Raw genomic sequence first — 135,639 nt, 5'->3', positions numbered from 1 at the left:
GTTATTCAGATTGTTGATACTATCTAGACAGGAGAAAAACTCTTTCCCATCCTGATTCCCCAAATAGATGAGTATGCTGGGGAGAGAAGGATGTGATCAGCGACTGAAAAGGCCTGGGAGCAGGTGAGTGGGTTCACTTCAGTTAATAGTCAGAGCTCAGAGCTGGATCTCTGTGCTGAGAAAGTGGTGTCCCAGCTGGGAGCTGGATGCTGTGGTGGTGGCAGCGTGGCGGCAGTGGGGCACTAATCTTAGGCTCCTGAGGCTCTACTGCCCCCAGAGGGTCCCAAATCCCTCCAGACAGTTCAGAGCTGGAGCTAAGAAGGGGTCCCCTCAGTCTGTCCTGCTGGGAGGCCGCTGCAAGCTCAGCATTCCCAAGCTGCTCCCTTTTCCTCCCCACCAGCCTATGCAAGAGGTCGGGCTGCTAGGGCCCCATGGGCCCCCAGTTCTCTAAGCCAATCTCACTTGTATTCTCCAGCATTCTCAGGAACCCCAGTCTTCCAGGCAATCAGGAGCCCTGTAGACTCTTCCACTAATTTGTTTTTCCTGCCGCGTCCGTCTGTGCCTATCTCCCTATCTGGCTGAGTTAATGAGGTCGTTAAGATGTCAGGTTAAGAGACTTTTAAAAAGGGATATAGCCTAAAACAATGTTATCTCAGATTAAATCTTTACTGCAGCAATTTTTATTTATATATAATATTTTTTCGCTCCTGAGACACAGAAAGACTGGAGGCATTGGGTTGGAAATCAGAGTTCTCTGATCTCACATTGCCTGATGGCTGAAGTTCTTAAAATTTTATTTAAATAAATGTTTCAGGGGTGTGTGTGTGTGTCTCACACACACACACACACACCGAATCTGAGAGACAAAGAGCCTGAGGAATTCACCCTCTGTGGAGACTCCGCTACTGATATGGCCGCCGGTACTGTTCTACTCCATTTCAACTCTGGGTTAACTACCAAAGAATCCCACGCTGGGCAGTACAGATCTAGGAGGGAATAGATGAATCTCCCAGGAATAATGTTCATTCTCAATTCCATCTCTCCTTTCTCTCCCCACTCACCACCTTAACCTCTCTCCAAAACCCCTGTGTCTCTCCTGAGGTGGGAAGAATTGAAAATTAAATGTGTGTGTTTGGTCAGAAAAAGGAACTGAGTAGACAAGAGACCTGGGGCTCTCTTGATACCCCCACCCCTCTTGACTTGGGGGTACATGAGGTAGTCCCATGACATAGCTGTAGAGTCAGTGGAAGCTGGAGACTCAGTGGGGAAAGAGAATTCTGTAGTTCTCTGAGGCACCCTTCCACTTCTGCACACAAATCCACATGAGGGCAAATGAGCGAGTCTTCCCACATGGAGGGATCCGCCCTAAGGCCCCAGAAGGGGGCGATGGAAAAGAGAAGAAAGCTTGTGCAGACCCTCTGGCGTTGCACTGGGACACCAGTGACCCAGGCAAGCACTGCGGTCCCTCTGAGTCCCTGTGAGCCCCAGTGTGCCACAGGGTGTTTAAGATGCCTCCCATGCACTGGATCAAATATGCCTGGATCAATTTTGGAGATGCCTCTTCCATAAAAGTAAGCAAGTGTGAGAATGGAAACTCCTAGGTGAGACAGGTATTGTGTATGTGTTCTGGGGAGACACACACTTCCCAGAGTTGGGAAAAAGTATGATTCTTTCCCTGATTGTGTTGGTTCCTTACCTTTCCTTCCTCTGAGAGTTGGCATTCTCATTGGGGAACTCTGTGAGACATTCCTGTGAAGGTGTGTGTGTATGTGTGTTTGTGTGTATGTGTGTGTGTAGAGCCTCTAGTAGCCAGTGCAGAATTTCCTCAGCCTTTTTTGCCTGTGTGTGTGCACGTGTAGCAATGTTGTCAGTCGGCACTGATCTCAGGGTGTAGAGTGTGGTTTTTTTTCTTTATGCAAATCTATAAAAAGCCTTTCTTTCCAAGGCCAGTCTCCTAGTGTCTGTGTGAGAGTGAAGATGCAATAAATATGCGGGTGCAGGGGGATAGAAAATGTCTGAAGGATTGTGAGTATAGAGGCATCCCCGGGAAATGGACAGCTCTTCTCTGGGACTGAGGTTCCTGCTATCTTTCTCATAATCCGATGGCATCCCCGGCTCCTTGTGGCTCCCCGTGGCCAGGGCTGGGGGACCTGGGTGAGCTGGAGCCTCACGGGACTCTCCATCCGGAGGTCTCTCTACCAGGCTGCCAGGGAGGGCTCAGTTAGATCTTTTCCTGAGCTTGGGGAGAAAACCCCTTCCCCACCCACATCTTAGTCCTCAGACCTAGGGCCAGCAGAATGGGCCTTTCGGCCGGTAGTCAGTCCCACAGCCAGGAACCCACCTGAGGGAGCAAGGCCAGCAGTTCTCGGGAGATCCCTCCACGACTGTCTCCAGACCATCTGCTCCTGAGGCTTTTCGACAGGCGGCTCGGTCAGCAGGCCCGTGTGGGTATAAGGCGGGGGCAGCCCCTGGGACACTCTCCATCTCTCGGAGGATTGAAGCTGGGGACCCTGCAGCAGCCCCCTCTGTTCAGAAGAGAACTCCCCACCCTAGGATCCACCTGGGTCTGACTTGGATGGTGTCGGGAGCCCACTCCTCAAAAAACTCCAAGTGCCGGATCAGGCAGATGTGTATCTAGACCCGCGCTGGTGGAGGATTGAGGGGCCCTGGGGAGCCAGGGGCTTCTGGGAGGAGGAGGGGGCCAGAGCCTTTTCGCAACCAACCAGGCTCTTCCTCTTTTAGCCTTGACCGTGACTAGGTCTTTCTGACCTTGACATCACAGGGAGCACAGGGAAGGGGGGAGGGTGGAAAAGGCCTTGATCTTCCGGTGGCCAGAGAAGGGGAGGGCCACTCGCCCCCTTGACGCGTCATCCCCCTTCCCGCCAGAGCCCGCCGCCTCTGTTTACACACAGAGGTGTCGTCTCCAGTCTAGACAGGGGCGCTAATAACGCCCATAAAAGGCGGCCTCTCCAGAGATGCTCTGCAACTCGGCTCCCGCGCGCCTACCGCTGGCCGCAGCCTCCGCCTCCTCCGCCCCGCCCTCCTCAGATACCTCGGCTGGGCTTGCGGGCCGCCTTGGGAGGGGGGACCCAGAGGGTTTCTAGAGGCTGAGAACCCCCGCCCCGCACCCTTCTGAACCTCTTCCGCCTCCAAAGGTAAGTGGACCCCCGCTCTTCCAGCCCAGCCAGCCTCGGGGATAGCGCATCCTCCCACCCCCACCAGCCTCCCCGGGCCCGTTGCCCTTACCCCAATCCGCCCGTGCCCAGCGCCACACCCGCCCCCGCCCCGAACTGGAGGCTTGGATTTGGGTAGCAGTTGGGTAGCTGGGCAGATCAGACCCCAGGCAGAACTCAGCCCCTCCTCAGAGCTAGGCCTGGTCAGAGGCCATGGTCACAAAGAGCGGCTGGCTGTGGGGCAGAGGGCACTCTGGGTAGCTCTCACCCCATACTGAGTTTCGAGGTCCACAGAGACCAGGCCCTGGGCTCCCCATACTTTGCTGGCGACTGTAGGTGTGGCGTTTGTGGAGAAGGTGCTTTTTTTTTTTTTTTTTTTTTAATAACTCCCCACACCTTTCCTGACACTCAGTAATTCACTAGGTGGAGGAGATCCTCTGCTGGCGAGGGGGAAAATGTCAGAACCCCGAAATTATTTAACTATTAGTGCGCCGAAAGGACAGTGAAAATGGGGGAAGATGGCTCACTTAGGGATGCTCAGGTGAGGGGTGGAGGGATGGTCTCCCAGATATTCCTGCCTGGGACCACCCCCATCCCTCCCGCATTTCCTGAGTGGCAATTGCGCTAGTATCTTGTGGTGGGAGGGGGCCAAGTGGAGCCACTGAATGTTTGGAGGAGGTTAGGGCGCTGCTGACCCCAGGCTGCTTGTGTGAGCCTGAAAGCCTGACTGGGCCCCCTCACCCAAGGTCCCTCTCACACCCCGCTCCTCCAGGCTGCAGAGCCCTGGAAGGCAGCACAGGGGAAGGGGCCTCCTGATTTTCTCCTTAAGTCCTAGGCGCCCGTAAGGGGGCCTGGGAGCCAGGTGGGCTCGGACTCCTGGATGAGCTGGTGAAGCGAAGAAAGAGGAGTCTGAGCCCCCTACCTCCACCCGTCAGCCTTGGCTGAACCCGACAAAATCCTGCCCCAAGCCTAAAATGCCCTAAAGGGGCGACATAGAGAGCCGAGGGATCGGGCTGGGGCCCAGACCTTCCCCACCCGCCGCTTTTCATCTCCCCGCTCCCGCCCAGCCCAGCTCCTGCTCACCTCCCTTCAGAGACCCAGACCCTGCCTCATGTGCATACGCGGCAGAACCGTTTTGTGCAAACTAGGCAGTGACCTTGAACTGGGCCGCCTTGTCCTCTCGACTGATCCGGGAGAAGGCAGCACCGCGCGGTATAATTTCGACCTCGGTTTGTCTGGGGAGCCCGAACCCTGCGGCTCACAGCCACTCCGCGGTGGCCTAAGCCTCCCGCAGCTGCTCTGCCCCTGCCACCAGAGCCGGCGTAGATTTTATAATAACTCCTTTCACCTGGCTCGGCGGTGGTGGGGACTCGAGGACCAGCACAGAGCCCGCGAAGATGCAGGAGGGACAGAGGCTTAAACAGAGTCGGTGCGGGAGAGGCGGCGGCGCATCCAGCTGGTGGATGCGAGGAAGCAAGAGGGCTGCCGCGGGTCTTCACGGAAAGCCTTGGACCACATCCTGGCCTTCAGTTTGAGTTAACCCCTGAGTTAATGAGCGGGGCATGGTTGATCCAGGCCAGCTGCAGCAGGAACCTGTGGTCCAGGGGCCAGCAGGAGTCCACCTCTTCTAATCTCGTAATTTGATGAATGTGCGGAAGAGTGGGCGCGGAGATCGCTCCGCGGGTCCAGAGCCTTGCCAGGCCATTACAGTTTGCCATGTGAGCTGCGAAGTGCCGGCGGATTAAACCCAGCTAGAAGCCGCTGCCCAGCGCCTTGGGCTGCTGCGAGCCCTAAGCATTCTCCTCACCAAGTCCCCCGTCGGCTCCTGGAGAGCAGCTCTCGCCGAGGCTGGATTTAGATCTGAAGCTTTGCACCCGAGCCTCCCGCCGGTCCCGGGGACCCAGGCTGGGAGCGGAGCTCTGCAGCCTGTTAGTCCGAGTAGGGTTAAGAAAGGGGCGCCTGAGCTGCGTGTGCGGCGGGGAGCCTTAAAGGCACACAGAACCGCGGTGGTGCACGAGGAGGCTGGGCGCCTAGATTGCCTGGGTCCTCGCCGGGGTCCTGATAACCCCTAGGTTCCTAGTGAGCCTCGAGTAGCAGGGCACTGGGGATGTGAATTTTGCTGATGGTCCTCGGCAGCTCTCCCCTAGAGGAATCAGGTCGGCTGCACGCAAGGAAGAGGGGGAAGGAAGAGGGGTTTGTGCGTGTGCCAGTGCCCAGGGTCCGAAACCTCGGGGAAATGGTCTTTTTTGATGGGGCCAAATCGGACTGGGAGAAACTGCGTGTCTGGAAGAAGGAAGTCCTCACTCCATCCTCATTTCCCCGGCATTGCATCTGCCGCCCTGCGGCCGCCGCTCTGCGTGCTCAGCGGCCTGCCCGGGAGGGCAGCGAGCACAGCTCCGGGCCTGAGATTTTCGAGCTGGCGAGGGATGCGAAGAGGCTAAGACCTTCCTCCTGGCGTCCCCCTTCTAGGAGATTGGAGTCATCTGGGAGGGAAAAAGAGAATGGGGAGAAACCTCCACCGCACAAGGACTAGTGATTATCTCGCAAAGCTCGACTCGGCCTCCCCCACACCAACAATAGCGGCTGAGCGCGAGGCCTGGAGGCCTGGAGACCTCGCCGCCGGCGCAACGTTCTGATTGAAAACAGCAACGATATTAAAGTCACACCCTGTTTATCTTTATGACCAAAAGTAACCCCCAAATAAATTTTTTTTAAATTAAATGTTCAGTAACGCTCATTAATGCATCTTGAAAAGAGGGCATAAATAAGATGTTGGAGATGCTGTGACGTGCATTTTGCAGCCGAGGGATGCTCCTCTGTGCAGCCGCGCAGCCCCTTAATCAATTAGGCACGAAAAGGCCAATTCAGGCTGTCTGTCTCCTGCCCGCTCCTCGGCGCCCCGGCTCTCGTGGTTCTGACCGAAGGTGACTGCGCGGGGCTGGCATCCCACCGCTTGGCTTCGGTTCTGGCAAGTGGGCCCGGCGCGGGGCGGGCTCCTGGGGGGGGGCGGGAGGGACCTTGGCCGGCCAGGGCAGGGAAGGGGAAGCGGGGCGAGGGGCGGGTGCTGAGCTGCGAGCTGTGCCGGGCAGGGCGACGCCCGCGCGGACACATTTCTGTCCCAGCTTTGGTTTGGGATATGAAATCGCCCGGGGAGCTGTGGAATTCGAAGAATCTGCGTTTCTCTCTGCCATGTCCTGCAGAAGAGAGAAAAAGAGGGAGATGAAAATCTTCTGCTTCGGTCTGCTTTTGTAGCTTCCGCTCATCCTCAGATATTTAACTTTCACCCACATGGGTTTCTTTCTCCCATATTCTCTCAGACTCACGTCTCTCTAATTTTCTCTAAATCTTCTGGTGTTCTCTCATATTTAGACTTTTGCTGAACTATTGATCTCACCTGGTATTACTTAAAGCCACACTTTTGCTAGGAGCCTGAAGTAATCACATAGAAATCTGAGTATTTTGTCTACTAGACCCCAATAGAATACACCTAGTTTTGAGGGGTTTGTTTCCTTTTTCATTTTAATCTGTTTGGCTGTGTCTGTGGACTTGGTTGAGATCGGATTGTGGTTTCCAGATGTCGATTAATTTCGCCTGTGGCCAGCGTTGGGTTCTCAGCCTTCTGCGGAAGGAGCTGCTGAGGTTAGCACCATAAAAATAATTTTAACCCCCCAACAAGATAATTCTCTGGCATTCTTTCCCTTACTCCCAGCACACCTATTGGGCTGGGCACTGTTATCTGATGGTCCCAGTGGTATGCTAGGCTGGTTCTGGGGTGTGACTGTCTCCTCCACAGTGGGAATCAGTAGCCTCTTTGGCCAGCCAAGCACTGCTGGGAGCCCAGAGCCTCTTGCTGCAGTCTCCAAGAGACCCCCCCAGAAGCCCCCCTGACCCACAGAAGTCATGGGGAAGAGTAGTTCAGCCCCCAGATTTTCAGGAGCAGGCAGGCAAGTCCTCATGGAGCTGGGCGCTTCCTTTTTCTGCTGCTTCTGCCTCTCTTCTGCATCCATCCTCTGACGGTGAGTGAAGGTGTGTGGCTGGGTGGCTCTCAGCTGGAGAATGGGGAAGACCCAGCGTTAGTAACCCTCCCTGAGCCCTTCCTGGAGGAGAGGACCCCAGGTGTCTCCCTAAATTCCTGGGGAGAAAGAGCTGAGGAAAAGGAGCGCAGCAGTGGCAGGGCTGGGAGAGACAGCGGCAGGGAAACCTGTCTTTACCCCCACTTCGCCTCTACTGTAAATAAACCCCGAGCCAAAGGGCTCATCCGTCTCCTTAAACAGCCAGTAAACTTTATATGACACAATATCTAATAGTAATTTATTGGGGAGATATTGTAAATTCCAACGGTTTTAGTTAATAAAGGAGCTAATTAAAGAGGGACGGGCTGTGCTCGGCCAGCTGTTGGTGAGAAGATAATACATCTGGGGGGGTGGTGCAGGGTGCAGAAGCGTGTATGTGCGGGTATTTTTGGTGTGGCTTTTTTCCTCTTGCCCCGTGTCGGGCGATTGCCTCGATCTCTGCGTTAGGTTTTATATGATTTTTTAAAAACCAGAAGCCAGCGAATAAATCTGCCCCCGCGGTTCGTTCCCTCCCCCCCCCATTGGGGAAGGGGGAAGTTGGAGTTGGTGCGGGGTGGGGGGATTCTCTGTCCCCACCCATCCCCCTGGCGGCGGCGCCCACGTGAGCTGGACGGCCAATGGGTGGCCGGTGCAGGTTTAACTATGTTTAATGTCAGATAGCAATAAAGTAGAAGCTGCCGGTCGGGCCCCGCGGAAATGGGCGAGCATAATCTCCTGAATCCCGGGTTTGTGGGGCCGCTGGTGAACATCCACACGGGAGACACCTTCTACTTCCCCAACTTCCGCGCGTCCGGGGCGCAGCTGCCCGGGCTGCCTTCGCTGTCCTACCCGCGCCGCGACAACGTGTGCTCGCTGCCCTGGCCGTCGGCGGAGCCGTGCAATGGCTACCCGCAGCCCTATCTCGGCAGCCCGGTGTCGCTCAACCCGCCCTTCGGCCGCACGTGCGAGCTGGCGCGCGTGGAGGACAGCAAGGGTTATTACCGCGAGCCGTGCGCCGAGGGCGGCGGCGGGGGCCTGAAGCGTGAGGAGCGCGGGCGCGACCCCGGCCCAGGAGTCGGGCCCGGGGCAGCGCTGCTGCAGCTGGAGCCGTCGGGGCCGCCTGCGCTCGGTTTCAAGTACGACTACGCGGCGGGCGGCGGCGGTGGCGACGGTGGCGCGGGACCCCCGCATGACCCGCCCTCGTGCCAGTCGCTGGAATCCGACTCCAGTTCGTCCCTGCTTAACGAGGGCAACAAGGGCGCCAGCGCGGGCGACCCCGGCAGCTTGGTATCGCCTTTAAACCCCGGCGGCGGCCTCGCGGCCAGCGGTAAGGACCCCGGCCCATTCGCGAGGCTACTCTGGACGGGACGTCTGACCCGGGGGGCGGGCAGTGTAGGACTGAGCTAGGGCCTCCTGGGGTGACAGACTGTGCGGTGAGGAAGCGCTTCTTTTAAAAAAAGGAGTTGGGGGGGAAAGCCCTATAAACATGTAAATATCCCCGCAAAAGAACTAGAGATTCCCTTTTTCCTCAGCCTGCAGCTGGAGGGGGCAGGGAGCTCCGGAGAAAGGGGATTCTGACAGACTTCCCCAGGCCGGGGGTGGGAACCCAGAGCCTGGTCCCCGCCCTCCCAGGGCCTCTCTTTCCACCTTCCCACAGGCCCCCATTACCTACTTTTTTTTTTTTTTTAAGAAAGACCAGTGGTTGACTCTTGTCACTCGCTCATGTCTGTTCTAACTAATCAGGACCCCATCCTGGAGGATGTGAGAGGAAGGGGCCAGGATATCCTGGAGAAGAAGAGGTTTGGGGAGAAGTGAGAGGATAGGAATTTAGAAGGTTCTGGGATACTGCAGTGAGAAGTAGGGGAGGCAAGGAGAAAGAGTGAAAGGGGAAAAAGAGATTGATGAAGGCAGAGGAGTTGTAGGGATGGGAGTCTTCCTAAGAGAGGAGAGGAAGAGCCTGGGGTCGGGTGTTAGGCCGAGGTGAAAGGGGCTGGGGAAGGACCGACGGTACTGGGCTTGTCACCTCTTGGTTCCCTGGCCAACCCTGCTGGTTCGTCTCCACCCAGGCGCGCCCTGGTACCCGATCCACAGCCGCTCACGGAAGAAGCGCAAACCCTATTCGAAGTTGCAGCTGGCGGAGCTGGAGGGCGAGTTTCTGGTGAACGAGTTCATCACAAGGCAGCGCCGGAGGGAACTCTCAGACCGCTTGAATCTTAGTGACCAGCAGGTCAAGATCTGGTTTCAGAACCGCAGAATGAAAAAGAAAAGACTTCTGTTGAGGGAGCAAGCTCTCTCCTTCTTTTAGGGGGCAAGACACGGGCACCAGCCCCAGACTGAGCCTGTCTCTGGCAGAGAGCAAGAGGGGGCACTGCCTGGGACACAGTCCCCGCTTAGAACGCCAGGAGTCTCTGGCAGGTCCTCCTGGGACGTCCTCTTGTCTGTTTTGTTCGTGGTTCCCTCCCACACACCCCCAGCAGACCCTGCCAGGTCCCAGAGAGAAGGGAAGAACCCAGCCAGGGAGAGAGGAAGCCCACAGCTGCAGGCAGGGGGTAGGGGCAGGGAAGGCTGAGGCGCTGGGGAGGGGCTAGTCTGACGTGGGACTGGGGCGTTGGGCCTCCGCCTGAAGATCTGGAGGAAAGGTGACTCAGGCGTCCCCTCCCACCACTTTCCTTCCGTGGTCTTAGGTCTGTCTGCCTGCAGGAGTAGGCGAGGGTGGGGACAGTGGGACCAAGGCTCTCAGAACTTGCAGTTATTGGGGTTAGGAGAGGCTGAGAGGAGGGAGCAAGAGTGGAGGAGGGGCAGAGAGCAGGGAAGGGGTCAGGGTAGCTCTGGGAGGGCAGAAGGAAGTGGGGGAACCTAGGAGGAAGTGTGGTTTGGGAGAACAGAATGATCAGCAATGTCCAAGTCCGCTGGGGTCTGGGTCCTCCAGGCCTGGATGCAGAGCAGGCCAAGGCATAAGCATTTGGCAGACTCGGCTGTGGACAAGGTGATGATCAGGCTTTTGTCCCCTCTAGGGCAGGCTACCCGAACCGTCTCCTGGTCCCCAGCCCTCTCCCGAGCCCCCTGCGCCCATTCGCTCACAGGTGTGCTGCCATCCACTCTTCCTGCCGCTGAGGCGGCTGCGGACCGGAAGCCGCAAGCGGGGAATTGGGAGCTGAGCGGACGCAGCCTCAGGTTCAGTAGCCACCCCAGGGACCCCCACCTGGCCCTCCGGGAAGCCCAGGAAGCTGTAAAAGGAGCTGCGAAGCGCGGTACTGATTGGCCGAGAGAGTTTCTGGCAGCCGCTGCAGATTCTCCCTTCGCTGCTGGCGTTCACGGTCACGGCCGGCCGGAGGCTGGCCCAGCGTAATTTACGAGGCGGGAGGAGAATCCGCCCCTAAAAGGGGTTTACCGGCCGCGGAGGCCCCCGCTCAGCCCGGGTTTCCCAGGCTGCTGACAATGAAGGAGGGGGCGCTGCAGCCCCCCACCCAACTCCTTTCTCTCTTTTACCCACCCCTACTCCACCTGCTCCCCAACGGCGCCCTTTGTCTCAGGATCCGCTGTCTCCGCCCCCAGGCCAGGGAACCGCAGATTAGGAAGACCAGAGCAGAGGGAAGGGCACATCCCAAAAACCCATTGGAGGCCAGAAAGTGGCTTCTCCAGCCGAGGGCCTTTTATTCATAGCCTCCTTCAGGCCCCAGCCCCAGCCCAGTAGATCCCAGGCTGGCTTCCGAAAGAGAAGCTGTGAAGGAGCCCCCCTGCCTTCTTGCACTCTGTTTTTATTCCCCTTGGTGAGAGTCCCCCAACCTCCCATCTGCTGACCCACCCTTGCCAGGAGCAAGAGGGCGAGAAGCAGGGGAATGATGGGAGTTAAGCCCAGCCTGGACAGTGTGAAACTGGCCTGCCAGCTTGGAGTTCTTCCCACCTGGGGAGAGTCTCTCCTTCCACACCCTGGAAAGGCAATCCACTCTCCCACCAGCTTCAAGTCCCTGTGAAAGATTGTGCAGAGGCATGGGCAAACATATAGGCACAGCTGCCCAGTACAGCACTCGGCCCACACCACTCTCCTGACTCTACTTGCAAACAGGCAGCCTCATATCCCCAAATACAGCCCTGCAGAGTAGCCGTACAATCACATACCCTCATCCCCCACTGGGCACCTGACACACTTCCCCACCCACATTAACCTATGTACAAGTTTGCAGAAATCACCACCGTTCCAGCTGTCTGCACACTCCCCTGTGGGCTGGCGCTGGGTATGAGGCACTCCCCTCTTTGCCTGGTCACCCATGTACCCCTTCATACAGCCCCTCCTGTGACCTCTTGGTCTCTGGGGTGCTGGATTTGAGTTTCACCACTCCAGCCTGACTCTCCCAGCTTAATAAAGGAGACCAAAACACGCCAAAAGGGGTGGGGGGACAAAGATATGCAATATTCTCTTCCTGTCGCTTTAAACTTGATTTCCGTGAGCTTCTCTGTCAATCTGTGTCCTGTTCTCTGTGTCTGTTGCTAGTACCTAGTGTGATCCCTGTGGGTAGATGCCCTCCTTTCCTCCCTCCCCGGCTCTCTGTAGTGTGCCCTCCTATGCAAACGTCTGTCTCTAGCACGTTTTCCCTTTATATAGTCCTTGTACAGAGTTGCTTCATCATATTAATATTAATAATAATAATTAAAACATGATGGTATGATGATGTGATTTTTTTGAGAGAAAAATTTTAAACTGGCTCCATACACATGGTCTCCTATGCCCAGAAAGAATGGGATCCCCAACCTCCTAGCTGTTCCCCAACTTTATTTTTTCCAGCCCAGGTGAATAATAAAAATAATAAACATATAATAATAAAGGAAGAGCGGTTGCAGAGGCAACAAAAATATACAAGCAACCAAGATCTGTTGATGAGCTACCATCTCTAGTCCCAAGCAATTACTAGCAGAGAGAAAATTGGGGGATGGTAGATTAGGGGGGAGGAGAGGGATATCTGAGGAGTCGTGGGGTTGTAAAAATAATGTGGACAGCCCAGAAGAGGCTGAAACTACCTTCAGGACCACAAAAAGGAAGTCTGAGCTGCAAGATCTCCAAGAAGTGAAGCCAGGATAGGGGCAAGAGCTGGTTGGAGCTGGGATGGTGAGAGTGCCATGGGGTAGGGGCAGGGGTTGGTGGGTCCACACTTCACCCTGATGGTTCTAACCCTGTGGCTTCACTCTGAGAGCACATTTTGTGCACTGCAAGATGACTGGAGAGGGTACTAAAGACCCCTTGAAGCTGGTGAAATAGGCTCCGCCTCTGTCAGCTGAGGCCCCTCCAGGCCATGACAGAGAGAGGCCCAGGTCCAGGCCAGAGTCTAGTCCCAGCTGAGCCCATGAGTCCTCTGCACCTCCACCTCACTCCTTCCTTATGGATGGGATGCCCTCCCTCTGCCTCCACCCGTGAGCCTCTGATCCCCGAGTTTCCCTTTCTCACAGCCAGCCTCCAATCACGGAGTCTCCTCCAAATTCCCCCTCCACCCTCCTGGGCCTGCTCCAGAATAACAAGAGCCCCCCACAGAGCCCAGCCTCCCGAGCCACGCCTCCTGCCCTGAAATCTTTCTTTCTCTTTCTCCCCTCCTTTCTTTACTCCTGCAACTAGGAAAAGTAGCAGATTTAGACCAAATCCCATCCTCCCTTTGCCCCAATCCCCTGCTGAGTGTGCATCTGAAGGATTCAGGCAGGAAGGAGATCTCAAGCTTTGGGAGTCCTCCTATAAAGGGCCCACAGAGTTCAGGGGAGGCTGGGGACTGGATAGCTTCTGGCAGCCTTGAGCTGGTGGTGTAGGGGAGGGACTGAGTGGCTGCCCTAGAGTCTGAATAAAGGTGGGGGGAGGTCTGAATCCCAGTGAATCCAGGCAAGAGACTACGCTCTTCTTAAGCCACATCTATACAGGAAGAGTTAACAGTGAAGGCATTTCTGGCTAAATAGGAAAGAGGGAATTTAGAGAGGTCAGGAATAACTGGCCTTTAATTTATTCCCTTGATTTATTCCCAGAGACACTGCAGATCTGAGAGAGAAGGTTCCTTGTTGGGTTTTGTCTATGCAGGCCCTGAGACTCAATAACGGGGGAAGCTGTCAGAGAAGGAAAAACACTATAACCTCCTCCCAATGGCTGAATAACAAGTCCTTGGGTCTCCTGGCCAAAGAGAAGGTCATGGCTGGAGCCACAACCCAAATACCCAGGACGTGGCTGAGCTCTGGATCTGGGCAAAGATTGCATCTATTTTGCAAGTATTTGGCTTAAGCCCTCGAACTACAATTTACTCCACTGATTTAAGACAAAGCACCCTGTGTCTCTAACTGGGTCTTGAGGAACAAGAAAAGGAGAGAGTTATCTGGATAATTCAGGTAGAAAAATAATTTCACTGTTGTGTATGTGTAAGCTTATGCCGTTCAAATGAGTTGTGTATTTGGCCCTGATTAGCACCCAGTTCTACTCCACTCTGAGCTGCGTAGACGCAGTTAGGGTATTTAAAGCCACTATCGAGCGGGCGGGAGATGGGCCCGGCAGCCCGGGTTCTGTGGATGCTAATGCAGCCGGAAACCGGGCGCGATCGATGGCTCAGACCCAGAGCAGAGCAGGGACCGCCGGCCCCGATCTTCGAAAAATCAAACCCCCGGGACCTTGGGTTCCGGACCGGCCGGAGCTCCCGCCCATCCTCCCCGCCATTACCAGGAAAGTAGGAGCGTTTTTTAGGCCCCCGATCCATGCGGGAAACGCACCCCGGAGCCCCCAACCCTCTCTGCGCGGCGGGCACAGGGAGGCGCCGAAGGTCCCGGTGTAATTCAGCGCGAGGTGGGCTGCAGGCCTGGGATCCCGCAGCCGCGTATAAGCCGAGCCTTAGGCCCGAGCGGCCGCCCTTCGGTATCTGCCTCCGTCGTGACGGAGCTGCCGGTTTTCCGCGGAGAAGCGTGCGTCCCGGACGCCCAGCACTGCGGCAGCCGGGGGCCGAGCTCGCGATCGCCGCTCAGGGGAGGCCCCGAGACAAAGGCCCGCCGGTCGCTGGTGGCCGACGCGGGCGCCTGGCCGCTCGCTCCCCGCCCCGCGCCCGGAGCGCTCCGTGCCCCGGCCCGGCGGACAGGGTTCCGGGGCCTCAGTCCAGTTCACCGCCCGCCTGGCCCGGCCTCGGCTCCGGTGTGCCCGGGGTCCCGGGGAGAGGAAACCCGGCGCGCCTCTCAGCCCCGGCCCCGCCGCCCGAACAGCGCCGGCAGCTCCGGTCGCTGCGCGAGGGCCGCCGGCTCCCGCGAAGGACCGGATGACCCCTGCTGGCCAGATCCGCGGAGGCCGCGAAGACCCGGACCCGCCCAGCCGCTCGGCCCTGAGCCCCAGCCCGGGGGCGGGGGGACGCTCCGTGGGTTTGTGGGTGACCTCGAAGAACAGCCCGAGTCCGAGGCGCTGCCGGGCTGCGGGAACCAGGCCTTTCTCCCAAGTGCCCTCCCTCTGCTGGGCACGCGGCGTCCCCACAGCGGCGGCCCGCCCTCCCGCAGGGTTCGTCACCGCCGGCGGCTCTGCCCCAGGCTCCGAAAGCCTGTGCCGCCCGAGAGAGCCTGGCACCGGAGCCGAGGAACTGGACTTGGATGAGACCAAACGCAGCGGACCTTTAGCCAGTGTGACCCAGCCGGTTGCCTGGGGGTGATTTCTCTTCTCTGAGCCGGAGCCGCTTCCTGGGGACTCCGAGATAAGCCTTCCGTTTGTCAGTTTCCCTGACCCGGAGTGGAGAACTTCCTTCAAGGACCGGTCTGTGCCGAACTCACCGGCAGTTGTTGCTAAAAAAGCTCCCTGTGAAAGACGCATAGTCCACATTCGGAGCGTGGAAAAGATGTTCCACAAAATGCACGCTTGGCCATACTGCCGACATAACCGATATACTGAAACAGTCTAAAATGCACAGAGATCTATATTACATGTACATTCTGGGCATGGAAAATATATTTCTCTAGAAAATATACATATGGAGGCACTCTTTTCTATTGTATAGGAAAACAACCTCCTGGGAAAAGATTACATATAGCATGTATACCCATCACATGTAAAAATTCATTTACATAGATTAAACAGTACACTTGCACATATCCTGCGCAGGGAAGGTACAGTCCTACATCTATTTAGCTACATGGATGTAGGCATATAAAGGGCATATAAAATCAGTACATGGACAATGCATCCAGATATTAATATATCCACATTAAAAAACTGCATGGAAAATATACATCATGTTATTATATATACACAAAGTGCCTATCAACCCAGTGTATGAAAAATATATTCTGTGAATTATGTTTGCATACATGGTGTATGTGTACCAAATACATTGAAGTACATACTTTGATTTCACATATTACTGTATTTATAATACACATTTCTCTGGCAATCTTAAAAACAGTAGCAGGATGAAGCTCAGGCATTGGCAATGACATTCTCTATCAGCTGAACCTCTTTTCTGTCCTGTATTTCTATTATTTCTGTCTTTTACAAACCCCCTTCTGTGTCTACATGGATTATTTATATGAGTGGTCTTCTATCTCTATTTAACTGTTGCTTCTCTTGTCTGAGGTCAGGGTCTATATTTAGAGCCCTAGGTCCTGTTTGCGGCAGAGTCTGACTGCATAATCACTCCTGTATGAAATTAGCATTGTATAATTACGTTACCCCTTCTGTCTCAGGATGTGTTCTTCTAGATCTAATATAAATATAGTTACTCTGAGCTGCCAGTTAGGAAAGGGGGAAAGAAGGAAGCCCAGCAACCAGGTGAAGTGTGTGATAGGCAGGCTCTGGCTGTGTGCTGGGCATGCAAGGGCTTCTTGAAAGCTAAGGTTTGTTTAACTTTTATAAAATTTACTTTAAAAACTCAAGTCCAGGGAGCAGGATGAAGTAAAGGCTGGACCTTGTCTTCTATGCTCCTCTCAAATCTGAGAGCAGCCCCACTCCGTCCCAGACGACCAGGAGGAGGACTCCGGCCTGCCCAACTCCTCGACTCCAGTTCCCATCCTTAACCTTGGCCGGGTCTACACAAGCAACTGGGAAAGGTTATCCAATAACCCAAGTTTTTCTCAACAAAACCCATTCCCAACGCCTTTTCAGAGGCAGTCATAACTTAAAGTATATTCTGGAGCTGAGCTAACTCCGATCTGGCCCCCTAAAAATGAGTCCCACTTGGGTCTCTCTTTAGCAGCTAAAAATCCTGGGCTACATGACACACGCCTATGGAAAAATTCTTTGAGAGACAATACACTCACACCCAACAGAGATATTGTTTATGAGTCGATAGGTTCCATGTAGATGCGGCCATACTTTACTGTCCAAAGAAATCAATTAATTAGTGCCTCACCAGTCCCCCCCCACCGCCCCCGCCGGCCGCTGCTTGGCTGAGCTCGAGCGGCAGAGATAGATGTGCGTGGCCAGCTCGCTGGTCTTGTTAACAAGCCTCGTCATAAAGATGGAATGATAAGGAGAGCAAGGAAGCCCTGGTGGCCGCGAGGGGGGGCTTCAATGGCCCAGCCCAACGGGCTGTGGGACGGCGGCAAATCGGAACCAGAACGAGAGCCCAGTGCAGCTCCTGCTCCAGCACCAGCACCGAGGATCACCGAGGATCTGGTGTATCCAGTGTTCTCCCCTTCTGGGGTGGTCACACTGTGACTCGAATGATTCCCTCTCCCTTCCCCTTTCCTGAGTTGTCCCCTTTTCTTCATTGAGCCCCAAATTTTAAAAAAAAATTTAATAAAAATACATAAACCTCTGTCCATGAGTGCCTGTCTTGCCCTCTGCCACATTTGTTCCGGAACCTGCCGCCTCCTTCTTTCCCTGCATTTCTCCGCGTGGTTCCTTTTCATCTCCATCTGGCGCTCTCTTCCCTCCTTTGGCTCTCTCTCTGGCTTCATGGTTGCTTTTTCTACCAGGTTGGTACTGGCTCAGGCCCCAGTGAGCTTGTAAAAATAATACAAATACCCCCTGGTTATCTCTCGGCAGAGTAAACACACCCAGATAAGCCCAATGGAAAACAAAAAAACAAATAACAACAACGAAACATTCCCCCCCAAAAAACCCTTGGATATAATTGCTGGTTTGGGTTGCAGCACTTAATTCTGTTTATTCTAACCAATGTGCATACTTAACAGAGAGATATTGATATTAAAAGGCAGGGGGGAATTAATTTTACTTTTATAGTCATCTATTAAGAGCAGAGGATGATCTGGGTCTCCTTTAAAGGGACCGGAAAAAGGGAGGAGGGAGAGAGAGAGAGAAAGGGAGGGGGAAGGGAGAAATATGACTGAAAGAGAACAAAGATCTTTGCCTGAAGAAACAATGTAACACTAGACAGAACTATAAAGTATGGGAATGTAAGAACACAGGACTCTCTCAGCTTCCCCCATTTGGAATCCTGTCCCTTGCACTTCCTGCTGAAATCTCAACCCTGACTACACAGCAATATTCAAGGAAGAATTCATGCAATTATCTGGATAATTGTAGGGGGAGAGAGAAAGAATTTCCCTTTGATTGTCTGATCCTCTCTGGTGTCTGTGCAAAGGAGGAGGAGAAGTGAGATGTAAGGGGGAAAAGGAAGTGGTAGGGTCTCCCAATATGACCCTATCCCCTACAAGATGGCTTCTCCTAAATCAAAGAGGTCCTAGGCAGGCTTACAGATTCTGGAACATACTCAAGAATGGACACAGATTCACTTTCATTTTCTAGGATATTTGCTTGGCTTTACATTGTCTGCATAGATCTGCCTCATCCAGTATTGTAATTATCACAAGTAAGTGAATAATAGATAATTATAGGGGTGTCCATAATATCATTTATTTTATAGCCACACAAGATATGATTAGAGTTAATGTCGGAGGCTTTGTTGGAGCCTGGGAGGCAACAAGAGGCAAAGCAGAGAGGCCTGCATAATCTGACTGTTTCCTATTTTCATGTGTGTGGGAATCTCCAGAAATCCCTAATTCTCTAAATTCCTGCCCCAAATGTCTTAAGTGAAATCTCTAGGATTTTAGGGGCTGGAAGCTGAGAGAAGGGCAAACAACAATTTGGTCCTAAGTCTCCCCCTTAGTCTCAAGAGCAGTGGTCTCTGCTCTCCCCATACCGCCACAAACAAGGGCTGTGTCCTCCATTCAAGACCACTAGGGTCACAGAGACTTGGCGGGTGAGGCCAGTGAGAGGAAGACAGAGTCTTACCAAAACCAAATTCACTGCCATCCTCAAGTGGGCACTGGGCCCAGAGTGAAGCCCCTATAATCCCAAATTGGCCTTCTTTCCTGGACCCTCTTCCCCAGGGATACCTGGATGGGGGCAGAGGCCAGGCTAGGGCTGTGAAGGTCACTTGGGGTGGGGATGGGAGAGTATTGAAAATATTTATTCTTGTTTCCGGGATTCAAAAGATCAGGAGAGAGAGAGAGAGAGAGATTGCAATAGAGAGTCGGGCAAGAGAGAATCAAGGGAAACCATGAAACCAGCAGCCAAGAATAAAAGGAATGAGTGAAGGGAAAGGGGCAGGAAGAAGAAAAGCAGGAGAAAAAGAGAAGGAAGGGAATAAAAAAGAAAAGGTAGGAAAAAGGGAAGAAAAGGACAAAAGAGAAAAAGAGGAAGTGGAAAAAAAGGAAAGAAGAGAGAGATTTGACAGAGAAAAAGAAGTAGGGAGGCAGAGGCCAGGGTCGCCTGGGCTCTGCCTGGCTGCCTGCAGCGGTCTGGGTGGGCGGGGGGCGCCCTGACAAAGTGAAGGTCAAGTTAGCATCGTACCTTATAAGGAAGGCGTCAGTCCTCCATTTCAGCCTTTCTTTCTGCCAGGACGTGGCCGTGGCATTTCTGGTCTTGTAAACACTGGACTCTTTGGGGCCTTTAAAAAAAAAATAAAGACCCCCCCTCCTTCCTTTATTGGGGGTGAGCTCGGCCGGCTGGGGGAAGCAGTGGACAGAGAAGTCAACTAATGAAGACTCCGGGAAACTTTTCTCTCCTTTTCTCTCTCTCTGGCTCCGCTCCCGCCAGCTGGGGCCCCCTCCCTCCCTCCCTCCCTCTCCCTCCCTCCCTCCCACTCCCTCCCTCCTCTCCCCACCCCAATGCCTCTTTTTCTCTCCGTATCTCTCTGTCTTCCGTATCTCTCGCCACCGTCTGTAACTCTGGGCTCCATCTCTCCACTCACCCCCTCCCATACGCAGACTTCTAAATCCATTCCATTCCACCGCGAAGCGGAGCAGGACGTAAGAATTGGAGAGAAAATTAGCCGTCACAAAGAAAAAAAATGTTCATTTACAGCTTAGATGTCTGACTATTAAGATTTTCTTCGAAAACAAGGCGGTACACTCGGTAAGGAGGAGGGGAAGTGAGGCAGCAGGAGTGGGGCGGGCTGATGAGGCAGGAGCCTTGGATTTATTTATTTCTCATATCCAGAGGCGGAAAGAAAGGGGGAAGAAGCGGCAAAGCGAGAGAGAAGCTGTTGAACCCGGCAACTGGCAAAGTAGGAGGCTGCAGCCGAGGGACGGGGAGCGAAGCGCGCCGCGCTAGGACCCTGTAACGCGGCTGCGATCCCCTAGAGTTGAGCCGGCTCAGCCTAGGCCTTGGGTGCGGAGAGACAAGTATATTAGATATCTGTTGGTCTGAGAAGTGGGGGAAAGGCAGGGATGGAGGGAGGCAGGGAGAGAGGCGGAGTAAGGCGACGCCGCAGCCTGCCCGTTGGAGGGAAAGCGAGTTCCGGAGTGGAGGCGGCGGCGGGCTGGGCTGCGGGAAGCGGGCAGCGGGCAGCGGGCAGCGGGCAGCGGGCAGCGGGCAGCCGGCAGGCTCAGGCGAAGGAAGGCAGCCGAAGAAAGGAGCCTGAAGTGGAATCATTGGCCCTCTCCTTCCAGGGTACCAGGGTGGCACTACGGGAGAGAGAGAGAGAGAGAGAGAGAGGGAATGAATATGGCGTGGAGGTGTCTGTGAAGGGCTCACCTCTTTCCAGGACCTCACAGCTTGTTTTCGCCTGCTCTGCGCCCACTCAGCCCTTTTTAGGCCTAATCATTGCTTTTGAAATGGGAATTCTAATGGCAAGGGAAGGGAGGGATGCACTGATGGGGGGCTTCTGGTTAAATCTGATGCCCTACAAACCCCTGCTGGTTGTCACCTACACCCTTCTCAACTGGAAAACCGGAGTCTGGAATCAGTCCCCTCTCACTTGACCTACCTGGTTGAGGGTGCCTAAGAGCTATCTGGGACCAGAAGTGGGGTCTGGGGCCCAGGTGGAAGCTGCCAGGAGCAGTGGGGGCTGTCAGGGAGCTCCCAGGCCTGTATGCCTGGAGCCCTGCCACCCTGTGTTCTGATCATGAAAAACAAAGGGGGAGGATTTGATGATCTCTGCTGGTGTTAAAGGAGCCTGGCTTTCAAAAACAGCCTCTGACCCTGAGATCTAAGGTGATAAGTGTCTCTCCCACTGACGTTTAATCTGGGCAAACGTCCTACTGCCTGGGCTCAAGGGGCTGAGGGGGTGGCCGGGGTGAGGACAGTTGCTGCCAGGAAGCCCCAGGGAGGGAGTGGCAGGCCCTCTCTGGCATTATCTGGAGTTCTCTGGAGAGTATCTTTAAAGGTCAGAGTGGACTGGGGAAGCCCTTTCTCATGTCCCCCTCAGCCCAGAGAAGGGGAGCCCCAAGAAGGGAGGGAGTTTACTACGAGCTGGGACATTTTCCCCTAGTGAGGGAAAGGCAAAGATAGCCAGACCTCATCCTGCAAAAATGTATTTTGTTTCTGTGACAGAAAATTGGTAGTCACTTGGGAGATGTAGGGACTTGCAGTGAGTGGAGCAAGGCAAGACGTTGTGGCGAAGGCAGAGGCTGAGGTGTGATTTAGAGTGGTGCAGGAATCTGAGGGAACGAGACTGGAAAGGTATCACCCAAACCCATTTTCTCAGAGAAGCCAAACACACACACACAATGGGCCCAATACTGAAAAACACCAGATGATCTGCTTCCAAGGGACATAACAGGCCAAGCGGATACAGGTTAATAAAACCTGCAAAAGCCCAGACAGGAACACTTAAAATGCCCGAGAAACAAAGCATACCGTGACAAATTCTCACCCAACACACAAGTACATGCACCAGAATGTCCCCAGGCACAGACAGACCTTCCCCATTTTGAGCCCTCACCCTTGGACACTCAGGTATACCTGCCCAGCTCCAAGGGCACACACACACTTGTTTCCCCTCCTAAACCTACCCACAGAAACCCCTGGGGGCAAGGGGACAAGCACTCAGCTGCACACACACCCCACAGAGCCAGGCCCGTGTCTCCTGAGCCTCAATAATGCACGATCCATACCCGGAGATAAAAGTCTAGACAATAGACGGTTGTTTATGACAACGAGGCTCTCCAAGTTTGGGGCCAGGCGATAAATCTCTGGCGAATCTTCTTGGAACTCAACTTCTGGCTGTAGTGACGGGAGAACCACGGAGACCGCAGAGAGGAGAGCAGCAAAATGGGAGAGACTTTTGAATCGTGAGCAGAAGACGACTTCCCCGCTGGGGCAAGGGAGTGCAGGCGGCCACATTCTGCCCCACGTGGCAGGTCCACACTGTGGAAGCTTTCGGATCAGTCTTCAGAACCAGGCGAGTCAGGCTTCCTGGCTCCCGAAACTGGGGAGAAATGGCAGGGCCTGGAGGCTGGGACTGACCCACAGACAATTCTTGCTGCAGGCAAAGGGTCTTTTTTGTGGGTGACTGGAATCTTCTTGCTATGTGTCACCTGAATTTTTTCACCCCACGCCTGCGCCCTCTCTCTCTCTCTCTCCTTTTCCTTTTTGGGTTGATGGGCTGTTCCCTTTTGCATTTTCAACCCAGGCATCTGATCACAAGTAAAGAGCCACTGAAGTTGATCTCATAAAAATGCCGCCAGCTCACTTTGATCTGTGCGGACTGGGTCCGAGCCTAAGTAGGCGCTGAAGCCAGGGAATGGCGGCTCCGGCCAATCCGGCCTCCACTGGGCCAAGAGTTCGGAGATCCGCGTGGCTCAGCACTGCAGTTCTGCCCAGAAAAGGCATTTTGTGTGTGTGTGTGCTGTTGCAGCTGAGTTTGGAGACCAAGGTCCAATGGTAGTGGCTCCATTTCCAGACTGCTTTTAAGACATTTCCTTGATTTTAGAGCATTTGGTGAGGGGCCAGTGAAACTGGCTCGTAAAATGGGACTTTTATTGGGAGAAATGGGGTCGCGTTGCTAGCCTCCCGGGACAATCCCTCCGCCGAGGAGGAAAGGGGGTGGGGCTGCGGGGGCAGAGGGGCTGCCCTTCTCCCTCCTCCTATCCTGTCCAGGGGCCGGAGGAACCTTGGAGCAGCGTCCTCTTAGGTGACCTGACTTGGGGCCTTGGGCTTGGGGCAATGGCCAGGGCTGAGGAGAGATGGGAGTCTGAGAACTGGCGGTCCCTTTCCCTTCTAGTTCCCTGGCTGGGGGTGGGAGGTGTCACGGGGTGCAGGATAAACCGCTGGCCTGAAAACCCCCAAGCACATTAAAGGGATTATTAAACTCAGTGGCACTGCAAGGGAGAGAGATTTGTGCAAAAGGATTCAATCCTCGCTGGCCCAGCCTCGGATCCACTGAGGGTGTCCATGCGCTGATTGCCTATCTCTTTATTGACCCCACAGAGACTGAACTTACAGACCAGAGAGCTCTAAGGGCCCCCTTTCTCCAAACTGGGGTTTCCTCCCAGTTCTTGGCCTGTGGGGTGGGCCCCTTTCCCTACCGCAGTCTGCTCTCTCCAGAGCAGCAGCAGGAGGTGGACAAGCTCCGAGGGGGCCCAGTACTGTGTGTGGGGTGCTGGGCTGGGACCTGGAGATACTGCCCCCTTCTGAAGCCACCTCTGGTGTCTGTGTGAAAAGGAAGTGTACTAGAGTCTGTCGTGGCCCTGGCCAGAGTACCGAGGCAGCTGCCCAGACCGCAGCTGCCTGCTAGCCGCCGGGCAGGCAGGCGGTGCTGAATGAGGCCACCCAGAGCCAGTGGGGCGGGCAGGATGGCCCTGCTGAGGAGGATTTCAGGTGAAAGCTGGGACTCCAGTAGGTGGAGAGGCCGCAGGCACCCATGAGATGAGGGGGGGAAAGCCGCCTCCTCTCCGCGGTGTGGGGCTTGCCAGGGCTCCTGGGAATCAATTTGGGAACCGATTTTGGATTTTGGGTCTCACGTCGGGGGAGGCAGGGATGCCCAGGGATGCCGGCTGAGGCAGGCAGCTCAGCCTATGCTTCAGGGTGGCCTGGACCTAGGACTGGGCAGGGAGGCCACTCGCCCACACCGTAGGCACTTTTGCCAATCAATGTCTCCCTGACTTCAGCAGCCAAGGCCTTCTCTCCTTGACCCCAGCAGCAACCTCCAGTTGTTGGGATTTTTTTAAGTTGTTAAAAAATTAAAAGTCAGACCAAAACTAGAAAAAATTTTTTTTGAACTTTGTGCCTTAATTTTAGGGGGAAAAATATTAATGTTCAGAAGCCTCTATTGGGAGACCCTAGAATTTCCTGAACATCGACTCCTTTGACATTCTTTCTTGCCTTTCTTTTTTGTTTCAAGGAAATAGAGCCGCCAGCAGCTCCTTGTAGCAGCCTGGCTCACTTTTATGGTGGCCCTGGAATAAACTTTGGTGGTCAAATTCAAGTGCTCAGGCCCACAGCTGTCTCCTCACAGGAAGCGAACCCCCTCCCCACTGTCGGCCCTGGCGGTGCAGAATTTGCCTTGGGGGCTTGGGCCCCACAAGGCCCAGGAAGCCAGGACTGAGGGGGAAGCAGGGCCCTGGGGGGAAGTGGGGAAAGCCAGAGCGGAGACTCTGAACGCTCATCCACACCTCTGCAAGGGATAGGGGTACCTCTCAGCTCCCTCTTACCAGTTCCTATCACTGTTTGGGGAGCATTTTGCCTCCAATAAACTCGAGTTTAATGAGGAGAGCACGAACCCCATAAAAGCCATAGTCCATAGTTCCCCATCATTATAATTAAAAATGCCGGCCCCAGTACACCCTATAAAAAGAGGTAGGGGAAAGAGGAAAAGCAACAGATTTTTTTTTCTTGCAGCCTTCTCATTAGCAAAGCCCTAATCTAGTTCCTTTTTGCCCTTAGTTAAGATCTGGCCCTTAGTTAAGATCTGGCCAGGGCTAAAGGCGAGCTCGGGAAGCAGTGCCCAGCAATGACTGTGTAGAGGGATGCCGGAGACCTATCCCTGGGTATGCCAGAGCCTCCCCGAGAATGGGACCCATGGCCAAGGCTGTTCCAACCCAGGTGTTGCTCTAAAGCAAATTTGAGGAGACAGGAGGGTTGGGAAAGAATGATTTGGGGAGGGGTTGTATTTGGGGTCAAGGTACCATTTTTTGTGTCTTCCCCATCTAGTATTGGGGCCTCAGTACCTTGTCAAGTTCAACAAGGAAAATCAAATACAAATAATATTTTTAAAGTGGAAACCAATTTTAAACAAGAGTTAGGGGTTAAAAGAGGGTTTGGGCCATTTCTGGCTTTTCCTAAGGGTGCGGTGGACTGCGTCCCCGGGGGCTTCAGTTCCTCCTGCTGATCTGAACAGAACAGATCATGCCCTGCTGGCTCCTCCTTGGATGCAAGGTTGCTTTCTGCTTGTGGGAAGTTGCTGTAGTACCCAGTCTAGAACCTTTCAATAAACTGATTTTCAGCTGCCCAGATGTGTCCTGTGGGAAAGAAGGCAAGGGAGTTCAGAACCACTGAGCCCACCTCTGGGGTCACAGCCATCCAGGAGGCTGGCAGGGAAGGGCAGGACTGAGAAACAGGAAAGTGGCACCCACCAGGGCCTGGCTGCAGCCCCCGGGGAGCGGGGAGCGGGGCTGGGGGTTTCCACTAGAGAGTGCGCCCTGGCCCTGCCCAGCCCACCCACGGTCCTCAGTTCCCTTCCACTGCCCTGCTGGTCTATTCCAGAGACCTGTACCTGGCCCCACCATCCACCTCACAGCCCCCAAATCGTCCAAGGATAGGAGCCCCAAACCCAGTCCCCCCACCATATCCTTCCTAGAGCCGACACTGGGCTTCTTTTCAGTGAAGAAGCTGAGACTGAGCCCCCAACCCAAAGGGCCCCTGACAGAGAAGACACAGGACTCTCATTCCAACCTTTTTCTTGCGGGTTTGAGACTTAAAAATCCACAGTGGATGTAGCTTTCTGTGCATTGATTGACAATAAAGTCAGGCATGAAATATTCACCAAGGGCCACTCTGTCGTACTAAATATTTAACACAACATTAGAGAAGGTTTTTCCCAGACTTCGCCAGGCACCGGCTGGGCGGCTGGCTCACTGCTTACCACTGTTTATGACTAATCTGAGTCCCTAGCTGCCAGCAGCACAGCAAGCCAGACAAAGTTGGGACACTGGCTTGCTGCTGGGCCGCCTCACCTTTGGGAAACTTCAGATACACTTCCAGGGAGTCTCTCCAAAGGGGAAAGGGAGCCTTGATACCCAGCCCTGGCCAGGAAAAGAATCGACTTCTTCAAACTCTTGTAAACAGGCGCTGTGACCCTCTTCAGGTTGGTGGGGTAAGAGTTCCTGAGACTTGGGGGGAAAAGATTCACATCTCTGGCGGAATCAGGCAGTGGGGAATGAGGTCCTCATCCCTAGCCCTGTCTTGGGCTGATCACGGGGAGGAGGCAAGACCCCCCCCCATACGTGAGAACCCTCCTCCTTCTCCCAATCCTGGGGGGGGGGGGAAAGAGCAGCAGCTAGAAAAAAATACAATTACCCCCTCCTAGCCCCCGCCCCCGCCCATCCCACCGCCCACCCCACCCCACCCCACCCCAACCCTCTCTCTCTCCTCCTTTGCTCGCTCTGTGGAATGGAGAGGAGGGGAGTGTCAAGAGAAAAACGAATACAAATCTGCAATTGATTTTCATAATGTTTCTGCGGTGTTTGCAAACCAATCGCCTGAACGTCCCCATCTTACCTAAGAGAGAACCCCTCCTACGACTGCGAAGTGCTCCGAACTGATATATGACAATATCTACTTTGGATCACGTGCTCGGGGAGAGAGACTAAGACGGATAACGCGTCATCTCGCCTTCCCAAATTTTCCCCCCTCGCTAGATCAGGTCCAAAACCTCCATCTGGAGCCGGCAGGAGAAGAGAACGATGTTTAACTCGGTCAACCTGGGCAACTTCTGCTCGCCGTCGCGCAAGGAGAGGGGCGCTGATTTCGGCGAGCGAGGGAGCTGCGCCTCCAACCTCTATCTGCCCAGTTGCACTTACTACGTGCCCGAGTTCTCCACGGTCTCCTCCTTCCTGCCCCAGGCCCCCTCTCGTCAGATCTCCTATCCCTACCCGGCCCAAGTGCCCCCGGTCCGGGAGGTCTCCTACGGCCTGGAGCCCTCCGGCAAGTGGCACCACCGGAACAGCTATTCCTCTTGCTATGCGGCGGCCGACGAGCTCATGCACCGGGAGTGCCTGCCTCCTTCCACCGTCACCGAGATCCTCATGAAAAACGAAGGCTCCTACGGCGGCCACCACCACCCCAGCGCCCCGCACGCCGCCCCCGCCGGCTTCTACTCCTCAGTCAACAAGAACAGCGTCCTGCCCCAAGCCTTCGACCGTTTCTTCGACAACGCCTACTGCGGTGGCGGCGACGCGTCCGCCGAGCCCCCCTGCCCGGGCAAGGGTGAGGCCAAGGGGGAGCCCGAGGCGCCCCCGGCCTCGGGACTGGCGTCCCGGGCTGAGGCGGGGCCCGAGGCCGAGGCCGAGGAGGAAAACACGAATCCCAGCTCGTCCGGTTCAGCCCACTCGGCGGCCAAGGAGCCGGCCAAGGGAGCCGCCCCCAGTAGGTAGCAGCGGCCGGGAAACAGGCGGGCAGGAGGGAGGGAGCCAGAGAGGGAGGGCGAGAGTAGGGGGGAGGCGAGGGGAGCGGGGACGGCAGCGGGGACGGCCTCGTGTTTTGGGTCAGTCCGATTTTATGTGGAGTTTTATAAGCATTCAAAGGATTTTATTATAACCTACAAAGCCCTCTCTCCCAACGACTCGACTTTTTACGATGGAGAAGGGGTGGGGAGGGAGGGAAAAGGGCTCTTTGGAAAAGCCGGGTGAACCCCCTCCCCGTTATCTCCCTTGGTCTGTGAAATTTTTAAAAGCGCCACCATCGCGGGCTATATTAACTTTGATCGTGAACTTAGAGGAGCATTTAAGGAAGGATGGGGAGCCCGGTTGCCGGGGGGCGGGAGGGAGGGGAGGGGTGGAGGGGGAGAAAGGGGAGGGCAAGGGAAAGACAGGGAGAAACTCAGAGAGGGGGAGTGGTGGGGGAGAGAGGCAATGGAGCAGAACCTGAGACCGGGGAGGCCAGCCAGGGCCGCTCTGCTTCTTTCAAAAACTATTTTCCAAATGTTCAAACTGTGTTCGCGTGTCCCTGAGCAGAACCCGGAGCAAGCCGGGGGTCAGCGACGACAGGGGGTGGGGACGAGGCGGCTCAGGGCTCCACTCTGCTCCAGGCCTGGGGCTCAGCGTTTCTCTGCGGCCCGCGGCCTCTGCGCCGGCCTAGCCTGGCCGCAGGGAAGGCGCGGCCCGCCGGGCGTCCCGGGGCGCCAGGGCCCCCGGAAGCAACTCTCGGGTGTCTTTGGTGCCTGCTCTCTCGCTTCTTCCCCGCCTCCCCACGACTCTCGCCCGGTCTAACTTCTTCGCGCCTGTTCTCCGCCGTTCCCCCAGATTTCTGGAGGAGGGGGGGCGGTGGGTTTTCAGAGTCACTAGGAGGGCAGCGCAGGAAGGGGCAGAGGAGCCCGGCTGAGCAGAAGTCGGGGGGCGGGTTCCACGGGGACGCACTTGGCCCCGGCTGGCTTCCTTCTCCCCCAGACACCGCCAGCCCCGGCCCTCGTCCGAGGGGAGGGACGCGGGTCCCACGGTGGCCCGGGATGGGGGAAGAGCTCGCCCTGCCAGGGGTCTCGGCTCGGCCCAGCGCTGCGCCCGCGGGAGGGCTGCCCGGCGGTGGGGCTGGGGTCGCCCGGGTCTCACGTGTCTCTCTCCCCCTCTCCTCGCACTTGCCCCCTCCCCTCCCCTCTCCTCCAGACGCCCCCCGCACCCGCAAGAAGCGCTGCCCTTATTCGAAATTCCAGATCCGGGAACTGGAGCGAGAGTTTTTCTTCAACGTGTATATCAACAAAGAGAAGCGGCTGCAGCTGTCCCGGATGCTGAACCTGACGGACCGACAAGTGAAAATTTGGTTTCAGAACAGAAGGATGAAAGAAAAAAAACTAAGCAGAGACCGGCTGCAGTATTTCTCGGGAAATCCTCTGCTGTAACCGCAGACCGGGCCCTTTGGGGGGAGGGGGGAAAGGGGGAGATTATTTTATTTTATTTTTATTTTTTATTTTCTAACTCGCCTTCTTTCCGCGGGTGGAAAACTGGACTGTGGCCAGGGCTGGCCCCCACTGCCGTTGCCCGCACTTCTTTCCGGAACCTCCTTCACCTTGGTCTGACTCAGTGTGGGACAGGGACCGGGCCTGGAAAGGGGGGTGAAGGAAAGTGTCTGATCCACGGCGAGTGGACACCTTTGGCGCCGAGGCCAAGAATCTTTATTTAAAAGAAAACACACCTCGCGACAATGTCTTGCTGCTCGGATTGGGTGGGGGGAGGGGCGTGAGTAGTGGGCGCCTGAGCCGAACAATCCTTGAACTGAAAGCCTTCCCTTGCCCATGTGAGAAGATCTGCTAGGACACCGTGTCTGGGAGGGGAGACCTCCCGAGCTCCCCGTCCCTACCCCACCACGCCCCACTGCTGGGGGGCAGCTAAATGTGATCCCGCCTTGCTGTGAAATTTCTGTTCCTTTGACCTGGTGTTAGGTGTGCAAAGTCGTGTCCTACCTCTGTCTGTGCCCAGGCCCTGCCCAAGCCTAGTTGTTCTCCCCCTTGAACGTGTAGAGCCCTCCTTTGAAATTTCTTAACTGGTGCGTTGAGGTTTCCTAACCTTTTTCCAAGCTGTGCCCCACTCCGCAGATTTATAGCTATAGTCTATGCATTTGTTACCTTCTTTTTTTAAAAAAAAAATATCGGGGTGGAAGAGGCAGTAGGGAGATGGGATTGGACGCCTCCCCCATGCTGAGGCCTGAATTTTTGTAAATAAATTTCACAAGCATTTCTTTCTACCCGGAGGGGATATGGGGAGGACTCGCCTGGAATGAGATTTGAATCACCCATCTCCTTGTGTGTGAGTGCGTGTGTACGTGTGCAATCCCCACCCAGCTCCTGTCCCAGAGGGATTGCTGTGAATTTTTTTTTTTTGGTGGCAAATAAAGATATTTCATTCTGTTCAATATTATGATTTTATTTGACCCTTTTATTAGCCCCTCTCCTCTTAAAACCCTCAATGCTCCCAAGGCGGAGGAGGTGGAAGCAGGCAGGCAGAGCCCAGCAGAGGAGGACAGGCGTGCGAAGGTGAGGTAGGCTGGAGCTGGCGGGCCTGCACCCGTCTCTCCACGGGCAGGGGCCAGAGTGTGGCGGTAGCTTCCTCCTGCTCTCAAGTTGAGGACTTTCCACTGCGACTCCTAAAGCTCTCATTTCTCACGTGCAGCTCGAGCTGCGTCCAAACGCCCAGCAACGCTTTCCGTTTAAGCACACGTTTGTTGTGGAGTTAATTGTAACCATCATCGAATTTAAATTTATAGGAATTTTCTTGGCTCCACCGCCCTCCCACCAGATGTCTCCGTCTGTGGCAGTTAAATGTGTAGGGTTGAGGGTAGGGCTTTCGTTTTTTCTTTTCTTCTTTTTCCCTCTATGAGAAGACTGTATTGGAATTTTTATATACAGTTTTGAGGGAGGGAAGGGAGAGGGGGAGAAACCAGCCCCCTCCCTTTCCTCACCGTGCCAGCCCCTGAGGGTGGGAGGGTAGGGCTGGGCCCCTTCCCCTCAAGCACAAATGGCCAGGCTCCTCCAGACACAACAAGACCCTAGGCTGGGGCCACCCTGATGTTTATACATAGGTCTCCCAGCGTAGAAAGCCCCAGAGATTTGTTTTGTAAGAAGTTGGCTTGGGGTGGGGCGCTGGGGAAGGAGGTGACCCATGAGGATGGTAACCACACCCATATATATATTTGGTGCATGTTTCTTCTGCATAAAGATAACCATAGTCCTTTCAGCGCATTCGTTGAGGGCACTCTGGCGGTCTCTGTTCCAAATTCGTTATTTGGGGGCAGAGGTTTAGGACCAATTCTCTCATCTTTCCCTTTTCTTTGGAACTGCTCTTCTGTAATTCGAAGAAAATGTTTTCGTCAATATAATTCTGTTGAGTGAAAGAAAAAAGCACCATGACTATGGACTATTGCATCTAGGTTCCGTCGTTTTTGATGACAGGGGTATCTGAATCTCCAATTTGTAAATGTAGGTCTTGAGACAAAATTTGCAAGCTGGGGTGTATATACAACCCCACAATTGCCTCATGTGCCCACACACAAATATTTGTCAGATGCCTATGGGTGCACATGAAAAGGAATATTAATGTGTACGCTTTTGCCTATAATATGGAGTAAAACTGACCACATGCACATCTAGGGCTTGTGTCCTCTGAGGTGTGTAACCACTGTCAGTGTGTAGTGAGTGTCAGAAGGAATGCAGCTGAGGATCGTCTGTGTGTGTGTGTGCATGCACATTTGCATGCGTGTGCACTTGTGCACGAGAGATATCTCTAGGTATGATGTTTATCCACTAATCATAACAAGGGATATTGGCCTGCCAGCCGTGTTTCCAATAAAATAGGATGGAGATAACTATATAGAATGAACCTGTTTATAAAGCAAAATACTGATCTCTAAATGGCTCTTGACTTTGGAGAAAAATATTTAAAATCCAAAGCTACCACTTTCCCTGCAATATGCAGCCCAGAAAAGATCCCCAGCTCTAGAAGGGATTTCTGAAGGAAGGCGGGGTGTCATGGTGAAAGAAAAACAAAAGCTTTCTATGATCCAAGCCCAGGAAGCTGCCAGTCCTCGGTGACCTTCTAAAAATTAGAAAAAAGAGGTCTCTGTCCCCCCAACAAACCCACCTTCGGGCCCCCGGGATGTCCGACCCCCCTTGGCGGTCAGGGGCACTCTGGGCTCAACCTCTTCGAGTAATCCCCTCCAGCAGTGGCGCTGCCCGGGAACAAAAGAGCCTCGTCTAGACGCCGCCATAAAGTGCCCCCACCCCACCCCGCGCCTCTAAACCCAGTTTCATTTCGCCCTTAACGACCCAATCTGGCCTGTGTTAGAAAACGCTTCCGCCCTAAATAGTAAACAAATCTGCAGTGGACAGTCTTGGCTCCCCCAACACACCCCATACCCCCACTCCATTACCCCCTTGCCCGCAACCTCCTTCCCCCCCTCTTCTCCTCCAGCCTTTCTCAGCTCCCAGTCCCCCAATCCCCCCCCACCAGTAAATAAACCCGAGGCCGAGTTCAAAGTTTCCCGGAGCTAAGGAGGAATGTTGGTTGTAAAAATCCAAGTTTATAGCGCACGTGGGAGTTTACAAGGGTATTAAGTGGTGGGGGCTGAGAGAGCACTCTGGGCCCCTCCCCCTCCCACTATGGGCTTTAGGGGTGCAGGGGGAACCTGGGGGACTTGAAAGGAGAAGTGGGTTTGGTGTTTCTTTGTCACGCAGACCCCCAGGTTGCTGGGGGATGGCGATGCGAGGGCGCCTTGGAAGACGGTTCACGGAGCCCAGCCAAGCGCCTCTGAGAGAAAGCCCGCAGGTTCTAGGTGTCCCAGATGGGGAAGCTCTGCTTTAGGCAAGCAAGAAAGTTACAGACTAGGTGTCTGAAAGGTGAATGGAGTTGGGGATACCTGGAGCCGTTTCTCAATCGGAGGAGGAGAAACTACCTGGGGAATAATTTCTCGAGTGGATTGAAGGCAGAGAGGGTTTTTCTCACCAGGACAAAGAACTTTGAACTTCAAGGGAGTCAAGGGCGCCTCCCCTTCCCTCTCCCCGCCCCTCTCCGGAATCTGTAGGGCAATTCGTTTCTGGGCCAATATTCCCTCAAGGGGGCAGCCCCTGGGGTTTCCTGTTGCCCTAAGGCTGGATAATGCTGTTTGTTGAACCCTCCCAGCTCAGAGCCCGCCAGAACTGTGTGCACGCGACTGCACTCTTTATTATTCATATAAACCTTTGGAAAAGGCAACGCCCGGGAAGTTTTTATAACTTTGTTTGGCATAAAAGTTTTACAAGATTCCTCCTCTCTTTTTAAAAAACTTAAAGTTTTGGACTTGCCATGGAACGAAGTCTCAGGGTCTCTGGGAGGTTGGGGAGAGAGAGGTTCTGGGGTCCTGGTGGGAGGCGGGTGTCTGGAGCTGTATCTCTAACTAAGGCAAAACAAGGCTTAAAGGTTGGGATTAATCCATCCTGAGGCCCACCTTGGATCCAGCTTTGGGGGCTGCTAGGAAAGTCTCAGCCACTCTGCTGTTGAGACACACCCTTACAGAACCCCAAAGTTCGGACAATGTCAATTAGACCAGGTCTTCCCCATCACATCCTCTTGTTCTCCTGTAGGCATCTCTCTTTCTCTCTCTCTCTCTCTCTCACACACACACACACACACACACACACAGCCCTGCACACACCCTCAACCCACTGCACAAAGTGGAGACCCATAACCTTGACTCAGACCGTTAAGGTTGGGAGAGTCTCTGCACACACAGCCCTGCAACCCTGCCTCCTGCAAAGTCCACAAAAGGCTTGATGAAAGACAGAATTCAAAACGACAAGAAATGCCTACCCAGAGGTTGCAGTGATTCTAGGACCAACCGAGAGAGAAGGAAGGCCAGCGGGCTGCAGTCCAGAAGCTCGAAGAACAAAGTTGCCTGTATAGGGACGTGGCCTTGGACTGCTAAGCCTGCGAGTGACCCCTTGGATCTGCCCCTCACCTGGGACTGACAGACCCCACTCCTTCATTTCCCCTAGCTCCAGCCTTGGGGTATCAAGTGGGCTCAAACAGGGACTATTTTAATGTTCATCTCTGGAAGTCAGGACAAAGATGGAGCAACTTCTCCAAAGACAGGCCTGGTGGACGAGGCTTCTTCGGGGTGATGGACTTGAGGATACCTAAGCCCTGGAGCTGAGCACTTCAGGGAGCCAGCGGAGTTGGTCAGGATGTGCCCCAGCGCCTGCTTTTCCTTCCCTCTAATAGTGACTGCTGAGGCCTGGCTGCCAGCAGCTGACAGCCCTACACTTCGCCTTGTGAGGAGCGGAGTTAAGGCTGAAGGCGGGCGAAGGTCAACTCCAAGCTTGAGCAGTGGGGCTGGGAAGGGTTGCTACTAAGCCTGGCGCGCTCCCCCTCACGGTGTCCAGCGCAACAGAGAAAAACAAGAAGATCTAGGGGAGAAAGTCAAGGGGAAGGAAAGCATTTAGGAGGAAAGAAAAGAGTAAAGAATAAATCGTATAACAAAGAAAGAAAGAAGGGAGAACTAAGGAAGACAAGAAAGAGAAAGAATCAGAAAAAGAGAGGGAAACAAATGAATTGGAGAGAAAAAGAGAAAGAAGCAAATAAAGAGAAAGGAGGAAGATGGAAAAAGAAAGAAAGAGGGGGGAAAAAGATGGAAAACAAAGATCTTCGAAAAGGAAGTTAGCCGGTAAGGGAGGAGTGGGATTTTCTCCGAAGTAAGCCGGCAGACCACAGCCCTGACTCCGGCTGGAAACACGACCCACTGGGCAACTTGGGCGCAAACCATAAAGTGGGGAGCAAGGCTTCCCCCCTCCCGCCCGCCAAAGACATCATCCCATCCGTCCTCCTCCCAAAGCTTCTACTGGATGTGTTTGCTGTCTGGTTTCAATTCAGGAGGCAAAGTTAAATAACTGGTTGGCTTCGGCAGGGCAAGAAAGCAGTTGTGCTGGCTATCAGACTTCGGGATGCGGGGATCGTAGGGAGTACATTTTTTGGGTAAAAGTGAATATTTGTGGCCGTGTACATACAATCAAGCTCCAAGTCAATTACGTGTCTGGGCGGTAACCTCCATAGCATCTGGGTGCAAACGTGTACAACGCCCAGATGTGAGAGCGACTCTGACGGCCAGGCTGCCGCCAGGGTGGCACTGAGATCCGGAGTAGACCAGAGGCCCCTCCAAGCGTCCTCAGCCTCCCACTTTCCTCTTGTACCTGTTTGAAAATCCGTTTGGGGGGCTTCGGTGCATTCTGTCTTTTGCCTGGGATTTTTCTGCTCCCAATTCAGCTGGAGCAGAGCCCGGTGTTAGCGAAGAAAAAGAAAGCAAATCTTTCCTTCAAGTTTTGAGAAGAGAATGATTTATTTGGGCTCCAAAACAAGAGGGAAAAACCCTGCAATTTTAACCACTGGTGTGATTTTGTTTTCCATTTCACTTGAGATTTCAACACACACACACACACACACACACACACACACACACACACACACACACTGTATAATTATTTTATTTTATTATTTTATCCCAAAGGGAAAGACACTCTTTCTTCTTTTCACCTCACCTTTGGAATTTCCTAGATGATGTCCTTAGCCTTGTGGGGAAGCTCCACTAATTTTCCTTGGAGAAATCAGGGTGCCTCTGGGGTGCTTTGAGGGCAAGAGCCTGGAAAGCAGCCGAGGTTCCTTTCTGTTCATCGAGCACTAGATTCTCCTTCTTCTGTTTTCACATGGGGACCCCTAGCGCCCCAGTCCTCAGCCTGCCGTCTGGAACCCACTGACCACCCTGAAGTCTGCGAGGCGCACCCTCCACCTCTCCCTTGGTCACAGTCCCACTGGCGGCAGGAGGCCCAGCTGCTCATCCCTGCTGCACTTCCAGGGTCTAGGTACCGGGAAGAAGGGCACAGGGGGCCAGAGCTTTCGGGGTAGGGGGGGTTGGTCAAAAGGTAGGTGCAGCCTGAGCCCGCTCTGGCCTGAAGCCCCTGGATTTTCACATCCCCCAAGTTGAGGCAAGAAGAGGGAGCCTCGGAGTCAGGCATAGATGCAGCACTCCCGGAAAGTTGGGGAAATGGCTTAACAGGGTGATTTTAGCAACATAGAGTTCTTCTGGACCCCAATCCAGTTCCCTTGGGGTGCAGGCCTGAGGGTCTTGGCCCGGTGGGGCTTGGCCGGTAGGCGGGCAGCAGTGGCGGCAGGCGGCAAGTGGGATGGCCGTGGCAGCCTGAATGCCTTTGAACACCAGGCCCGGACAATAGGACGGAAACAGCCTTTGCTCGTGGCCTCGGGAAAGACAGAGCCCAAGGGGGCAGGGCTGGGACCCACACCTGACTGTACTTTCCCAGACCCGCACAAATGCTCCCCTCTCCCCGTCCTCACCCTCACGTCTTCCTTCCTTTCGTCTCCACTGGTGCAGAATCCCAAGTCTGCAAAAACCCAACAAGTTATTCAAGTTGGCGTCTTCGGGTTCTTGTTTAACAGCTCCGGGTTTGCGTTTATCCTGCGTAATTAAAGGCAAACATTTGTCCCACCGGGGGTCCCACTTAGGCTGATGAATTTGATTTCTTTTTTCATTAATGGGCCATGTTTATCATACTTCTAATTATTTCAACTTTAAACACTATTCGTTCTTGTGAGGAGATGGGAGTGGAAGCGCGAGGCTCCTTCTCCCAGGGGGATTATTTCCATTAATAATAGCAAGGATTCTGAAAGCGACTCCATCCCCACCCAGGGCTGAGGTAAGGAGTGAGTTTGGGATGAGGGTCGGGCTGGTAGGGGAGACAGGTCTCAAAGCCGAGTGACTCTGCTTCTCTCCTGCTGGTTCCCCAGGTTAAGCTGTGGGGCATGATGTTTTTGAGAGGTTATCTGGAGTTTGTCTCCTTCACTCTGCCGCCTCCTTCACCCCCTCCCGGGCTGGGCTCAGACCCTTCCCCTTCGAGGCTCTTGGAAACCTTCCACAGCCCCAGCCGATCCCAGCCTGGCCTGGGCAGAGAGGCTCAGGGAGTGCTGTCCTGGCCCCCAGCTACTAACACCGAGAGAAAGACGAGGAAAAGCTGAGGTGGTCAAGCGGCACCTGGGTCTGGGGGAGAGGGCCCAGCAGACCCCAAGATAGGGGGCAAGGGCAGGAGACTGGGATGCCAAACTCCAGGGACAGGGACACCAGGCAGGAAAATAAAGGAGATGTGAAAGCGGGGGGAGGGAACCCCGGAGGGAACCCCCCCCAAAGCCATATAATTCTCAATTGCTTTGGTCTTTAATTTCATCGCCCCATAAATGAGGAAATATCAGTTCCCATACTAAATTTTTATCCTCGGCTGATAAATATGACGGGGAATTTTCGTTGGGTCCTCGTAAAAGCAAACAGTTTCGATCAAACTGGCGGGGAAAGACTTAACGCAGATAATACAAACAGAGTGGCCATAAAGTCTGCGCGTTTCCCGCGGGGTGGGACAAATGGCTCCCTGGATTGACTGCCACCGGGGCCGTCCCAAGTCTCATCTGGGGCCTAAACAGGCTAACCTTGCCGGGGCCAACCCCTTGTGCCGAGCCCATGGCGACCTCTGTAAATGAAAACACGAAAGCATTTCAAATCTCCCCTGGCTGGCCCTGCCAGCAAGTCACACATTACACATTTTCTTCCAGTTTTCCTGGGGTTCGGGGACCCCTGCGCCTTGTCTCTCACTCTCTGGATGACAGATTTCGGCGGATTTCTTTCCGAAGTCGTCTTATAGCAGCCGCGGGCTTGGGCCTCCCTAGAAGCGATCCAGCCTCCTCACTCCTCCGCGCCAGGGTGTCTGGAGCGCTGGTCTTTTCCTGGCCAGGTTCCAGCCCTTCGGAAAGTCGAAACCCATGGCTCGGTCCAGGGGAAAATGTGGGGCGACCTGAAAGACAAGTTATACTCCAGATTCCGTTTCCTGAGGAAAGGGTGGAGAGTTTAGTTCGCTTTGTGAGAAAGGAGATGAAGAAACGGAAATAACTATTTGAAACATACCTTGTCCCTTATTTCTCGCTTCCCTTTATTAAAAAAATAACCACAAAAATAGACTGGTCCGTCTTCTCTCAAAAACACCCCCAGCTCATTCGCTCTGTTAAAGGACACTTCTCTGGGTCGGATTTTGTCGCGTCCGTTGCCCTGGTTTCCCGGTTGATACGTGACTCCCCCAAACCGCCTGAGGCCCCGCGGGTTCCCTCTTTCTCTCTGGGAATGCTCCCTGTTTTCGTGGGGGCAAGGTCAACTGGAAAGCGAGGGCCGCCAGGGCCTGGAGCAAAGCAGCCGAACCGGCTCCAAGGCCAAAGCCTTCTTGCCCCTGAGTTGATAACCCAGGAGCCACCCACCCAGCCAGGCCCAGGCCGCACACCCTGGTCGGGGAGCCGGTGCCTTTGGTTGCCGGCTTCCTCCTCCCGCGACCCCTAAATCCCCTCGGAATCCCCCTCTCCCAAGCAGCCCTTAAGTCATCTTGACCTCCTCCCTGGCCTGCCCCAGACACTGGAGATTCCCCGTCAATCCCCACGGGGAACTTGCAACTCAACCAACTTCCGTGACGGGAGGTCCCGAGCTGAGCTCCCAGCCCCAAGGGCCGAGCGCGACGAAGGAGGACGCAGGAGAGGAGAAACTTCAGTTCCGTTTGGGATTCCTTAACTTTTTCTCTCCCTTTCTCGGCCCGCAGGATCCCTCCCCCAAACCTCACCCCACTCCCATCCCAGGGGAAGAAGTGGGGGCGGGGGCCAAGGCGAGGAAAAGAGGAGGTGAGGAGGGGAAGAAGTACCTGAATCGTGTCTTGACCTTTTAGTTTGAATGTGACTGTTTTGAGCCCCGAGTTGCCTCGCTCTCTCATTCTCTCCCGCATTTTCCCCCTCTCCGCTCCCCTCTCCCCAAGAGTTACAGGCTGCTTCCCGGGTAAACAAACCCCATTCTCCCTAGAACCCCTTCATCCCCCCTCCACCCCACTCCTGCCCCAGTCGCCCCGGGGGCCCTTCCTTTGTTCGCGGGGAAGGGCTCCGGCGCCCCTACCTCGAGGCGGCTGCTAGGTGGCGCTGTTACTCCACGCTGCGCGCTCCGCCTGCAGACAACTTGACCCCGCTGACGTCACGGCCGTCTGAATCATCAAGGCCATTTTCAAATCCCATTGGTCTAGCCGTCACATGGTGAGGGCCGAATGCGCGGATAATTATGGAGCTGATATTTCCCCCCCTCCCCTTCTTTTCCCTCCCGCCCCTCCAACCGCCCCCCCTCCCGGATGGGGAAAAAAAAGATGTCAGCTCCTCCGCAGTAGTATTGCTCCTTAAAAACCCCTCTCTCTGAAAATGACATGCCCTCGCAATGTAACTCCGAACTCGTACGCGGAGCCCTTGGTTGCGCCGGGCGGAGGAGAGCGCTATAGCCGGAGCGCAGGCATGTATATGCAATCTGGGAGTGACTTCAACTGCGGGGTGATGAGGGGCTGCGGGCTCGCGCCCTCGCTCTCCAAGAGGGACGAGGGCAGCAGCCCCAACCTCGCCCTCAACACCTACCCGTCCTACCTCTCGCAGCTGGACTCCTGGGGCGACCCCAAAGCCGCCTACCGCCTGGAACAACCTGTTGGCAGGCCGCTATCCTCCTGCTCCTACCCACCTAGTGTCAAGGAGGAGAATGTCTGCTGCATGTACAGCGCAGAGAAGCGGGCGAAAAGTGGCCCCGAGGCAGCTCTCTACTCCCACCCCCTGCAGGAGTCCTGCCTCGGGGAGCACGAGGTGCCGGTGCCCAGCTACTACCGCGCCAGCCCGAGCTACTCCGCGCTGGACAAGCCGCCCCACTGTGCCGGGGCCAACGACTTCGAAGCCCCTTTCGAGCAGCGGGCCAGTCTCAACCCGCGCGCCGAACATCTGGAGTCTCCCCAGCTCCGGGGTAAAGTGAGTTTCCCTGAGACCCCCAAGTCCGACAGCCAGACCCCCAGCCCCAATGAGATCAAGACCGAGCAGAGCCTGGCGGGCCCAAAAGGCAGCCCCTTGGAGAGCGAAAAGGATCGGGCCAAAACCGCCGACTCCAGCCCAGACACCTCGGATAACGAAGCGAAAGGTAAGGCCGCCTGGGCCGTGGCCCGGGTGGGACGCTCGGGCACTTGGTCTTCGTGGCCGGGGCGGGGGCAGAGAGAGGGTTGCGCCGAGGAGGCCCTGGACGGTCTTGGGAATGCGACCCTGGCTTGAGACTCGTGCCTGCTGAGCGCCAAGCTGGTGGCGCCTCATTTGGCTAGGGAAGGTAAGTGGCGAAGTGGAGGTGCCGGCCGGCAGCGGCCGTGGGCGCCGAGACCGGGGTGGTGCGCACGGCGGGCAGCCTGCAGCGTCTTGTGTTGCCCAGGGCGGGAGACCGATCCCGGGCGCGTGCTGGCTTTGGTTTGCTTGCTCTGCGTTGGTGTCCTGGGAGGCTGATGACCCCCTCCCCACCCCTCCACCCCCACCCCCGCTCAGGTCAGAAGCATGCAAAAAGCTTAAAATGGCGATCTTGGGCCAGGGACTAGGAAAGGCTTGGGAGAAGGGGCATTTCGCTTTACTGCGTTTTCCCAGTTGAAAATTGTTTCCTTCGAGGCGCGATTTGTTGTTTGTGGGTCTGATTTGTGCGTGTGGCTTGGGCTCCTGCGGTTTTTGGCTCGGCCGGGGGCCTCTGGCAGCCGCGCTGGGGCCGGAAGAGGTGGAGGTGAAGGGCTGCCCGCCACGTCCCTCCCTCCCCCAGACGCCCAGGCTGCGTATGGCCTTGGAACAGGGCATTTGGAATGTTGTAAGTTTTTTGTCTCCCCTTTGAAAATTTTTTTCCTTTTTTTTTTATAGTTACGTTAAAAAAATTTTTCCCCGTTGGTTTCCAAAAGCAGCTTACAAATGAGTGGTCGGGAAATTTCTGTGTGCATGGTAAGCGGTTTTCTTCTGAAAGGGAGTGAGGCTTTAGTTGGATTTTATTGTAATTTTGGTGGCGAGGGAAAGCCTAGCCAGAGTTCAAGCTCGGGGTTCAAGATTCATTTCTGCTGCAGGTACTGGGGGCCTTCAGGACCATTCTCTGACACCTGGAGAAAATGTGGAGGAAACAGGAGCAGTGGAGGGAGGCTGAGGGGACTTTCCCTGAAAAGTTGGAGCAAAAAGCATCAGAAAAGGCCCAACTGGCGGGGCGGGGGTGGGGGGTGCGGGCAGGGGATAAACCTGCTCCCCACAGCACTGGCTACTGGAGGCTGTGTGTAAGAAGGGCTCTTTGGGTGCAGAGGCAGATGAAACAGTGAAAACTGAGCAGACTGGGGGCAGCCTGGGTCTTATGGTGTTTTGTATATGGATGCGGTCCACACGTATGCCCGGAGGTGACCTGTGTCACACTCACACACACTCACGCATGCCCTCTCATACATGCACACGCACTCTTTTGGCGGGTGAGGGCAGACCCTCGCCCTCTTGGGTCTCCTCTGCAAATCAAAGGTGGCCTTGGCAAATCAGCCCATGGAGACCCTAGCCAGAAGGTGGGCACGGGTGTGTTCATGAGGGGGAGGGGGAGAGAGGCACGCATACCCACGAAGCCTTGGTGGTGGCACATGTGCAGCACAAAAGTTTAATTTTATACCATCTCCCCACACCCCAGGCTTGGTTGGGGTGCAGATTTAGGGTTAGGAAAAGCTGCGTTCTAGCCCCACCAAAAGAAAAGTCAAGGTTAACAAGCCTACCTCCTAGCTCAAACTGCCCCCATTCCAGTAGGCTCCCCTTTCTCTCCTGCCATCCCCATACCATCTAAACCCTCCCACCCCAACTAATCCCTCTGACTCTGCCTGCTCCCTTCTTGCCTGCCCCCTTCATTGTGGTGCCTCCACCAGGCCAGAGGCAAGAGGGCTTTGGGCCAGACTCCCCATTTGTAATTTCTCCCCTTCCCCCAGACCCCAACAACCCCAATAAAAAATAAATGGCACAGAGTTAGATGTGGAGAGCCTTTAAACAATTTGGCAGGAGGCTGCAGGTGCAGAGGTGGGAACAGAATTAAGGACATTCAAGTGTTTTAAACTGCAGCCTCAAGTTTGCATTTTCTGATGCCTCCTGGTTCCCCTAGGACCCCCACCCCACTCCCCATCAAGCTAAGATCCAGGAACCTGGCAGTTTCATTTGGCATAGAAGGGGAGATAGAGCACAGAGCCAATAGCAGAGTCCTTTGCTGGGTGCCCCTCTCGGGTCTCTGGACTCTGGGTTTTTCCCTAGAAAAGATGGCCAAGGTCTCTTCTGCTGCTTGAGGAGCAAGGCTGGTTCATTTCAGCAAGAATTTGTGCTGGGGGGAGAAGCTGTAGATAAGGGAAAGGGAAATACACACCACACTTATAGCATCTCCTGATATAAATAGACACATGTGTACATATCCCTGTGTGTATGTACATATGTGTAGGAGTGTGTATCTCTGCAGAAATACACATGAACATGCACGCATACATATCTACATAGACTAGGCAGGAGATTTCCAGGAGGCTGCATTTCCTCAGGATCTCTCTCTCCCTTGACCTTAGGTCTCTGGCCAGGGCAGTTGTCTGAGGACTCCTCAGCATGCCCCAGAGCTGTTGCCCCTGACCTCTGCTGCCTGCACAAGCTCCCTGCCTCAGTTACTCCTGGGGGAAATGGCCGGGATAGGAAAAGCTGGCAATGGGAGATCCAATGGGGTAGAGTCGCTCTGTGACACTTCAGGTGGGAGCCAGGGCTGGGGATCTGGTGCAGAGACAGCTGCAATGGCCTCTGGCTGCAGAGTCTGGGGCGACATCCCTCCACTGCGTTGAAAGGGGTCAAAGCTCTCTGGAAATTGCTCTGGGCAGCGAGGTGGCCTCTGCCACCCGGTCTGAGGCCTGGAAAACACTTTTCCTTCTGGTTGGATTTTTACAGAGCTGGAAAGGAACAGAGAGGAGGCGGGGTCTGGTGAGGCTTAGAGTGCACACCAGGGTCAGCAAGCCAAGGGAGAGCAGGAGTACTCAGAACATGCTAGGTCAAGGTGGATTGGGTGATTAAATTTAATAGACGCGTTAGAGGCAGTACTTTCTGTCTTTCTCCCGTGTAAGTCTAGACCCCAAAGAAATTCTAAGAGCCTTGAGGCCAAGAGGACCCCACCAGCCAGACCTGTGGGGCGAGAACAGCTCCCCTGTGCTCCCTCAGCTGCCCCCACTGCAAGCTGGCCAAGGCTGCAGTGCTGCGAGGGTTGCCTCTTCGAGGGATACTTATGTAAATAATGTTATTTTTAACAGAGGAGATAAAGGCAGAAAACACCACAGGAAATTGGCTGACAGCAAAGAGCGGAAGGAAGAAGAGGTGTCCCTATACTAAACACCAGACGCTGGAATTGGAGAAAGAATTTCTGTTCAATATGTATTTGACACGAGAGCGCCGCCTGGAGATTAGCAAGACCATTAACCTTACAGACAGACAAGTCAAAATCTGGTTTCAAAATCGCAGAATGAAACTCAAGAAAATGAACCGAGAGAATCGAATCCGGGAACTGACCTCCAATTTTAATTTCACCTGAGCGAGGGGCCTCCCCTCCCACTCCCCCTCTTCCCCCCCTTCCTTCCTTTCCCCGCCCCTCCTCCCTTTGTGCCTGGTGGTATATATATTTTTTCCTCCCTGAGTATAAATGCAACACGCCTGCAAAAAAGGCAAAGACCTCAGACACTCCTTTCAAGGGACCCATGGTTCGTGCTGCGAAGATGTGTCCACCTAAAGCATGAGAAATGGGGTGCTGGGTTGTGGGGTGTGGTGTGCCTGCATAGACGAGGGTGGGAGTGTGGCTGGTGTGTGTGTCAACCCCTCACTCACCCACGCACTCACACATAGCACCCTGTTCTCCAGGCAAAGTTAAGGTCGAATCCACCCAATTATAGGGAAAAAAAGGAAAAAAAAATCAACCAGAGAAGGTCTGTAATCTCGAAGAGCACAGTCAGAATCGCTCCTTCCTTGCTGCATTTCCTCCTTAGAATAATAGACGTTTTGGAAAGTTCGGCTAGTGTTTGTGTGTTTGTCGTAGCGTCCAGCGCCTGCACCAAACCCTCTCTGTGTCTTCACCTCCCAATCGCTCTGAGAATCTGCTTGAAGTCTCGTATTTGTACTGCTTTCTGCTTTTCTCCCATTCTCCCGGCACCCCTACATCCCCCATGCACTGCCATCTCAGAAATTCCATCCAGAGGAGCAAAAAAAAATTTTTTTAATTTAAAATAGAACATAGTGAAGCAAAGACAGAGTGCCCCTCCCCCAAATATTGCCCTGTCCCTGTCTGGGAGTTGTGTTATTTAAAGATATTCTGTATGTTGTATCTTTTGCATGTAGCTTCCTTAATGGAGAAAAAAATCCTAATAAATTTCCAGAATCATAATCCTCACATGGGTGGTTTTTTGTTTTTAGCGTTTTTTTAGCGACACCCTCCCCCCAAAGAGGCTGAGTGTGTGGATGTGTGTTTTGTGTTTGAGTCATCTCCTAGAGCCTTTCTAGAACGTCTCTTGGCGGGTTTAATGTAAGTGAGAGACCATAACGTTGATTTAAATATTATCCAGGTGACCACAATAAGTCAAGGTCATAAAACAGTAATGTCAGGACGGTCTTGGTGCGCGCGAGAGGTGGATTTTATGATCTGCAAATATAATGTGGTGCTGCAGTAAAAGATGCATTTAAAGGTGACTGGAGGAGGGAAAGAGGCAGAGAGCAAACTGCAATCTTGAGGAGCAGACGGATCTGATTGCCTGGGGTGCTGGGCCAGGCGCACCCCACCGCTGCTCGGGGGAACCCCAAGAGCCCCCCACCTATCCAAGGAAAGGAATAAACTTAACCGCCGGAGGGGGACAAGGAGCTCAGCCACCCCCCCTCGACAGCAGCAGCAGAAGCACGGGCAGCAGCAAGAGGAGGAGGAGGAGGACGAGGCAGCGACAAGGTAAGAGAAGCGGTTTCTTGTTCTTCTCTTGGCGGTGGCGTGGGGACTAGCGGCGTCCCCAGGTGCCCAGCGCGCAGTGGGCAGAGCAGGGTGGAAGGTGTTTTGCGCATCCGTGCTTGCTGAGAGCCCAGGCTTGCCTTGTGGCGGCTCGCAGTGGAGGGCAGTGGCCGTGAGCTCCCCGTCCCCAGCCCGTTGCCGTGGGGTTCGGCGGTCAAAGGGGTAAATTGGTGGTTTTTGGCTTCTTTCTTTACTCGGTCACGTAGGGTCGCCTTCAGTTCGACACATGGGTCTAGATGTCTCTCATTCTGGTCGTCTGCTGGGGGAAGCAGAGGGAGGATGGGCTAGAGAGTGTTGGAGCTTGAAGCTTAGGTTTTCCTGCTTTCTGCTGGTTTGGACGTGAGCCTTAGCCAGGCTCTCGGTCCCTACTCTGCCTGGCCATGGGGCTTTGCCAGGCAAGTGGCCTGATTGGAAGAGGCTCTGGAGTGGTTCAGCCACACATAGACGAAGGGAAACCAGAGCCCAGCTGAGAGACGGAGAAGATCAGAGGGAATCTAGGAGGAGAGCACAGGAGAGCCAGAAGGGCAAGACAGGGGACCCAGCTGGAGAGTGGAAGGACACTCCAGCTTCCCCCAGGGCCAGGGCCAGAGGCAGGGGGGTAGCTCCACTGCGGTGCTGGGGGCGGGGCGGGGGTTTGGCAGCTGGAGGTCCCATTTCACCAGTCTCTCTGAGCGATTTGTTTAGACTAGCAGCTGATGAGGCAGTCAGATCCCCTACCCACCCAGCCACCCAAAGTCTACTCTCTAGTCCTTAGGGAGGTCGTGAGGGCGGAAAGGGGGACGGGGCTGAATTTCTTCCTTCCCCAACCCCCTTCCCTTCTCCTCCTGATAGATGCAAAGCTGAATCTCCCGCCCTGTTCGCTCAGCTGATCTGTGGCTTAGGTAGTTTCATGTTGTTGGGATTGAGTTTTGAACTCGGCAACAAGAAACTGCCTGAGTTACATCAGTCGGTTATCGTCGAGGGCCCCCAACCCACCTATCCTGCTCCTACCCTCCCCAGTGGGACTGCCCCCAGCCCCCCTCCTAGATAGGGCAAAGTGGGTACAGACTGAGGTGGGCTAGCTGTGAGTGGGGCTACACCACAAGTCTGGAGAACCCCGCTTTATCCTGTCTATTCCTCAGCCTGTCCCCATCCCCGTGATTGAGGGAGAGGAGTTTTTCCTGCAGCTATTGTTTCCTGGGCCCACCTGATGGAGACAGACAAAGAAGGTCTAACCAATTCCAAGGAAATTCAGGAATTTGAGTAAGAGGTGGCCTGGCGGGCCAGCTCAGTTGGGTAGCAGGGTGGGGCAGGATGATTAGGAGAGAGAAGACCACAGAAAGAGAAAGGAGTCTCTGGAAGGGTTAGCTTCTCCTACCTTCCACCTCCAAGGAAAAAAATCTGCCTCCAGTCGGCTGGGGCTGGAGCTTCTCCTTAGAAGAGTGGGGTGCCTGGGGTCCTAAGAGTTGGGAAACTCTGAGCACCAGCTCAGCCACCTCGCCTTCCCCTTCTATATCTCCATCGCCAGGAGACGGGCATATTTAGGGTGTTAGTAGGCTGGAGGAAAGCCATCCAGTCCAAGTAGAAACCCCCCACACCTACCCTACTGGGAAACATCAGGGCAAGAATCTGGCTCTGGTCTCTTTTTAGCTGTCTGTTGCCCGTAGGCCTTGGTGTGTTGTGTCTGTGCCTGTCAGACAGCTGCTTGTCTTCGCGCTGTGTGGAAATGTCTGGGTGAAAGGAGGCTACCAGCGCCCACCGTTACCATATTGCTGGGGAAGTTGTTGGCTGATGCCAGGGGGAGGAGGGGAGGGTCTGGGTTAGGGAGAATCCAAGCAATGTGCAACTTTGCAAAGCTTCTTCCCCTCCTTGGCCCCTCTGGTTGCTCAATTCTGGTCCTGGTTACTAGAGAGAGGGCTCTCCAGCGAGGTTTCTCTGCCTGCAGAGAAAACTGAGGAAGCCCAGGGAGAATGGGGAGATACACCCCCGTTCTCAGAGAGACTGGGAAAGAGAAAGCCAGGTTCTTGGTTCTCTTACTTTGGAATTATTATGATTATTAAAACATTATAAACTTTCAGACAAGGGAACAAAATCACGTCCCCGGAACACAATATGTACATGGAGTTCTGTATTCACGCAGTTTTCTGCTGGGGGCTTATATGTAACCTTGGATGAGTGTGGTTCTCTGTTTCTATTTGTCTGTCTCCTCCAGGCTCTCTCAGATCCCCTGTATATATTTTTGTGCACACTCGTGTATTTTTCCCTGTCTCCTGTACGAAGAGACCCCATGGAGACTAGAGGGGAAAATGGGAATAGGGCCTTCCTTCTCCCCAGCTGAAATTGTCAGTCTGTCTTTCTGTCTGTCCCCCAGCCCTTGGTAGGGGAAAAAAATCTCTTCCCTTGGAAGGAAGTGCTCAAATCGCCCTATGGATCCTGGGGAAATGGGGAGGTTTTCAGAGAGGAAGGCCAGCTGGTGCGAGGCAGGCAAGGGCTTCCCCAGTTTGGGAGCCCCTAGCAGTCTCTGAGTTTTCAGGCTGTCAGAAGCCCGGGGCCAGCTGGAGTGAAGGGAGTCCCAGGCAGGGGCTGGGTGCTCAGGAGTGCCTGGCTTGGAGACAACATCCCTGATGGGCCGAAATTCACCAATGAACGACTTCTGTACTTTGGGTCTCTCTGCCCCAATATCTGTTTCAGAGCTGGTGGGCTTATGGGGTGGGTGGCCACAGAGCTATGGGTCTGGGTGCCCCCCCATATCCTGGGGAATGGGGTACATTCTCACAGGGCCAAGGTGAGGGCCAGTCTGGTGGCCAGAGTCCACCAAGGGGCCCTGGGGCCGTGGATCATGGCTAAAGCAATGGTGATTATTTATTCGCTTCGCTGGAAGGGAGTCTTCAAAAGAAACAGCATGAAGAGGAGGGAAAAAATTATCTCTCGTCTGCGGATATTAAGATGGATTTTTATTTCTTAAAGGACCCTCCCCGCCGAGAGTGCATAAGCGTAAACTTAATATATGCTCCGCAGCCCAACTCCAGAAATCGCAATAAAAGTTAAAACCTCCCCTACTGGTTTTTTTTAATTATGATATGGGAAAGAGGAGCAGGATTTATAGAGCTGAACTCTCGGCGTGTGAGTGTTTAAGACTTGCAGAAGGAGGAAAAGGCAAGAGCTCGACAAGGAGAGCCTTGGTCTCTGAGATCTCTCGCCCGCCTGCGGGGGCTCCGGCTTAGCCAGCCGAGCCTCTGTGGCCTCCCTGGGACCTCGGCTCCCCAGCACCCTCCGCCCGGGCCCACCGGCCTGCCTCGGCTCGCTCGGAGATGCAGCCCTTCTCAGGAACAGGTGCAGGGCAGCAGGGCCAGGGACAGGGGGTTGCGGGTGGGAGCGTCAGGACACTGGGCTTTGTGTGGGTCCCATGCAGGGGAGGAGGTTTGCAGCCCCGGGCAAGGCCGCGGCCCGAGGGTGGCCAGTGGGCGCCTTGGCTAGGAAGGGTGTCCGGCCGGGCGCGAGAGCACGAACAAGGTGGATTGTGTGTGGACTTTGGCCGCAGACGGAGCGGAGCGGGCTCCCGGGGAAAGGCCAGCGGCGAGGCGGGCAACCGGAGGTTGAGTCTGTAGTAAGGACCTTGAGGTCTGTTTGGTGTTTGGGCCTCGGGGGCGGCGGCCCAGAGTGTGCAGCGCACAGTGCGCGGAGCGCGGCGGCCAGCGTGGGCGAGGCGGCAGGCACCGCACACCTCTGCAGCTGCAGGGCCGGGCCCAGGACGTCTGAACTGAGGCCCACCAAGGGTCAGAGTGTGAAAAATAAATGCAGTTAAAGGTCTTTCTTTCTTTCTTTTCCACGTAAGAGGTCCTTTCTTTTTTGTCTCTTTCGGAGATACCTGGATTTGGTCCAGAACAGGTTGCCCGCGGGAGGGCCCCGCGAGCAGCAGCGCGCGAGGGAGGGAGAGAGGGAGGGAGGGCGAGGAAGAGGGAGGGAGGGAAGGAGGGCGGGCAGCGGCGGCTGCGGTGGCCGGGGCTTCCCTCCCCCGGCGGAGGCGGCTTCCCTGCATCTGTGGCCGTGGGGAGCCGAGGAGCAGGTAACGAAGGCGCTTCCCGAGGCGGGATTGGACCAAGCCAGAGGGACCGAGTCTTCCGGGTCTCTGCCCAACGCCCTGGAGGGGAGAGAAGGTAGGGAGATCGGCGCTCATCCGGCCTGGCACAGAGGCCTGGGGAATGTTGAACCTGTATTTGATTTCAGGCTCACACTCATGTTGTGAGTCTGCCTCCGGAGATGCGGTTTGCCTGCCTGTCTGTCTGTCCGTCCGTCTGAGACGTTCCAAACCCTAGGCTGTCCTTCCAAAGGCTGGAAAAAATCGGGCAAATTCATCGGAACGTACACTTTCATTCACTGGATTCTCTGCAACTCAGCGGACCTGGTTGGTGCGCGCCCAAGTTGGAGGGAGCTTTCCTCCTGCTTTCTGGCTGCCGGATCCTCTGGTTCCCTCCACCATGGGCTGAGTTTCCGGCTCCAGGTTCGCGGCTTGCCCTGAGGTTTGAGGCCAGACAGCTCCTAGTCTGGCAGGGAAGGCGGGGGAGAGACTAGCGGCTCTGGCCCCTTAATTGTACTTCGGACCCTTATTGTCTCTCCTTTCGCCACCTCGGCTTCCTCAGTCTGGGCTCCAAAGTCACTGCAAATTTCCTTGCGACTCACACATCACACAAAGATCGGGTAACCAGGCGCCCAAGGCCATGGGGGCTCCAAGCGCAGAGCACCCCTAGCTCTGGGTCCGCTCCCCCTCCAGCCACTCCACAGGCGGGGAAACCGGACCGGGTTGGGGGAGCCGGAAATAGCCCCGTTCGCTGTGGGGCGGCTGGGCAGGGGCCGGTGGGAATGTAGGCCGTGGCGTTGAGAGGGCCACGTTCACAGCCCCTGGGGGTTGCACTCCTGCTGGGTTTAGCGGCTGGACTCCTAGTGTGTAGGGATCGCGGGTACCCACCTGGGGTGGGTGCAGGACGCTGGTCTCCTCGCGGCAGGCCAGGAGATTTCAGTTTCTGCTTCCAGCGCAGGCCTGAGCTAGGAGGAGTTGTGTGTGTGTGTGTGTTTTTCCCAACAAAGAGGGATCAGGAGAGAAAAGGGGGGAAAGTAGAGGGGAACCAAGGAGGGGGCGGGGAGGAGGAGAGGGCAGCGGAGAGGTGAACTGAGCCCATTTCAGGGGGAGAAGGAAAATGAAAGCAAATGGAGTACACACAGCCTCCTCCGCGCTGACGAGCCGGGAGCGGGCGCCCTGCCTGCGGGCGTGGGGATGACCCGCTGGGGGACTGGGAAAAGCCTGTTTTAAATTTAATCCGAACTTGGCGGTGTGGATTGAACCGGAGGGAATTTAAATCACTAAAAGGGAGATGCAGGGCAAGGGGAGGGGATGAGTATAAACTGCCTGTCTTTCTGTCTGTCTGTCCTTCCCACGGTGGTGCTAGCTTGATTGTGGTCCCAGCTGTCCAGGTCTGAGGTGATGCAGTAAGGGTGCTCCTCCCCCTGCGGGGCCTCTCCTGTGCCTAGTGCCGTCTTTTGGGGTCAGAAGAGAGCTCTAAGAACTAGAGTGGATGCACAGCTGCTAGCTAAAGCTGGGGTCCCCCCGCCCGTCCCCAACAGGGACTCCCAGTGGCCTCCAGTCCCTTGGGTTCCCCATCGGTGATGAGGAGAATTGAAGGGAGTGGTGGGGGTGAGAGGGAGGCTGGGAACCCGGCAGGAGATTCAGCAGGCATAACTGAACCTGGGAAGACAAACCCCTCCTTCTTGGTTCTCCCACATCCTTTGTGCCCCGACACCTACAGGCCTGGATTTGGGGGGAGCCTGAAGGTCTGCTTCAGAGCCCTGACCTGCCACCCCATCACCAAATGCAGAGAAGAGGGGTACTACCCACATGCAGTTGCGGAACCCGAGGGACCTCGGCCTGGTGGCCTGGTGAACTCAGGGACTCCCAGCCTCTTCCAGCTCCCCCTCCACCTGGCTGCCTCTCTCAGCAAGGCCTAGGCAAAATGGGGCGTTGGTGGGGAGGGGGCTGTGGGCGAGGCCTGCTTCCTGATCCACAGCTGTGTTTGTGCCTGAGTGAGGAGGGTCTGAGTTCACTCTCCGAGATGAAGGCGCGACAATCTCCCCTCAGTTTGACAGGGAACTTGACGGCAGCGGAGAGCGTGGGCCTGGTGATCCAGGCTGCCCCACTGCTGCTGCCTCTGCTGGGTGGGCAGGCAGGGTGGGCAGGCTGCTCAAGAGTTGAAAAGAAAGCGGTGACCAAAGTGGGTAGCAGAGAAAGGGGCATCTGTTTACAGCCAGTATGTCTGGGGGGCTCTCCCAAATAGTAGAGGCTCACAGGAGAGGGGCTGTAGGGGCATCTTTCTTCTAAGAAGACTGAGGTTGGGACAAATGGGCTCTGTTCCCTGGCGAAGATGCAAAGAAGGAGCGGGTGTGAAACCTTCTCCTTCCTCATGTCTTCTTTGCTCCTTGACGAGACTGTGGCTCAGCTCCCAGCTGCCTGGGCGGCTGCCTGGGCCGAGTTAGGGTTCTATATCCCAGAGGCCTGGTGTACCCACCTCAGCAGGTCGCCCGGGAGAGGCAGGAGAGGAGGCCTCTTCCTCCTTTGTGTCCAGACAGAAGTGGCCGCAGCGCCCGGAGCTGGTCCCGCGGCAAAGGCCCGGCCAGCCAGCGGGCTGCACAATGCCACGGCTGCTCGGCCAGCCCGCGCCCTGCCCGGTCCTGCCTTCCTGTCACCGCCCTTCCTCCGGCTCGCTCTCTGCATGCCTTCCTTTCCCTGCTCTCCCCCTCTTTTCATCCTGCCTCCCCTCTTTTCTGTAATTCTCCCCTCTTTCTTTCTTTTATCCTAATCCGTTTTCTTTTTTCCTTCCCTCCTTCCTTCCTCCCTTCCTCTCTATGGGCCTGGTGCCGTGCTTCAGTCTTGTTGTCTCAGGCTGTCTCGGGCTCAGTCTGTCTCAGGCTCTGTCCTCTGATGTCCTCTTGGTCGCAGTCTGGCCCCAGGCCCTCTGAAGGCTACACAGCTCTGCTCAGCATTGCCAGCAGTCACCCAAGAGCCAGGCAGGGTCCCCAGCCGCCTGGGCTGGGGGAGGTGCTGATGGCGCTGGGGATTTGGAGGAAGCCTAGGCAGGGGAACGGGAATCTCCTGTCTTTTCCTTGAACTAGTGAGGGAGAATTTTTGATTGACAGCTAACCCAACTCCATCAAGGCCAAAGAGGTATGCTGTTTCTTGGTGTAGTTTGGATTTCCCAGACCAGTCCAGTCCGGGGCAGGAGAAGATAATCAGAGCCGAGGGTAAAGAGGCTGAGGTCCCGGGTCGTCTCTCCCCAGCCCGGTACTTCTCACGTCACGCCCCCACCATGCGTCAAAATCCCAGCCCTGCTGGACCGAAAAGGACAGAACCGGGGTTGGGGGTGTGGGGGGGGGGAGTAGGGACTGGGGAGGGGGCCTGGCAGGCTGGGGTCAGTGCTTCAGGCTGCAGATCTATCCTTCCCCCTCAACTTCCCCCCACCCCAAACACACATATTACACTCTCTGGGACACCTATCTCTAGCCCCCAGAGGAGACAGGTCGACAGAGATGTGGGGTGGGGGGGAAGCAGCCTCTGCCCCCCACCCCTGGCATTTGGTCCCTTCCTGGGAACACGAGGGGAAAGAAGGGCAGGCGTCTCGGATCTGGGAAAACTCGTCCTTCCCTGCTGCCTCAGAGCCTGTGTCTTAGCCTCAGCTCCTGCCTATTTCCCCTAGCGCAAACTGGACTCTTTCCTGCTGACCCTGAAATTGTACCCCTCCTTCAAATTCACTCTGCCCTGCCTAGGGTGCATCTGTCTCTGGGGACATCACCTGCTCTTCTCCCCCGCCCCCAGCCAACTTCCCTGCCCCCTCTCTTGCACCCACATTGAGAATTTCCTGCTTGCCTAAAGCCCACTTTTGCTAAACCACCATGGGACAGTGTGATGGAAAGCAGAGGGCTGGGCAATGAACCCCAGATTCAAGGAGGAGGGTAGCGACCAACTTATTTCGTGGGGGGGAATCCAAGTTGTGTGATCTTCCCTACAATCACACTACCCCTCCAGAATTCCTGTGTCTGACTCCAAAGAAATTGCTTTCTCCCATTCCTCTGTAGCTTTTTTCCCGTTCCAAAAACAGCCTACAATTTTATTTAATGAAAGACACATTTATGAACAATCAAATGATCCTCATAAAATTTTTATTGAAGGACGTAAAAACAAGCTACTTGCCCACGACCGAGGTCGCTCTCTCGCCTTGCCCGCTCTCACCCTGGCTCTCTGCAGACAGAGCCCTGGAGTGACTTCTTTTTGGGGGGCGGGGGAGGGCAGGATGTCTCAGAGATGGAGTTGGGGGCAAAGGAGGGCGAGCAGGAAGACGGGATGGGGACACCCCACTGAAGTTGTGTAGGTCTCTCCTCCACTTCTTCAGGCTGGCAAAGAAAGATAAATAGATACAGACAATAAATTTAAAATAAAGGCGTTTGCATATCTGTGCCAAAGCCAAGAGAGGACTTCTGGTGACAAAGGTGTACGAGGTCCCGAGGTCCTACCCCTCCCACCCGCAGACCACCTTCCCCAAGCTTCCCTTGCCCCAAATTTGGGGGGCTGAGTTGGCCAGTGGCAGAAGGACGCTCCCCTTCCCCTCCTTCCCTCTCTCCACCCCAGCTTCCCCAGTCCCCTCCCACTCTCCCTCCCTCGCTGCTGCTGCTCCTGAAAGAAATACATACATACACACTGTTTAAAAACTTATTTTTAAAAGCCACGTTCGGAACTGACAATCGCTGATCTCGGCTCGCGCAGAGACTGCGGGAGCGTCGGGGCCGACAGAGACGGATTACGTCAAGAAATAGTTCCTCCACCTACCTCGGCCGGCCTCTCCGCCCCTGCGGGGCTCCCGCGCCCAGCTCGGCCCCGGGGGTCCGGAAACCCTGGCTTCGGGGAGTGGCACTTGCACACCATTAAGAAATCCTCCCGGGGGTGGGGGCGGAGGCCATCTGCTTAGGAGTGGACACGAGCCAGGGGCTTCTCTGCTGAGATGCGAGTTGTCCTGAGGGGGTGGCCGGGTCCTTGGGTCCAGAGTTGCGAACCCCCAGGAAAACGCAGGTCGCGGGGATCAGCAGAGAGAAGGGGGTGGGAGAAGGTTAAAAAAAAAAAAAAAAAAGCCAGGAAAAAAAGCCCCTGCGCATTGATCCGCGCCGTATTTTTGGGTAAATACGATCACGTGGGGGCCGGGGAGCCAATGAGCTGCGGGGAAAAGGCTGGAAAAATAATTACCTGCCTTGATTGTTCTGTGAGCAGATAAAAAGTACATATACAGTTCATACAATAATCTTATGTATGTAAAACCCTGTTACGATGTCGGCGACGGGGCCCATCAGTAACTATTACGTGGACTCGCTCATCTCTCACGACAATGAAGACCTCCTAGCGTCCAGGTTTCCGGCCACGGGGGCTCACCCCGCCGCCGCCAGACCCAGCGGTTTGGTGCCGGACTGTAGCGATTTTCCGTCCTGTAGCTTCGCGCCCAAGCCGGCCGTGTTCAGCACGTCGTGGGCGCCCGTGCCCTCGCAGTCGTCCGTGGTCTACCACCCGTACGGCCCCCAGCCCCACCTCGGCGCCGACACGCGCTACATGCGGACTTGGCTCGAGCCGCTGTCCGGCGCCGTCTCCTTTCCCAGCTTCCCGGCCGGGGGCCGTCACTACGCCCTCAAGCCGGACGCCTACCCCGGGCGCCGCGCCGACTGCGGCCCGGGCGACGGCCGCAGCTACCCGGACTACATGTACGGCTCGCCCGGGGAACTGCGCGACCGCGCCCCGCAGACCCTGCCCTCGCCCGAGGCGGACGCCCTCGCGGGCAGCAAGCACAAAGAGGAGAAGGCCGACCTGGACCCCAGTAAGTTGGGAGCAATTTTCCTTTACAACCCGAGCGGGAGGGGAGGGGAGGCCGGGTGGGGGGAGCCGGATTACAGCCCCTCCGAGCGGCGCAGGGAGCGCGGGAGAGGGGGTGAGGACTCAATAAAAGCGAATTACCTTGGGGAGCTTTCAGGGGCAGGAAGGTCTGAGAAGGGGGCCCAGGGAGCCAGGTTGGGAGAAGGCTGATGGGGGCTCCTCTCCCAGGAGCTGGCTTTGATGAGACCCCCGCCCTCACACCCCCGGCCCAGGCTTTTTGGCTCAGTCGCTACTTTCAAAGAAATGCAGACAGGGCCAGGGGATGGGGTGGGGGCAAGGTTCATTTTATGGTTTGGGGTGGGATGGGGGAGAGATGGGGAGGACACTGGGGGCAGAGAGGAAATAACCCCAAGGAGAAAAGCCACCCCCTACCTCCCAGGCAGTGTAGGGGGTCCTCATCCCACTAGAGATTCATAAAACGGAGGGTCCATGGGCTTCTCCCCCAGGAACCCTGGGTGAGGGGTCTGGGGGCTTTCCCAGCCTGGGAACTTGGAGAGATCAGGACTTACAGAGTTGGGGGAGAGAAGTGGGGTCCCAGTCTCCTTAAACTTGAGAGCCCTCTTCTGAGCGTCTGCAGGAGAGAGGGGTGGGAATGGGGGTCAGGGATGAGGAGTGGGGAGCGGGAAGCAGTATCTCCCCAGATTAGAGAATTGTACACACACAACACACACACACACACACACACACACTCCAATCAGGGAAACAGGAGCCTTCTAAGTATTGCAAAGAAAGGCAGGGGTAGGTGAGGTGAGGTGGGGTGAGGTGGGGTGGGGGGACAGGTGAGAGCTGCAGGTCCAGAGAAAGAGGAAAGAAGGGGAAACAGCAGGGTAAGGGGTGCAGCCCCTGGGTGTGAGGAAGTGTCTGGGGGAGTCCCAGGAGGGGGTTGCAGGAAATCCTTTCCTGAAGCCCCATAAGGGGCCAGGGCCTAATTATACCCCTCTGAAGGCTTCCCTCCTTGCCCTCAGCTACTCCCATAAACCTGAAATTGGAGGCTTGGCTCCTGCAGAGCCTGTCCTGGGGCTGGCAGGAGGAGGGGGCACTGGAAGCCAAACAGGGAAGCTGAGATATAGGGGAGCCTGTCCCCAAGGCCAGCAGCTCCCTGGGGAGAGGAGAAAGGCTTTTCCCATCCCAGCATCACTCTGAGAATTCGCCTCATCAGGGTTGAATTCTGAGAGAGCGGAGATGGGGCGCTGGAGAGGGTAGTGAGGGGCTTGGGGACTCTCAGGGTCAGGAAGCAGAACTGCTGAAATTTCAGGACTTGGTCGTGGGCTGGGAGGATGGGAGGGGGCAGAGGAGGAGGGAAGTGGGGAGGAGAGAGACCTTGCTATAAAAATAAAAAACAAGAGAGAGAAGTGTTTATGGGCCTATGAAACGGTTGGGAATTTGGACTTTTTATGGAGATATTCTCGAATTACTACTCTTGAAGCTGAGGACCAGACTGTAGAGGCTTTGATAGCTTCGATTTCCTATCGTTTTAGGTGCTGGAAACCGAAGAGGGGGAAGATGAGGAGGGGGGAGAACGCAAAAGGAGTAAGGGGGGAAATTCCTCAAGCAAAACGTGGCCAAATTCAGGTTCAATTATTGGGTTTGGGGAGCCTGGCTGAGGCTGGGGGTGGGGTGGCAGGCGTCCTGGACTGGAAGGGGGCTCCACTGACCCCTGCCTGTGTTTGGCCCTCCAGGCAACCCCGTGGCCAACTGGATTCACGCCCGCTCCACAAGGAAGAAGCGCTGCCCCTATACCAAGTACCAGACGCTGGAACTGGAGAAGGAGTTTCTCTTCAATATGTATTTAACCAGGGACCGTCGGTACGAGGTGGCCCGGGTTCTCAACCTCACCGAGCGGCAGGTCAAAATCTGGTTTCAGAACCGGAGAATGAAGATGAAAAAGATGAATAAAGAGAAAACCGACAAGGAGCAATCCTAAACCCTGCCCCAGCCTGCTGCCTCGGCACAGCCAAGGGAAAAACAAAAAACCCACAAAAATACCCCAACCCAGGCGGGAGACAGCACGAAAAAGAAAAGGAAAGAGCAAGATAGAGAAAAGCCAATCGGCTTAAAAAGAAAAAAAAGGGAAGGGGAGAAGGAAAACTCTTGCGATTTGGGAGGGTTCAGTGTTGAGAAATTGGTGTTTTAGTTAGTTCTACCCAGCAAGGAGGAGGAGGCCGGGAGAGAAACCGCGTTCTCTTCTCCCAGCGCAACTGAAATAAATGACACACACAAATGTGATTTTTTTCCTCCTTTCTTCAGAGAAGCCAGTACTTGAATCGCTATATTTCTATTTTTTTTTCTCCTGTGTTGTATTTGGTCCGGGCCATCCTTCCCCAGGCCTGGGGTGCTCTGCGTGCAGATTTTGTACAAAAAAAAGAGACACACACATATAGACAAGAATGCTTCCCAGCCCAGGAGCTGAGGGGCAACGGCCAGGGACCATGCCGCAGGCTGGGTCCAGCGGCTCAGGCCAGCGCCTCTGGCGTGTACATAGCAGTGTCTCCTCATCCCCAGAGTCCGTCCTGTAACGTGCTTCTGTTTGTTATGGTAGAACAGCTCTGTGTTAATATATCGAAGTCACTTAAAAAACCAGAAACCCAACCGTATCCAGTTCTCGTTATTTCTCCTCCCTGTGGCTCCCAGGCTTCTGGTGTGGAGGAAGCAAGTGCTTAGATCCTTTGGGGGAGGCGGGAGCCAGGCAAGGGGCTCTCTCTGCTTTGGAAGGGCAAGTCCCCGCCGCTTCTCCAGGCAGGGTGCGATGGGGCTGAGGGCTGCCGGGGTGCAGTGGAGGCTGCCGAGGCCCGGGTCCAGCTTGTGCCTGCCCAGGCTGGCTGCCTGTGAGTCTCCTGGTAGCTCGATGGAGTCCCTGGGGGTGGGGGCACGGCATGAATGGTTTTCCCTGGCTGTAATTAATTGTAATAATTTATGAGTACATGAGATCGGAGGGAAGAGATAGGTAAAGATGAAAGTTGGGTGCTGGGTGAGGGCCCGGGCTGGATTCTTGCCCGGCTGCATCGGTGCTTCGAGGGATGGCTTGGGGGGGGGGGTGCGGGCAGTGCTAGGGAGGGTGTGTGGTGAATGGTGAGGAGGAAGGCCCAGCAGGCCTCAGGGAGCTGGACAGGCACTGGGCATTGAGAGTAAAAGAAGGAAGATGCAGAGAGAGAGTAGGGAGAGAAGAAAAGGAGGAAGGAAGGAAAGAAGGAAGGGGGGCAAGGGAGGGGGGAAAGAGAAAGAAAAAGAGGGAACGAAAGAAAAGGAAGGAAGGGAGAGAGGGAGGGAGGAGAAGGATGGCAAAACCAGAATCAGAATTAGATTTAGTTTCTACTTCTCAATGTATTCTCAGCTCCTCTCTCTCTCTCTCTCCACCTCCTAGTTCTCTCTTTTCTAATCAATCTCTCTCTCTGGTGCTTAGTTTGAATGTTGATCTGGGGGTGACGGGGTTATGCTGAGCGGCTGCAGCATTCCTGGGAGATGGCGCAGCTAGGGCCCAAGGAAGCTGGTCAGGGATTAGCCAGGAGTGGAGGGTTCTCTGGTGGCTGTGGGACCCAAGGGGCAAGGATGTGGGGATGTGTGTGTAACAGCCCAATGGGGCTGGTTGGCTGCATAGCACCCCAGAGCGCCTTCCCCAGAACCGGCAGTTTTCATCTGCTAATCAGAAGCAGACTCAAGCTGCCGGGTATGACTCGGCCCGGCGCCCCCATTCTCGGAAATCCCCCAATCTGGAAACTATTAAACTCAGACTGCTTGAAATATAGCCCTTTAATATCTCGGGCTGCCCATTCTGGGGAGGGTGCAGAGTGTTGCTCTGAATACTTGGGGAATACCACCGTAGAAGAAAATAATTGGGGACCCCAGTCCCTGTGCAGCTCCCTCCATGGCATCACCTTACAGGACTGGTGAGGCACTTGTAGGGACCAGCCCCTTCCCCATCATTTGAATCTCCTACCCCCTCCTTCTACTAAATTCTCCAATTTCGGGGGCTGGAAGAAGGTGGGAAGAGGTGAACATTTTGTTTTGATAATATTTCCTCTCGTCTTCCCCGCTTAAGGAGAGACCTCCCCAAATTCCAGAAGCGATTGTTTTCTCAGTCCTTTTGAAAGGTGCTTTGCCTGTAGTTTTCTCTCTTTTCTCGATTCCTCGCTCCTCCCCTGGGCCATTTTGGTGTTCCGGGACCCTGACCTCAGTTCCGCACCGGGCGGAGGACAAGGCACCCGTCTCCCTCGATCCTTACCGCCGGGACTCAGGCTTCTCTCCGGCCCGAGGTCGGCGGCGTTTCCGGGCCTCCACCCCGCCCCTGCTCCAAGGCCCTGTCGCCTCCCCTCGTCCGTCCGTCAGCGCGGCCTGCTTCCTGCGGCCCGCCTGAGCGGCCTTGCTCCGGGCAGGAAGGAGGGCCCTGACCAGAGCGTGGGATCCAGAGCAGGCCCACCCGGTCCAGCCCACTGTTCAGTACCAGCTCAGCCTCCAGCCTGCAGGTCAGGATTGGATTCTATTTTTATTTATTGTCATTTGTGAGCTCAAACCACAACAACACAACACACATCTGGGGAAAGAAACGAAAGCTGGGGAGGAAAGAGGGGCTTGCAAACGCCCCCCTGCCCTAATCTCCTCCCACCTCTCCTCTGCTCCTTTGTCAGAATCACAAAACCCTAAAGGTTGTTCCACTTGGGAAGGCAGAGGATAGGTACATTTCCGCGGCCCCGAAATGCCTCTTTTATGGCGCTGTTTGTCTCCCTGCGCTGGATTCTGAATGGGGCCGAACAAAACAGCAGCGCGGAGCTGGCTAGACGTCTGGGCTTGTTTTATGGTTTAAATAAGGTGGACACTCTTTCCTTTGAAATCGGATTATAGGAATGTTTTGTCTATGGTCCACGGAGAACAGGACCTCACTGGCTGGGAGGGAGAGGTGGAGAGAGCGCGCGCGTGAGAGAGAGGAATGGGCTACAAACCAGGGGGCAAAGAGCCGGGAGAAGTCAGAACCCCACCCCAAAGTCCTGCAGGCGGCAGCGGAATAGGCGGTGCGGAGCCAGCGGCAGGGTAAGAGGAGCGAGGAGTTTAGGGTGCGCGCCGTGGGCAGGCGGTCGCGGGAGCTTCGGGGCGTACATCTGCGTGCGCGGAGGTGTTCCGAGGCCAAAAATGAGCCTGAACGCGGGTGAAATCGCGGCAGTTCCATTGCACAGTGTCTCTTAATGCGGGAAGGGAGGATGACAGAAAGAGAAAATAGTGTGAAACCTTTGACAAGGTTTATTTCGAGAATTTAGAAAACAAAAGAGCATTGGTCCGGAGGGAAATCCCTTCCGGGGACCCCTCTCACGCGCACCCATTTGGAAACTCCTTCCTCCCTCCTCCCACCTCCCACCTTTGGGTCAAGCCTGGGGACCTGCTTGCTCTAGCTGTTGGCTTTTTCCCGGCCGGACTGCATTGGAGCAAGTGGACGCGAGGTGGCGCTGTTGCTCAATGTTAGAGGCGGCGGCGATGCCCCCGGCCGGCCTGGCCGCACTGACGTTTGAGGCCCGGCCCCGAGGAGCAGCAACGAGAAGGCCCGGCGCCCCGGCCCAGCCCGGCCCCTCTGGCTCTGAGCAAATCAATCCTCTCACCTGTGAGGTGTAAATAAATCGCGAGTGGCGGCGGGAGATGGGCCCTCGCTCTGGCAGCAGACTTGGGAATCTCAGGAGGGCGGGCGCCGAAAATAATCGCTTTGCGGAGGAGATAAGCACGAAGCAGGCAGCGCGTAATTATCACGAAAAGGCAGAATGACCCGGACAAACGAACATAAATCCGTGGTACCTAGTAGGGCGGTGCAGGCCTCGGGGCGAGGGACAGAGACGCCCCAGCAAGGATGGCTGCTTGCGGTTTCTTTATTTCCAGGCTCCCGGAGCGAAATCAACCAGATACGTGTAAAAGAAAAAAAACAATCAAATGAACGAAAGAAAGAAAAGGCGAGGGACGCCCCCCCCCTCCACCCCGAAAGGGGAAACCAAGTCCAACCCGGGATTTCGGGACTGGTGGGCTCTCGGAGCAGACGGTGCTGGCAGCACACTCGGGACAGTCGCATTCCAAGACACAAAGGCCCGGAAGAATAGCTCTGTGGCAGGGTTTTCGCTGGGCCATAAAGTGTCGAGATATCCCCCCAGCCCCTAAAAGATAAGGCGCAGGCCCCAGAGCGGATCCGGCCTGCCCAGCCTCCTCTTTCCAGGAGGGGAAGAGAAAGTATTTATGACAGTCCCCAGTGACCTAGAAGGTGGGAGCCCAGAGTCTGTCTCGTTCAGCTCAGTAGCCACAGAACAGGCTCAGAAAAGGCAGGGCCAGAACCAAGGCTGCAGCGTGCTCTGGTAGTGGAGGAGACCTCTGTCATGCCCTCTACTGCCCTGGACCCTGGGGAGGCCTGCAGCCCTGGCACGGCCCTCCGCTGACCCTCCCCTCCTGCTGCTCCAGGGCCAGAGTTCTGGGTGTCACAGAGTTTGGGCGGTCCCTAAGTCAGATGGGGGTAGGTTTTTCCAAATTCAGGGGATCCTGGAAGCGTCTCTTGCTGGGCCACCAGTGACTCTCCTTTGGGAATTTGGCCGAGAGTGGCCATTTCCTCAGCAATTATTTAGATACAAAAGGGGGAAGCTCATTCTCTCTACACCATCCTCCCCTGCACTTTCATTTCTTCCTCCATCCCCAGAGCTGGGCTCTGGATGGGGAAGAAAAAGATCTGGTTTTCTAACCGCCTCCTTCCTCATCCAACTCTGAAACCCCAGGATGTGGAAGGAAAATAGGTAGCAATTTTTTTCATGATGCAAAGAGCTAAAGATGCATGTGTGTTTATCAGGTCTTATTTTCATATGTGCCTGGATGTGCATGTGTGTGCACAGTGTCTGTGAGGTGACAGGGGTGCTTCCCGGCATGCGTGATAGCTGAGTGAGCATGCATTTGATGTTCTTCAGAATGGAAGGTAGCACATACAGTATGTGTGGATCCCGAGTATGGCCCCGCGTTGCCCTACTCAGTGTGTGACAACCTCACACACTGTGGAGGGGGAGGACCGGAAAAATCATTCTTATTGCTCGTCTTCATTCGCCTGCACACAGCACACATATCCACAGCTCTCTGACTTTCTCCCTTTTCTCTCTGTCTGGGTTAAGTCCACATAATTGTACATGTTTATGGCCAGGAAAGGGTGTTGATGGAATAAGGTTCCTTTATCCATTAGAATTAACTTGAATTTACCCAGTCTTGGGGATGGGGGAAGCCCCCCAGAGAAAGTGTGGGTAAATATTTAAAGAGTGTCTGTTGACAGTTCCCATCCACATCCTGGCCTGGGCAGCCTGCCTGGGGAAGTGCAGGGGGGGTGCGGTGAGGCCAGGGGGCCCCTCCTAGCTGAACTGGCATTTCCTATGGGGTTAGGGTATGTGGGGACAGCTAAGAGGCCTGCTTTAGTCTCCTCCAACCCAGATACAAGGGGTCTCCTGAGAAGAAACCTCCTGGATCAGCCCAGCCAGAAGCCAGGGACCCACCAGCTGCCCTCTCCTTCTCTGTCCCCACCAGCAGCTTTGCTCTCCAGCAAGCTCGTGGCTATTGCCCGGGCTTCCTGCCTCAGGCAGGGGCTGGTGTCTGAAGGGTCAGTGCAGCCCTGACTGGGTATATGGAGTGCCCCCTGCCTCTGGCCCTCTCCACTACCCACAGCAGGCAGGCAGGCAAGAGAATCTTAAGGATCTAGGGAAGACAGGGCAGCTTCCCACCCTGGGGAGGGGCAAGAGTCATGGAGGGTTCTGAGGCCTGAAGTGTTTGGGGATATGATGCGCTTGTTCCTCCTCAGAGTCCCCAGACTTAAGGACCCACCTGGGGAGCCCATCTTTGGGGGTTAGGGGAGCAACTGTTTCTTGTTGGCATTCAACCCCTCGGGGGTCTTATACCTGTTGAGGTAACCTGAGTTGACCTGCTGGCTCAGGTATCTCTCTCTGTCTCTCTCTGAGAGGAAGGAAAAGAGAAGGGGGGAGAGGCACCTTCAAATCTGAATGCGCACCTTGGAAAAGCTGGCCCTAGTCATTAGCTAGGGCTGGCTCACCACCCCCCGACATACCACACCCCCATCCCTCCCCCTTCCTCCCCTGCCCTTCTTCCAGGTCCCCCCCCAGCCCTGAACCCCTCTACCACCCGCCCGCCATCCCTCCCTTTCTTCTCTCTCTCTCTCTCTCTCTCTCTCTCTCTCTCTCTCTCTGTCTCTCTCCCTCTCTCCCTCTCTCCCTCTCTCCCTCTCTCCCTCTCGCCTGTCTTCATGTCGTGGATTGATGAACGCGAATCGCGTGTAAGCGCCGCCACCGCCGGGGAGTCTGAGGAATTCGCCTGGGCTGTTAAAGGAAAGAGCTAAGTGCGAGAGCGCGAGCTCTACCTACCGACAGTGAAGAGAGCCGCCGCCGCCGCCGCCGCCGCCGCCCGCTCGCCCGCCGCCGCCCGCGCCCAGCCCGGGAGCTGCGCCGCCCCGCCGGCACCCAGGCGCCCCCCACCTGCCCAGCCCGGCCCGCCGCCCCGGGGAGCCGGCCGGCCTGGGGATCGCTCCCGGGGGGGAGGGCAGTTTCGGGGTCCCGGGCGGGGGAGTCGGGAGCCAGAGGGGAGAGGGCGGCGGGTTTTCATGTGCCCAGCATGAGCTCCTACTTCGTCAACCCCCTGTTCTCCAAGTACAAAGGCGGCGAGTCCCTGGAGCCGGCCTATTACGACTGCCGCTTCCCGCAGAGCGTGGGCCGGAGCCATGCGCTGGTGTACGGGCCCGGCGGCTCGGCGCCCGGCTTCCAGCACGCCTCGCACCACGTCCAAGACTTCTTCCACCACGGCACCTCGGGCATCTCCAACTCGGGCTACCAGCAGAACCCGTGCTCGCTGAGCTGCCACGGAGACGCCTCCAAATTCTATGGCTACGAGGCGCTCCCCAGACAGTCCCTTTATGGGGCTCAGCAAGAGGCGAGCGTGGTGCAATATCCCGACTGTAAATCCTCCGCCAACACTAACAGTAGCGAAGGACAAGGCCACTTAAATCAAAACTCGTCTCCCAGCCTCATGTTTCCATGGATGAGACCCCACGGTGAGAAGCCTTTTCTCTTTCCCCCTTGGTCTCCCGCGCTCCGGGGTCTTCCCCCCCCCTTGCCTCCTTTTTGTCTGCCCTCGCTTTACGTCCTGGCTTGGGGCTCTCTCGGGCCCCACCCCCGGGCATGAGTGGGTTGCTGAGGTTGGGAGGTTCAGCTGGGGGTGGGGCACGGAGTTCGCCTGGGAGATTTGGGGGATTGGGGTGAAGGTGGGGGAAAAGGTGGTGTCTGGGTGCAAAGGGTTAAAAAAAACGTTTTCTCCACTTCTGTCAGTCAGTCTGTCTGTCTCTCTCTCCCCTCCACCCCTCTGTCTCTCCCTCTCACCATCTCTAGTCAAAGTTGGGGAGGTGGCTGGGAAGGGGCCGGGGACCCTGAGGTTATCAGCCTTTGGAGCAAGCCAGTTTCTCCATAACGCAGACAGCCTCAGTCCAGGACAGTGGCCAGGCTGTCTTGGGGTGAAGGGAGACCCCTGCTTCCCTCCCCTAGCTGGGTCAGAGGGTGGCGGGACCCCAAGGACAGGTGCTCTGCCTGTCTGGGGCCCCCACCACCTCCTCTCAGAGCACTAGCCTTAGGGCCACTACCCCAACTTTGCTTTACTTCCCTCAGTTGGAGAGAAGAGAGAGCCAGAGAGGAGAAAAAAATGTCCCGGAAAGGATGGAGGCCATGCAGATTAGTGAGCTCTGAGGTCCGGGGGACCCTCGCCAAGCTGTCCCCAATCAAAGGCTTGCGGGGTCTCCCTGAGACCCTCAGGGCAGCTCAGGTCATGAGCCCCTCCAAGGGTGGCCCCTCAGAGCCCAGTTTCGAAGTAAAAGGGGACGCGAGAAGGCGACAAGTTCCAGCGGGGATGGCCCGTGATTTATTTGCTGGTCTCCAGTTAGCAATCAGGCCAAGCAGTGATACATTCCAGGAGATCAATTCTTTTTCTTCTGGAAAAGCATTAGGCAGAGAGATCCGAGGAAGGGCAGTGAACAGAGCCCCACTTCTTCACCCCCAGCCCTTATGCCTTCCTTTTGGAAACAAACTCTGTCCCCATCCCTGCTCACCCAATGCCCCTCTGCACTTGTGAACAAAGCTGCAAGGGCCAGTTTTCTGGGACTGCAGGCCTGGGGGGACTCTACAGTGCTCCCCTGGCCTCTGCCAGCCCCTACTTTCCAGACAGACCCCAGCCCCTGCCCCCCCCCACCTCCCAAGGTGAAGCCAGACCAAAACAAACCCCCAAACTTTCCTGCCCTTGCCTGATTTCCACTCTTGCCTTTTCTGCAGGAGGGAGGGGAACTGGGGAGACCACAGGGGGGACTTCAGGGGAGGAAGAGTGACAGGGGAAAGCCAGGCCCCCACCCAAACATAACCAGACTGGGCTTCTGTTCTGTCCAGCTCCGGGGCGGCGCAGCGGAAGGCAAACTTACAGCCGGTATCAGACCTTGGAACTAGAAAAGGAGTTTCTCTTTAATCCTTATTTGACACGAAAGCGCCGGATTGAAGTCTCTCACGCCCTGGGACTGACTGAGAGACAAGTGAAGATCTGGTTCCAGAACCGAAGGATGAAGTGGAAAAAGGAGAACAACAAGGATAAACTGCCGGGAGCCCGAGACGAGGAGAAGGTGGAGGAAGAAGGAAATGAGGAAGAGGAGAAAGAAGAGGAGGAAAAGGAAGAAAACAAGGACTGAGCAAAAAAGAGAGACATCCCCCCCCCTTTAGCAACTCCCTTGAAGTTTCGTTTTATGGTAGCGGATAAATTGAGAAGTTTACGACTGTCATTTGCTTTTATAGAGAATAGAATGACACTCAAAACCCCAACTACCTGTCAGATACTTGCAGCTCGGGTTTTATTACCTTTGGACTTCCCCCGATCTTTATTTGTTTGGAGACTGGAGGGGGGAGACTGAGACACAGGGAAAAGTTCCGAGTCTCTGTCTCAGTCGTTGCCCCAACACACACACTTGTCCATCCCCCCACCCTTCTTAGTCCTGCCTGGATTTTAAGGTCTGAGACCTGGCGTCTTTGCCCCTTCTCCCGGCCCTGTCTTGCCACCCTGCCACCTCCCTGCTTCTCTGGTATTTATTTTAGAGGGGAACTCCCTCAAACTGCAGAAGAAGACTCGTGGCTTTGTTTGCAAGCTAGGATTAGTGTATTAGATTGACTTTTTTTTTCCCCAAAGGACAGAAAATTGAAGGAAGGAAGGAAAAGAAAGGGAAGATGTTCAAAGACATTTTTTAAATGATAGCGAGGAATAGCCCCTCTCCCTCCCTGGGGCTCCCCGCTTAGAAAGACTCCCTTGACTTTCTCTAGGAACCTGATGGAAACCTGAAGCAGATGGGGGTCTCCCCCTCCCCCTCCCTTTCCATGGGATAGATAGGAGCCTGCAGTCACCCGCTAAGATCCTACCTAGCCATCCCATGGTCACTCGGGCCCATGCCTTCCTCCCCTTTCCTGTCTAATTTCTGTTGTTGGGCCCAGCTTCCTCTGAGCTGCGTTGGTATGAGCGCTCAGAAATCACCATAATCATGAAAATAATAATAATACTGATAATAATAATAATACTAATGATAATAAATCTTTAACATACTACCTAAAGGGAACCTGCAATAATCTTCAAAAAAATAAAAAAGAGAGAAATTTTTAAAAATCCTAATATGGGAGAAAAAAAGAGAAAAAATTTAAAATAAAAAAAAAGAAAGAAACCTCCAACGTATTTTATCACTACCTATAGGAAGAAATCCCGCTTTGAGAGTATTTGTAATGCGGATTTGTTGTCGTTTGTTGCTGCTTATTTCAATAAGAAAAACCCAACAACTGAGACTGCCTAGCCCGACGGTCCTGTGCGCTTTTATTGTGCTTCTAACCCCAGTAGAGTAGAACTAAATTGCACTGAATGTATAGTTAACTCTGTCTTGAATTCTCTGTTTATGCAATGTGCTCGAAAGAAAAAAAACGTTTAAAATATATCTATAATAATAATTTTTCGTCATTTGTCTTTATGTCCAGCTATGAATGTAGATTTTGTGTCCCAGCAGCATTGTTTCTGGTCCAAGTACTTTGTATTGTATACGTGAGTCATAATAAAAAAAAAAAGAGGAGAAAAATAGTTGAAGCTGCAATGACTGACTTGTTTTTTCCCAGCACACGCCCCCCCCCATTCTCTACCCCCTCCCCTCCTTATCCTTCTTTTTCAACACTCTGGTAAAGGTTTCCTCCACTGATTTGACTTGGGGTTGGGAGCACTCACGTGGAGAAGGGCAGGAGAGTTGAGAGGGCAGGCTGGACTGGGAGGGCAGGTGAAAGGGGGGAGGTGAAGAAGAGGAGGAGGAGGAGGAGGAAGAGGAAGATGCTCTTGGGAGAACCTTGGCTCCAAACAAAGTGGGTTTCTGGATGCCAGGATGCCAATGGGAAGAAAGCATCTTCTCCCCACTTATCCCTCTTCTTCCTCCTCGTCCTGGGCTGGGCCCAGACCAAAAATCTGCCCCTGTGCCCCTCTGGCAACTAGGCCTTTTTCTTCCAGGGGCTGGGGCTGAGGATGAGGATGAGGCAATGGGGTGCTTTCTGATCTCCACATGCTCCTCATGGCCAACCCTTGGTACTCAGCACCCAGCACTAGACCATGAACAGGGTGGGAAGGATGTGAGGCTCAAGGCAGTCTGGAGGGCTTGGCTGGAAGAAGCCTGAGTGTGGGGGGGCTAGGAAGCTTAAGCCCAGGGGAGAGGAGAGGAGAAGGTGAGTGGACTGGCATGCCAAGCAGCATGGGCCCACAGTCTGAACTGCGAATGCAGCCAGCACAGGGCCATCGCTGTCACCTAGCCCGCTTGCACTTACTCCAGCCTGTTCTGGCTGTTTCAAGCCCGCTCCTGGCTTCACCTTGGCAGTTGGGCAGCCTGCCCTGCCCTTATAATGTGGGTCAATTGGCCTGGGTTGGGGGGTGCTGCTGCGTGTACAGTGCCCCACCCCAGCCACAGCAGGGTAAGGACAGTCTTCATTGGACTCCTTATTCCCCAAAATAAAGGGTCAAAGGCTAAGGGACTCAGGGGCAAGGTGTCTCTCACTCCTCCCTGGAGGGTCCTAGACAGAGAAATCTGTTTATGCCAGTAAGATCCTGGTCAAATAATACCAAATTCCAGAGATACAAGTCGTCTGATTCAGTCATGAGAGGGGGAGAGGGGAGGGGAAGGGATCTTCTGGTCTTAAAAACCAGACCCCCAAAGACTGAAATATTTTTGAGGCCAGATCCCTCTCTCTGTCTCTCTCTCTATCTCTCTCTCTCTCTGTTCCCTGGTCAATGATTTTCCCAGACTTAGGCCCAGGTCGACTCTAGTTTTGTGTAATTTCACCCGCATCTGGGTGCCTGGCTCCCACTCAAAGTGGTCCTGAACACAGGATTGGATCAGGCGTCATTAATGGGGGACTCCTGCGGCCCCAGCGAGGCTGCCGATTGGAAGCGCAGGCTGCCGGCAGCCGGGAACAGCTTTGAGCAGCTCTGGGGGAAATGTTTCGGAACCTGGGGTCCCTGCTGCCAGCCGCGGGGCATCCAGGTAACCCGGTCTGCTGCGGGAAACACCGGCAACCAGCCGGGGAGGCATTTCGCTCCGATGTCAGGCCTTCCCACAGGCGTCCAGACTCCGAGGGCCGGCGAGGGCCGTTTCATTTTTAAATGTGGACTTCTGATTGCTATTAATACAAATCGCTGGCCCGGTAGCCCAGTGGGTTGACCCTACACTAAGTGGCTTCGAAGAACCTCGCCGAATTTTCCCCACACCCAATGCCCCATTCAACCCCGGCCGTGCAGTGCCGGTGGCCCCAAGCCCGGCGTCGGAGGGCTGGGTGCGTCTGGCACCCGGCATCGCTTGAGATGCGAAGCATCGGGTGGGCCAGACCAAGAGAGCTCCAGCCGCCCCCTCTTGCAGCACCCGACCCCCCACCCCTGGTGCCCACCGCCTCTGTTTTCTCGTTTGGAGAGAAAAAGAGGCAAAACCCGTTTTATGGGGGAACTTAATTGCGAGCGGCTTGTACTCTCTTTAGAAACGCGTCCTCCCAAATGCTCCCGCCGTCCCATTACCGGAATGGGGACCATTCGGCTGCAGCAGATAGGACTTTCTCCCATTCTTTACTTGTTTATTAGCCAATCAAAGTGGCTTCCGAAAGCTATTTGTGATTTGTGAAAAATAGTATCTTTCAAACTGCTGAGTTGAAGCATCTCGCTCATTTCGCCTTGCATTTATTATTCTAATCCCAACCGTAGAGAAGGGATAATGCAGCTATTAAGTTGGGGGGCAAATTCGTTTCTCTGGCATTTTTGAAAATTCTCGGCATTTTCTCTCCCTCCCCACTTCACTGCAGAGGCCAAGGGAGTAGCGGGCCTGCAGGGGATCTGGGGGGTGAGGGAGGCAGTGAGTGCCCTAAAGGGTTCCTTGGGAGAGATGGGAGAGTGGATTGGCCTCCCCAGCCTCAGCTTCCCTAAATGAGATGCCCCAGCGGCCGCGTGTTGGCTAGAGAGAGTCACCCCGCCCCAGTTAAAGCGAACTCAGGACAGGTTATGCCACAGACTAGAAGTAAAATTTCCGGTGAACTGCCCGCAGTGCTGCCCCATTCTCCCCTCGGCCCATTGTGAAAAGCTGGGCCAGCGCTTCCTTGTCGTAATTTTTAACTACCTGTTATAAAATTTATGGGTGGGTTTGTAAAAGGAACGAGGTCTCTGCATCCGGCTGAGGGAACTGCTTCTCTTACTGTGGAGGAAGTTTGGGGAGGGGATGAGGGACCCCCTGTTGGTTGGGGTGGGGGCACCCAGCCACGGAAGTCCCCATGCCAGCTTAATTTGGGACCAAGGGAAGAACTTTGCGCCTTCAGATCTCCAGCTGGTGGGGAAAGTGGCTGGGTTGCGACTGGTTGGCAAATAGTCTCTATGGGGGAATTTATTCTGGGCTCCCCCACGCTGGATTCATTGCCAAAATCAGGGATCTGGAGTCTCGGGTGCTCGGTGTTTAGCATGGAAGGTGGAATTTAGGGAAGAATTGGTTCTGTTTTCAGAGCCTCCAAGGTGTGTCCCAGCTGCCCAGATACTAGAATTTTTCCGAAAAAGGCAGGCGGCTGTGGGCCACCTGATAAGACAGAAAAGGCTTCACACGACCATGCACTCAAAGGAAAAAGAAGTGGGAGCCAAGATTGTGGGCCTTTATTTTTAATTCTAGAAAGATTAGGAGGAAGCTGCCGTCTGAACCTAGGAACTGAGGAGACCTGACACTAGGGATGGTCTTGCGGGAAAATGTCATTCGTTTTCTCTGAGAAAGGAACCTGGGGATGACGGGCGCTTTGGGGGTTCTAGAGGCTTCCCCCCCTTCCCATCCCTCCTGCTGCCTCCTCAGGACTGCCCAGGACCGGTCTCAACCCTCTCTGCTCTTCAGACCGTGGCCAGGTCAGGCTTGGTTATTAGGCCTCCAGCCGCCTGCCCCTCCCGTTCCCAGCTGGGGTGAAGTGGGGGGGGGCTTCCCGGACGCCCCATTGGGAAGGATGTTGTTCTCTTCCTAGAAAAAACAGGGGTAGGGAGGGAGCAGGGGTAGGGAGTGAATCCCTTCTCAGTCCCTTCACGCCGCCACCGGCACTGCCCCAATGCCACAAACCTTTGCAAAGCTTTGGTTCCGCCAGAGCCAGCCTTAATAACCCATTTATTAAGGAAAATATGTAAAATTCGGTATGGCAAAGGGAGGCAGCTGACTGAGCGGCCAGAATCCTTCCTTCTCTCCTGTCACGTCCTCCCGTTGCCCTTTCCGCGCTAGCCAGGAGCAGCCCGGCCCGTGGGAAGTGGGCGGTGGGTGGGGGTGGGGTGGGGGTCTGGGGATGCTCCCTCTGCGAGAGAATTGGGTAAACATGGCGACCGTGGCGCCCATTTGCACACGCTACACAAATGCATCGCATTCCCGGTTGTTTGCAGAAAATTTACAGCTGAGTAATAAAAGTTTACGATCGACTCACAAGTTGGATTGGCCACAAGAAGTCATGTGGATTCCATCCATGAACGTGAACTTTTTATTGTGGTTTGTCCGTTCGGAGCGCTCCGCAGAACAGTCCTCCCTGTAAGAGCCTAACCATTGCCAGGGAAACCTGCGCTGGGCGCTCCCTTCATTACCAGTATTTTTTTTTAATTAATCTGATTAATAATTATTTTCTCCCCTCATTTAATTTCTTTCCTCCCAGATGGAGTTGCTGGAAGCTGGAAGCACCTGGGGAGCGGGGTGGGGGGAGAGGCAGGAGTAGAGGGCACCCCTCTCTCCCTTCCCGACCCTCTAGCCCCCCAAGGGGCAGGAGGAATGCGGGAGCAGGAGTTGAGATAGGGAGCTGCAGATGCCTCCGCCCCTCCCCTCTCCCAGGCTCTCCCTCCTGCCTCCTTCTCGCAACTCTGCTTAAAATTTATTTGGCTTTTTGATTATTGGGACTACTCTTCTTTATTTTTAAATTTATATAAAGTATATATATGTATGTGGAGCTGAAACAGTCTCGGCAGCGGCACAGAATGAGGGAAGACGAGAAAGAGAGAGTGGGAGAGAGAGAGGCAGAGATAGAGAGAGAGAGGGAGAGTGACAGCAGCGCCCGGTAAGTGTTTCCTTATTGGTTCAAATATGTAACTAATGGTCCGTAACTGGGTGGCGGTTTCAAGATAAGGACAGCAGCGGCTTGTCTTGGTTAGAGAGAAGAGGGGGCTGGCGAGAGGGTGAGAGGGTGGGCGCGTGGGCAGTTATGGGGGGGAGGGGAGGGAGGAGAAGAAATTGGGTTAAATTGGAATATGGTAGTGGGGGAAGTGTGTTGTCCTTATGTCACTGTGCGCTGAAATTGGGGGTCAGGGGGGCAGAGGACTGCACCGGTGGGGCTCAAGGCCTGGGTCTAGTGCGCGGACCATGTCCCTACGTTTTATAGATCTGCGGCCTCTTGGCTAATGGGACTGGGACAGAGGGGGCCCGGAGCTCAAACTCCAGGGCAGGTGAGAAAACCTGTAGGCTGTAACCATTGCTCCCTGAGCAGAGTCAGCCCCCCAACCCCCAAACAAACTTTCCAGCGCCCCCTCCCTGCTCCGCAGCCCCCTCCCTGTCTCCGAGAGACCGGGACCGCTAGAGCTCACACATGCGCAGTGCGAGCCCAGGGCCGGGCAGCTGAGCAGGAAGAGAGCGCAGCTAGGCGGGCGGCTGGGCCTGTTAATTGGCAATTAGGGTGGAGGCTGGTGGCTGGTGCGCGTCGGCGGAGGGGAGAGCGTCTGCCCACCCCTGCTCCCACCCCCACTCGAGCGGATGGAAAGATGGGAGGTGCTCTGCGCTGCGGGTGGACGGGTGGGGGTGGGGCTGGGGGACTCGGTACTCGGTACTCAAAAGCCATCTTGTGCTTGGAGAAAGGGGGCTAATCTGCCTTCTCTCCCCGCGGCTTGGAGTCCCCCACCCCCAGCCGCCGCCACCCCACCCAGGATACCCACTGGGCTGCTTCACCCGCGTCGCCTGGCTGCTCTGGGCTGGGATCTGCCCTGTCTGGGGCGGAGGTGGGAATTGGGGAGGCCCCTGGATGGGTGGGGACAGGACCAGGCCTCGCTGGCGGGGCCTCCTGGGTGAGCGGAGACAGTGAGGACTCAAGGCACGGCTGGCTCATGGGGTAGGGACGTCAGAATTGGGCGGCCTGGAGGGTCCCGGGCGCTCGGGAGCTTCTTAATAATTGGTGCTAATGGCGTGTTGTATAGTCTTAACCCAACACACATGGTTTCATAACACAGTGGCTTAATTTCTTCCAAATGTACGTAGCCCTGAATGTGTTGCAGCTTGATATATGACCCCGCCCTGCTCCCTGGCCTGGGTCCGAGGCGGCACCTATATGTGTGAGCTTCTGTTTATAAAGGGCGGTGATGCACACACAATCGCTTACACACCCAGGCAGACACACCCCAGAGCTGGGGGAAGGGGGTGCATATTCCTGGAGAGATCCAAGAGTCTGGGGACCAGAGTCCCCTCCAGTCCGAGCCAAGAGCACCCCCCCCCATCTTCTTCCAACCGTGCGACTGGGCTTCTCCGCCAAGCCCGAGTGGGGGAGGGGATCACTCCGCTTTCCTGTTTAAACCCCGACCGGTCGCCTGGGGGGGGGAATGGAGGGGGTGGATAACCTGTTTTTATCAAATTCTTAAAAATATAATTCGACTGCATTCAAATCAAACCCCTTGGGCCCGAGTTGACGGTGAATCTTCCCTCCCCTACCCCCACAATCCCCTTCCCTTCCTCTCCTGCCCCCCCAAAATTCCCCTTTCGCAGCCCACATAAAGGCCTCGGAGGTATTCTCCCGGGGAAAGAAATGGCATTTTCTCTCCCCCTTCCACCCCCCCACCCCCAGTAGGACTTGTGTGTGTCGGCAGAGGCATCTGCCGAGGGGCTAATTTCGTGTTCCTTGTTTACGATCGAGAAAAGCGCTTGGCTCTTTCCAAATGGGCCCAGCCCGCCGCCTGCTCGGGCAGCCGCGCGCTCTCCCGCCGCTCCGGCGCTGCCCAGGGGCTGACGCCCCGGGGAGCCAGGCTGTGGCCGCCGAGGCCCCGAGTCCGTGCAACCTGCAAGGGGCAAGGGGAGTACAGTGGGCCAGTGGAGGGGCCCCGGAAGCCTGAAAATGGGAGCCTTTCTCCTGGCGTACTGTGGGAACCGCCGACCGGTGAGGCCTCTATTTCTCTTTCGCTGTATTTTGTCTGCCCCCACCCCTGCAGATGGCCTTACTGATTTGCGGGGGGACGGGGTGGGGTGGGGAGTACGGACAAGTCTCCTTTGTTCACCCCTGAGGACAACAGTTTCCGGAGAAGGCCTCTCAGGCCAGTAGGGCTTCACCTGGAATACTAGAGGGGCCCCCTTCCTTTGGAGGGGTGGGCCTGGGCAAGGCTGGGGTATTCCCCTCGGCCTACAGGGATCTAACCGAACGTGGCTGGTGAGACTTAAGCGTGCTAGGGTTCGTGGTTGTCGGGTTAACAGCACCGTCCTGAAACGTCCTTATATAATATTTTTATCAGTTGATTTTCTGTCCCTTCCTGGCTAGGATCCTGCAGGCCGTCACTCCCTTCACCCCTAGACTCCTCCTCAGGACACAGAGAGATGCAGAGACAGCATAGCAACAGTGACTGGCCCTGGTTTTCTGTGTTCTAGTCTGGCCAGGGAAAAAACCCAGCCCCAAATGCCAGCCCCTTCCTTCCCTCCTTACTTTCGATTTTCTTTCCCTTCTCTCTTTCCCTTGATGGTGCTCAAACTGAAACACAAGAGGTGCCACCCTTGGCAACCCTCAGCCTCCTTGCAGGCCAGATTCCCTGTAGACAAGGTCCTTAGAGAGGGAGAGCACTGCTGTGATTGTCTAATAATAGCCAGGGCAGTTGAGAATAGCATCAGGCTCAAGGACTCTGCACACCCAGAACTAAGGCTGGGCAGAAGCCCTGAATCCGTGGGTCAGGGTCTGGTGACACTCCCTGGAGCCCAGGGCCCCCAGCAGTCTCCTCTGAGCCCACTCTTTTGGGCATCTCAGGCCTGCCTCTTACGGGGCTTTGTCAGTCCTGCCACGGGCTGTATTTCATGCGCCAGCTCCTAGCTAAGGAGAAGTGGGCAAAGCAAACCCTTTCTCTCCCTGGTCTGACAGTTGTGATCCCCACGAAGAACGAGACCTTGTTTGGAGAAGGCGGCCTTGTTGGGTTGGCTGTTGTGTTCCGAAACCAGGCTTAGTAGCTTTATACATTTATTAGATAGAGGCTGAAATGTACAGGCGCAGACTTATGCATGAATATATACAGACTCATATTTCTTCAATGGTTAATTGTATATAACCATACCTATATTCGCTCAAACACCGTTTTATGTGCATGTGAAATTTTGTTAGCCCTCACTAGATGGGCATGGGCTCAAGGAGGCACTGGGTGCCCTCTGTGCGTGCTCTGCTGAAAATGTGTTCGTGCTGGAATCGGAGTATGCGGGTGTCAGTAACCAAGGGATGCCACAAAGGCTTTCTCAGACCTTATTGCCTTCGCTGTCCAAGTAGCTGGGCTGGGGAAAGACTGACTCCCTTCTGCTTTCTCTCCACACCTCCCTGCAATCTTCCCCAGCTCAGGACTGTTTTAGCAGGGGAACCCCGTTGTGTTGAAAGTGAGTTCGGTGGGAAACTTTCACGGGTGAGGTAGGCCTGTGAGCAGTTTTGAGCAGTCGCTGGGCCCTGGTGCTTGAAGCCTTGCTGAGGTGGCGGAGGGGATTGGAGTGGTTAAGAAGGTGGCCTCTGGGCGGTGGTCTGGGGCGGCTGCCAGCTAGGGTGCCTGGAGAGGCCTCTGGGGAAAGCCAGCCAGACGGGTAGGGGTGCGGTGAACATCTCTCCCCCGCCCCTGCTCGCCCTGGCCGCTCATGGGGCCCCAGCTTTGCCTGTGTCATCTGTAGGGCAGATTAGGGGCTCTCTAAGTTCCCCAAATACCCAGATCTGGTTACCGGTGGGACTTTATTTTAATCCTCTCTGCTACCTAAGCTGGGGAGATGGCTGATGGGGCAGAAGAAGCTGGGTCTGACCGCCTGCAGGCTTAAAGCACTGAGTGTGGGCCAGGGCTGGGAATTTAACCAGCCTTCTTTCTCTCTTCTGGGCCCAGGGAAAGACAGAGCTGGGGGTGGGGGAGTATAAATATCCATTAAAATGCCCAGGAAAGAAAGTAAGGACGGGAGAGGGGCTCGTGGGTGTTTTTCCTCCACTCCCTAGGTGATCAAGTTCCTCCCAAGAATCTCCTGTCCAGACTTGCCGTGGGTCCCAAGGCGTGCAGCTCTCTCCCACCTTCTCTCCACCGGCACCAAGGGCGGCCTTGAGCTTTTAGGCCTGGGCAGCCCCCGGGTGCCAGGGTGACATTACCCCCAAAGTGTGCTCCTCACCCGGACCCAGGCCTCTGCCACGGCGCCGCAGCCGCCCCTGTTTATTGTGTCTGTGAGTTGTTTACTTGTTTTGTCTGCTGCCACCCTGCGTCAGAAACCCGCCAAACCAGCAAACTCACCCAGGAGAACAAAGTACAGCGCTATCCTGAACTCCCTCCCCTTTCCGGCACCCTGCTCCCGCCATTACCATCTCCCTCACTCTCCCTTTCCGAGGGGAGGAAGCAGAAATCGTCCTAAAATAGGGCAGCTGTTTATAGGGTGGGGGGAATTATGGGGACACCATAAACCTCCGGGTGTCCTGGTGGTGGAGAGACAGAGCAGCCTCCAGCTTTTCTTCCTTCCCCCTGGCAACTGCTTGGTTAAGGGGGCCACACTCATTGAAAAAGTGGAGTCCCCCTCACCCCACTCCTTTCTGCAGTTTTCCCTGAGACATAGGTTGTTGGGGTTTTAAATCAGGGTAATGTTGGCGGATTCATAAAGCTAGATAAAGCATGTCGCTCTCCCCTCACCCTCCCTTCTCCTCAGCCCCCCAAAATAGCAGTGAATTTAAGCAAATCCTACAAAATTAAATTGCCCCTTCACTAAAGATCCTATAAATCTCCAATCCCACCAGGTGTAGAGTCGGAGAGGCCGCTGTTCGCCTCTAATTTTGCTCCTGGCTATCAAATCTGAAAGAGTATCATTGAAGTAAGTAATATTCTAGTTTCTGAAATTAATTTCCCCCCTGCCCATCTCTCTCCCTCTTTTCGCCAGCGCAGATTAAATGGTTCTTTCAGATCTGCAAACAATAAAGGATAAAATTATTTATAGGGAAATGAGGATGATGTTTCATTGTTGGCTTACTGTTCTAGAACATAATATTTTATTTTCAAGTGGGAAAACTTAGACCAGGGGAAGAAGGGGAAAGCGAGGGAGAAAGTGAGGGGAGGCAGGGAACCACACACAGAACCTAGTCGTACATAACTTTTATGACATTTACAATTTCCTCATGACAACTCGCTGTGACGTCATAAATGCCTTGTTCTTGAATTTTACAATTTTCATAAACCTCCAAAAGCGGTCCAAACAGTGCTCGGTGCGGAGGGGTATAAGAGAAGCCAGGAAGTTGGGGATCCTTTGTCCTTATTCTGGGGGCCAAAAATATTCTGAATATTCTGGATTTTCATTTTCCCTCCTGGGCCAAGCACGGCTACTTGCTTTCCCTCCCTGAAATGTCACTCAGGGTCTGAGCTCCCTCCCCAATCCCAGTGGGGATGAGATACAATGTCCGAAGTCTCTCTGTACGCCCCCACCTCAGCTGATATTCAGCTGCTTGGGATAGAGGTGGGAGGCTTGGGGGCCAGGCCCCCAAAGCCAAAAATGATTTCTTCCAGAGGGAGCCAAAAGGGGCTCAGGGCTGAGTGTAATGGGACAGAGATGCTGAGGACCTATTTTACTTTTTAACCTTCAGCCAGAGAAGTGAATTGAGAAGCCAAACAAATGCCGGTGTGGGAGTTTGTGTCTGCTAATGGTAGCAGCATTGAGTGGAGTGGTGATAAGGAAAGGTCAGGCAGAAATCTGGACAGAGAGAGGGAAAAGAGAAAATATGATGTGAGTTAGCAGTGTCCCTCCAGGTACCTTTCTTCTGTGTTTAATTGCAAATAAAGCAAAAGCAGCTTGGGCAGCCTCTCAACCTCTCAGCTCAAAAGCCCAGGCCTCTGAGGTGTTTGGGGCAGTTCTCAGGCACTTGACATGCCCCCATCTGGCCTTTTCCTCCTTCCCCCCTCCCTGCTGACCCCCAACTCCATTCAGCTAGCCAGCCTGGGCCCTGTCCCCAGAATATCAGCACCCCCAAATGGGATCCATTTCCGGGTTGGGTGTGTCAAATTTCACTTCTCTCCAAGTGTCTCCACGCCTGAACTTTGAAAGACGAAAGAGCATTCTTTTTTGCAATGCAATGTGTGTATGGGGAGGTATGAGCTCAGACAATTTCCCCACTGGATCTTTGAGAAGCTGGGGGCTCCTTGCGTCAGCTATGCTTTGGTATCCCCAAGCAGACCCCGTTCCCCGTGTTCAGGTTCTCTGGCAGACTAGGAAACTCTCTCTGCAATCCTTTTACTCCGGATTCTGTGGAGATCAAAGGAGCTCGTACACAAAACACTAGGCATTTGGAGTAGGATTTATTTTTTTTAATTTTTAAATTAAAAAAAATCCAATCATAAGTCAGTCGGGCCAACTGAGCAGTCACTCTAGAACAGCAAAGCCTTAACCAAACAGTGCTATTGTGAGGTGAGCTGAACAATTATTGAAACTCAGCTTTCTCTGCAAGAGGGATTTCAGCCTTCGCCCAGTGGCACAAAAGGGACCAGTGGGGCAACCGCTCCTCTCCCGCCCTGGAAGTCGAGGATTGAGGGGGTGGGTCGGCAGCTATAGTGGCTTCCAGGCAGCCAGGCGATCAGGCCGAGTGCTGAGTCCTGCGGCTCCAGTGCCCACGTCCCTGAGCAGCCTCCAGAGGCGCCGAGCTGTAGTTGGTGGCGCCGGCAGCCAGGAATGGAGTGTGTGTATCTGTGTGCGAGGCTGGGCGAGTCACAGACATCGGTGCAGAGTTGGGGGATCTGGGGAGAGAGGGAAGACTGGCAGAATACAAACTAAACAGGACCTCTGGAGAAGATTGTCCCCAAATAAAAATTCCAGATCTCATCCCTCTCACTTCAGATACCCTTACCCAAGAAATTAATATATTTCCCAGAGCAGAGTGGAAAGCAAAGGCAGGCAAGATGAGGCCTGCCCATGAACCCCTCCAGGGCCAGCGTCCAGTCCCAGCCACCCTCTCCCCAGTTCAGAGCTACACAGGCCCCCAGCCCCCAGCCTGGAGCAGGGTAAGGCTGGAGTAGGAGCCCTATACTTGCCCTGGGAAACCCTCAAGTGCCCAGCCTCCAATGCAACTTTGGGGACTCCAGACCAATGACTGCCCCCCACTCAGGCCCAGGGCACCTACAGTAAGTTCTCTCCTATAACTAGCACTCATGAAAAGCATGTGTTTTGGATGGGGGTGGGTGGCTGAAGCAGGGAGCCGGGCAACTTTCCGCCTTTATTCCTTTTCTGTGTTTTTGGAATTCTGTTTCTGAATCCACTAATTCCAGCTCTGAAAGCGAACCGCTCTTTCTGCCAAACCCCCTCCAATGCCTGATTCCGGAGGCCGAAGGGGACAGACCAAGTCGGAGACCTATGGGCCTGATGGGGAGTGTTCTCTGATTACTCTAGGCTTGTTTTATAGAAACAAAGAACAAGTTCTCACCCCTCCTTCCCAGGACTTGTGCATATTTACAGAGCTCAACTGCAGTTTTAATAAAACATCTGTTCTTGCTTCTGCTGATGAGTTTCCATAATTGTTTTCAGACAAATTTAACAGGAAAATATAAATATATTTAGAAAAACCCAAGTCCCAGCTTTCCCCCCATAGACAGTTGTTCTTTTGCCAAAAAAATAAAATTATCATGAAATGAAAAAAGGAAAATATAATCCAATGGAGGGAAGATCCGGCTCATCTGACCTGCTCTCCCCCCATGGAGCGAATCCTTCCAGCAAATTTCAGCTGCATAATTAAAGATCCAACTGAAAGAAGAAGGCTTCATTCCTCAGGAATGAAAGGTGATGGGGGAAGAGTGCGTTGGAAATTAATTTTGCCGAAAGTCTTTAAGCAGTAGGGGAATTTATTTGTATTTCTGCTTCCCCTTCTCCCCCCGTCCAGCATTTCTGCCTCTTTCCCCCAGCAGCTGGTTCCTGTTCATTATAAATCGGTGAGACCTTTCAGTCTCTGCCCTCTGTTTAGGGACGTAATAAAACGCTTTCCGGGGCTGAGACTTACATTCTGTTCCTCAGGTCGCCCACCCCGGCGCCCACCGCTTTTAGGCCCTAAAGGAGACTCTCCCCAACTTTGGGGCCCCTTTCCCCTCCAGACTTGGTTTAGGAGGGGCTCAAGGAAACCCAGGCATCCTTGCTGGGGAGCTGCAGCACATGTTTCCCCAGAAGCCCCTTCTTTCTTTCAAGGTCCTTCCTTCCCCCACCCACCCATGAAAGAGATTTTAAAATACATAGAAAATCAACACTCATTGAAAGCGAAACCTCATTAAGACATCCGATCTTCCATCATTCAGTTTGTTGTACATTGCAACAATTTAATATCTTGAAGGAAATATCACTGACATGATTTATCCCTCTAGCAATCTCTCTCTGAAAAGGAGGTGGGGGTGGGGAGGGGATTTACTCTCTCTTCCGGCCTCTTTTGCGTGTTACACTGCTACCCTTAGGGCAGAATTGAGGATGGGAACTCTGAGAGCGGCTACTTGTATCCAGGGGTGCACTGACTTACTCCTTAGTTCAGACCCCTCGGTCTTCCACCCCTTCCCCAGTTCTCTCTCCCTCTCCCTCTTGCCCTCCAGGGGGCCTGGAGCCCCAGCCAGCTGTTGGAAACCACTGCCCAGGCATGCCACGAATTCAATTCGAGGACAGCTGGATTCTAGAGCGAAAAGCAGCTTACGCTGGTGTCTGTTTGTGTACCTGCCATGGCACCCCAAAATGAGACAACTCATCTCAAAATTTCTTCCTTAATTTAAGAATCCTCCTCTATGCTTCACCTTCATCTCCTTGGGGAGAGGAAAGTATGGTCCAAGAGGGGGAACTTTAATAACTATAGGGGCCTTCCCCCTGCCCTTCTAAATACCAACACATTTCTCTCCTTTCTGAAGGACTGGGGCTGTATTTTTAAAAGCCAACACAAATTGTCTCGCAGGAAGACTCTTCCATCCCTTAACGAGGTTCATCATGTATTAAGTAACATGTTGTCTCCATCAGCTCCCACACAGTCTGCTTTTGGGTTCGAAACTTTATTTTTCCCCCCTAGTGACACTCCAGGGAAACCCTTAACGTTACAGAAGATGAATAAACGAGTTTTTTTCCCAGCGTAGTCCTGTTTATGGCTTTATTGCTACCCATTGATTACTCCGCTTTGTTACACAGAAGGAAAAGATCATAAAATCCGGAGACATCCGGGTTCTTGTTATAGCCAGTATCCCCCCACTACCAAAAAATGGTGAGGCGAAAATATGAGCTTCCACTGCTCCCTTCGCTTGCCCCACTGACCCCCGCTTTGTCAACTCAAAGCATTTTCAGCCTATGTTACGATATCAAAATAAGTTTGGATTAATCAGGGGAAAAAAAAAAAAAGAACATCTGCACACCTTCCGCTCTGTTTGCCCACTGCGGCTCCCTCAGAAGCCTCGGACACAGCCGCCTTTTCCTAACCTTCTCTTCCTTTTTCTCAGCCCCCAGGTGGGAAGAAAATGGAGGGAGGGGGCTGCTGAGAGGCACGGCCCCACTAGGTGTGGCCGGCCCTTGGGTGAGAGCACCCCGGGAAACCTTGGCTGGAATCTCCAAGCCCCAGAGCTCAGGTCCAGGGGCACCTCCCTTGGCAGGACAGAGAGTCCGAGGGGGCAGGGGCTTCTGACCTGGGCAAGGGCTTTGAGCCTGCAAGACACACACTGTCCATCAAAACCCCGCCGGCCTTCTCTTTCTGGCTGGATCCTATGTGAATTACCCCAACGGCCCTGGCTGGCTCTAAATCATAAATTCTCACCAACATAAACAGGAGTTGATGTGTCTAGAAAGACTCAGAGTTCTTTCTTCTTCCTTTCTTCCTTTTTTTCTCTCTCTCCCACCTTTTACTTTTTTCTCTTCCTTTCCTATTTATTTTTAAAATAAATCTTCCCTTTTAGGCAAAAATGCTTCAAGAGTTTCCCCCAAAAGGGGTCCTGAGGAGGAGGTAGATGCGGGGGCGGGGGGCTAGGAGGAAGAGGAAGCAGATGCATGGCTACTTTGCACACCTCAGCTCTGCCACTGCACCCTGAAGTCTCACTCTTCCCTCTTTAGACTTAGGGACTCCCCACATGCTCCCTTCACCCCAGACTCTCCTTCCTCTGAGCACCATGTTTTATGTAATTTCTTTCCACTTTTGATTTTTTAAAAAAAATTATTGGGAAAAATATACTGGTTTAATGATGTGGACTCACTCCATGGAGTATCAAACCAGGATTTCCTGTAGGATTTCTGGGGATCCCCCTGAGCTGGGAGGGAGTTCCTCCCATGGAGAAATCAAGATGTAATTTTAGAAGGGGGCAGATATAAAAGATGAAATCAGATTGAAAATACAGGGATTTCTCCAGCCCTGGCTGTGGCTACAAAACAGCAAAGTTAGCTGGAGCTGAGAGATTTCCTGGGAGTGCAGCTCTCCTTTTCTGGGCCCCAAGGCCCTGCTCGGGGACATTCACCCTTCCTTCACCTTCAAATCAGTTCCCTTACATATATATTTTTAAAAGAAATCCAAGTCTTACTTTCAAAGCACACACTTAGTCTCAACTAGGGAATCAACAGAAGCAGAAGCGATTTTTTTCCCCCTTCTTGACATCTGGCTTGCGATTGGCTGGGAGGGGGTCAGCTGACTTTGTCATTTTGTCTGTCCTGGATTGGAGCCGTCCCTATAACCATCTAGTTCCGAGTACAAACTGGAGACAGAAATAAATATTAAAGAAATCATAGCCCGACCAGGTAAAGGCAAAGGGATGAATTCCTACTTCACTAACCCTTCCTTATCCTGCCACCTCGCCGGGGGCCAGGACGTCCTCCCCAACGTCGCCCTCAATTCCACCGCCTATGATCCAGTGAGGCATTTCTCGACCTATGGAGCGGCCGTTGCCCAGAACCGGATCTACTCGACTCCCTTTTATTCGCCACAGGAGAATGTCGTGTTCAGTTCCAGCCGAGGGCCGTATGACTATGGATCTAATTCCTTTTACCAGGAGAAAGACATGCTCTCAAACTGCAGACAAAACACCTTAGGACATAACACACAGACCTCAATCGCTCAGGATTTTAGTTCTGAGCAGGGCAGGACTGCGCCCCAGGACCAGAAAGCCAGTATCCAGATTTACCCCTGGATGCAGCGAATGAATTCGCACAGTGGTGAGTTTTACAGCTCTGAGATATAAATTAAATAAACTGAACTGGCTTTATGACCGGCTTCCCTAGAAGAACGGGCGGAGAGAGTTTTTTATGGCCCCATAAAAACAATCACGCTCGTCTCCTCGCCGACGCCGAGACAGGGCCCCCTCTTCTGCCCCCTCTGCTCGCCTCCCGCTTGCTCGCAGGGGCCTGGCCCCCTCGGCCCCTGACGGATTGGAGGGCTCCAAGGCGAGCTGAGGGGGCAGGGACAGGGCAGGGGATGAGGGGAGGGGGTGGGGGAGCCCCCCCAAAGTCGAGTCAGGCTGAGGAGAAGGGAGGGGGAGAGGAGGGGACAGAGAAGTGGGGAGAAGTTTCCAAGGAGCTAGGGCGCTTGGGGAGATGGGGGAACCCAGTCGTACAGAAATGGGGCCCCATCCCCCGTGTTTGGGATTTTTCAAAAATCAGCCTTTAGACTTGCAGCTTTCTGCCTGGTTCTGTCCCCCACCCTACCCCCACCTTTCTTTGGGACCCACCTACCAACCTGGGGGGGTACTGAATGAAGTTGGGATCCTGGCTGTAGTACCCCCAGTGGGGGTGGAGGCAGGGCAGAGAGGAGAAGGCTGGAGCCCGAGGGGGCCCGTGAGTTGCTGGCCAAGTTGGGAGGGTCAGGGCTGTGCTAGGCTAAATCGTCTGCGGAGGATGCCTTGCTGATTGTTTTTAGTGTGTTTTGTGCCCGGATCTCTAGGGGTCGGCTATGGAGCGGACCGGAGGCGCGGTCGCCAGATCTACTCGCGGTACCAGACCCTGGAACTGGAGAAGGAATTTCACTTCAACCGCTACCTAACGCGGCGCCGGCGTATCGAGATCGCCAACGCGCTCTGCCTGACCGAGCGACAGATCAAAATCTGGTTCCAGAACCGCCGGATGAAGTGGAAAAAAGAGTCTAATCTCACGTCCACGCTCTCAGGGGGCGGCGGAGGGGCTGCGGTCGACAGCCTGGGCGGAAAAGAGGAAAAGCGGGAAGAGACAGAAGAGGAGAAGCAGAAAGAGTGACCAGGACTGTCCCTGCCACCCCTCTCTCTCCTGCTCCCTCGCTCCCCCCAACTCCCTCCTAATCACACACTCTGTATTTATCACTGGCACAATTGATGTTTGGACTTCCTGAGACAAAATTAGGGAGTCAAATATGGACCTGAAAAGTCAACTCTGGACCCCCTCCCTCACCGCACAGACTCTTTCACAAGGCGCCTCCTCCTCCTGCTCCTCCTGCTCCCTCGCTAGCTCGTTCTCGGCTCGTCTGCAGGCCCCTTCCCTCGCCCAGGCCTTGGGGCTCGTGCCTGAACCTCGCTTCAGACTCCACAGAACTCCCTCCAAATGAGGACTTGGCTTCCCACCCTCTCGGCGCCCCCCACCCCCGCCCCCGCCCCCGCGCAGACAGCCGGCTCCCGGGCCCGGGGGCCTCCGCTCCCAGGCCTCAGGGCCCGGCGTGGCAGCCGGGGAGGGCGGGAGGCCCAAGTAGGGTGCGTGGTGGTCCCACAGCAACCCCCAGGGCCTGCCTGCAGCCCCCGCCCGGCCCCTCTGCCCCAGCAAATGCCCAGCCCAGGCGAATTGTATTTAAAGAATCCTGGGGATCATTATGGCATATTACAAACTGTGACCATTTCTGTGTGAATATTTTTAGCTGTATTTGTGGTCTCTGTATTTATATTTATGTTTAGCACCGTCCGTGTTCCAATCCCATCTTAAAAAGGAAAAAAAAAAAAAAAAGAGGGGAAAGTACAAAAAGAGAAAAAATAGTGAATGACGTTTGTTTAGCCGGTAGGAGAAAAAAAATAAATTAAAAAAATCTCGTCGTGTTACCCTCCTGTATAAATCCGACCTCTGGATCCGTTCTCGAATATTTAATAAAACTGATATTATTTTTAAAAGTTTATATCGGGATTTCTGTTACTTCGCTCGCCTGCCGGCCTCGGGGTGAAACTTGGAACAGGCTCCGAGCGCTCCCGCGTCTGCCCGCCGCCTGCGAGCCCCCGGCCCCCTGCACGCGCCTCGCCCGGCCCGGCGCTGAGCCCTGCCTCCCGGTTCTCCCGGGGATCGCGCTGGTGGCTGAGAGGCCTCTCCGGGTTCCCCACATAGAGCAACGCCCTCGCCTCGCAAAAAGGGCCGCACGGGGTTTCGCTGGGGGTAGAGTGGGAGCCCGGGTTGGTCGGTGTGGTCTCCGGCCCCACACAGGCCTTTCTTCCTGCCTTTGGTAGTCTGGGGTCCTCGGCTTCTGAACCCCGGGCCCCAAAGGCCAGAAAGGACGCATTATCCAGGCCCCAGGTCACCCCCGCCCACTCCCCGGAGCGAGGAGGGAGGCGCAGCCGGAAGCCAGCAGGGCAGCCCCCGGCCCGCGCCAGGCCGACTCTTGCGAAACGTGGCGGAGGCGGAGAACCGAGGGAAAGACGAGACCGCGGGACCCGAGCCCTTCGGCAGAGATTGTGCGATTCAAGGACATCTCGGAAAAGAAAGCCTGGAAACTGAGCTCTCGCCTGCTCTGGGACTCCTGACGTGGCCGGGACCAAATTCCTTCCTCCTTACAGCGCCAGCCCCACTCTGGTTCCTTACTCTTTCTTCTCCCCTCAAACTAGGCCGGTGAGGAGCGCAGCCAGACCCTAGCCCTTCCCCAGCTCAGGCCTTCTCTCCTAAGCCCAGCCAGAGAAACCTGAGTGGACCTAGGGGGTGAGGTAGTGAGGGGGTCTCCCAGAGGGAAAAAATCCGCCAGCTTTCCAGACCTTCCAGATCCCCCGCCAGCGCCCCCTCCAGCGCCTCTGCCAGCGGGGGCGGGAGGGGGGCTTCTCCTGGCCGGGGCGGATATTTCCTGGGGAGAGGCAGGCAGGAAAGAATAAGACTTGGGGCTAGCGGAGGGGGGATGTAAAGGGGCCGAATAGCTGCGGAGCCCCTGGTCACAGGCTGTGAAGGTGGCCCAGGCGCCAGCCCTGCCTACCCCCATCCCCCCACCCCCAGCTAGATCCTTTTGGACACCTCCAGAAAGCTCAGAAATTGCTCTCCTATGGACCTTTTGAACCCAGGTCCCTGGAAAGCCTGGTCCAGAGGCCTTTCCTCCAAAGGGCACAAAACAGGCCTTTTCCTCTGCCCTGCTCATATAATATTTGTGGAAGCTTGAATCTTGCTTCTCCATGCCCTCAATTAACATCTATTTTCCATCCAAAATACCTGGCATGGGTACCACACCAGGGTCATACACAGGGATGCAGAGCAGTCCTCCAGTTCATTGTGTCTGGTTCTTTACCCACCCAGCTAGCCATCCACCCACTCACACAATTGAAAATTGCCTTGTTGCTACTCTGGGGTCCCTGGCATGATGAGGAGGCCTACTCATCTTCCCCTGGCTCCTCACCTCCAGGCTCATCCCAGAGTCCCCAGCACTCTCAGTCCCATGAGCCCCCTATCTAGTTCTGCCCACCCGGGACCCCTCCTCCTGGGCATCCTGCCTACCTCTGCAGAGGCTGGGTTCACTTTCTCAGGCTGACAGGCACCTCCTCAGCAGTATCAGGGCCCTGGGGCCTCAAAGGAAAGGGACCTCGACCCTTGGTTTAGAGAACCTGAGATAAGCCCCCTCCAGCCTGGGTAGGGGCTCTCCTACCTCAATCCCCTTCCCTCAGCCATTTTTGAACATTGAAAGACCCCGGGGTTGGGGAGGATGGGGCCATCCGTTACCCAAGAAAACACCGAAAAAACAGAAAACAAAAAACCAAAAAGCAAAACAAACCCTCTGTGCATCCTAGTGAAGCCTCATCTCCCCTTAAAATTAAATACAATTTAAAAGGCCATTTCAGTGGTTTGTTGCAGCAACACCCAGCTTCTCCTCTACAGCGTGGAAAATCCAGAGTCCTGAAGGCCAGCCAGCGAGCTAGGCTGCAATTCCTCCAAGGAGGCACCAGGTGTCGCTGTGGGCTCGTTGTCCCGCCTACCCCCCAATTCCAAGAACCTTTTTTTTTTTCTCCCCCTTCTCTCTCTTTCTCTCCCTCACTCCCTCTCCCCCTTGGTTGGGCTTTGCCAACATATCAAGATGCGTTTCGCCGGCTTCCATCACTAACCTCCCGGAGGTCATGAAGCCAAATTTATGAGTGGCCGCTCGAGTCACGTGACTCTATTTAAGGCTCCCTTATTTGGGAAGAGCGCATAGGATAAAGAAAGAGATATCTCCACCTATAAATTGTGCACTTTGGAGAACAAAAAACCCCTCAACTTCAAAGAGTCACAAATCACCCTTAATCAAAAAGGGTGCAGAAAATTTTTTTTGGGCCCTCCCCGCCATGAGCTCCTACGTAGCCAATTCATTCTATAAGCAGAGCCCCAATATCCCTGCCTATAACATGCAAACTTGTGGGAACTATGGATCGGCCTCAGAGGTGCAGGCATCCAGGTATTGCTACGGCGGATTGGACTTAAGCATCACTTTCCCACCGCCTGCGCCTTCCAACTCTCTCCACGGGGTAGACATGGCTGCCAACCCCCGGGCTCACCCCGACCGCCCCGCCTGCAGCGCCGCGGCCGCTCCGGGACACGCTCTGGGCAGAGATGAAGCGGCTCCTCTGAACCCCGGGATGTACAGTCAGAAGGCGGCTCGCCCAGCGCTGGAGGAGCGAGCTAAGAGCAGTGGGGAGATCAAAGAGGAGCAGGCGCAGACAGGGCAGCCCGCCGGACTGAGCCAGCCACCGGCCCCGCCACAGATTTACCCGTGGATGACCAAACTGCACATGAGCCACGGTAAACTTTAGGACTTCATTTTGCGCGCTCGGGTCCGCCTGGGTTTTATAGGCCATGCGGGGCAAATAAAGAAAAAAAACCTGCGGCCATAAATTTTACGATCCAGGCATCAATGGCTCGTAAAACTGTCCACTAAAAGGCTTAGAGGCTGTGTGCGCCCAAATTTACGACGACATAATTGGATCATAGGAACAAAACGTGTATAAAAGGCAATATTCAATTTTGGGGGGAGAGGGAGGGAGTTAAAAAAATAGAGGAATCTGAAGGGTGAGGAGTGCGGGGCTCCAGAGCGGGGATCCCCCCGCGGTCCCTCCTCCCTCCCCTGCGGAGCCGGCTCAGCCGCCGCTTGCCGCTCCGGAAGATTTCAGCGACTTGGGAGGGGCGGGAGGGGGGTCCCCGAGGTCCCCGGTGCTCGGATCTCGAGGGTGCTTATTGTTCGGTCCGAGCCTGGGTCTCCCTCTCCCCCCCACCCCCTCAGCCCCTCCGGCTGCTGAGTGAAGGCTGCGGTGGAAAGTTTCCTGCCTGGGCGGAGGCGCCTCTCCCGGGGCCAGGCTGGGCTGGGCTGGGCCGGGTTGGGCCGGGCCCGCCTGCGGCCCGCCGGGCCTGTCCTGCCCCGCTCGCGTCTTCTCCCTCCGGCTGCGGGTGGGGACCTGGGGCTGGGATGGGGAAGCTGGGGCGCTGCACGCTATTCACCCCTTCCTGGCTTGGGGGGTTTATATTCCAGAGACTGACGGCAAGCGGTCCCGAACCAGTTACACGCGCTACCAGACTCTGGAACTGGAAAAAGAATTCCACTTTAACCGCTACCTCACTCGCCGCAGGCGCATAGAGATCGCCAACAACTTGTGTCTCAACGAGAGACAGATCAAGATCTGGTTCCAGAACCGCAGGATGAAGTGGAAGAAAGATTCCAAAATGAAAAGCAAAGAGGCTCTCTAGAGGCAGCGGGGAGGCCCGCCGAGAGCACCCCGAGCCCACTTCGGTCCCTGCGCCTTTCCTTTTCGGTTTTCCTCTCTCGGTATAGGGCGGGGGCTTGGAGCATCGGCTCCCCGGCCTCACAGACAAAAGCTCTTTCCCTTGGCATTCCGCATCCCCACCGACCCCAGGTTCCCGCGTGGCTGCCCGCGCTGCCCGGACTCCCTTCAGTTCTGCTCAGCACCGAGGTCCCAGGGCAGGCTATCCGCAGGATTCCCAGAGGGCTGTGGCATAAGGGCTGGTGCTGAGCGAACCCGGCCTGGGCTGCCTCTCAGGATTCCTGCCCCAGCGTGGCCGCCGGGGTTCAGGTGGGCCCTGCGGGCGCCTCAGGCCCCGCGCCCGGACCCTCCGGCCTCGCCCTCTCCTTTGTTCCAGGCTGCGGGCTCGGTAAGAGGATGGTTGTGCCTGGCGGAGTCCGGCACCAGACTCGGGGTGCTTCCTTGTAGCCACTAAACTCGATGTTCATTTTTTAAATGATTTGCATATGAAAGGGGGAAGATGACTGACTGTCTGCCTAGGGCCCCCTTGGTTGCCCTATGCTCTCCCAACCTGCACCCCCCACCCCAAAGCCCGGGAACTTGTCCAGCCTGCACTCTCTGCATGCCCTCTCAGGCCCCCAGCCTCAGACCACTAGCTAGCTCAACTATTGGGGTTCCCTGCTACTGGACCCCAGCAAAGGTCCTAGAGGCTCCTGGCTGCCCCAGCAGTCCCTGCTACGACTTCCGGTGTCCTTCTGCTCATCGCTATTGTCCAACTATTTATTGACTCCAGGTCTTTCCTGAAACTATATTTTGTCATATCAAATAAAGACAAAGAGAGAACAGGACTAAAGATGCAGCGGCTCCTCTCTGTTTGGGGGGCATGTATTGGGGAAAATTGTCTAAATGGGCTATGGGTGTTGGGGGAGGCCCGCAGCCTTTAAGCCTCTCCTTTAAAATAATTTTTAGGAACCTCTAGGAGTACTGAGAAGAAGAAGGTCAAACTGAGCTTCTTTCCCAATCCCTGGCTCCAAGAAGGACCTCTCGGGGAAGGGGAGGGCACCCAAGCCGTCTGTACTGGCTTTTCCCATGCTGTGGCTGTCCCAGGCATTCAGGCCTCTGCACCCACTCCCACTTTAGCTGGATGGATCTGAGGCCTCTAGACTGGCAGCGGCCCCACAGCATGCCAGAGCTAATCTGCAGGGACCAAGGACCCATGGCTCCACGGTGCTCAGACTCAGGCCCTTCTGGGCCTGTGCAGAGCTCTCTCAGGGCTATGTGGTCCCCGGGCCTCGCTGGACATAGAGGAAGGGCTGAGCCCTCAGCCTAGGGGCCTATTTGGTCCCAAAAGGATGCTCAGAAAGAGTTGGTACTGCTCAGTAGAGGGGCGCTGTGGGAGGAGGTGTGTGAGCTTTCTAAGGTTGGGGGGAAGCAGTGGGGCAACTTGCAGTGTGTACCTGCCTGGCAGGAAATGTTCAGACTGTCTTCCCCACCTCCTAGGGCCTAGGGCTATGCAGGACAATTAGCTGGGAGAGGAGTTGCATAGACCAGTGCCTGAGTTGCGTCTGTTTGCCATCATTTATCTCAGTCTTTGGGATTTTGTGTGGAGGGGGAGGGGGAGCTAAAGGGAAGAGGAGAAGGCAGATAATTCAGGTGGTGCCTGAGGCTGGCCTAGGCCAAAGATCTGCTCCGCCCCAGGCTCCTGGGATGGGATGGGGGAGGAAGTACTTTATAGGAGAACCAAATGCGGGAAGGGTTCATAAAACTTTACTGCATTTCCTCTCCCGCCTCCCACGACAGGGTGATTTCCTGGAGCCAAGCCTAGGCCCCCCACACTGGGGGCGGGGGCCAGTTCGGTATCTGGGCTAGAAGTCTATTCCAGCAGCCAAGAGGGAAAGGGAGCAGAGAGGCTTTGGGGAGGGGCAAGGAGAATATTTATGATTATTAATGCTGATGCTCCTTGGATTTATTATAAGGACTGACTTCTCTGCATCCCACTGCCTAAGCTGCCAGTCTGTCATTTTTTTTTTTCTGAAAGACCCAAGAGCCTTGCCTCACCCCATGCCTAGCATGTAGGAGGTCTCCACACATGTTTCTTGAACTGCACCCATGGCTACACCCTTCCCCTTCTCACTGCACTCAGGCCAGGTTAGGGAGCCTGTAATGTCTCTCTTCCACTAGCGCTCAACAGTCAGCCCAGCCCTGCACCAACTCATCTGTCTCCTTTCTCTCAAATAAAATGTGTAATTTTCTTCAGGGAGTTATTTTAATTTTTTCTCCATGCTGAGTAAAACTATTCGGCGAGCAGTGAAGTGTGGAGAAGCACTGGCGTCTCCAGTGGGTAACAGTTAACTAAGAAAGAGGTCGTAGTGCCCACCATCACCCACCCCAGCCTCCCTGACTGCCGAGGCCCTGCGCTTCCTCCTGGGGGTTGAGGTGCGGTGGGGTGAGGGGATGCATCGCCCCGGGAGGAGAACCAGGAGCTTGGCCAGGGGTGGGGACAGTGTGGCTCAGACCCGCTGGGCAGGGTACACCAGCCCCACTGTGCACTGATGCCTCCTCCCCGCAGGGTTTGGGTCTCTCTTTCCCCGGAGGAGCTGGAGCAGTGACTCCAATCGGCCAGACTTGGGTAGACACAGCCGTGCCTGCCAGTTTTCCACCCTCTGTCACAGTCCGCAGACCTGCGCTCAGGGCCCAGCCTCTGCTTCAGCGGCATCAGCGACCACAACCTAGACAGAGGCCTCGGACATACTCCCTTGCACTGCGAGTGGGTGCGGCCCAGACTCTTGCTTTCTCCCTGAGCAGAGGCTTCTGCTTCACCAGCCGGCCTCCTGGAACAATCTTCAAGTACCAGGGTTTGGCATTGCTCTTGGGGAGTTAGTGGAGGGGCTTCTGGGTCCCAAACAGAGACCACAGAGCCTGCTTCTCCACTTTGCCCTGGAACCCACCCCCTCTGGCAGTGAGAAAGAAGGGGAAGAAGCGTGACTTACCTTCCCGGGGGAGTGGGAAGAGGGGGACACGGCCCACTCTGAGCAATTAGAGGAGAGAGAAGAAAAAAAATAGGAGGAAAAAAAAATATATCAACATGACCTCGAAGGCGACAGGTCCTTATGGAAGTAAGTAAGTAAGTAAATAAATAAATAAAGATCCACCCTCTCCCCTCTCCCCACCCTGCAAGGGGGGTATGGGGGTGAGGCCAAGGAGCAGCACAAGGGCTTTTTAGTGTAACTGAGCATTAGGGAAACACGCACTGCTTCTATGTGAATTTAGGAGTTTGAAACTTTTGGAGGTTATTTATGTGAATGGCCCGAAGGCAAGCCCATGAGTGGCTCTTGGGGGACCACGTGATGTCATTAAACCAAGTTTTATGGTGTAGGGAGAGCTGACAAACCCACAATATATTTACATCATATATAATCTTAACTGTCCAGCCACGCAGCTGCTGGTGAGGTTTAATGCTAGGACAGAGGGCCTGGCAGTTAGAGGGGATTACGGCGCTGGGGATGATGGTGAGAGAGGTTACATCTTCGCAAATGAATCCCAGACGAACGCTGTAAGTTAATTTTCTCTATCTCTGACACTTTCTCTCATTTACCTAATCCCCCCCCCTCAAAGAGGAGGCAGTTCCCACTCATGAAGGGAGGGGAAGAAGGCCTCCCCAGGCCTCCCCAGGCCGGGGTGGGAGAAGAAGCCGCTGGGAGGTAGGAGGATGGGGGAGCTTGTCTCCCCAGACCAGTCCTCCCCACCCCCAGCCCCTCGGTCCCTCCAGCTGCAAGTCGACTGGGGTAAAGAGAGACCTGGGTCCTGTAGAGCTTTGCCAGGTCTCCCTGACCCCCTCTCCCTTCTCAGCTGGGAAGAAAGACAGCGGCAGACACAGGGATGTTTGGTGTTTGTTAGGAGTGTGTAAACTCTAGGCACAAGTGCAAAGGGCCTCTGGGGCCCTTGTTCTGGGGAGGGGCCAGTTCAGCCCTTGGCCAGTGGCCCAGAGTCCAGGCAGGGCAGGCAGCTGGGGAGGGGGACAGGGAAGGAGGCCTTTGGGACTACTGAGCCCACAGGCTGTGAACTGAAATGGCGGAAGCATCTTAAAGTTGGCGGGTGGAGCCCAGGGAGTCCCGAAACATTCTCTCTCTCTTCACCACCAGGCCTGGGTGGGCAGCTGTCCCAGTCTCCAGTCTGGGGTCTTAGTCTGTCTGGGGCCAGTGTGGTTTCATGCCTCCCCCTCCCTCTAACTGTCGAGGTCTTTCCTGGCATCCCTAGCGCTGGCCTGAGGTAAAACTAGGCCCTGGAGGCCTAGAGGCTCCTGCTGTGAGTGGAGTATAAATGGGCATGGGAGTGGAGGCAATGTCTTTACTAGGCTGGCCAGGAAAGTCCCCTAGCCCCGAGGAGAGAGTGGCCTCTGGGCGATGGAGCCCTCAGGACCCAATATGGGCATGGTGCCCTGCTGGCCAATCTCAGGCTGGGACTCCCTTCAGGTTTCTAGGAAGGAACAGCAGGGGCGTTGGGCACGGAGGGCACGTGTCCTCCACACGCAGGTGTGGAGGACACGTAGTGTTCACCTGCCCGTGCTTCACTGGGAGCTAAACCAAGAAAATGACAACATAGGAACGCAGGTTCTCTGAAGGGGCCAGGGATTCCAAAGCAAAGTGGAAAGCGGGTCCTTGGAGGGCAAGGCATCTAGGCCAGGGGAAAGGGGGAGGGGAGCGAGGGGGTGAGCCAGAGCAGAGGGGGAGGGAATGCTTTGGGGGCAAGGGGCTCTGGGCGCCCACTGGGTGGAGAGGTGCAGTTGGGGGACAGGAGGAGGACGCTGTTACCGTGCCCCTGTCTCCCAAAAGACTGAGAAAGAAACAGGAATCAAGCAGAGGCAGGGAGCCCAGGCAGACTCTGGCAGGGTGATGGGGGACAGAGACCCAAGGACACCTGGCGTCAGAGCTGGAGCCCCATCCCTCGCTCTAGGGGACTGTCGCATGCATGAGGAGCTGAAGAGCGGGCGTGGGGGGCTCGCAGGTGGAGAACTCTCCAAAGCCTTCCCTCCCGGGCCTCAGTCCCTCACCACCCGCCTCCCCCTCCAGCCTCCCACCCCTTTATTTTCTGGAGAAGCGTTAGGATCCCAGCGGACTCTTCCCAGTAACTCATTGGAGAATTAACTCTCGTGTTCTCCCTTTCTCATTACGGGCCCTCCCCGACTCTATCCCTCCCTCCCAGTCTGATTTTGAGGATTTTTGGAAACTTTCCATCCAAGCATCAGGGAGATGGGAGTTTCCCTTGGTCTATAACTTGACTCCCCCCCTCCCTCCAGCCTCCCTTGGGTCTGGGGGAGCGAATCTAATGGTCTTCAATCAAGAATTTAACCAGGGCCAAAGTCCCACACCCAGGCAAGACTCGCTGCCTTCCCCCACTCCTGGCCAGATCTCAGTCCCAATCCCTTCAGCTCTGTGTAGCAGGGTGAGTGAGTGTGTTTCTGTTTTACAGATTTACACAGCGTCTCTCGGAGGGTTTCTATGACTCCCTCGCCCCCTTTTCCTGTTTCTTAGGCTCAAAAGTTCCATGTAAATATCACCCCTTCTTCCCACCGCAGTAATTGCAGACTGTCTTTCCTCTCAGATAATTTGCCACGGCGTTGTTGTTGTTTGTTGTTTGTTTTTTTGTTGTGGTGGTGGGTTTATTTATTTATTTATTTATTTTGCTGTTTTGTAGGACTAATACAAATGGCAGTAGTACAAATACAAACGGGCCTTGAGATTCTTGGTTTTCCCACCCCTCCCCCATTCTGGAATTTGAGGTTTCTCTGGAGTAGGGGGATGGGCAGTCCATCGGGTGCCAAGGTGCCCCAACTAACCCAGAAAGCTTTTAATTTTGTTCCTAGGTCTTTAACCATAGAAGAGGTCAAGCAACCAATCAGAAATGCGCTAAGCAGGGTCACATGGCCTTTAGCAACCAATCAGCCAAAAAGTACTGGGGTCTCACTTTCGGCCTTCCCCAGACTCCTCTTCCTCTCTCCCCACAACCCTCTTTAGTTCTTGGGTCCTCCATGTCTCTGATGTGAAGGGGATAAGTGATGCTGAGAATATTCTAGCCCTCTTCCTCTGTCCCTGACCCAGCTCTGGGGAGTCTTTGGCTTTTGTCCTCCAGTTCTAACAAAGTTATACTTCGAGATCAGTCTCAACTGTACTGGGATCTGAGGTTGTGGGGCATCCTCTGTATTATTCTCATGTTCTCCTGTGTGATCTTACCCATTCCCTGGACTTTATAGGTAATGCACTCTAGATTAGGCTGTACAGTGGGTGTGGATACCAACTCCAGCCCTGAATTCAAATTCTGACTATGATTATTCCCTATACACTTACCTTGCACACCTTTTCGTTTTCATTCTCTTCTGATCCTCTTGGGGACAGGTGGAGTGATTAGAAGAGACCTCTTTTGATTTATCTTTCTGGAAATGCTCCAGAAGCCATTAGCTTTATCAAAGTGTCTCTGGCATGGTTGGGGAAGGGAGCAAAAGGGAAGGGAGACTTTTTGAAAGTTGTATTTGGTACCTTTAGTTTGTTGAATAACTTCAAGTCAGTTGAAAGAAGCATTCTGGAAAAGGGAATCAGCACAGAAAACCAGGACCCTTCCCCCTCCCTGCCCCCATACTAAACAGGTGATGGATTTAAGTCCCCTTCCTTTCCATTCTTCTAACAAGATATGATGATGATGATGATGATGATGATGATGATGATGATGATGATCCTTTGTCCTGGCCAATGGTTATCAAAGGACACAGCCACTGAAGGTGTGGATTTTGGTGTTTGTGTTTATACATGGGTTAGGTCAGAACAAGCAATGGCTGATAACCTATTTCTGAGCAAGACCATCTGATGGCACAGAGAATGTGCATGTATGGCAGGAGTGCTTGTCCTCATGTCTCCTGAACACTTGACTTTCAGGTTCAGACCCAGGCATTTCTCCCCCCACCCCCATCCCCCAGTCTCCAAGGCTTTGTTCCAGGGTTAATTTTCTGGTTGAGTTCCCCTCCCCTCCCCTCCCCTTCTCCTCCTCCTCCTGAACTCGTGCCCTCCTTGAACTGACTGAGGAGCAAGCGTTCTGATGGGCTGTGCCACCCAGACCTCTAAGCCCTCCTCTGGGGGTGTCAAGGGATAACCCAGATTGAGCTGGGCTTTGTCAGCACCCCCCTGTCAGTTTGCCTTCTGGGTGGGGCTGATTTGGGGCCAATGCCACAGGTCAGGTGGGAAGGATTAGAATGAGAAGCCAGAGGGAGGGCAGCTCTTCTCAGAAACCATTGAGCCCCCACTTCCCAAGTCACCTTCAATCCCACCACTCCATTGACCTCTATCATGAATTAGAATTAGAGCACACAAACTTATCTTTCCCTGGTAGATGGTGTGGTAGTCTTGTCTGAGACCAATCCTCACCTCTATGTGGATATCTCATGCTGGAGTTTCCAGACTCTAAGAAAGTAAGGAAAGAAAGGGCAGGAGTGTTGGCTCATTCTAAGCAGGCACTGGGAAGAGAGATTTTATTGCCTCAGCCCCTCTTAATATCCAGGTCAACTTTATCTGTGTCTTTGACTCTCACTCTCTTTGTGTAATTGCTTTGGGCTGAGTTTCTGAGCTGAAACATCATTGTCCTGGGCTTTAATTCTGTGCTTTCCTTTCCTGGAGAGACAGGCACTGCTCTGAGCCTCCTCCTCAGTGGGATTGGAGACCCTGGAGCCCTTAGAGGTGGAGAAGGGACAGAATCTGGATTCAGGACCCCAAGCTAGGGCTTTTTGGCTTTTTGAGATTCAATTTAAAGAAGAGGCTAGCTGTTAGAGGGCCAAGAAAATCACATCCGTTTTGTCGGGTCTTTGTAACCCAGAATGGTGGATCTGTTGTGATACCTCCTTTCACTGCTTTGATGGGGTCCCAGGAGCCCAAGGAGTCTGGACTGAGGAACTGAGGTGATAGAGATCTCTTTGTCCTTGAGTCCTACAGAAGAACCCTGGGATCCATTTTCTTCTCCCACTCCTAGGAAGATTCACTGTGTGTGGGTGGGGGTGGGAAGGAGATGAAATTTGGGACTTAGGGAATTTGGGCTAGGTTATCCAGGACCTTGTTCAGCCTCTGATGACCAGGCCTTAGAAGCTAGAATGAGAAGTTGACCAGAAGGCTCTGGGCATGCTGCGGAGCCGGTGCAGGATGGAGGCTACTTCTCTACACCTGACACAAGTGCATAGAAAGTGCCATGATCTGCAGCCCCATATTGGGAGGGGGGTGTGGAATGTGTGGGCTCAGTTCCCTGGGATCCCTTCAGCTCTGCATGTGCCACAGCTCTCAGAGAGGTAGAGGAGGCTGGGTTCTGCCCTTGAAAGATCCCCAGTTCTCTCAGCCCCCAGCCCAGAACACCACACCTGAACAGACAAAGTATATGTATGTGTCCAAGTGGGTATGAAAGAGGTCTGAAGCCCAGGCTGGACACAGTAAACCAGCCTTAAACTAACTTCCCAGTAGCCCATGATTCTTCCCATCAGCCCAGCCTGAAGACCATTTGTCCTCCCCTCCCCACTCATGCCCTCGAGCCCTAGGCATCTGTTAAGTTTCTTCCCTTCTGCCTCCCCGGAAAACCAACCCCCCGGAGCAGCCCCCACAGAAGGGGTCAGCCAGGCTCTTGGTGACCTTTAGTGTCCTGTTGGCCTGTTGAGTTGTAGGGGGTTGGAAGGTAATGTGGGACTATGAGGCCAGATCCTTATCTGATCAAATCTGCTCTTCAGGCTCAACTCCAAATATCTCAGGCTGCTTCTCTGCTCAGATAGTGGAGAAAATTCTTGTCTAGTAAATACTTCTTTAAAAAGTCAACTTTCTGGCTGGAAAACCCAGTGTGTGTGTGTGTGTGTGTGTGTGTGTGTGTGTGTGTGTGTGTATGAAGCGAGTAAGGGTCAGGTCCTTCATTTTAGATTGTGTCTCTCCCCCCTCCTCTGGGTGGAGGATGGGGGCGTGGGCTGAGGTTTTATTGAAGGTGCTTTTCCTGTTGGGAGTAGAGATGGGGTCATAAAGCCTAGAGGAGGCTGTTTTGATCTGGTGACTTCTCAGGAAGTAGCATTTGAGCTTTTGCTTTGTAAATCACTCTCCCCCAAGCTGGCCAACTAGATTGGATTGCACTTCTCCAAGCCCACCTGGGGCCCTCCTTACCTCTCTTTCCCCAGTAAACCAAAGCAGAAAATTCAAAGGAAGTCCAGGGCCCCCTAAATCCTCTGCCTCCAATAAGAAAAGGGCTCATTGGTGATTTTTCCCCCTCAAAACTCCAGATTTAAAAATCATGCCATCTTTTATTTTCTTTTGCCCACACAGATCTTGGTTCCCCCAACCCCTTAGTTAAAAAGGAACTAACATGGAAAGCAATCAGCTTCTGAGTCTGGTGGTAGATACCATGACTCCTGGGGGCTCTACTCTCTTCTGGGGCCACTGTCTCCCTGTGATGTCTTTCCTGAGCCCAAAACCCCTTCTTGACAGGGTGGGAATTCAGGTGTGTAAGAGAGAGCTCATGAAGAGAGGGGATGGGAGGGGGGCATATAGACGACCCCATCTAGCATTGTATGAATGGAGGAAACTCTCTGCAGTCAGTGACTGGGTTTTATGTAATTAAGATGGGTGCAGGGTTGTGTGTGAAAGCCCACAGCTTTCTCACATTTCTCTCTAACCAAGCTGTTGTAAAAAAAAAAAATCATATTTTACCTAAATGGCTCCATTTTGTAATGTTAATGAGCCTTCCCCTCCTAAAGACACCCCAGCTTCCCATGGATCCGTCCCCCAGCTTTGGGTTAGGGAGCTAAAGGGAAAAGAAGTAAAGAGTCCTCTACCTCTGTCTCAGTTCGGGCTACATCAAGTCAGGATGCTTTCAGGCCCAGTTGTCAGGGCTCCTATCCATCGCCAGAGAGATGCCCCATATGCTGGAAATAAGGCCATAGATTATATGAGTCCCTGGGCCCTCTTAGCACTTACTTGCACAGGCTTCCGTTTACTCTCATTTATTTCCCAGAGAAGTCCGGGCTGGGGCATCCCAAACCCACAAGCATCAGAGAATCTCTCTCATTCCTAAGACTCGATGCAAATACACGTGTCTTTACAGAGAGCTGAGCAATCCCATAGCTGTATACGTGAAAATGTATTTATAGATTGCCCTGTGTATAACAGGATGTATGTTTTACATCCCTCTCTACTTCACATTTAAATGCAGATTTATAGATATTTAGATTTATAGATCCACAGTGAACGTAACAGTCCTCTGTCAAATTCCTGTGTGCACGCTACCAATCTCTCTATAGTGTTGGATGTATAAGCTGGGATGTATTGGTATAGCTCTCCCTAAATATCTGGATGAATAATTGGTGAGTTTTTTCCCTCGGTTGGCAAGAACTCTGCGTGTGCTGCTCAATCTCTATTTTGAAAATTTTATCTAGATTTATGCAAAAGTCCCAACTCATAAAATAGCTACATATTGAAGCTACATATTTGGAGATCTTTATAGTCTTTGCAGTTTTGCTGCAAACTTAAATATTTGAAAGTGTGTTTAGAGATGGTTCCATAATGCCTGTATCTGTATGTAGGGGCATAGATCTCCCTCTAGAAGGACTGAAACTTACTGCATCTCTCTGTCTCTCTATCTATGTGTCAATAAAGATATCAGGTGAGTGGGGATAGGGAACAAATATCTTTGGGCTGTTTTGCTTATTAAAGGGAGTGATTCTGTTGCTATCTCCAAGGCTGAGTCCAAATGAATTATTTGCCTCCGAAAACCTGCTCTAGGGACCACAGCCCCCTCCAGGCTGTCCCTGTTACCTGAAATCCCAGCCCAGGCTCCCCAACCTGCAGTACCTCCCAAGACAGCCACTAAGAAGGGAGAAAGAAGGGAAGAGCCCTCTAGCTCCGCTCCCCTTGGCTCCCAGGGTGGAGAGGCTGACGGAGGCGTTGTCCCCCCACGCCAACTGGGCCTTTGAAATTTGGGGAAAAGAGCGTTCAAGTCCCCCACTATTTTTGTAGGGTGCCCAAGTGGTGCCAGAGTCACTGCCCGACCCATAGATGCCCCCTCCCCAATTGTTCTTGGTGCCCAGGGCCCAATTAAGTGGCCGCCTCACTCCCGGCAGCCGAGCTCTTATCGGCCGGGATTGATGCCTCCGCGTCTCCTGTATATCATTTCCAAGATTTTTTCTGTCCAACTCCTCGGCTCCTTTGGCTTGCGCGGCTTTGACTAATGATTGCTACAGATGCCAACGTCTCCAGAATCCTAATAGCCAGGCAGGCGGACTCTTATTTACCCGGCAACATTTCTGCGGGAAGGGGTGGGGGGAGAGGGTCTGAGGGAGCTGGGGCTGGGGTGTTGCAGGTGGGGGGGGGACAGGGAGAAGGTTGTGACCAACTCACGTTTCACTGAACTTCTTCCCCAGTGAGAAAGACATTCCCAGCTCCCTCCTCTCCCTGAGGGAAAAGCAGAATCATAAAATAGTGCTAATAGTAACTCAGAGCTCGCCTCATTGAAAAGGATCAAAGAACGAACAGGACATGGGGAAATAATCAGAGAAGTGTTTATTAGTTGTAAATAGATGAGAGATTAAGCGGGAGACCAGCGGTTTAGGGAGGAAAAAGAGGGATTTTTTTTTTCTTCCGGAGGAGAGAAAGGGAAGGTCAGCCACGGTGGGAGAAGGGGCTCCTTTTTAAAATTTCACGTCTTCCCTGTCCTCTCCGCACCCCGCATCTAGTCTTCCCGTCCGTGGAAGTGCCTCCCCTCCTTCCCTTACTTCTCCTCACCTTCGGTCCCTCCGGTGTGGGACCGCGGCCACTTCCCAGAGGCTGCTCCGGTGCCCCTGGGGCTGCCGGGGTGATGGGGCCTCTATCTGGGGCTGGGGAGCAAAATCAGACCCAACGGCCAACTGTGGGCTGGGGGCCGCCGGCCCTGCGGTCCCACTCGCGCCGAAGTGGTGGAAAGTTGCGGCCGAATTCGCTTCTCCCGGCGCTTCAGGGCCGCCGGCGGGCCCGGGTCTTTGGGGGAAGCGTATGGAGCTCCCCGCCGAGCCTGGAGCCGGGCGTCGTGCTTCCCGGGGTCTCGATCCCGACCTTCCCATACATACACACCTCATTCGGGTGAAGAGAAAACAAAAACGCTGAGCAGCCCGGCTCCGAGCCCAGGCATGGAGTGCTAACTCCAAGGCGGAACATTTTTCTACCAGAGAATAACGGAGCACAAAATAATTCAGCAAGGCGGATGGGCAGGAGCACGGTGTGAGAGCCCCGCGCGGTGAGGCGGCTGCAGAGCGGGCCGCGCCGCATAGCCCGGGAGGACCATTTCGTTGGAGTGTAGGGCGAGGCCGTAGCCCGGACCCGGACCCAGCCGCCCGAGGGCCAGTCTCTAAATTACAGCCCATCAGGAGGACTGGGAAATGCAAAACAGGGAGCCGAAAGATTTAAACAATCGGAGGCAGAGGCGTCCCGACGCGGCCAAAGCGAAAATCAATCACGTAATTAAAACAGGGAGAGGGCGAGGCCCGAGCTTGGGGGTCCGGGGTTCGGAGGAGGCGGCCAAGGTGCGGGCCGAGGTGGGCGAGCGGCCTGAGGATGGGGCTCTCCCGCCGCGGCCGGAGCGCGGAGGGGCTGCGGGGAAGTTTATAGCAGATCGCTATTGATTCCCGCTTGGCTGGAAAGAGCAGGCTGTGTGTCCTCTTGCAGGCCGGACCCTGAAGCCGCCCGATGGGCCCTTCCCGGGCTCCCCCATTTTCATGGGGTTGTGGCGTGTGGTGATCCCTGGGGTGCCCCGATCTGTCCAGGCAGGTTTGTCTGAGAGCGCAAGTGGCACCAAGACGTTGCCTCTGGGTTTAAGGGGATAGAAGGAAGTGGCAGCCTAGTTTCAGGCACTTACATGTTGCCTTCGGACTGGATTCCCTCACCCCAGGGATCAAGGCTTGCCTTTGGAATGACTCTCATCTAGGGATCCAGGTTTGGAAGGGAGGTGAGTGGGCTTATTAAGGGGAAACTTGGGCCTGAGCTAACTGGACCCCTTTGGGCAGGGAAAGAGAAGGAACAGTTCCTGGAGGAAAAAAATAAGGCACGCAGGGAGCTCTGTTTGTGAGGGAATGATGTTCTTGTTATTACTGAGGTTAATGATGGTAATGATCGGGTATGGCTGGGTCAGCCTGGAGAGAACGAGCTCTCCACAGCCCTTCCTCACAGAGGCTTCTCTGGAGAAGTCACCGGCTCCCCAACTTGGGTGTGATTGGGGCGAATAAAATGAAGACCTTTCCTCCCTTTCCCTGCCCTTTCCTCTCCCACTCCTTAAGAACTCCAGAAAAAAAGGGGAAACCTTATAAACTCTTCAACTCCCCCCATCATTTTCCTCTGCTCTCTCCAGTTCAGTAAAATGCATCATCTTTGGGCACTGGGCTTTTGCTGGGCACCCTTCTTAGGAAGTTCAGCAAGCAGTTACCGGGCCAAGTCCCCATGACTTCTGTTTCTGACCCTGGAGGAGACCCAGGATTCTCTTGCCTGCTATATTGGAATTCTCCCTCTATCCTTAGCCTTTCCCAGTCTCTGCCTTCCTTGGTCCTGGGTGTCTGATCCCATGGGTCTCTGGCAGCTCAGAAGCCAAGAGCATGTTGAGATGCCCTCATCAGCTCCCAAAAGGGATCCCACCTTCCTATCGGCTTCTTGATTCTGGGAGCACCAGGTCAGGGAGCTCTCTGTAAGCTCCCCTAAGCCAGCCTAATTCCTAGATCTTTCAAAACCACATTTAGAGAGCTTTAAAAGTAAAAGTCCTTTCCCCCTCTAACAGGAAAGTTCAGGTTACAAATCTTCAGCAGCGCAAGCTTCCTGCAGCCATAAGTCAGAATTTTCAACAACAACAACAACAAAAAGAAAAATTAAAGCTTGCATCAAAGGGAGAAAGGGACACCCCAACCCCAATTTTAAAGGGGATACAATCCAGCAGCCTTGGACAAGAGTGGGGGCCTCACTTGACAAGAGTCAGTGAGGCCAGGATGGGCAAGGAAGGGGGTGGGGAACCCAACCTCTAACTAACAATTTCTCCAGCATAAAAATGAAACATCAAATTCGTTAGCCCAGGGCCTTCATTTTTTCCCCTTCCACATTATAACTAGTTATTGAACTCGCTGGAAGATCTAAAGGCCATTTGCGAAGAGACAAATTTCAATGGAGTTTCCCCATCAATAACCCCATGGCAGTGACCTATTGGAACAAGTCAAACACCCGAGGTGAAATGCAGGTCACTCTGTCTAACCAATATTAAAATGCAGCCACTTTTTAAAAAGCCACTTTAAACGAGATTTGAGGAAAATTGAATTCCAAGGAAGGCAAAGCAAGGAGGGGGAAATCCATGAGAGGACCTTGCCTATGGTCTCCGAACAAACAAGAGAGATTCATCTTTAATATTTAAAGGGGGGCAAATTAACATTCCATGATTGCTTTTTTTTTTTTTTGAGACTATAAGCGATTCCAGGAGGAAAAAAAAGGTTGAGTATTTTCTGGTGACACTTCTGGGTTATTAAAATCATTTTAGACCAATTCATTACTTTTACTGACAAGAGATTTAAGAAAAAATCAATTAAGCATTTGCATATTCTTTTGCATACATTAGCCCTGCCTGCTGGCATTAGAAAGGGACAAAACACATACATATATACATATACACACACAGGGGGAAAAATGGGAGCCTTGCTTTAGTTTGGGGTTTTCAAGTTGCTCAGAGAAAAAATAAAAATGAAATGAATTACTTGATTGTATACCATCTAAAAGTCAATTTATTTGAGGAAGAAGAAAGAGACATGTTGCAATTTTTAATCTCTAAAACAACAACAAAAACCACATACACACACGGGCGCGCGCACCCGCACACACCCACATCCTGCACTTCTGAGAGTGGGGAATGGAATGACCCTCATTTTCCTTCTCTTTGCCCTCCAAGTCCTGAGTTGGTTCTCCCACTTATTTTTCTCCCTAGGAAAATCCAGGGATTCTGAGAGGTGAGATTTTAAGGCATCGCAGAATCAGTGGAGCCGCTGAGGTCTCTCAGCCGGCAGCTTGTTACCGGGGAGGGGAGGAATATGGGTTATCCAACGGTCAGTATGGTAATCCGGGCACAATAAGGCCTCGCACACAATGGACACATATTTTTCTTCAGCAGTGTCAGAAGGAAAGCACTTTGTACTGAAACATGTTTCTGAAAGAGAAACCAGATCAAGATTTAGAAAGGATATGGGGTGAGGGGGGCTTTCAGACAGTGATTGCTTAGAGGCTGGCAAAAGGTGATCAGAAAAAATAAAAAATAAAATTGGGGCAGAGAGAGGTGGAGGGCAGAGCAGGGGTTGGAGATCCCTGGGCTGAGGAGACAGGAGGGCGAAGCACAAAAGGAGATACAAGGATTCATCACGGGCAAGAACCGCTTTATTGCCCCCCTCCCCAACCCGTTAAGCCAGTGCTAAGTACAGAAGCCCTCCGAAGGGATCTTATTTCTGTGCTTGCAATAATATCCTGGTGAAAATGTTCTTATGTGTGTGTGTGGTAGAGTCTGGCTTGCTATTTTCCCCATAGGCAACTTTCTTGCTATTAAGATATAGGAGCCCAAAGAGAGGGTTTTGGTAAATGATGTAGATAAGTGTGGGCATACTTGGGGGAATCTCCCAGATTTCACTTTCTGGATGTGCATATCGAATTATCTGTGAAAACCTGGAATGAAAACTCCACAGATTTATGGCTGCATAAGGAGGCATTTAATACATTAATAAATATTAGTAGTATGAATGCATATATATTTGTTAGCAGTAATAACCAAAGACGGATTTGACATGTGCTTGGAGGCATCTGAACTCTCTGGATCTACTTACACATACTGGCCCGAAGTGGGTTTCCTGCTCCCGTTCCCTCGACCCACCTGCAGGAGCTCAGAATCCTGGGGAGTGGTGGTGTAAGATGTGCAATGCCTTGGGAAGGACTCCCTAATAAGCCCAAGAGGGTGAAGAGATGGAAGAGAAGCGAGCTGAGGTGGGGGCAGGGCTGGTAGAAGGTGAATGTGAGGACTGGGAGGAGGGGAGCCAGGTGGAGCAGAGATTATTCCCTGCCAGGATGAGGTGGGGCAGCCTGATCCAGGTGCAGGCCTAGAAGGGAGGATGGGGGTGGGGCTGGAAGGCTTTCTCCTTCAGCAGCCTTCCTCCCACCCTACCTGAGCTCTCAGGAGCTTTGCCTCTCCCCAGGCAGCAGTCTGGGGCTGGGTTCAGAATTTTTATGTAGATCAGCAGTCAGCATTGGTTTCTCTCTGCCACTTCCAACAACTTATAATTAACCTACCCCCCTCCCACCAATAATAAAACCCTCACGCACTCCAAATCACTGTCAACCAAGCAGCAGCCTTCCCCTTCTCACAGTCTCAGGCTCCTCTTCCAGCCAAACCAGCCAGCCCTCACACGCAGAGGGTCCCGGACAGGAGTGGGCAGGAGTTCTCAACCAACTTTGGAAATCTGAGAACCTCTTCTAAGAGATGGTCAACCTCCAGGGAATTCCGGTTCTCTCACCCATCTGGTGGCAGGGGTCGGGCACTGACCTCTTGGAGAGAGGGTATCCAGGGACCCCCAAGCACTGGCTCTTGGTGAGCCTGGGGTGAGTGTGGGGGGCTTGAGCATTGCAGAAGGGAAGGCAGCCAGGGGCCCAGGCAGGGCGAATCAGTCCCTCTGGGCACCGGCTGTGGCCCAGCTCTCATTCCAGCCCTCAGGGTGAGCCCTAATTTGGAAGTGGGGACCCTCTCTGACATCCCAAAGGTGGTGAGAGACAGATTGGGAATCTCCCGCCTTCAGCCTCCCCTCTCACAAGGGTTTTTTTTTTTTCCCCTTTCCCCTCCTCATTCCCTTAATTGCAGATGTTCTAATTAAACCCTCAAATAGTTGTTATGCCGTTTTAAAAGGTACTTATTCAAGTGTCAACCAGGCTGGGTTGGGAGGAGGCAGCGTAGGGCGGCGAATTAAAGGTAGATTGACTAATCACAGCGGCGATCATAATAATAAAATCAGAGGGAAAAAAAATCACATTACGACTTTTCGTGGAAAGGAGGGAGCAGGCAGCCAGCGGTCGCCAGCCCTGCGCTGCCGCCGACACAAAGAGTGCGGGCGATTCCGCGAGACTGATTTATGACGTTTTACAGCCCTATAAAAGCTGTAGCGACGAGGCAAGCGCTTCTACCACCGCTGGCAGATTTAGTCTAATAAATAAAACATAAACAGTTAACTTTATGTGTCACTTTTATTGTTATCAAGTAAAATATAGCCGAGCCCCGGCAAGCTATGATTTTAAACTATAATTGTTATCAAGTGCAACAAGGGGACCCGGCTCCCTCCCTGGGCTCTCCCTTCTGCCACCCCCCCTCAACTCTGAGTTATGGGATCAGTTAATTGGAATTGGTGCAAGACGTGGCCACCCCTAGCTGAGGGGGGGGTGTGTCAGAAAGCAGCTCTTCCTTGCCCCCTCCCTCCTCCATGGCCCTGCCACCCCACCATCAGGGTATTCCTGTGGGTGGGTAGCAGGGAGAGGGGAGGGCGCAGGAACGGGCTGGAGACCCCCAAGTCCCGCCCAGCATCCCCAGCTTCGTGAGCTCACCCTTCAGCTTTTGGAAGGCGGCCTGGAGCTGGCCCTTGGGGATGCGTGTTTACATGTAAACACATGTGTTACATGGATACAATCCCTGGCCGGAAGCAGGCTCTACAGACGCAGGCCTCCCCCTTAGCTAGGTCTGCCCTCTGTGGGGATGGAGAAAGAAGAGCTCCCTGGGCCTTGGCTGGGCACCATCCCAGGGCACTGGCCCCTGGCAGAGTGCTCTCCTCCCTGCTCCAGGTCCTTGGGAACCAGCCTTGGAGACAGTTGTCAGAAAGCAGCAGGCCAGACGGAATGGAGAGTGGAAACAGCGGCCAGCAGGAGAGATGCTCTGCTCTGGGCTGGGAAGGGAGGGTTAGTGGGTACTCGGGGAGGGCAAGGCTTCTGAACTTTGCTTTTGCCAACCACTTCCTGTCTCTCTTCAGCGGGGGCTCAACCCCCAGACCTCCAGAAATGACGTCAGAATCATTTGCATCCCGCTGCCTCTACCTGCCCTGTCCAGCTGGGACCCTGTCTCGCCGGCCCCATGGCCAGAGGGTTGGGTGAGTGTGTATGGGGAAGGGGGCTGGACTCTGGTCTCCTTGGATGGGGGGCATGCCAGGCTCACCAGCTTCCTGGGCTCAGCCTGGGCCTCTCCCCATCCAACCTCCACTCCAGTCCTCATTCAACTTCCTCTTCCTGCGAAAGAGGGGCGCTGCCACGGTGCCCTACGCAGACTGAGACAGGGTCGCCATGAATGGAGACCTCTAGAAAAGCTCGGGAGCCGAAGCCCGAGGGGCCCACCGGAGGCCCAAGGGGAGACCCTGGGAGGGGGCTGAATCACAGCCTCCCGACAGCCCCCCAATGCCCAGGCTTTGGAAGGGAGCTGGGGGCTTCCCATCTCCTTTTGCAGGGGAGGGTTGTCAGTCGGCGGGGTGTGCATTGGGGGCACCGCAGCCCCTGCCAGCTAACCCCACATCACAGCCACCCCCCCCACCCCCAGCACCACCACCACCACACGCACAAAAAAAATTGGATACATTTTGAATAAAGCGATTCTGTTCCTTATCCGGGGACTGGGTTGCTCCGTGTGATTGGCCGGCGGAGTCACATGGTGAAAGTAACTTTACAGGGTCGCTAGCTAGTAGGAGGGCTTTATGGAGCAGAAAAACGACAAAGCGAGAAAAATTATTTTCCACTCCAGAAATTAATGATCATGAGCTCGTATTTGATGGACTCTAACTACATCGATCCGAAATTTCCTCCATGCGAAGAATATTCGCAAAATAGCTACATCCCTGAACACAGTCCGGAATATTACGGCCGGACCAGGGAATCGGGATTCCAGCATCACCACCAGGAGCTGTACCCACCACCGCCTCCGCGCCCTAGCTACCCTGAGCGCCAGTATAGCTGCACCAGTCTCCAGGGGCCGGGCAATTCGCGAGGCCACGGCCCGGCCCAGGCGGGCCACCACCACCCCGAGAAATCACAGCCGCTCTGCGAGCCGGCGCCTCTCTCAGGCGCCTCCGCCTCCCCGTCCCCAGCCCCGCCAGCCTGCAGCCAGCCAGCCCCTGACCATCCCTCCAGCGCCGCCAGCAAGCAACCCATAGTCTACCCATGGATGAAAAAAATCCACGTTAGCACGGGTAGGCAACTTTGCTTTTTGCTCTCCCCCTCCCTCCCCTCTTCCCCAGCGCTCCCCACCCTCCTCGGCCCCCTCCGGCCCCCGTCCTCCTTTCTCTCCTTCCCCCTCTCTCTCCAGGAGCGACTCTGGGTTAGCACAATTGAACTGGATTTACGAGCGAGAATGGGTAATTACATCCCCCATAAATTTTATGGCTTAGCTACTCTGGGCAGTCCGAGCCATGTGCTACGATCTGTTATGTATGTGTGAAAACTATGCTCGCTTTCTAAGGGCGCATAAATAATTCAGTGTCGTTACAATGAGGATTCCCCTCTTATTACACTACAAAGTCTCCAGCTCCCTTCAACTTCTTTATAACCCCTTTAGCTTGATGACTTTATTTCCACCACCCCCCTCCTCCTGTTACAACAGAGCTGAGGATGGGGTGAGGGTGGGGGGCAGGGAGCCTGCTGCCTTTGAACCCCACTATTTGCTTTCCCCCTCCCCCTCCCCCAGTGAACCCCAATTATAACGGAGGGGAACCCAAGCGCTCGAGGACAGCCTACACCCGGCAGCAAGTCCTGGAATTAGAGAAAGAGTTTCATTACAATCGCTACCTGACCCGAAGGAGAAGGATCGAGATCGCCCACTCGCTGTGCCTCTCTGAGAGGCAGATCAAAATCTGGTTCCAAAACCGTCGCATGAAATGGAAGAAGGACCACCGACTCCCCAACACCAAAGTCAGGTCAGCGCCCCCGGCGGGCGCTGTGCCCAGCACCCTCTCGGCAGCCACCCCGGGCACTTCTGAAGACCACTCCCAGAGCGCCACGCCACCGGAGCAGCAACGGGCAGAGGACATTACCAGGTTATAAAACATAACTCACACCCTGCCCCCACCCCAGGCCCCCATCCTCCCCTCACACACAAATTGACTCTTATTTATAGAATTTAATATATATATATATATTTTGGTTCTTTTCTCTCTTCCTCCCACCTTATCCCTCGTCATTTCCAAACAGACAAAACAGATAAACAAACAAGCCCCCTGCCCTTCTCTCCTTTCCACTGTTAAGGACCCTTTTAAGCATGTGATGTTGTCTTAGCATGGTACCTGCTGGGGTTTTTTTTTAAGGCCATTTTGGGGGGTTATTTATTTTTTAAGGAAAGAAAGCTGCAAAAATTATATATTGCAAGGTACGATGGTCTGGTTTAGGTGCGTTTCAGGGGAAATGAGGAAAAGAAAAAAGGAAAGAGATTTTTAAGCCAATTCTCCTCCTTCTTCTTTCTCCTCCTCCTCCTTCCCCGCTCTTTCCTTAGGCCTTTTGCATTGAAAATGCACCAGGGGAGGTTAGTGAGGGGGAAGTCATTTTAAGGAGAACAAAGCTATGAAGTTCTTTTGTATTATTGTTGGGGGGAGCTGGGAGGAGAGGGGGGAAGACAGCAGACAAAGCTAAATGCATCTGGAGAGCCTCTCAGAGCTGTTCAGTTTGAGGAGCCAAAAGAAAATAAAAATGAACTTTCAGTTCAGAGAGGCAGTCTATAGGTAGAATACCCCTCACCCCCCCATCGTGGTTATTGTGTTTTTGGACTGAATTTACTTGATTATTGTAAAACTTGCAATAAAGAATTTTAGTGTCGATGTGAAATGCCCCGTGATCAATAATAAACCAGTGGATGTGAATTAGTTTTATGTCAATGTCTGATGGTTTCTTTTTATCCCCCTCCTCCTTCTGACCTGGTAACATCCCACCTTCTCTATATAGTTGCCGAAGTTTACTCTAAGCAAACACACAAATCTTAGCTCTCAACTCCAGTTTCCCAAGGTCCTTAGAAGAACCAGCAAAAGGTTTGGGGCAGAGGATCTCAGGAGAGGGGATGTGGAAGATTAGGGCCAATTTCTCCCTGAGTCTGCAGAGGCCAGACTCTCCTGGGGGTACTTAGAGTGGAGCTGGGAAGAGGGGGTGTCTCACTTTTCTAGAGTTAAGCACAGTGCCTTCTTTTGTCTATTTCCTTCTCCTCTCTTCTCCTTTCTCTCTGATGAGTAGGCCTGCCTAATTTGCAGACTAGAAGGCAAGTTTAGGGAGTTGGGAGGAAGAAGAGTTTTCATCTTTGGGAAGCTCTTTGGGAATAAGGGATTAAGGAAGATGCCCACTCAACATGCCTGCTCTCCTTAAAAGAAGAAACATTTTGAGCTGGTGACTCTAAAGCAGCAAAGTGACCTGTCAGGATGGCTTCTCTGTTTGTTTAGACTTGGAAAGAAGGGTGAAGTGGAGGCCAGAGGCCTGGGAGGCCCCCTTGCATGGGTAGGCCTCAAAGCCTGATTCCTGGAGATAATGAAGCACTTTTATTTTTTCCCCCTAACTTTTATCATGGACCTGCCAGGTGTTGAGAAAAGACACAGGGAGAGGCAGGGACCACCCCTCTTCCTACAACTTCCCACGTCCCCGCAGGGCTTGGGATAGGCAGAACAAGGCTGCCTGGTTGTAAAAAAAAAATTTTTTTTGAATTGTTTCCTTGGGGGCTAAAACAAACAAACAAACAAAAAACTGAGCTGGATTACCTGAATGATTAATTTAAGCCAAAGCCTCTAAAGAATTCTGGTCCTGGGGACCAGGCTCTGAGCAAGGCCTGCTCAAATTTTTGCTTGTTCGTTGGGAGAAGGTGAGGGGGTAGTTGGTGAGCTTCTCAGGCAGTTTAACCAAATTTCAGGATGGAGGGCTATCAGAAGTAGAAGAGAGAGGGAGAAGGTATCTGGGGTAAGTAGGGGAGCCATGGATACCACTGTCCTCTCTCCCCAAATTCCGGAGTGAAAGGCAACAGAAGAACCAAGTTATGAAAATCTGTTTGGTGTGCTTTGGATTTATTTCCTCTTGAATGACTTGCTGGCTGGTACTTAGCGTGTGTGTGTGTGTGTGTGTGTGTGTGTGTGTGTGTGTGTGTGTTGGGGGGAATCAGTCCTGTAGGTCTACTTTCTCCTCCCTCAATGGTGCCCTGGGGACAGCAAAACAAGCTGCCTACAGTGTGAGGAAGCAGGGCCAACAATCATCTGGAGTGATTTTATGTAATCAAGTGAATTAGGGGCCAAATCTGACTGTGGCTCCCATCATCTTGAGGCAATTGACTTTGGGGCAGGAAAAGGGGGTCTAGTTGTGCTTGGGGGAAGGGAAGGAAGGTCTGAGGGGTGGACCTGGGTGTCTTTCCAATCCTGTAAGGAAGCTAAGATGGAAAGAGAGGGGAAAATGGAAATTAAGATCCATAGTCCTTTCCTAACTTTGCTCATTTGGTTTCAGGGGAATTTATTCCCTCTCCTCCCTAAAGTGGAAGAGGTGAAAGCAAGGAGGGGAAAATTCACTATCTTTTATGTCTTACGCTTCTTCCTGAACTTGCTGAAGGGACATGCTCTTGCTCCGGAAAAGCAGCATAAAAGGATTGGGACAGTTCTTTTATTTTTCCTTCTTTAGGGGCTTCTTTTTTTAATTCTTCTTCCCACACATACACACATGGTCACTCTGTCCTTCCTCCCTCTGTCCTCCTCGGTTTGAAAAGGGGAAACATCAGACATCCCTAGTTTGTAACAAAACAAAACTAAACCCTCTTACATTTGATTTTTGGAAAATTTTGGCCTCTGGCCTTCCCTCCAGTGAGCTCCATTCTCTCCTCTTTCCCGAAAACTCTCCTTTGCCTTGGACCTGGCCACCCAGAATGCGATCAGGCTGGCGGGGAGGAGTAGGATGTCGGGTGTGGGGACCGACCTGGGCCGGGGCCCCTAGCTCCAGCTGTCTTGGTCCACTGGATGCTGCTATAGCCTCACTGGGAAGGTGAGGGCCAGAGCTTTTATTGAAGTTGGGTTGAGCAGTGGGAAAAGGCTGGGGTGGTGGGGGGGGGGCCGGGGCGGGATCGGGGAGGATGCAGCCCAGGTTCACGGGGAGGACACAGCATTTTCTCTCCCATTGCCTTTATATTCGGCAGCGCCTCTGACCTCTCCCCCACCCCCATCTCCGACCCTCCCAAGCCAGCCCTTGCTCAGCCCCTGCTCTCCAGATAGGATGCCACTGCTTTTGTAGGGCTGGGGATTTCTTGCCCCGAGTAATGGGAGAGGCAAGGCGCATGAATGCCTGCTAGCGTATTGTGTGCCTCTCCAATGGCTAAGTAAAAAGAAGACGGGGTGAAAACGGCGACACCAGTCTTCCAAGGTCCTTCTCTCCAAGCACCAGGAGATTCCCCAGAGGTCAAAAATCCCCTTGACGTGTAAGTAGTCAGCACTGATCTGCTCTGGGGGCGAGGAGCACAGCAGTTTCAACTCTATCTCTGTTTGCGATTCAATTTTTATCTCAACTCCCGGTCTTGGGGAGGGAAGGCGGGAAATCCAATCAGGAGCAGAGGGCTTCTGCTTGGGAAGAATGGAGTTTCTGTGCAGAGTCGTGTACCTGAGGAGTGAAGAAACTTGGCTCAAAAAGGAGAGAGAGATTTGAAAAAGTGAGCCTGGGGGGAAGGACTGGGGAACTTTGTTTCTCTGAGGGCCTCTCACTGCCACTTGTGTGAAGTTGCCTACAAAGTTTTCTCTGCAATCTGTGCATCAGCTTTTTTTTGAGCATGGACTGGGCGGATTGCAATCCAGAGACATCTTCCTGCTGTTAGATGTATGTATATGTGTGCGCGTTTGGGGGAGTGCTAGAGAAGATAAACAATTAAGGGGTTCTCTGGAGCTTGGGGCCAGGGTACGCTCTGCTAGGCACAGTTTGTCTGCTTTTCTGAGATTAAAGAGACTGAAGGGTGTCCTTGAGATGGAGGGTGCTATGATGGGGAGGAGCAGCGTGCTGGGGCAATTTCACCATCTTTTTCTCAGCTTTTTGCCCAGTCCTGGGGGAGCGTGGTTCACAAAGCCACTTCTCATGGTTTTCCACAGCTTCTATCTGGCACTCCACTTTTGGAGAGCTAATTCTTATGAAAGTGTTCCCCTTTCAAGAAATCCTTCTCTGACTTGGAAAAAGAGATGGAGGAACCCCCAACTCCAGCAGCCATCAGTGCCGAGGGAATATTTATTACCTCTCTGGATATCATTACCTAAGAATACAATTTTATGAACTTCCTAATCTGTTAGCTTGATTTATCTGGATGGGTAGGGGCCCAAAATAAACATTTGGGAGATTTAGTAGAAAAAAAAAGTCTTTGCCTGTAACCAATCTTTCTGATGGAACTGACCACCCCCCTCAGCCTGCTTTTTCTGCATCCCATCTCGCTAGCCCCATTTCAACTTTTCTCCTGTAGTGTGTGGCTGCTTTGAGTGTCCGAGTTTTAGCTGCTTCTTGAGAATTAAAAATGGTAGGGTGCACTGTTTGAACCGGAGACCTGAAGGGCTCCCTCAGCCGTCTTAAAATCTGTGCGGCTCCAGGAGCTCAGATCCCCTTTGGACTTGGGGAGCAGAGAGAAACCAAGGTCTGCTCACTGCCCCCCACGTCCAGGAGCCTCTTCTCAGGCTTGGCTCTCCCTCTATGCCTCGGGATTTTCCTGCTCTTCTCTCTGGTGTCAGCTCTGTAGCTTCTTTGAACACAGGATCCATCCAGAGGCCAAGCCCACAACCATGCAAGCAGGGGTAAGGTCCTCTGCAGCACTGACTTCCAGCCTGCCGCTTCCTGCAGGCCCAGCTAGCTGATGAACTAGGAGGCAGGGGAGACAAGGATGGGTAGGGAGGGTCTCAGAGTATGTTTGAGTGTAAATAGGGTTACATAGTCTAATAAATGGAAAGGGACTATTTAAAATTTCCAGTCCCCATCAGCAATTGCCAGATTCCCTAAGATGTAGGGTCCTGTAGGATCCGCTCTGCTAGCTGCCAGTGGTGATGGGCTATGGATCCAGCCCAAAGAAGTGTCACCTCTACTCACTCCTTTCTGACCCTCTCTTCCAGCATCAGAGATTGGGAGCGGGGAGTATATTTGAACTTCTGGGCGGAGAAACCCTAAATCACAGCGTATCTGAGGCACGGCCAAACAGCCCAACCCTAGGTTCCCGCTCCTGGCCTCTGGCTTCCCAGGAAGCCGGGCGTAAGACAGCAGGGCACAGAGCAACTGCCTGCATGCGGGCCGGGGCCGGGGCCGGGGCCGGAGCCGGGGTGGGGGTGGGGGAGTGGGGGTGGTCCCAGCTCCCCTCCTCGCAGCGGCCAGGGTCTGGAAGATGGCGAAATGTGACCAGCCCGGGAAAAAGCGTGGTGCAAGGGCGAGATGCGAGAGGCCGCCGGCGGCCCGGCTCCTCCTCCGGGTTCCACGCCGCGTCCGCTCCGGGTGGGTGCGGTGTCGCCTTCAGCTGGGTCACGACCCCGGGCTCGCACGGAGGACAATAGGGCGCGGGGCGGGGGCTTCGGGCTGCGTGGCCGGCCGAGCGGGTTCACTGCGCGGTGAACTCCGCTCCACCTCCGGGGACTCGCCCTTTAGAGCCCAAGCTCCCTTTGCTTCCCCCTATTCCACCTTCCATTTTTTCGTGGAAAATGGAGCGGACTCTCGATTGCTCCTCTACCGACCAACTCCCCACCGCCAAATAAGGAGATTTCATTTCCTGGAAATGAAAGGATAGTTTTCTCTGAGTTACAAGAGCAGGAAATGGGACCCTCTCAAGATTTCTGTGTGGAAGGACGGAGAGGAGAGATCTACTTAGTAGTAAACATTCCCAAGCCGGGACTTGGTGACTCTGAAGAATCCAAGTCATCAAACCAACAGTCTCCTCCATCAGAGGAATTCCAGGCAGAGAGTGGGTCCTCCCCCCACCTCCACCCCAAATCCTAGGGAGAATCGCCTCCCTCTTCCCCTGGCCTTTGTCTCTGGATGTCAAGTTAGGATTAGGGCTCTTACGAAAGGGGGCGGCACCTTCTCCAATCTGATGGACGGGGACAGGGCTGGGTTATCCACGGGGGTGTGGGAATGAGTCACTTGGGAGATGTCCCCCAACCAGTTTGTTCTTGTTCTGAGGTGTTGCCCCCCCTCCGTTGATTGCCTGGCTCCTGTTTGTGACTCTGTCCCTTTGGGCGGTAACCCAGTGTTTGTAACTTTGTACATGTGGAGTCTTTCCACTCAGCTGGAACAGACCTTAGTAATTAAGGTTACAGAACAAGGGTTGAGTTCTAGCTGGAGGAAAGGAAAGCTGGGGAGAGGAGAAAATGCGGGAGGTACGGAATATTCCCCATGTGCATTTGCTCCTGCCTTTAGCTGCCCTTCTCCAGCCCCCCACCTCACCCTTATCCTGCCTGATCAGACTCAGAGGTGAGATGGGAAGATGTGGGCCCCCAGCTGGAAACCTCTCTTCTTAGACTCAGTCTCTCTGATGATTTTGAACCATTTTGGAATGTGACTGCCTCCAGCTCTGTCTGTCTGTCTGTCTGTCTGTCTGTCTGTCTGTCTTTGCTCAGCAGTTTCAAGGAAGCCTCGCGTTACTGCTGCTTTCTGTGCTCCGTATTTCCTCGAATTCTTGCTCCTCTGCCCTGTCATCTCCTAATCATCTGCCGGGACAATCCCCAGCCCCAGTGCTCCTCCTCAAACTCCCCTCCAACTGAGAAAGCAGAAGAGGAACCAAAAGGTAGGGGTGACAACCTGGGAGGCACAGCTGAGGTTCAAAGGTTACTGGCTGAGCCTTCAGTCCAGGTCACTTCAGGGGCCCATCTGACCGCTCCAGAGTGGCCCCTTGGCCAGTGGCAAATAGAACAAGGTTTTATAGCCCGGGGCAGATGTTGGTTTAGCCGTCTCACCCGGATTGCCCTTTATCTCTCCTCCACCAAAGAGGCTCCAATCTCCACTATACCTTTGTTCTCTTTCCTTTTCCCCCTCCTCCCCCTCGTCTTCCTCCGTTTGATCCTGCCTTTCCCCCTCAAATTATTTCTTTAGATCTGGAAGCATCTGTTCCTGACTGCCCCTCCCCCGCACCTCATTCCCTCTTCCCCCCTCCTTCCCCCTCTAGCAGTCAAAGAAGCCCCCAAATGGAGGGCCTCTGGCTTCTCTTCTGTTCTGCTACCCCAGAGCCCAGAGACCTTTGAGGCTAAACCTTGAGACCCTTCCCCAACCCCCAGTCCCTTTCATTTCATTCTCCCAGCTGGACAGGGTCCTGGAATTGCACAATTTGAGTCTTGGCCCCCAGGGACCAGTCTCTCCTCTCACTGGGACAGTTACCCATTAAATTCAGGTAAAAGCGCGGAATCTGAGGTCGAAGGGTTTGGTGCTGAATTATTTAGATAATTGCCCCAGTTCTCTGCTGGGCTTTTTTGGGCTCCAGATTTTGAACATACCTTCATATTCTGACCATAGAGGGGAGATGGCCTTTTCTAACCTCTCTACCTGGTCATTCTTTATCACCCTCTCCTGCCCCTTCCCTTGGTTGCAAAGTCATTTTCTGAGAAATTAGAATTTCCCTCAATCCCCCCCAGAATTCTGTAACCTAACTGAGGAGGCCAAGGCAGTGTCCACACTGTACACATTGGAGGCTCTCTTTTCTCTGTCTTCCAAAAAATAAAAAAGAAACCAAAAAAAGACTCCCTCACATCCTCCTTCTCTCCACTTATATCCAGGAATATGTGGTCTCCAAAGCTTGATGGAGAGGGTGGTAAACTTAATCAGGGTGAACAATAGCCTGCCTTATCCTCTTAGTCCAGTTGGGTCTCAGTCCACATCATTCAGGTCCAAGACTCTTGAACTCTGTCTGGTAGACCTGTCTCTAGCAAGAACCCACCTTATATTCCAGAGCACCAGACTGGAATAATCCTGAGGTCTTTGCCCTAGTGCCCACAGTTGAAAACTGGTAGAAAAGAGTAAATCCTCCTCCCTCCCTTCCCTCCAGCTTTGTCCTGAGATTCAGCCCTGCCTGGGATCCTGCCCCTCGTCTCTCCTTGAACATCAGTGGTTGGCCAGGAGCCCCAGATTCATGCTCCCCGTTGCTCTGCCGCTCAGTTTCCATGACAATGAGCGGCAACTGAACTACCAACCCACCCCTGACTGGTTGGGTAGACCTTGACCAGCTAGGGTGTTCTCTGGGGGAACCTGATCTAAGAAAGATACAGGAGACGGGAGCCCGTATTTTGTTATAGCAGCTTTGCTAATTAGTCAGGATGGAAGAGGGAAAACTGCGGAGAGAGTCCCTCCCTGCACCCTATAACTCCACACAGTCCTTTCTCTTTGCATACGTGTTTACCTAGAGGTACACCCTCAAAATACGCATGAGGCAAGGACCTTAACACATTCATTTCTTCTGTTCATATATGCATGGGAGGTGAATTTGCTGAAGGCATGCGTGTGTGTGTGTGTGTGTGTGTGTAGGCTATGAGTGACAGAGAATAACATCCCAAGTAGAGCACCTATGAAGTAGGTTTTTTGACTTATCACTCATATCACTGGTGACAGAGGCTTTTGCTGTCCCCTCTTCCCCATACACTGCTTTAAAAGGCCTGCCCATTTGCTGAAGGCCATGTGGCCTGAGGGGTCACTCTTGATCCTACAACTTGGCTCCATAGGCCTGGGGTGGCTATATAAAGAAGGAGGCAGGAGTCGGAGGCATCTGGAAGATCAGATTCCTCGCTTAATACTCTCACTTATATGTCAAAGTTAAATCAAACCCACAAACATTTATCTAACCCTCCAATCTTCACTATTCTGCCCATAGGCGGGACCTGGGAAACCACCACCGCTACCACAATAGCAGCAGCAACTGCAGAGTAACTACCTCCTACCAGTGTTCTTAATTGCCTTGGGATTAAGTGGATTAATGTATGAAAAGCACTTAGATGAGTGCTTGGCATACAGTAAGCTTTCCGTAAAAGCGCTATCTATTATATTATTAACAATAACAGGCATTTTCTTAAGTGTTTACTATGTACCAGGCACTGTGCTAAATTGATTTCATTCGAGCCTTACAATAACACTGCAAGGAAGTTGTTATATCCCCATTTTACACAAGGGGAAGCTGAGTAGCTACTGATATGCCCCACTGGCAGAACCAGGACTCCAATCAGACTTGCCTGACCCGAGAGTGGGCACTCTGAACAAATTCTTTGCTCATAATGGACTTGGCACTGGCTGTTAGTATGGGACTGAGTTTGGCAGGGAACGCTGGTGAGGGTATAGGGACAGCATCAGCCTGAGGGCGAGCAGAACCTAACCTGGGTTTTGCTAACTTGGCTTGGTCTTGCCTTGACAGGTTCTTGTCTTCATCAACAACAGACTCTGACCCAGTGGTTCACAAACTTTTTGGTCTTAGGACCCCTTTACACTCTTAAAAATTATTAGAATCTCAAAGAGCTCTTTTTATATGGGTTATACCTATCAATATTTACCTTACTAGAAATGAAAACTGGAACTTCAAAAGTCTTTTAAAACAATGATAAATCTATTATGTGTTATCATAACTAACTTTTTATGAAAAAATAGCATTTACTGAGAAGAATGTCACTGTTTTACATTTAAGCATATCTTTTAAATGTCTAGCTTAGTAGAAGATGACTGGATTCTTATATCTGTTTCTGCATTCAATTTGTGGTGATATATTGTTTGTTTGAAGTATATGAAGTACATAGCCTCATGCAGATACATATTGGGAGAGAAAGGACTTCACAGAGCTCCTGAAAGGGTCTTTGGAACCCCCAGGGATCCTTGGACCACACTTTAAGAGCCACTGATCTAACCAACTGAGACAACCAGCAGAACTCACTTCATGATAACTATATTGGACACCTTTTTAGCTCTTTAGTGGTGCTTCTAACTCCAAGACTCATCATCATTTCACAAGTCCATGCTGCATTTGAATTGTGTTATCTTAGGCAAGTTACTCAATTTTTCTATCCCACAGATTAAATTAGAAAGATAGATTGTAGATAGATGATAGATAGATAGATAGATACGCATACATACAAATATTTATATGCTATGTATGTTATCAGTGCATATTCATTATTTTATTGTGAATATGTAGAGTAAAATATAGATTTATAGATAAAATAGTTTTTATGTTTAGCATAGTTTGACATGGGCAGCTTAGCTATTCATGTCAATCATGTTTTTCCAAAGGGGAAACTAAGCCAAAGAGGAGTGATGTGACTTGCTGAAGATGACATGCTCAGCAAGTGGTGGACAGGAGACCAGAACTCCTGTCCTCTGACTCCAACACTTGTGCTCACCTGCTTAGGATCCCCCCCTCTGAAGACGTGGCTGCGTAACACGCACATGAAGGTGGCTGGGTGCCATGCACTGTTTATGGAAGTACACGTGGTGGTTTTATTTATCTGAACATATCTATGTATGAGAGGAAGAAAAATATCTTTTTTCCCTGCATGTGAAGTTGCAGCTTTATTGAGAGGTACAAGGCACCAGCTTACCAATGTTTTCCTTTCCTCACCAGACTCTCTGTGTCTGTGGTCTTGGTCTTGATCTGCCTAATTTCAGGGACATTTCTTCCTTCCAAGTCCCCTGTTTGTACATTCTCACCGGGGGTATGTGGATAGCCCAGTTCTTCACATGAGCACACAGAACAGGCACACCTGGAAGTAACAATCTGATCCCCTTCTTTTTTTTCCTGGACATCATGTGCAACATACCTTTTCAAAATAAGTGATCTACACGTGTACAACTAAGGGAAGGATAGCTGTGTGAACTGAGATGTGTATGTGTTTCTGCAGATGCAAATGTGGAACCCTTGGGTGTCCATATACTTGTCTAGGTAAGCACCATGCAAATGTATGAGCAACTGGAGCCTCAGTAATTTCATTAATCTGATAGGAATTTATTCACAAATTCTATATTTTACGACTGCATGAGGCTCATGTTTATGCACGGTCCAATGAGAAGAACCCTGGGTGGGAAGCAGGCTGCCGGAATTCTAGTCAGAGCTTTCTGCTCCCAGTTACCTTAAACAAATCACTTACCCAGTGAAGGCCCTCCACTTCCTCATCCATTTAATGGGGGGAAATAATTAGAGTTTCAGCTACATCTCCAGATGGAGAGTGTAATGGGGAAGAATAGGAGATGCCTGCATGAATGTGATTCTTTTCTACTATGGAAAAATCTAAACAGAATCATGGAGAGAATAATATAGTCAAACACTCATGTACCCATCACCTCACTTTAACAATGATCAACCCACAGCCAATCTAGTTTCACCTAGATTGAACCTAACACTACCTCATATACTTTGAAGCAAATCCCAGACATCACATCATTTCTTCTGTGAACAATTCAATAAATATCTCTAAAAGGTAAAGAGATTTTCTACAACCTAACTACAATATGATTATCATACCAACCTAAAAAATTTCAGCAAAAATTTTTTTAGCTTTTAAAGCATGAAAAAGTTCTAAAAAATGCAGAACGGCTGACTTCCCTGTGCCTCATGCTCAGCATTGATGAATGTCAGTAAGGGAAAATGAGGAGAATGGGGAGGAAAGGATGAAATTTCCTTTTGTATTTCCCTCTTAAAATCCCAGTGCACCTCCAGAAACTCCCCTCTACTCATTAGGTCCATTAAAAATGGACTGAGAGGGGACCCTGGAGGTCTAGATGTGCTGGAGGCAGCCAGAAGGGGCCCTTGGAAGGTGCTGCAGACTTCATCGTGGAAGAAAATAGTTGTTGAGCCAGAGGAATCTGAGCAGAGGGCCTGCCCAACCATTCTCCAGCATCAGATTTCACCTTTGGCTTGCCAGGCATTTGAGAGATGTCTGAAGTCTCACTGGAGTCATTGATCTCCAAAGACATGCAGATACATGTAATAGCATCCTCATACAGAAACCCAAAAAGATATGCACAGAGGCACAGGCAAATCCACCCGTTCATATACAGGTCATGTACAAACACATGCAAACATTCAGAGACAGATGCAAATGTACAAGTAGACGCAAACTCAGGCATGTGGGAAAACACAGAGACACAAACCCAAACACTCTGACATATGTGAATATACAGGGATACAAAAACATGCAAGTCCTGGAAGAAAAAAACACAAACACAAAAACCCAGAGGCATGCAAATGCATGTTGGGTCATTTTTACTCATGAGCAGTTAACATGGTCAAGCCCCATTCTAGCTGGCTCCTTCCCTTTCATCCTATCAACTGGGCCAAATATTGACCAAAGCTACAATCTGAGTCACATTCATGCACATATGTGCCTAAGAGAAGTCATCCCAAGGTCTTCCCACTGTTCCTGCCAGCACAAGTTTTCTATCTCTCAGTCCTCTCTCTCCCAGAAAGACAAGACTAAGAGTAGAGTGGCATGGTATGTATTTGTGCATGTGTCCATATGAACACATGTTTCTTTGTCCTAATAAGTCAGCTTGGTGAGAAGGGGAAGGATGCTGGTCACGTACAGACTGCAAGTCACCTCAGGCTGACAAGGGAACATTGCTTTGCCTACACTGTGCCACAGCTGTAGGTTAGACTGATTTTTCACTGAATTGATTGACCCGAGTGGGTGTTTTGGCATCTTATAGACATGACCTGAGAGTGCTTTCTCTGGGTCTGAGTGAGGCTGTCAGTTGTCTGGGTTTGGTTTCTTTGAGTGAACTTACCAATCAATTCAAAGAATAACAGCGATGGAACTGAGTAGATCAGGTGGTTGACTAGGCCTCACATGGCCACAGAGTGATTCTAAGTCAAAAACGATGGGCGGGATCTGACAGTTTAAAAACAAGATCCATCAGTTAAGCAGAGATAAACCAGTGGGGCTGTGTGGCACTGTGTTCACCAAAACTAGTCAACTGACTAAAATGTTCTCGTTTCAACCAATTCTTGCAAGATGCACCAGCAGCACCTGAGAGTCAGGGATGTTGTTTGCATTGAAAGTTGGATCTACACTGGCATTTAGGAGAAGAAAGGGCTGTGTTTGTGGCTGTACATTTGGAAGAATAAAGTTGTGATGCAAGGCTGTGTGTTTGATTTCATGAGTGCATCTATCTGGAGCTGTTGTCTATTTACAATTAACATCACTGGTAAGATAATAAAAGTTGTGTAGCATAACCGGGGATTTCCTTTAGTATGGAATCACAGAATGTTAGGTATGGAAGAGACCTTGGAGACAGACCACCAAACGCTGGGAAAAGGAAGTTTCTAACCAGAATCTTTGGCCTGGAAGGAACCCTGTGAGGTTAACTTGACCGTCTCAGGGGGATGAGAACTTACCTGGTGTGTTCAGAGAACACAGGTGTCTGACAACTTTCATGACTGGCAAATTCTTTCTTATGTATACTCGGCATTCCTCATGCTAAGCTCAAGCTTCTTCCTTTGCCTCCAGTCCTCAGAATTGGACAATAAGAGAGGTGGTTGTTTTTTTTTTTTTTCCTTTGGAGCTTGAGGAAGGCTTGACAACATATTAAGGAAAACTTTCTGTTCAAGACAGCCTCTTTCCTTATCTGAGGCTGGAGGTAGGATGTGAGAGCAAAAAAAGGTGTGCTTACCCCTTTGCTCTTTGCCCTGAGACCTTCAACTCCTCTCCAGGTCTTGACCAGCTCTAGGGAGTGGATTGAGGTGAGGTGACATGTAATGTGGCACAGAAACAGGGTCTTCTCCTGCTTATTAGAGAGGTCCTCTAATTTCACAGAAATCACAGATGGGCTCCAGTGGGATTGTGGAGCATGGTGTGGGTATAAGGCATGTGCCAAAAAAGTGGCCATAACCAGGCAAGAGAGTCCACATTAACATGATGGTTGGTGCCTGTGTTCTCTGCCATGGAAAGCAAGCTCAGATCCTGGGTTTTGGAGGAAGCAGTTCCGAAAGTATCTAGCTGAAATGCAAAGCGAGCCAGTTGCAGTATGACATTGGCAAGAATACTGGTTTGGGGAGCAGAATACCTGGGTTCTGGTCTCTGTCTGAGCCTCAGTTTCCCTTCCTTCACAATGAAGTGGTTCGATTAGGTTATCACAAAGATCCTTCCAGCTCTGAGACTCTAAGCAAAAACTAGAGGATGCTGTGGGGCGGGGAAGGAATACTCTTTGTAGCAAATCAAATGATGGACTATGTGTCTCTGTGAACCAAACCAGGCACAGAAAACTCTCCATCTTCATTCCAGAGGTGGTGGGGGTTGGAGGAGTGGGGTGTTAGCTGTGGTGTCTCCTCATTTGACGACTCAACCTTTCCTACAGGGCTCCTGCAGACACACCATGGGGAGCTGTCTCCCTTAAGGACTCTGCCCCTGAAGGGAGGGAGGCAAAGACAAGATGGGGCAGGACCATGGGGAGGGTGTCTGCAGGATGCCAGCAGCCAGGTAAAAAGGGAGAAATCCGCCCACTCTCTGCTTAGTCTCAAATATCAGAATAAAGGGATCCAATTTTATAGCTTTCAACTGAAGTTAATGGATAATGAGATGCAGGATCAGCCTTATGCAGTGGTGCAGTTTAAAGCCCCTGGGAAGGCTCTGTTTTCCCCCTCCCCAATTATCCTGCTGCTGAAATGCCTTAAGTTCCACCATTAGGGCACATGGTGTTAAGTGCAGTCCTCTGCACATCACATCCTTTAAAATACAAAAGCACCACTGGGATACTTTATCAAACAAGGATAGAATCAGAAAAGTAGTGCTTAGGGGGGATGCTCAGGGAAACGAGGGGCTCTGAAGATTAATCTCTAGATACTTCTCAGTTTCACGTTGGCTAAGCCTTAGGGGAAAACTAGACTCTGCCTGGGGAAGTGGGAACTCAAGGATTCCCCTAGAAACCAGGTGCCTGAACTCTGGGTATATTTCCAGTCTTGGGAAAGGGCTGACTCTAAGTGGGGAGGCTAGTCACCATGCTGAAGAAATCACAGAGGCTGACAGAAAAGCCGAATTCAGGGAGATGAAAATTCTGAGTGTACATGTACTTGGATCAGCCAGCGTAGAAGTGCCTCATGGAGCTGCCTCTGTGTGTCCAGATGATGTAAAACTATTTCAGAAAAAAAAATTTTTTCCCTTTCCATGGTTATCTTCTGTTTATTTAACCCAGGAGGCATGATTTGGAACTGTTAAGACCTAGCAGATGGGGAAACACACAGCCAGGGTTCAAACCTGGCTCAGCGACCTTGGGCAGGTGACTTAACCTTTCTGAGATCACATTTCCTCATCAAATTCAGTATAAAGCACCTGGCATATAGTAATCCTCTATAAATGGCAGCTATTATAGTTATGAGTATTGAGAGGGCTTCATGACGCTACCCATGAATTGGATCTGAGTCACGGAATGAATAATCACCATATTCTGAACAAATCAGAAGCCCAAACCCTGATAATTCATGCATAATCTTCTCAGCTGAATAGAATCCAGTCTTTTTCCAACTTAATTTGACCCCTCAAAAACTGGTGATAAAAGAGGAAGAAAGAGTTCTGGACCCCTCAAAGCAGCCTGGAAACCTTAGGTTTGGGGCAAAAATGGTCTTCCCCACAGACAGGATGGACGGCTGCCTTCATGATATGGTTTAAGAAAAATCATATACCACCCTCACACAAATCTATACCAGGCCACTTGCCATGGATCTGAAGTTCCATCATTATAGCTATTTCTTTCCACCTGGGCAATGGTCCCTGCAGATCCCTACCAAAAAGCACACAATTTCCTGGGAGAATGTACATGTGAACACATTAGTTAAGGTTTCCTAATCTGGCAATCTGGCTTTTACCCAGTGGATAATGGGCTGGGACTCAGGACAAGTAAGTTTTTTGATAGGACTGGGGATATGGAAAGGCCAGAGGGATACAGTGGAAAGTGTGGGCAGCAGAAAGACATGAGGACTAGAAAAAGAAGAAAAGACACCAAATGGGCTATGGGACCTGCTGAGAATGTCAACTATGCCACCTACGGTTTAGAGAGGCTAAGAAGTAGATGCAATTCTAACTTTTCCAGTTCACCTTGATATTGACTTTACCTGGCTCTTGCACCCTCCAGCCCAGACTGGCTTCTTTCCAGGAGCAATTGTGTACTTGGGCAGAGAGGTGGAGGGCTGGCCTCAGCATCCTGGTGGTCTGAACAGCAACACCCAGGACCTCAATGACTGGCCAAGCAGCTCTGTCTCTGACCAAGACTACCATGACAGCAGCTTCAGTTCCTCACCCTGGACTGGGGCTGAGGAATGAGTAACTAGGAGTGTACTCTGCAGATCACTGGGACTCCAGGGGGCCTTTTAGATAGTCCAAGCTTCTGGGTCTACCCAGAATCTGTCATCCAAAAACGTGTGTCTGGTTTTCATTTTAATTATAATCTCTGAGAAGATAGGAATTTACATTTAAAAGTACAAAGAAATATTTTAAAAAGTATAACCACTGTCATGGTTATTTACTCAGGAAAAAATATGTGTATGAATATGTATGTACGGATAAATTTATATACATATGTATATACACACACAAACACACATATGTCTTCCTTCTTTCCTTCTTTCCCTCCTCCCTTCTCTCCTCCTTTTCTTTCCATTGCCAAAAGAGGCCAATAGATGTTTGGGGCCTGGCATCTCCGAGGTCTGGCCTGAACAGTCTGAAGGCCACTGATGTTGTTACATTTGTAGGACGGGCCACCCGTCTACACTTGATTCAGATGTTTTGGCATCATGGCATCAAGTACCCTCTCTAACCCAGTCTGCCTGGGAACCCTGTGCAGGCAGTTTCTGCCCCAAAAGAGCAATCAGAGAAGTTAAGAATTTGGTTCCTCCCACGTTATCCTAGATACTGCTGTGATGTCAGGGAAACAATATTAATACCTACAACTCTCTGGTAGTACCTCAGCTACTCCCCTCCCCGGCCTTTCCTCCTCCTAATTACGGGGAAACTTCCCTAACAGGGATGGAAAAATCTGGGAATGGGAGAGGAGAATTGGGACTGGGGAGACTGCTAAGCAGGTGTAAAACACCAGGAGGGGTTCTGTAAATGCTCCATCTCTGAGAGGGTGACTTTGTGGATGGGAGGAGGAGAAGGAACTGAAGGGTGGTAATTAGCTTATTATTGTCTCCCCTGGGTGTTGTGAGACTTCCTTAGGAGACACTTGTGAAAAAGCTGAGGGAAGACAATAAATACACATCTAATGATATGCTAAATAAATTATTATTGTTATTATTATGACTATTATTATAGCAATTGCAACTTGCTCCTCGCATCCAAGTTTCCACTAGAGATGAGAATTGGTCCCCTTATAGCCAGGCCTCCACTGCTGCCAGGATGCCCCCAAACTCCCCCACCCTCAGGAATTAGTGGAGTAATTGGGCAGTGGAGACCAGGCTTCAGTTAACAGCCACTTGCCCGGTTTCTGCAGGGGAGCAGATAAGGAGCTCAGCAGAAACGTGTAAGGCCTCTGCCTGGTACCTCTGCTCATGAAGGAAAGCAGGAAAAGCGCTTTGCCAAGAAAGTCAGGGCTTATACCTGGGGAGGACTCAGTGAGGGCCAAAAGCAGACCACTGGGGATGGGTCACAGAAATAAAGAGTAAATAAATATATAAATTAGGGACACCCAACCCAGAGATCCCAGGCTTCCCAGCCCCATATAATCCCGGCAACTGTCTACACTGTGTACGTGCTTGGCTGGGGACAGAGCAGATTGTTTTTAACAGCCTCTCAAAGGGGTCTGGTACCCAGAAACAGCTAAGAGCCATTCCAGCCCAGGTAAAGGGACCCAACCTCTCCAGGCTCAACAGCGTATGGCCAGCATCTCTTCATTTCCTGCCTTTTGGCCAAAGACAATTGTTATTTGAACCCTGCAGGTTCTGCGGGTTACATCAAACCATCTCCACCTCCTGGCCCGAGCCCAGATACCTGCCCAGAGTCCAGCTACCTGCCCAGAGTCCAGCTTAGGCAAACATGTGCAAATGCAGGCCTGTCAGTTCTCTGTCTGCATTTCCATAGGGAAAGCATCCACCAACTGGGTGGGCATTGGGTTTTTTTGGGGGGGGCAGGGGCGGTGGGGACCGGTTGTCTGCAGAGGAAACTGTCAAAGGCTGGGGGACTAGAAATGAGATTCCAGGTTTAACTTGGCCCCCTCTCCGGACCTCAGTCCCTCACCCAGACACCGGGCAGATGGCCTCTAAGGGTCCTTAGGAGAAAAAGGAACCAAATTTGGGAGGGTTCTCCCTGCTTCAAGACTTGATGGGATCCTGCAGACCTGGATCCTCGCTAGATGGGGAAACTCTGAACTTGCCTATCTCACCCCATGCCAGTGACTGCCTGTCCCCAAACTCCCAGAAGGAACTATTCTGCAGGGACCAAAGCAAGGGGGAATTAGGACAGTTAAGAAATAACTATATGAAACAACCTGAGCAGCGGGTATGACTGGATCAGAAAATTTGTGAGCCCTTTTACAGTTAAAAAAATTTTTTTAAACATTAATTCTGATCAGTTTGGTAGCATCTCTGGAGCAGGGCTGAGGCATAGAGGTGTTTCCTCAGCGGGGCTAACTGCCTCCACTGATTTATGTTTGTTTCATTTGTATATTTCTTAATGGATCAAGTGGGGGTTCCTCTTTGGGCCCCTCAGGCCCACTGGCAGCTCCATCCCAGCCCCGGTCTCAACTCTGGTTTAGTTTTAATATATTTGGGGGTCTGGGGAACCAGGAGACTGAGGGTGGGGGGCAGAGCCTGCCTTGCCCCCTCCCCTATTTCCTGGCTCCAGGTGCCTCACTCCACCCCCTAATCCCCCATCTCAGGGCTCAAGCTACCCTCTTGCCCTGGCACAAACCACTGGTCCCACCAGAGGCCACTGCAGCCAGTGACCACGTGACCCCCCAGCCCGGCTCCAGCCCGGACACCCGGATGCCCTAGCCTGTGGTGGCCAGTGGTCAGGGAGGGTGAGACTCCCTCCGCCAAAAGCTTTGGAATTGATTGCCATTCAGTTTACTGCAACAAGTAGTCATATGTATTGGACGACCCCTCTGTGGCAGGCAGCAAAGAGAGTCCCTGCTCTAGAGCTCCATTCCAGTGGGCAGGGGTGGGAGGCTGGCTCTTGGCTTTTAACCCCAGCAAGGGGTCTCCACTCCCTTCCCAGCATACTAGAGATCTTGGAAGCCCTGCTGGCCACTAAAACTAAGCGGGGAAACGCCTTCACGCAAACCATTCAGCAAAGATGCCTGTGACTCCCCAGTTAAAAAAAATGAAGTGGGCTTGAGGGTGTCTTTTTCCCAGGGGATGGTTGGTGCAGGAGAAGAACTGTGGAGCCTGGGCTCAGCGGCACCTGGAAGGGGGCTGGCAGGAGAGCCATGTGGATGTGAGTAGGAGAAGTGAGGGACAGAGGTTCATGTCCCTGTTCATTAAGGTCAAATTCTCCCCATAAAGGCCCAAGGCAGGGTTATTAGGGAGCTGGAGGGGCCCCTTGAAACCCCAATTTGGGAAGCAACAGAGAAGAAGTGGTCCAATGGAGCAGAATTAGGCCCCTGAAGCCCAGGCTTCAGAGAAGGGGGGATGAGGCAGACCTTCCCAAACTCCTATCAGAATAGGCCCAATACTGGAAAATTCATCCCTCAATCCACCAGGGTCCCCAGGGGCACAGGAGACCCAGGCTAAAGCAAGCTTTATTGGGTCACATTACCTCGATTTTCTGGCCATAATACCAGAGAGCAGAAGTGGCAAAAGTGCACCCCACTTCCTGCCCTGTCCCTCCTATATTTCTTCATCGCTAAAGCCTACTCTCTGAGACCCGAAAATTAGGGTTCAAGAGAAATGCACCAGGATTGCGAGAGGGGTTGGGCGGTAGCCGATCTTTGGTGCATTAAAAGCCAAACCGAAGGCCCTTTAAGGCCTTCTCCCTCCCTCCCTCGGTGGAGAGTATCTCTGGGTGGTAGGACAGTTCAATGCCTCCCCTTCCTTAAGACCCATGCCCGCCTGCGCCAGCCCCTCACAAAGCTGGTTCCGCTTTCAGTGGGTGCCCGCTGTTTACCTCTTTCCTCCCTAACTATCTGTGCCGAGCCCCAATCTCCTTCCTTTTGCCTCCTCTCCTGGAGGCTTCCTATGCTCTGTTTACCCTCTTGTAACTCCATCCTCCATAAGTAAAGAATTCTGGTAGCTGGTTTCCTTGTTGGCCATATACAGCCTCTCCGTTGGTCCTCTGGAAACATTTCCGTGAACAAGTCTCTCCCAGCCCCTGCATATAAATATGCCTGTACAGAGATAGACTGGCCTAAGCCCAAATACACACACATCATGAGATAATTACACCCTTATATACATACAGATATCTCTATAGAGTTATATTTGCAAGTGTCTATAACTCTAGCGAGATAGCAGCATGTACATATAGGACTATAATTACTTATGTCTATTTTTATAACTATGCAGTTATAAATAGATATGCCTATATATAGTGATAATAATATAGAAATATCTCCGTAGCCATATATGGCTCTAAGTGAATGCTCTAACTACTCTATATCACAATCAATAAGTATATATCTCCTGATACATAATTCCAACGATATACATTTATCTATATAGCTGCTCAGAGATATTAATCTGTCAGGATATCAAATGTCCATAAAGCTGGATGGCTAGAAAAGAGTCGTATATTTTCCCATATATAAATCTGCTCTTACAACTACAGTATATGTACAAATACAATGGTAATAATTATATTTTCCTCAAGCATAAATCTGTAAATACAACCACAGCACATTTAGGTATGGTTAGAGATAGAGCAATATTTTCTAGACATCAGTCTGTCAACAGAGCCACCAGTGCCTCCAAACAGAGAGAGTTATAGTGGGAGTTATAAATAAACTCTCCAGACAGGAAGGGATCTGTAGAACTAGATGTAAACAGGAATCTAAGCCGCCTTTCTTCTTCTTCTTCTTCTTCTTCTTTGTAAGATATTCCTGTTGAGAGCACGGTGCAGAGGTGCCTGGGCACTGCTATTTTCCCCCCAAAGAGAGCTGGAGGCCGCTGGACTTGGGGAAAGCAGGCAGGAGTTGGTGGGGGGCAGCCCAGATGCCCCTTCCGCGTCAGTCTCCCGGTGGCCGAGAGCTCCGGCAAGTGGAGAGGGCCTAGGGGGAGAAAAATGAAGCAGAGTCTGGCCTGAATCACTGTCCCCCGTCTTAGGCCCCAAATCCTCGCACCAGGGAAGCCCCCGACCGGGTGACGGGGCATCCGAGCCGAGAGAGCCAGGAGGGTCTCGGAGGCTGGGAGAAGAGGGCTTCAGGCCGGGCAAGGGAGGCCGAGACCCAGCGGGGTCGCCCACCACCACCGGTGCCCAGCCCTCCCGGCGCCCCATCGCCCGGGGCAGCTGCCTCGCTGGGCGGCTGCCTGGAACCCCAACCTGGGCCCTCTCGGCGCGCCCCGCGCTCAGCGCTTCGACCGCTGTTCTTTCCTTTTATTGTTATTTTGCCCGATTGGGTATCACAGTGTCCTCCACCCCGTGTGGTTTTCAAATGAGAGGACACCCAGGGGTCTCTTTCGAATTTTTGTGTGTCTACACTGGCCTTAAAGAAGTGTCTCAGTGGAAAGTGTGCTTCTCGGTCTCTTTTCTGACCAGATGGGTCACCAGCTGCTAAAAAAGAATCCAAATCTCTGACCAGGTTTGTTACTTAAAATTTTTTAAAGTTCTCACGCTCATTTGTTATGATCATTTTATTTTATTTCTCTTTTTAAAAGTTGGCTAATTTGCGTTTTTATATTTCCTGTTTGGTTTTTTTTTTTTTGGATACAATTATTTTTAAAGGGAGGGAATTTCGTTAGACCCGAAACTGTGGGGCAGCTTCCTCCCCCGCAAGAGTGTCGATCGCATCTCTACAAGTATGACTCCATCCTCCCCCCAACACATAAATTAATAAGATTATCAACAAATTGTACCTGGATAGAATGAGGCGGACGTGGAAGGAGCCGGGACCGTGATCTTCTCTTCCTTTATGGAAATCCGCTCCGCTCCAAGCCCGCGAAGGAAAATTCAACGCGCCTCAACCCCTCCCTTCTTTCTCTCACTCACTCTCTCTTTTTTTTTTTTTTTTGAAAAGACCCCAGGAAGGCAAAGTTCCCTGGGCTACCGGAGCCCCGACCTCGCTCTCCCCTCTCTCCGGGCGAGGCCATAAATGTTTTTAGATCTCTGCCCGGCGGCTGGTCCTCCTGGGCACCTCGGCCGCTCTCCGGGCCTGGACCCCGGCTGTGGTCATCGCCTCATCCCTCTCTGCCGCTGCAGGGCCTGACCCTGCACGCTTTGCCTCCTCTTTAAAACAGGGTCTCCAAAGAGTCCTCAAAGCCACTAACCATCCCGGTATGGAGGTTCCTCCCCTGATCGCACAAAGCAAAAGCCGAGAAAGAGAAGCAGGACAGAGCGGCCTCCGGGCTCTCCTTCTCCTCCTCTGGCCGGAGGACCTCATCTGGGGAGGGGGTTCCCCAACCCAGCCCCCCAAGGGCATAGGAAGAAGCTAACTTCCTTCCTTCCTTTCTTGTCTGCCCTCGGTTGCTGTGATCATGACTCCTTCCCCTGTCCCCTCCTCAAAACATCTCCTCTCGCATTTTATTGTTATCCTGCTAGGGAGGGACTGTTAACTACTGTTTTTATTATTTATTGTTATTATGATTGTTGTTAGAGATCTGTTCACCGGGTTGGGGGGCAGGGGACAGCAGCCTGGCCCAGAGGGAGGCCTGCTTGTCACACGTGCTCGTACACACACACACCCCTAGCGTGGTGCACACACTCACAGGTACATGCCCACAAATTCCTGCTATATTCACAGGAGGTTGGCATCCTCCTACCTCAGCGCACAAACACCACACTGCCCACGCACACCAGCATTCAGGCGCAAACACCACCCCCAAACCGATTTCAAAACCCACACAACGCGCTGGTAAGGAAAGGAAAGTATGGAAGAACCCACTTGCAGAGATCCCTTCTGTCCCACAACCTGGAGGGGCGAGTCAGGCCTGTCTCTTCCCCCCCAGTCTCTCTCTTTCTCTCTCTCTTTTTTTCTCCTTGTTTACAGCTTCAGAGAGCTCAAGGCCCATAAATCTTGAGGGGCCTACAGAGGCAGAGCACATTTGTATGCATCGTTAGGACTCGCTAATACCTAAGCCCATTAACGAGCGTGTTTGCGCGTGGTTTCCGGTGTGTATTAACTTATAGTTAAATTCTGGAGGAAAGGGCATTGTGAATTAACATATACCAAATCCATCACGGGCCTTTGTCATATCAGATTAGTCAGCTATGGGTTTGGGGGAGCGGGTTGCCTGCGTCGGGGGGGGGGACCCACCCTCTAAACTTGCTGGTGCAACCTGAGGGTCTAGGGGAAGACAGGATGCTCCGATCCCAGCCCCAGTCGTTCAGATCCCCCAGGCCAGCGGCTGCCCACCTGCGGGACGGTGGATGGCCAAGGGACCCGGGTCCGGGAGGTCGGCGCCGGCGGCGGAGGGAGGCGGGCGAGGGGAGGCCCTGCCGGCGCGGCCTGTGGTTACGCTGGGACCGCTCAGCCCGCGGCTGCTGGGCTGTCTGGTTTCCGCTTTGTGAGAGAAATGAGAGGAGAGGCAAGTGGAGTCGCTGAACTTTAATTAAACCGAAGAGAAGACAGTGGGGGGAGGAAAAAAAAAACGATCAGAGAAGGAGGAGGAGGAGGAGGCCGAGGAAAGGAAGCGAGTCCGGCTCGGGAGATCTCTGCGAGGGCCTGAAAGCTGGGCCTTGTGTGAAGTTCTTCCTTTTCCCCACCCCAGCTTCTCCGCCCTAGTCAAGGAAGGTCATTCCAGCCCTCTTTTAAAAAGAAAGGAAAGGCAAAAGGAAAAGAAAGAAGAGGTAAAAAAGAGAAAATCCTTTGTAATTACAGGGCATGTTTCAGCCAGGTGTTCCCGGTTCCAATGACTCAGATCCTATTGGAACCCCAAGTATCTCTATAATTGGCCTGTATAGACAGGAAGGATGCCAGTTCTAGACGGAGGACGAGGAGTGGAGGGTCCATCTCTTGGGGTCCCGTAGAAAATGCCAAAGACAAAACCAACTAAATTATTGTGTCCGTGTGGATCTAGTAGCCTATTTAAATAAAGCAAGCGGGGCGGGGGGTTGGGGGGCGGAGATACACGGCGGCCGGGATGGAGCGGGCTAGCGGGAGAGAAAACGCCCCCCTCTTCCTTTGCCAGAGCAGCTCAGGGGCCTCCCCGGCTGGGCTCGGGAGGCCGCGCGGGCCGGGCCGGGGCGGGCCCGGGCCGGAGGGGGGAAGGGTAGGCGGGGGCGGGCCCTCCTCGGGCGCTGTGAACTTTAGCTGGGCCGCCGCCTGTCAGCCGCAGAAAGCGTTAAAGGTGCAGCAGCCCGCGCCAGCCTCCGCAGCCGCCTTTGTACGTGTGATTTATGACTTCAATCTTGGTTCACCGAGAGTTCACACGGCTTTCGCTGCTGTTGAAGGTTAAAAGATGGTCTTCGCTTGACAAGTGGGACTATTGAAAATTCCTTCTTCTTCGCTTTTTTTTTTTTTTAGAAGCGAAGAGAGGAGGTTCAGGAGAGAAAAAAATTTGGGGGGCGGGGGGACAGGGGTTGCAGGTGGGGAAAACGGTAAATCAGGAAAGTTTGCCCCTCTACGTTTAGGATTTTTTTGGAGCTAGGACTTGGGAGTATACGCTGGGGAGGCGCGTGGAGAATAGGAGGAGCTAGGGAAAGGATTTTTTTGGCATCTTTGGAGGCCAAAGGAGTGGCATTTTAAAAAACACAACTCGTGCTTCCACAGTTAATTATCTGGATAACTTGGATCACACCTAACTGATCCTCCTCTTGACACCAAAAGTAGGGCCAGGGAAGGAGAGAACTTGGGGCGGGGGTGTGTGTGTGTGTGGTGCCAACCGGTATGCTTGGCTGACCATCCGCCTTGCCTGTAGCAGCTTTTCAAGGGCACCATTATACCCACAGATTTGGAAAAGGCTTTTAGGTCCCAGTTTTCCAACTCCCTTCATCCTGTAGATGTAGCCTCACATGCATATTTGATGCATATGATGAAGCTGATGGGAAAAGTCTAGAATTGGAATTGGAAGATCTTTCTAATACCAGATCCCCGTGGCCCCCGATCCACTCGCTCCTTCTTCCTTCTAACACTTTGAACAAGGTCAAGGAGATGGTGGTCAAGGATCTCCTAAGGGCCAGAAGATAAGGCCCCTTTATGGTCTAAGACATTGAGTGTTTGGAAGAACAAATCTCTCCTCCTTTTCAGATTCCCTGAGAGAGAGAGACGGAGATTCTCTGGAGCTGAGAGTTTCTGAGCAGCCTTTTGAGGTTCCTTTAAGATTTTTTTAAAAATCCCCTGAAGTGGGAATTGGGGGCTGTGGGTGCTGGGGAGGGGAGCAGCAGAGAGCTGGGTCTGGTGCTGGGTATGCCTCCCTACCCCTGTTTAGGGCCCACCACCATGAATGATGCTATGTAGATGTCTTCTCAGGAGGTCAGAATCAGCCTCTCTAACCCAGATCCTGGAACCAAGGGCATCCACACTAGAAGGGGTGCTCCCTGCTTCCCTTCCTGCACAGAGTTGGAGAAGCCTTCCGTCACCATTTGAGGGCTCCTAGGCAATCCCCAGAAGAAGGGAAGGAAGAGGGAGGAGAGCCAGATGACCACACCCCCTGGGACACCCAGCACCAGCCCCTCCCACACCCTATATATAAACAGTAGAACAGGCAGCAGGGAACAGAGAGACCCCAGAAATCCAGAATCCAGGTTCTAAGGTCACTTTGGCATGGATGGCCTCTGGTATCAAGGCTGTGTGGCACTGTGTTCAGAGGCTTGGGGAGGGGAATAGCTGTTGGGAGGAATCAGTCAAAGAAGCTAATGAATCTCTTCCAGATTTGGGTTGGGAAGCAGAAGAATGAACTTAAGGGCCTCTAGAGGTAATGGCTGCACTGAAGTCCCCTTGCCACCCCCTCCGACTATGTTCCTCCCTGGGAAATAATTTTAGCGGGCTTATGCTTATCTGCAAGTCTGGAATAATTATGAATTATTAATTCATAATTGACTGTTGCTTGTGACCATTGCCCTCCAGTGGGCTCACTGATTTCCTTCTCCTCTGTGAAACACAGGGCAGCCTCTGTTAGCCCCTGCCCTCAGAACAAGCAAACTGAGGCCAGCCCCTTGAACTCGGCCCCTATGTGGAATGCTCGCCTCATTCCCAGTCAAGTCACGTTGCACCTCATAGAGTATTTGCACTCAATAAACCACCTCCCATGAACTTCAGATTTCAAAGTGTTTTGTAGGCTTGGCTCCTAGAAAGACAGAGTGGGGACTGGACGTGAGACCCCAACAAGGGAAGCAGCTTGGCCAAGCTTTGTGTGGAGACAGGGATTAAGGCCTGGTGGCAGGACTCCCAGGCTCAATGCTCAAGTGATCTGGGATCAGGGATGGGCATTCTGCCTCCCCTGCCCTGAGGGGGTGCTGGCCTCCCTCAGCCCTCTGGGGACCCCTGAAGACACACCAGGCTCCTTTTCCTGACCTCCTTTTCCCCCACCCCGCTCCCCTGTAGGAGGCACACACCCTGGGGTGATTAGGGGTTGAGAAGTGGAATCCGCCAGTTGTTTCACATCTGTAATGGCCTAGCGAAGGAGAGAACTGTATCCCATGAGATAATCTGCCTTTAAATCCCTGCCTGCAGCTCACCTCCCTCTGCACTGAGACAGTTCTCTTCACCCCCTCTTCCCTCCTTACCTGCCCTCTGAAAATGCCGGTGGGGAGGTCGAGGCAGCTCCCACAGCTGCACCTCCTGAGGGACAGAAGTAGTAAATGAGGAGGGGGGTTCAGACCTCCTACGTCCCATGACTTTTCCCTCTATTCCTCAAACCCAGCTCAACCCCTTCATATCAGGGCCCTCCCTCCTTCCTCCCCCGACTCGACTCTCTCATGGAAAAGGAACCCTTCCTCCCTCCCTGAGGTGAGGGCTGCTCTAAGAACACCACCACCTTCCATAGGACATCTGGGGACCCAACCCCCAGGGGAAGCCAGTGGCCCAGCCAGCCCATCACTGCTTTCTGCCCCAGTGCAGTGGTCCACAGAGTCATCTCAACCACCATCCCAAAGCTCACTCGCTCTTCCTCCAGGCCACCCCAGTGTCCCTGGGTCTCTCCCAAGCCAGTGTCCCTAGGAAGCCCATCCATAGAGTCCTCTGGAGCTGGCAAATATATTTTAATTTACTGTTTGATGGCAAGTAAATAGACCTTGGGAAAAAAGGGAAGGAGCAACCGTGCCTGGCGTCCTCCCCACCCTCCCCTCCTCTGGACATTGGCTTTCTCCACGAAACAGTGCACTGTTGTTCTTGGACAACCATTCCCCGCCATCTCCTTTCGAAGGGTTTGAGTTTCACCCTCCGTTCACCCCCATTAATCACCCCAGCAGCTAAACATCACCCAGCCCCCTCTGGCCCTTTCTCTTCTTCTTGCCCTTAGTATTCATGGCGGGCATTCCTTACTGCTGCATGCCTCACAAAGACCCCCTCCTCCGACACAAGGTCCCTCCCCCTCTCCAGCCACTCAGTCCGGGTGGGCACTACTCACCGGTCCTGCGGTTCTCACTGCCAGTTCCCGCTCCTGGACCCCATTCCCTCACCACACCCTCCTTCAGGTACCTCATCCCATCCCCACGTACCCTGTCCAGTCTCTCCCACCCATCACCACTCTTTCCTTCATGCCCCATCCGCGTGTAGCCCCTTTCTACACTTTTCCCTTCCCCTCCCCCAAGATATTCCCTAGGCCCTTCAGATACTAGCTTTCAAGCACTTCCCTTCCAGCCTTGAGAAACTGAGAGGCAGCGAGCGTAGCACAGTGGCTAAAAGTATGGGTTTTGGATTCAAATCCCAGATCTGTCACTTGCTGGTTGTTTGACCTTAGGCAAACTACTTAACCTCTCCTAGACATCCATAAAATGGACACACCCACTGACCTTATGGAGCTGTTGTGTAGATCAGATTAAATTTTATTTGCATAGATCCAAGCATTCAGCAGGAGCTTGATAAATGGTACTTATTAATATCAGAAGCTTCTTGTAAGGGG

General features: G+C 53.3%; 9 protein-coding genes and 3 long non-coding RNA genes across 20 annotated transcripts; 8 read left to right on the top strand and 4 right to left on the bottom strand.

Annotated features, from left to right (window-relative positions):
- The first annotated feature begins 7,942 nt into the window (after positions 1-7,942).
- On the top strand, positions 7,943-9,751 carry HOXC12 (homeobox C12). Its single transcript, XM_007179484.2, has 2 exons — positions 7,943-8,552; positions 9,292-9,751. The coding sequence occupies exons 1-2, from the start codon at positions 7,943-7,945 to the stop codon at positions 9,528-9,530; spliced, it is 849 nt and encodes a 282-aa protein (XP_007179546.1). The 3' UTR covers positions 9,531-9,751.
- A 16,551-nt stretch (positions 9,752-26,302) lies between these two features.
- On the top strand, positions 26,303-29,461 carry HOXC11 (homeobox C11). 2 transcript variants are annotated; one of them, XM_057557202.1, is made up of 2 exons: positions 26,303-26,988; positions 28,217-29,461. In XM_057557202.1, exons 1-2 carry the CDS (start codon positions 26,303-26,305, stop codon positions 28,728-28,730), a joined length of 1,200 nt encoding a protein of 399 aa, XP_057413185.1. In that variant the 3' UTR covers positions 28,731-29,461. The 2 variants fall into 2 exon arrangements, with proteins under 2 accessions (XP_057413185.1, XP_007179547.1); XM_007179485.2 differs by having other exon boundaries at positions 26,303-26,984; positions 28,217-28,575.
- Positions 29,462-34,403: 4,942 nt separating this feature from the next.
- Positions 34,404-37,791, bottom strand: LOC103020786 (uncharacterized). Of its 2 annotated transcripts, XR_009009640.1 has the most exons (3): positions 37,032-37,727; positions 36,436-36,921; positions 34,404-35,540 (listed from the first exon to the last, which is right to left on the bottom strand). It is a non-coding gene; the product is annotated as an uncharacterized LOC103020786 (long non-coding RNA). The 2 variants fall into 2 exon arrangements; XR_450769.2 differs by lacking the exon at positions 34,404-35,540 and having other exon boundaries at positions 36,272-36,921; positions 37,032-37,791.
- Positions 37,792-38,254: 463 nt separating this feature from the next.
- Positions 38,255-43,385, top strand: HOXC10 (homeobox C10). Of its 2 annotated transcripts, XM_007179486.2 has the most exons (3): positions 38,255-39,095; positions 39,842-39,919; positions 42,259-43,385. In XM_007179486.2, the coding sequence occupies exons 1-3, from the start codon at positions 38,345-38,347 to the stop codon at positions 42,534-42,536; spliced, it is 1,107 nt and encodes a 368-aa protein (XP_007179548.2). In that variant the 5' UTR covers positions 38,255-38,344; the 3' UTR covers positions 42,537-43,385. The 2 variants fall into 2 exon arrangements, with proteins under 2 accessions (XP_007179548.2, XP_007179549.1); XM_007179487.2 differs by lacking the exon at positions 39,842-39,919.
- Positions 43,386-43,640: 255 nt separating this feature from the next.
- On the top strand, positions 43,641-108,448 carry HOXC4 (homeobox C4). 3 transcript variants are annotated; one of them, XM_057557522.1, is made up of 4 exons: positions 43,641-43,931; positions 105,584-105,700; positions 106,342-106,786; positions 107,281-108,448. In XM_057557522.1, the coding sequence occupies exons 3-4, from the start codon at positions 106,348-106,350 to the stop codon at positions 107,634-107,636; spliced, it is 795 nt and encodes a 264-aa protein (XP_057413505.1). In that variant the 5' UTR covers positions 43,641-43,931; positions 105,584-105,700; positions 106,342-106,347; the 3' UTR covers positions 107,637-108,448. The 3 variants fall into 3 exon arrangements, with proteins under 3 accessions (XP_057413505.1, XP_057413506.1, XP_007179558.2); XM_057557523.1 differs by lacking the exon at positions 43,641-43,931 and adding an exon at positions 69,948-70,544 and having other exon boundaries at positions 106,412-106,786; XM_007179496.2 differs by lacking the exons at positions 43,641-43,931; positions 105,584-105,700 and having other exon boundaries at positions 106,267-106,786.
- Positions 46,948-50,683, bottom strand: LOC114237634 (atherin-like). The gene is made up of 2 exons (XM_057557521.1): positions 50,525-50,683; positions 46,948-48,108 (listed from the first exon to the last, which is right to left on the bottom strand). Exon 2 carries the CDS (start codon positions 48,004-48,006, stop codon positions 47,188-47,190), a length of 819 nt encoding a protein of 272 aa, XP_057413504.1. The 5' UTR covers positions 48,007-48,108; positions 50,525-50,683; the 3' UTR covers positions 46,948-47,187.
- LOC130709277 (uncharacterized) lies at positions 52,156-52,972 on the bottom strand. Its single transcript, XR_009009800.1, has 2 exons — positions 52,837-52,972; positions 52,156-52,403 (listed from the first exon to the last, which is right to left on the bottom strand). It is a non-coding gene; the product is annotated as an uncharacterized LOC130709277 (long non-coding RNA).
- HOXC9 (homeobox C9) lies at positions 53,329-56,010 on the top strand. The gene is made up of 2 exons (XM_007179493.3): positions 53,329-53,866; positions 55,602-56,010. The coding sequence occupies exons 1-2, from the start codon at positions 53,329-53,331 to the stop codon at positions 55,844-55,846; spliced, it is 783 nt and encodes a 260-aa protein (XP_007179555.1). The 3' UTR covers positions 55,847-56,010.
- LOC130709278 (uncharacterized) lies at positions 58,248-61,776 on the bottom strand. The gene is made up of 3 exons (XR_009009801.1): positions 59,695-61,776; positions 59,267-59,504; positions 58,248-59,092 (listed from the first exon to the last, which is right to left on the bottom strand). It is a non-coding gene; the product is annotated as an uncharacterized LOC130709278 (long non-coding RNA).
- HOXC8 (homeobox C8) lies at positions 62,123-66,161 on the top strand. The gene is made up of 2 exons (XM_007179492.2): positions 62,123-62,968; positions 64,344-66,161. Exons 1-2 carry the CDS (start codon positions 62,533-62,535, stop codon positions 64,634-64,636), a joined length of 729 nt encoding a protein of 242 aa, XP_007179554.1. The 5' UTR covers positions 62,123-62,532; the 3' UTR covers positions 64,637-66,161.
- On the top strand, positions 71,592-83,750 carry HOXC6 (homeobox C6). Of its 4 annotated transcripts, none has more exons than XM_057557524.1 (3): positions 71,592-72,620; positions 81,613-81,838; positions 82,539-83,750. In XM_057557524.1, the coding sequence occupies exons 1-3, from the start codon at positions 72,579-72,581 to the stop codon at positions 82,868-82,870; spliced, it is 600 nt and encodes a 199-aa protein (XP_057413507.1). In that variant the 5' UTR covers positions 71,592-72,578; the 3' UTR covers positions 82,871-83,750. The 4 variants fall into 4 exon arrangements, with proteins under 4 accessions (XP_057413507.1, XP_007179551.1, XP_007179550.1 ...); XM_007179489.3 differs by having other exon boundaries at positions 81,493-81,838; XM_007179488.3 differs by lacking the exon at positions 71,592-72,620 and having other exon boundaries at positions 75,554-81,838.
- Positions 85,958-88,331, top strand: HOXC5 (homeobox C5). The gene is made up of 2 exons (XM_057557525.1): positions 85,958-86,590; positions 87,315-88,331. The coding sequence occupies exons 1-2, from the start codon at positions 86,137-86,139 to the stop codon at positions 87,527-87,529; spliced, it is 669 nt and encodes a 222-aa protein (XP_057413508.1). The 5' UTR covers positions 85,958-86,136; the 3' UTR covers positions 87,530-88,331.
- Positions 108,449-135,639: the final 27,191 nt, after the last annotated feature.

Source organism: Balaenoptera acutorostrata, chromosome 11 (assembly GCF_949987535.1).
Source record: "Balaenoptera acutorostrata chromosome 11, mBalAcu1.1, whole genome shotgun sequence".
Taxonomy (NCBI): domain Eukaryota; kingdom Metazoa; phylum Chordata; class Mammalia; order Artiodactyla; family Balaenopteridae; genus Balaenoptera; species Balaenoptera acutorostrata.
The sequence above is the reverse complement of the archived record's forward strand: the minus strand, read 5'-3'. Positions and strand labels throughout refer to the sequence as shown.

Coding starts and splice junctions, on each gene's coding strand:
- HOXC12 (XM_007179484.2), top strand. CDS start 7,943: ATGGGCGAGCATAATCTCCTGAATCCCGGGTTTGTGGGGCCGCTGGTG. Junction 8,553..9,291: donor CGGCGGCCTCGCGGCCAGCG/GTAAGGACCCCG, acceptor GTCTCCACCCAG/GCGCGCCCTGGTACCCGATC.
- HOXC11 (XM_057557202.1), top strand. CDS start 26,303: ATGTTTAACTCGGTCAACCTGGGCAACTTCTGCTCGCCGTCGCGCAAG. Junction 26,989..28,216: donor AAGGGAGCCGCCCCCAGTAG/GTAGCAGCGGCC, acceptor CCTCTCCTCCAG/ACGCCCCCCGCACCCGCAAG.
- HOXC10 (XM_007179486.2), top strand. CDS start 38,345: ATGACATGCCCTCGCAATGTAACTCCGAACTCGTACGCGGAGCCCTTG. Junction 39,096..39,841: donor CTCGGATAACGAAGCGAAAG/GTAAGGCCGCCT, acceptor TTTTTTTTATAG/TTACGTTAAAAAAATTTTTC. Junction 39,920..42,258: donor GGGAAATTTCTGTGTGCATG/GTAAGCGGTTTT, acceptor TATTTTTAACAG/AGGAGATAAAGGCAGAAAAC.
- LOC114237634 (XM_057557521.1), bottom strand. CDS start 48,006: ATGCAGGGAAGCCGCCTCCGCCGGGGGAGGGAAGCCCCGGCCACCGCA.
- HOXC9 (XM_007179493.3), top strand. CDS start 53,329: ATGTCGGCGACGGGGCCCATCAGTAACTATTACGTGGACTCGCTCATC. Junction 53,867..55,601: donor GAAGGCCGACCTGGACCCCA/GTAAGTTGGGAG, acceptor TTGGCCCTCCAG/GCAACCCCGTGGCCAACTGG.
- HOXC8 (XM_007179492.2), top strand. CDS start 62,533: ATGAGCTCCTACTTCGTCAACCCCCTGTTCTCCAAGTACAAAGGCGGC. Junction 62,969..64,343: donor TCCATGGATGAGACCCCACG/GTGAGAAGCCTT, acceptor TGTTCTGTCCAG/CTCCGGGGCGGCGCAGCGGA.
- HOXC6 (XM_007179488.3), top strand. CDS start 81,439: ATGAATTCCTACTTCACTAACCCTTCCTTATCCTGCCACCTCGCCGGG. Junction 81,839..82,538: donor GCGAATGAATTCGCACAGTG/GTGAGTTTTACA, acceptor GATTGTTTTTAG/TGTGTTTTGTGCCCGGATCT.
- HOXC5 (XM_057557525.1), top strand. CDS start 86,137: ATGAGCTCCTACGTAGCCAATTCATTCTATAAGCAGAGCCCCAATATC. Junction 86,591..87,314: donor CAAACTGCACATGAGCCACG/GTAAACTTTAGG, acceptor TTTATATTCCAG/AGACTGACGGCAAGCGGTCC.
- HOXC4 (XM_057557522.1), top strand. CDS start 106,348: ATGATCATGAGCTCGTATTTGATGGACTCTAACTACATCGATCCGAAA. Junction 106,787..107,280: donor AAAAATCCACGTTAGCACGG/GTAGGCAACTTT, acceptor CCCCTCCCCCAG/TGAACCCCAATTATAACGGA.